The 114,286-nt window shown below is 49.9% G+C and overlaps 3 protein-coding genes and 1 long non-coding RNA gene across 6 annotated transcripts; 2 read left to right on the top strand and 2 right to left on the bottom strand.

Moving 5' to 3' along the window:
* Positions 1–11,759: 11,759 nt before the first annotated feature.
* On the top strand, positions 11,760–22,280 carry LOC115650820. The gene is made up of 2 exons (XR_004000226.1): positions 11,760–11,999; positions 20,548–22,280. It is a non-coding gene; the product is annotated as an uncharacterized LOC115650820 (long non-coding RNA).
* Positions 22,281–33,446: 11,166 nt separating this feature from the next.
* On the bottom strand, positions 33,447–71,856 carry TBC1D22B (TBC1 domain family member 22B). Of its 3 annotated transcripts, none has more exons than XM_030561239.1 (13): positions 71,573–71,848; positions 64,380–64,436; positions 62,975–63,276; positions 60,247–60,456; positions 59,798–59,868; positions 57,789–57,917; positions 57,186–57,251; positions 55,024–55,138; positions 41,046–41,152; positions 39,478–39,553; positions 36,897–37,024; positions 36,500–36,595; positions 33,447–35,533 (listed from the first exon to the last, which is right to left on the bottom strand). In XM_030561239.1, exons 1-13 carry the CDS (start codon positions 71,626–71,628, stop codon positions 35,405–35,407), a joined length of 1,542 nt encoding a protein of 513 aa, XP_030417099.1. In that variant the 5' UTR covers positions 71,629–71,848; the 3' UTR covers positions 33,447–35,404. The 3 variants fall into 3 exon arrangements, with proteins under 3 accessions (XP_030417099.1, XP_030417100.1, XP_030417102.1); XM_030561240.1 differs by having other exon boundaries at positions 60,247–60,426; positions 71,573–71,845; XM_030561242.1 differs by lacking the exons at positions 33,447–35,533; positions 36,500–36,595 and having other exon boundaries at positions 36,903–37,019; positions 71,573–71,856.
* Positions 71,857–83,466: 11,610 nt separating this feature from the next.
* Positions 83,467–84,039, top strand: TMEM217 (transmembrane protein 217). Its single transcript, XM_030562767.1, has one exon. It carries the CDS (start codon positions 83,467–83,469, stop codon positions 84,037–84,039), a length of 573 nt encoding a protein of 190 aa, XP_030418627.1.
* Positions 84,040–87,276: 3,237 nt separating this feature from the next.
* Positions 87,277–93,251, bottom strand: PIM1 (Pim-1 proto-oncogene, serine/threonine kinase). Its single transcript, XM_030561238.1, has 6 exons — positions 92,947–93,251; positions 92,466–92,572; positions 92,189–92,239; positions 91,670–92,036; positions 89,448–89,624; positions 87,277–88,715 (listed from the first exon to the last, which is right to left on the bottom strand). The coding sequence occupies exons 1-6, from the start codon at positions 93,026–93,028 to the stop codon at positions 88,558–88,560; spliced, it is 942 nt and encodes a 313-aa protein (XP_030417098.1). The 5' UTR covers positions 93,029–93,251; the 3' UTR covers positions 87,277–88,557.
* Positions 93,252–114,286: the final 21,035 nt, after the last annotated feature.

Here is a 114,286-nt window from a genome sequence, read left to right as displayed (position 1 = left end):
CCACCAATTCAGGGGAGAGCTCCGACAGGTTTTATCTGTCGCCTCACTTTTGCCCTGTAGGTTTATTTGCCGTTGGTTTGGAATATGCTCTGGTGATGCCAGGTGGTGGGCTCAGTCCAAGCTGTCTACTGGAGTCTTCCCTTTCTAGAGCATCTTCCATCCCAATGCGCTTTACAGCCTGGCAAAAGAAAGCACCCCTGAAATGCAGCTGCTTCTGGGCTGCACAAGAGGCGGCCCTGGGGTTAGTGGAGCTGGGGCAAGATGGCACACTAGCCGAACTCACTGTGGGATTGTTAGATTATTTTGTGTTTATTTATAGAGCACCTGGAATTCAAAGCCCTGGGAGACTTTCAACGCCTACAGGGAACAAAGCAAATAGCAGAACCACCTGGTGACAAACCCAGTTGGGAAACTGGTTGGCAAAGTCACCATTTAGTGCATTCTTTGCATACATTTCCCAGGGCTCCAGTGCGACACAGGTTCCCGCCCTGCCACATCAATAAGGCTAGGGATGATGCAGGCTTCAGGCTTACGCATTAGCATCCCATCCCTGTCATAAACAGATAGCTAAGGGTTAATGTCTCTTTCACCTGAAGCACCTGACCAGAGGACCAATCAGGAAACCGGATTTTTTCAACTCTGGGTGGAGGGAAGTTTGTGTCTGAGTTTTTTGTCTGTCTGCCTGCTTTCTCTGAGCTTTGGAGAAGTAGTTTCTGCTTTCTAATCTTCTGTTTCTAAGTGTAAGGACAAAGAGATCAAATAGTAAGTTATATAGTAAGTTTTTTTTCTTTGGTATTTGCATGAATATAAGTGCTGGAGTGCTTTGATTTGTATTCTTTTTGAATAAGGCTGTTTATTCATATTTTTTTAAGCAATTAACCCTGTATTTGTCACCTTAATACAGAGAGACCATTTGTATGTATTTTTCTTTCTTTTGTATATAAAGCTTTCTTTTTAAAACCTGTTGAAGTTTTTTTTTACTGGGAAATTTCAGGGAAATTGAGTCTGTACTCACCAGGGAATTGGTGGGAGGAAGAAATCAGGGGGAGATTTTTGTGTGTTGGATTTGCTAGCCTGATTTTGCATTCCCTCTGGGTGAAGAGAAAAGTGCTTTTGTTTCCAGGACTGGGAACGGAGAGGGGGAGTCACTCTGTTTGGATTCACAGAGCTTGTGTCTGTGTATCTCTCCAGGAGCACCTGGAGGGGGGAAGGGAAAAAGGATTATTTCCCTTTGTTGTGAGACTCAAGGGATTTGGGTCTTGGGGGTCCCCAGGGAAGGTTTTTCAGGGGGACCAGAGTGCCCCAAAACACTCTAATTTTTTGAGTGGTGGCAGCAAGTACCAAGTCCAAGCTGGTAACTAAGCTTGGAGGTTTTCATGCTAACCCCCATATTTTGGACGCTAAGGTCCAAATCTGGGATTAGCATCCCATCCCACATTGGACTCTGCTCAGGCCAGCAGCCCCCTCGGGACTCCCTACTGTCACACAGCTGTTTCCTTTTAGTCCCCACAAAGTAAGGGGCAGTACTGTGGTTGAGAAACATTGAAGAGTGGATGAGGGTTTCTAAACTGGGAATGAGAAGCAGGAGTGGAGGAAAATGGCCATGAGAATATTTAGATTGCAAACTCTTTGAGACAGGCACCTGCCTTCTTATACAGTTGTAAATCATCAGCAAATCTGTGGCACTGAATCACTAGAGATAATTAGAGAAGGGGAAATAGAAAGACTCACAGTATACAAACCCGGGCTCAGGAAAGCTGATTCCTTTCTGCAGGCGATGTTTTCTCACTCTCTCCCAGAAGTGCCAGCAGCTCTTTAAATCCAGGACAACTCCAGGAGCCTGATGGACATTACAAAGAAGGAAGCATGCAGCAGGCTCTAAGTGCTGTGGAAAACTGGGCTCCTGGGTGCGATCTGCAGTTTCTATTATGAGTTCCTCCTTTTAATTTCAGGTTCAAAATCTGATGCATCTGTTCTTAGGTGTTCAGAGGAGGGAATGGAAAGCCCAGTTGCTCCTTGCGCGATTGTCTTCCCACAGGGCAGGGTATATGTGTTCCCATTCAGCTGGGTTTGCAGAGAGAGCTTTGCAGGAAACAGAGATGGGCTCAGCAAAAGGAAGACCTAGCTTTTGCTGGCTGCAAGCCAGGGGTGGGTGTTTGGAGGTGGGAGGCTGATTTCTTCCCAAAGATAAAGTTGAGATTTTTTGATGGCGACTGGGGGTTTCCCATCGAAAGGAATTGGAGGTCTGTGGCCTCTGTCTGGAAATTCAGCCAAAAGCTTTTGGCAAAACTCAACGCCCAGCAACTGGACATATCAAACAACCCCACACTTCCAGGGGCAGCTGTTGGGTTTGTGTCACTCACAGACCAGGCTGGCTTTGCTCAAGATTGTCCCGGAGAACAGGTGATAAAGTAGCAGAACCCCAGCCTGGATTTTGGTTTGGTCCTGGTTCAAGGCGAAATGTGCCTGGCTTAGAGTTTCCTTACAGCTGCGCTAGATTTCTCCATGTTATATTTTGGCCATAGGGACAACCACTGGGAAGGGAGATGGAAGGGGCAGGTTCCTCTATCAGTTAGTGGTTCATGTGTCCCGTCCCCCCCATCAGTGCTGCACTTTCATAGAATAATAGAATATCAGGGTTGGAATGGACCTCAGGAGGTCATCTAGTCCCACCCCCTGCTCAAAGCAGGATCAATTCCCAATTAAATCATCCCAGCCAGGGCTTTGTTCAGCTGGGCCTTAAAAACTTCTAAGGAAAGAGATTCCACCACATCCCTAGGTAACCCATTTCAGTGCTTCACCACCCTCCTAGTGAAAAAGTTTTTCTAATATCCAACCTAAACCTCCCCTACTGCAGCTTGAGACCATTACTTGTTCTGTCATCTGCTACCACTGAGAACAGTCTAGATTAATCCTCTCTGGAACCCCCTTTCAGGTAGTTGAACGCAGCTATCAAATCCCCCTTCATTCTTCTCTTCTGCAGACTAAACAATCCCAGTTCCCTCAGCCTCTCCTCATAAGTCATGTGCTCCAGCCCCCTAATCATTTTTGTTGCCCTCTGCCGGACTCGTTCCAATTTTTCCACATCCTTCTTGTAGTGTGGGGCCCAAACCGGACACAGCACTCTAGATGAGGCCTCACCAATGTCGAATAGAGGGGAATGATCACGTCCCTTGATCTACTGGCTATGCTCCTACTTTATTATGTGGTTGCACTTCAGGATTAAACTGGATCCTTTCTTTGTGCAACTGGAACAGGCTTAGCAGTTTGCTTTCTTCTCTTCCCTCACTCCAGGCTCTGCTGGTATTTCAATCAATTGCTTCTGCTCTGTTCTATTAGCAGTGGATTCAACAATGGAGCACACTGATGTCTGGAAATGAGACGTCGCTTACCATGCAGAAATGCAGCAGGTGCAGGGTCTGCGGGGAAAGGTGTCTGTCCTGTTTGCTCCAGGCAGAGGCGCTGCTCTGCATTTTGGGAGGGGAAACTCAGGCCTTACTGAAGCTAGAGAGTAACCCAACTCAGCAGTATCATTCGGTGTTGTAACACTGCGAGTGTGATAGTTGAGCATGCACTGGCCCTTTAAAAACCAGGAGAACTTCCGGTCACACTGGGCAGTAAAGTTCAAAAAGGTTACCAGACCGGTCACTGCTGAAGGGAGCAGTGCAGCATGGGATTGCATGGGAGGCCTTTACGTAGCGATAGAGCTTTGGCAGAGTCCATGTGCATCCAAACTGCCATTGCACCACTACTGGCAGCCTGGGTTGGTGGTGCTCTGACAAGGGGAAGTCCCTGAGGTGGCAGACACTAGTGGGGACACGTCTGCCTCCCTCGCGACAAGGGGAGTTCTACTGGTGCAACTGTCGTGTGTAAGCCAGGCCTTAGTGTAGTCAAGGCCACGCTGAGCCTTGCTCCTCTTTGCAATCAAGGCAAAACCCAGCTTGCCTTTGTCTGCACTCAGGGCTCAGTCCCGTGGCAGCTATGCGGGTGACTGAACCAGGGCAGTACTTGAGTGTGGACAAGATTCTGCAACTTCCACTCCCCTTTTGGGGTGTGGCAGGGGGATGGATGTGGCTAACAAAACAATAGGGAGGAAGAATAACCCCCCCCCCCCCAGCTTGAGTTGTGACCTCCCAGAAGCTGCTGAGCTGGAAACTCGCAGGCCAGAGGGACAAGAGGGCGTTGAGAGGTGGGTGGGCTGCAGGGAGAGAGCTGCTGGTTGCTGCTTTTTCCCACAAGCTGTTGTGGTCCCATTCCCTGTCTCTCTGCTAAGTCTCCTCCTCATTCATCAGGACAAGCTGGTATTTTCTTGAACAGAAGAACCACCCTCTCTATTCACATGCCTTCAGGCACCCGTTGGATGCTAGGAGAGGAGAGGACTCGGGAAAGGGAGGGGACTGTACAGGGCTGAGCTTTTCCAACCTGCCTCAGAGACTTGCAGGTGTGAGCGAAGGATCAGGTTTACATGTCTTGCCCCAGTGCTGTCCCCATCAGCCTGCGATCCAGAGAAGTGCCGCTTGCTGTCAGGAATAAATCCGGCCTGCAAAAAGCTCTTTGGCATGAGAAATGCCTTTTTGCAGAAGCACCAAGGACTGGCTGCTGCTGCTTAGGGAAGAGATGTGGAGGGAGAGAGACAGATGCTGCAACGTGTTGCAGAGGTTAACCTGTTTGTGAATCCAATGGAGCATCCAAGCAGGGAATATGCCCAGTAGGGCCCACCGGAGACACCCCACTGATCGCTCACTGCCCAGCATGACGTTTGACAACTAACACTCCGCCATCTTGTCTCCTCTCTTTAAACTGGCCCGGTGAGAACATTTTCCAAGGTTGAGGGGAGACCCTGTAGGTTGGTCAGTACCATTCGCTGCCTTTTACAGAGCCGGGCGGAAATACAGCAGAGAGAATCCAAGGTCCGGTATCCTTTAGTGAGCTCAGTGGGTGTGATGTCAACGGAATGAATTACGCCACTTGTCCTAACTCCAGTGGAGTCAGTGCTGTGATCTATGCCCTGTGTTCACCCAGGAGCGGTGCTGTGCTGATTAACTCTGGATGTGGTACTGGGGCAGAGCGTCACAGTGCCCGCGTGTATCCCTGATTCCCAACACTGTGGTCTGGCATGGTGCATTCTGGGTAATGTGCATGGTCTCAATGGGATACTTGTGTGGGCCCAAGGGAATTGTGGGAGAAGGACGCTCAAAGTCCCTGGTTTCCTTATGTTTATGCTAGTGGAAAGACACGTTCACCAGTTGCTGTCTCTGATATACACCAAGGCGTCAAGGCCTGATTTTCCTAATTAGCACGTGCAGAAAATTGCGCACACAATTGCCCACCTAATTTGCATGCCCCGTTCCTATGTCTGCAGAGCAAACCCGGTAAGCCTGCGAGCTGAGGATTATTTGTATTGTGTGGCACCCCGGGGTGTGCTGGGCGTTTGCCAAACCCAAGAGCAGATACAGTCGCCGCCCCAAAGCAGGGGCAGTCCAGAACCACAAGTCAGATGGAAAGGGCTGTAACGGACAGGCAAAGCAATCAGATGCATGGCTTATGATCTGGAACCATGGTGTTAGTGGGAGTTGGATGGGAAAATGGAGCAGCATGCACGATGGGAAGGAAGGATGGGGAAAGCCAGTGTTGCCTGCACCTGTTTAGGGCAGCGCCCCCTCGCCCCTAGCCAAAGTCCCAAATCCCTGTGTCCCCTTGATATTTACTTTATAAGGCAGAGTAAAACATGGCTCAGTGCTACCCTGGAGACTCGGGCTGTATGTGTGTTTTGAGGGGTGGACAGAGAACACTGCCCTGAAGGCCTGGGTGTGTGGGGAGTAGGGGTGTGAGATTTGCATTGCTTTGCTTCGGACTGTAATAACATTTTAATGCTGAGGGTAATTAACCACCAGGACAGTTTATCAAGGGCCATGGTGGATTCTCCATCACTGTCAAAGTTTACATCAAGAGTGGATGCTGCTTTGCCAAAAGCTCAGCTCTAGGAATTATTTGGCGGCGGGTCTCTGGCCTGTGCTAGCCAGGAGGTCAGATCAGTGGCGCTGGAACATTTTTCATAGTGGGGGGGCTGAAATCCATCCCCCTTACCCTATCGTCCCCCCCACCCCCCAAGCTGGGGCCAGGAGCTGGGCTGTGTCTCCAGGAGGGGGGAACCCGGACAAGGGTAAGGGGGCCGAGGCTTGGGCTGGGGCTGCAACTGGGGGTGGGTACAGGACCAGCAGCAGAGCCGTGGGCACGGGGCAGCAGCTGGGACCCCAAGCATGGGGCTGGAAGTGGAGCCCCGGGCACGGGAGCCCCAGGAGCAGGGCTGGCAGATGGAACCCCGCGTGGGGGGGGGCAGAAGTGGAGCCATGCATAAAATTTGGGGGTGCTGCAGCAACCCCTGCACCCCTAGTTCCCACTCCTATGGGTCAGATGAGATCACAGTGGTTCCTCCTGGCCTTAGAATCTGTGAATCAACATCTCACGTCTGTCCATTCCCCCTGCCCCCGACTGGTCTTTCAGGACCCCTGCCGGAGGCACAACCCACCAGTGGTCCAGTAGGGAGAACAGTAGCTTGGGGCTAAGGAGACATGGGCTTGATTTCCAGCTGAGCTACAAATGTCCTGTGTGATGTTGGGCAAGTGACTTAGTCCAGGCTGGGCCTCAGTTCCCCATCTGCAGCTGGGGGAAAGTCTATCCCTGCCTCCCAGGGCTACTGGGAGGGTGAAGCTCCATTGCTGATTGGGAGAGGCTCTGCTGCGCTGCTGATGGGGACCATATAACTACCTAGGGGTGTGATTTGCAAAAGGGGACCAGTGAGTTGGAAAATCCCCCCCTTGCTGGGCACAGATCCCTGCTCTTTCCCCCATTCCTGGACTTAGGGAGATGGGGCTGTTCAGTCACAGGCTGGTGGGTGCAAGGGGAGGATGGATGATGCTGCAGCAGGTGCTGGTGAGACCCTCTGTGCCAATGAGTTTGGTGCTTCGCTCTCATTCGGTGCCCTGGGGGTTCTCCACTCCAACCTTGTGAATGAGGCTAATCAGCTGATGAAGATAAACACAATGAAATCACCTATCCCTGCCGCGCGTGGCCAACTCAGGTTGTCAGCACCTTGCTTTTGCAGCACAGCTGCCCCCCCTCGCCTCCCGTAAGGGCAGAGAAATTCCTCCTCCAGCTGGAGTGTCAGAGTTAGTTAAGCTTTCCTTCTAGAGTAGCAAAGCAAACAAGCCAGTTTCCATGACAACTCGGGCAAGACTCACTTCAGACAGCAAAACACGACAGAACTGCAACCTAGGGAGCTTGGACATAGAAGGGACAAGTGTGAGAGACAGAGAGGAATTCCTTAAGTGAGAGCAGGAGGGGAAAGCCCATCCGTGTTTGAGGATACTGCAGATTCTCTCTGATAATAGTTTGTCCTCCTAGATGCTTCCACTCCTAGGACTTCCCAACACCCTTGTAGGTCAGGGATATAAACTGTTGTGAGCTGGGTGCAACCTTGTTATGGGTTGAATTAAAACCCCATTGAGACTGATAGGTGTGAACTCAGCCTTTAGACTTTTGGGGTTTGTCCCTCCTGTATTCAGAGGAGCAGGCCTTAGTACATTCCTTGTAAGCAAACAAGATTGCCTCAAAGAAAATAACAGACTCCATCACTTTCTTCTTTCATCTCCAGGGCCCCAACATTTGACTAGCTGCTCGGATCAAAAAGGGGCGACGCTCTTGTAGCATCAGGTGTGTCCGAAAGAATGAGGTGAGTTCCAATAAACTTGAACGCAGCTGAGCTGGTGAAACGCAGGAAATTGCTCTGCCGGGCACATGGGAACGCTGCACACCAGTTTAGAAAGGAGGAGGCCACATTCATTGGAAACTGCAAGGAGGAGACTTTAGGCAGGCAGAATATAATGACCCTGGATTAAATCCAGGTTGGGCACCAGGGTTAGCCAAGAGCACAGAATCATAGGCATGTAGGGCTGGAAGGGGATTAAAGACACAGCAGCAGCCCCCTGCCCGGGCAGGCGTGTGCGGCTGCTTGGGAACTCCAGGCAGCAGCCCCAGCTAGGCTCTGTCACACTTCATTCACGGTGACTGGGCGCTCGGTACGCGTTGTTACTGGGAGCTTAACGCAGCCCAACTCAGAGGCAGTGACTGTAAGACAGCTGTTGGCCTGGGGCCCGGGCGGGAGCTGCTGTGGCGCAGCCTGGCAGGGTCGGCCTGTGCGCGGGGGTGGGGCCACGTTAATCAGTGCTAATTGTCATTTTCTCAGTTGGTCTTTTTCCGGAAGAATTGCCTGGTTTTGGCTCCCACAGCACCCAGCCCTTCTCTGCTGGCACTCAGCGGCGCTGCAGTCCTGGAGGGGCTGGATACTGCCACATTTTCCCAAGGAACAGGCCCTGCTCAGGGGAGCAGCCCTCCCCTCTAGGCCCCATGGAGGGTGTCGCACGCCGGGAGCCACTGACTGGGCTTTCCCTGGAAATAGCGTCTGGCCCGGCAGCTCATTTCCTAGACACGCTCCTGCAGAAACTGAGCCCTGGGGAGCCACCCACTATATTTCACCAACTCACCACAGATCCGCCTGCCCAGGCTCCTCTCACATTGATGCTGCTGGCAGCTCTGCTGAGACACCTACAGTTCCCTGAAACTTTCCTTTGCTGACCCACCTATGGCACGGCACCTCAATGCTGCACTGGGCCCCTGCATCCCTCTCCCCAGCCACCCAAGCAATCCCTGACCTGGGCTCAGATGGTGGCCCATGGTTTCTCTGGCCCTGAATCCCCAGAGTCCCCATCCTACCCCTGAGTTGCTCCAGGCCCCACCAGATTCCTCCCGGACTTAACCTTTGCCTCTGTCCTGCCTGGCTGTGGGAGCTATACCTGAGTTATGTAACTGACCTGCTGACACCTGTGACCCTTAGTGAATGGCTCAAAGTGGTGGGTATTTTCCCCAGCATATACACCAGTAATTGCAGGCAGTGTGTTCAAAACACTTGGCTCAGAGCCCTGAGATGCTACTTTGTCAAGAAAGAAAACAATGCTAATCATAATTCCACAGCTGTTTCTTTAAACCGCATTTTAAAGGGCTGGAAATGTACCCTCCAGCAGAGCCTGTGTAACATGCACCAGGTATCTGCTCCCCCACCCAACCCTCAAGATGGCTGCAGGAGAGAATCTGGGGACAAGGCCTGCCTGCTGGTTCCCATGCAGCGTCACCAGCTGTCCCAGGCCTGCCTGCTTGAGAGACCTTGAGAGCAGCTGGTGCATGGACTCAGTGCTCCTGGGAGACAACTAAGCAGGCGAGTGGGTAAGAGGCTCAGGGTATATACCGGCCTAAGTGCTGTGTGCTGAGAAAATGCACTGTGCATCGTACAGCACCTAGATGCCCCAGGGACGTGCACTTTAGAGATGCGTTGAGTTACCGCTGATGTCAGCTGAGGCCTGAAGAAAAGCTCCAGGTGGCTCAAAAGCTTGTGTCCAATAAAAGCTATCACCTCCTCTACCATTTCTCGCCAACTAACCAGAGTAAGCGGGAGTGAATAAATGCAACATTCACAAGACAGCACCTGGGTCTGGGCTAAGGAGGAAATACCAGGGTGCCAGTGATCTGTCCCCCTTCCCAAACCTGGCTCTGTGCCACAGGGGAGAAGAATGAGCCCTACCACCTGGGCTTGCAGCTCCCACTCAGAAACCTGACATCAGTGGAAGCTGGGGACACTCCAGCACCTCTCAGGATCAGGCCCCATGCCATGAGGAGGACACTCACATGGCCTGGTGATTCCGTAGCACTGTAAGTGGACAGCAGACATTTGGTGAGGGGCTGAGACTCCAGGTGGCCTTTGCTATCAGTGAGCAGGGACACTGCTTTTGTCAATTAATCTGCTGTTCCAGCTGGATTCAGCAAGGAGCAGGCAATCCCTCTCCTGCCTCCCCTCACCCACCCGAGGTTAGTAGGCAGCTCTCATGCCTGTCCATCCTCAGGAGAGGGAACGCGAGACAGTCTGTGTTGCCAATGAGTGCCAGAGCGGCTCCACAGAGGCATCAGTCACTGACACCCACTGTCAGCACAGGGGCCAAGTGTGTGCTCAGACGAGAAAACAAGCTGGACGTGGCCATCACAGACCAGCTGGGTGGCTAGCTGTCTTCAAACTGGAATCACTAGCACTAAGATAACAGCAACAACACTCTGCATCTCTGCAGGCCTGTCTATTTGACAGTCTCTAAGTGGTTTACAGACATTAGCCCCACCCACCAGCCCCTCGCGAGGCAGGTACTTTCTGTATTACAGATGGGGAAACTGAGGTACATGAAATCTAAGTGACTTATACCAGGTCACAAAGTGTTAAGAGTCGAGGCTAGAATCCAGAAGTCCTGATGCCCAATCCTTTTCTCCCACTAACAGGTCACCCTCCTTTCTGAAGTGACACTGCCTGGTCCCGCTTGTTTGGCTCTCCTTGAATGTATTTGTCCAAAGGAACCAAATTGCTCAGCAGATAATATCTGAGGGTGGGGCAAAAGAACCTCATAATTAGCTGATTGTAAGCCACGCCCATGGCAGATAGGGCTTTGTCCCCCCTCTCCTGGTGACTGAGGACCTGCTGGCTGGATGGAGTGGGGGATGGGTTTAGGATACTTGTTGGGTGAGGCTGGCATCCCGGCACCCACTGAGGCCCACTTGGTGTCCTCGCTCCCCTGGATGGAAACACTGGGCGGCAGGGGAGCCGCTCTGGCGCAGCGCGGGATGACATTTTGAAATCCACCCGTTGGGATTTGACCTTTAATCCAGAGCCATGTTGACATTTCTAGGCTGTCAGAAGAAATCAAGCCTGCTTGACTAAGTGCAGAGTGGGACGGGGATTAATGGCAGCGTGATACTCCCGGAGATGGGGTTGGGAAGGGGTGTCACTCCCCGGATGCCTGCATCCACTGGAACTGGGGCTCCTGCCAGCCAGGGGCTGAGTGCTAACCCACAGATTTACGGCTCATGAGTGCTTACGGCACGTGAGGCCCTTGTGTGGCCTGCGGAGGGCCCAGAGCCTGATCCTGTGCAGGTCTGAGCCCCCTCCGTTCACACAGGTGTTGGTGGGAGTCGTACTGATTTCATGGGCCTAAATACCTTTGAGGATCTGAGCCTCTCAGGATCAGTCTCTTACATACCCCCTGACACTCAGTCAGGCTGTAATCTCTTCCTGGTCCATCCCCACACAGATTTGTTTTGGGAGTAGAGAGGGGGAATTAATTTGCCTCATAGCCACCCACTAGACTGAGGTCCTGTTCCCAGTCAAGTCTAATGGCAAAACAGCCCTTGACATCAAGGAGAGAAGTAATGGGCTCTTTAACATCACACTGGAGGCAGTGTGGCCTAGTGGAGGGAGCCTGGGACTCAGGAGACCTGGACTCTAATCCTACCTCTCGCCTGCTGGGTGATCTTGGGCATGTCACTTCCCTGCTCTGTGCCTCGGTTTCCCTATCTGCAAAATGAAGATGATGCTCCTGACCCCCTTTGTAAAGATTATGGATGAAAAGAGCTATGTATTATCAGATTAACATGCTCCCCGGAGAGGGCTAATTACTCACCACACCCATGCCGGTGTAACTCCCATTTCTGTTTCTTATTCCATGGTATTCAGCCTGTAACCCTTATGGCTGTAATTCCAGCTGCTGTTGCTACTCGTGCTCCCACAAGGGGGCAGTACAGAGCCTGGAGTGAGGGCAAAGACGCAGTTGCTATTTCAGCCTCCTAGAGGGAGCGCAGGAAGGTGGTGCGCATGCCCATTAGCTGTTTGGAAGGTGGTGTGCAAAGCTCCATTAAGGGCAGCATCCCTGCATGTGCCCACATCTCCCCTTAGAGGCTGGGAGCTCTGTCAGGGTACAAAACTGGTCAGATGCAGCCTTGACCTGCAGGGAGAAGACAGAGCTGCCAGGGGACACCGTGACTCAGCTGTGTGGTGGATCTCAATGTGGTTTCCTCTAATTGCACCGGTTATTTGGACTTTACTGGTCTGCAACAGGCAGTGCTATGCTAAGGTATTTGTACAGTCCTTAGTTCCAATAAGAAAAATAAGTTTGTTTTTATATTGCAGTGGGTTAGGGACTGGGAAATTTGCTACTTGCCTGAAAGGCTGGGGTCTTACCAGTGTTAGAAGTAAGTAGGGCAGTTGTGTTTGTGCAACTGTATCTAATGCATGGCCCTGTGTGGTGACTGGTAGAGCATCTGTCCAGCCCAGCCCTGCAAGGAGAAGATAGAGCTGCCAGGGGTATCCCAGACAGATCTGTGAGGTGGATATAGGGTTCCCAACAGTGCTTTCTTGCAAGGGATGTCTCTCTATCTTTTCATTGCTGTACAACAAGAACGAGAGCTGCTAAGTGCTGCAAAAAGCAGCAGAAGGAATATTCCTGGTGAAAGTGAGTCCTGCTTAGTATTATTATTAATAATAATGATAATAATAACATCAGGAGGGAGAGATGCTAAGAAAACAGTCCCTTATTTTGAAATACAATGTTGGCAAGCCTAGTTGGGTCTCCATACAGTTTCCTGTAATTTTATGGAAGTCAGTGGGATTGAGACTGGGAAAACCCCATAAAGGTGTAATTGCAGACTGGAGGCCAGATGTCTTCAGGAGGTGTGCGACATCACTGACCCAGAGACAGTGCGTGAGCCTGACAGCTACATGCACTGTACAATTTCTCACTTTCTCACTGGAAGTTGTGTATGTGTCCAGTAATGCTGAAACAACTGAGTATGTATGGAATTTCCTTCCTCAGAGGTTTTTAAGGTCAGGCTTGACAAAGCCCCGGCTGGGATGATTTAGTTGGGGATTGGTCCTGCTTTGAGCAGGGGTGGGACTAGATGACCTCCTGAGGTCCCTACCAACCCTGATATTCTGTGATGCTTTGATTCTGTGTAGGACAACTAAATGCTTTATTTTAATTGTTACCATAATACTCAGGGTGAGCCTATGTGAAAGCGGATCTCCAATTGTCAAAGGTCCCAATCCCTGTATTGATTTGGTAAGGTAGTCTATATATTTGGGGTTTCGGCCCGGTGCTGTATTCTTCATTTAAAAGGCAAATTAGCACATCTCTAGTTAGTGATGTTAGTCTAGCCAGAGGTTGTTGTAATTGCTGTGGTGCAATGGTTTATCTTTGGAGTGTTATTCATAAAAAGGAATTTGAAATTTGTGCGTGTGTGTGTGAATCCTATTATAATTTCCATGTTTAGTATTTAAAAGGTTCCTATTGAAAACCCAGCTGTTGTCTCTCTTGCAAGGATAGGATTTCATGGTCTGTGCAAATACTTTGTCAAAGAGAAGAACACTGTAGCAAAGAATTGGTAAGTCCTCCCCTCTACCCAGGTTATACTGGGACTTAGCCTCCCAGATTCTCAGTGGTGCTTTGCAGGGCCAGGGCTCTGCAGCCACATCCTCAGGGGAGGTTGGGATCATGCTGCTCCATTTTTCCTTCTCCCTGCTCCCTAGATCCCATTTCCTATCACTAGGATGGAGCAAATGCCCCAGCACTGGCTTTGAGATCCAGCCTCATCTGCTCACCCTGGAGGAATTCACAATGGAGTTCATACAATCGCCTCAGAGGCTTTCGTCCCATACCACGAATCCCGGGATGCCGTGCCAGCCACAGCACTAACCCCTGTGCCTTCCCCTTTCAATCCCTGCTTCATTGGAGGAAAACCTCTGGAACAAAATCACTCGTGTTGGAATTACCACAGGGCCTGCCCTTTACTGGGATCAGTCTCATTTGCTTTAGGCAGGTGTTACTGGTTAATTCCAGCCCTGGGATTTTGGCCATCCCTATGGGCCAGGTTGTGCCTCTTAATCATGGTGAGCAGCGTCTTGCGCTGTGAGCAGCGCCATTGAGTTCTGCAGGAGAACTGGCAGGGTGAGGCACTGTTCACTCTGAGTAGGGCTGGAATCTGGCCCTGGATGGGGTAGTAAGGAAAGAACCAACATCCTGATTCATTGAGGCTGAGCTTTGCAAAGGGAGTTAGACACCCAATTAATTTTAGAGAGATGTTAGCATGCAGTCCCCTTAGGCAGCTTTGGAATAATCAGCCTTGATTCTTAGACGATCCTCAGAGGAAGATATCCCTGAGAGAGGAAGGATAGAATATTTCCTCCCCTGAGTCTCTCCAGGGCTGTCACCTGGTGCCCTTGGTAGATCGCTCTTTGAAATGGGTGATGCGGGGCTTTGCTGGCCTTCCCATTCTGCAGAGGACTTTGTAAGAGAGGGGTCTCCTCCACTGCTTGCCTGCTAAGGTATTTCCCTCCACTGGTCCAACAGGAAGGGCTCCATGGGCCACAAGTAACCCATTGGTCACTGCCTCATGAGAGGCCACTTACAAACTGGGGCAGGACATCGCAGCTGCACCACAGGGACCTCTGTGACACACAACAGTTTAGTCTCCTGAGGCCTGAAATGCTTTAGTTGAACCCAAGTCACTAGGGTCAGCGCAGGAGTAACGGAGTGAAATCGACTGGCTTGTGATGTACAGGAGGTTGGGTGAGATGATTTGGCGGGTCCCTTCTGCCCTGGAACTCGCTGGAACTGTGACGCACACGCTTGGAAACAGTAACTACAGAACTGCCTACAGAAAGCTTGACAATCAGTGCTGCGGCCACTGTTGGTGCTGCTGACCAGTATTGCCTGTCTGTATCCACGTGTTGGCCCTTGCCTTGTACTTAAATTGTAAACTCTTTGAGGCAGGGACTATCTTTTTGTTCCACGTTTATACAGCCCTAGCCCCGTGGGGTCCTGGTCTCTGACTGAGGTTCCTGGGTACTACTGCATTACAAATAATACATTATAATAATGATTATAATAATTAATCATAATAATTGCTGGGTGCTGTTAAACAGCTGCCATGTCCCACCCAGAGGTGGCTGCATCTGAGTGGTGGGCAAAGCAACCCTTATGCATAAGTTATATATTAGAATGACAGCTACCCTTAGCAGTGTTCATGCTCCTCTCCATATCAGGAATTCAGTCTTTCTCCAGACTGGTGTGGTCCAATGGATAAGGCACTGGATTGGGACTCAGGAGAGTCGGGTTCTCATTCCAGCTGTGTTACTAAGCAAGTGTGGGTCCTTTAGCAAATCATTCTGCCTCTTCTTCTGCTCTCACCTTGTCTTTTTAGACTGGAAACTCTTCAGAGCAGCGACTGGCTGTTCCCATTGGTTTGCGCAGTTCGTTAGCGTCTCTAGATTCTAATGAAATATCAACAGTGGCAGGAGCCCCCAACAGCTGCTGTCGTGAATGGGGCTGAATAGCCTCGATTTCTCATTTCAACCCAGCGCCTTAAACTTCCCAGAATGTGGGCCATGTGGTTGAACTGGCCCAGCTTTTGATTTACTTCTGCAGCAGCTTCCCCAGACAGCTGCCAGGGTTGCCTTTCAGGCATCCTCGGTCTTTTCTAATCAGCCTCACTTGGTTGGCACATCCGAGCCTTTGCTTGGGAATACGGTTCAATTAAGGCTTTCACGCTTTTGAAATGGAAATTCCTCCATGAGCTGATGGGCCTTCCCGCCAGCGGGCTCTGCTATACCTGATGGCAGCCTCCTGGGAGGTGAGGGGAATAAAGGAACCCCTGTTGGTTTCTTGGGAAGGGGTTGGCCTGTCTCTTTGCAGCTTGAATTTCTGCTCTCCCTTGCCACAGACCTCCACTTGTCAACTCCTGAACAATGACACAAGGTCTCCCAGCACATCTGGGAGGTGTCAGAGCGGGGATCTGATCTCTGCTTTCTAAGGCCATGTCTACATCTAAAATTTTGCAGCGCTGGTTGTTACAGCTGTATTAGTACAGCTGTATAGGGCCAGCGCTGCAGAGTGGCCACACTTACAGCAACCAGCGCTGCAAGTGGTGTTAGATGTGGCCACACTGCAGCGCTGTTGGGCGGCTTCAAGGGGGGATCGGGGAACGCGAAAGCAAACCGGGAAAGGAGACCAGCTTCGCTGCGGTTTGCTCTCGCGTTCCCGGAACCACCCAGCAAACCTCAGGGAAGGAGACCTGCTTGCTCGGGGTTCGGGGAACGAGAGAGCAAACCAGGAAAGGAGACCAGCTTCGCCGCGGTTTGCTCTCGCGTTCCCGGAACCACCCTGCAAACCGCAGGGAAGGAGACCTGCTTGCTCGGGGGTTCGGGGAACGAGAGAGCAAACCGGGAAAGGAGACCAGCTTCGCCGCGGTTTGCTCTCGCGTTCCCGGAACCACCCAGCAAACCTCAGGGAAGGAGACCTGCTTGCTCGGGGTTCGGGGAACGAGAGAGCAAACCGGGAAAGGAGACCAGCTTCGCCGCGGTTTGCTCTCGCGTTCCCGGAACCACCCTGCAAACCGCAGGGAAGGAGACCTGCTTGCTCGGGGTTCGGGGAACGAGAGAGCAAACCGGGGAAGGAGACCAGCTTCGCCGCGGTTTGCTCTCGCGTTCCCCGAACCACCCTGCAAACCTCAGGGAAGGAGACCTGCTTGCTCGGGGTTCGGGGAACGAGAGAGCAAGCCGGGGAAGGAGACCAGCTTCGCCGCGGTTTGCTCTCGCGTTCCCCGAACCACCCTGCAAACCGCAGGGAAGGAGACCTGCTTGCTCGGGGTTCGGGGAACGAGAGAGCAAGCCGGGGAAGGAGACCAGCTTGATTACCAGAGGCTTCCTCAGGTATGCTGGGATACCTGCTTATTCCACGGAGGTCAAGAAAAGCGCTGGTAAGTGTCTATACTTGATTACCAGCGCTGGATCACCAGCGCTGGATCCTCTACACCGGAGACAAAACGGGAGTACGGCCAGCGCTGCAAACAGGGAGTTGCAGCGCTGGTGGTGCCCTGCAGATGTGTACACCTCCTAAGTTGCAGCGCTGTAACTCCCTCACCAGCGCTGCAACTTTCTGATGTAGACAAGCCCTAAGGGAGCTCATGGCACAGCAGCCTCCTTATGCCTGATCTCTTTTCAACCACATTTGTGGCATTTGCTTTGATGGTCTCTCTCAGCAACTTAACCCCTGGTTTACTTCCTTCTGGTGCTACAGGTTTGGCTTGAAATTCCCCACATAACCTTTCCCCCCAGGGTACAGCCCTTTGAAAGCTCAGAAACCATCCAGGATTGTTTTTGTCCAAACATCCTGCCACTGAAAAGGGCAGCAAAAAAACTCAGCACCTCCCAGAGAACGGCGGCGCAGTTGTTGATCTGTATTCTCTCCTCCTGTGGCTGCATCGAATGCTAACCTTTTTTTACTGCAGTCAGACACCAGGCTGAGAGTTAAAAGGTTTGCTCTCCCCCACCCCCTCCTCGAGCTGCCTGGAGGAGGCTGAAGCATTGGTTTGCTTTTCGGTAAAGAAAAGGAGTTAGGGGAACGAACACTTGGGCTGCTCATTCCGAGGAGTTATTTTTGGCTAGTTGATCTTCACACGTAGGCACATCAGGTTGGCTTCAGCTGCACTGTCGCTCCCCCCTGAGCTGATAGTGCTCAGACTACAGCTCCCTGGGCTTGCATGGCACCCCAGTGACTTCAGAGCTCATGGCCAGATCAGGCCCCAGATTCTCCTGTATCATCTTCTGCCTACCTGCAGCCCCAGTTTGGATCTGATGTGAAGCCCACTGGGAGTCTCTGTGTTGACTCAGGGTGTTCTGCTTCAGTGTTCTGGCCACTGCACTTCCCATGTGGTATCTAGGGGTATGGCTACACTTGCAACTTCAAAGCGCTGCCACAGGAGCGCTCCAGCGGCAGCGCGTTGAAGTGCGAGTGTGGTCACGGTGCCAGCGCTGGGAGAGAGCTCTCCCAGCACTGCAGGTACTGCACCTCCCCATGGGGATTAGCTTGCAGCGCTGGGAGCCACGCTCCCAGCACTGGGGCACTGTTTACACTGTTTACAGCGCTGTAACTTGCTGCACTAAGGGGGGTGTTTTTTCACACCCCTGAGTGAGAAAGTTGCAGCGCTGTAAAGCACCAGTGTAGCCAAGGCCTATGTAATTGCACCTAGCTCTTACACAAGGCTTTTCATCCAGAGATCTCAAAGAAGCGCTTTACGAAGCGGGTCAGGATCATGATCCTGGGGGAACCGAGGAACCAGACCAGGGAAACTGAGGCTCCAGGAAGTGAAGTAACTTGTCCAAGGTTGCCCAGTTGCAGAGCTGGTGCTGGCACTAGCACCCAGGTGTCCTGAGTTCTAGGCCTGAGCTCTGTCTTGTAGGCTACTCTGTCTAGTCTTGAAACTCCATGCCTTATTCAAAGTCATTTTAGAATAGCCACAGTCCGTTTGGAGACTTATAGAAATGTGGGGCTGGAAGGGACCTTGAGAGGTCATCTACCCCATCCCACCATACTGAGCCAGGTTTATGTTGGCCTGGACTAGTGTTTCTCAACAACCGGTCCATGAACGAGCACCGGTCCCTGAGATCTCCCTGACACAGTTTAGGAAGGCAGCAAGCTTGTCCCTGGTATCAAAAAGGGTGAGAAACACTGACCTAGACCATCCTTGACAGGTGTTTTTCTAACCTCATCTTTAAAACCACTAACCACGGGGATTCCACATCCTCCTCGGTAACCTGTCCCCGTGCTTAGCAATCTTTAGAGTTAGAAAGTTTTTCCTAATACCCTGCTTCAATCTCCCTTCTTGCAAAGTAAGCTGCTTCCTTCTTGTCCTGCACTTGGTGGAGGTGGGGAACAATTGACTGCAGTTCTAGCCCTCACCTCTTCTCGTTGACACAGAAGGAATCTTATCCACGAGTTGACTCAGCACTTTTGATGCTGTTCGCTTCCTTGCTGCATTTCACTCCATTTGGGCCAGGCAGACGGTTAATGGCTTTGCATCCAGGTCACCCTGTGCAGCCCCGGGCCTGGCCTGATTTCATGCCGGGCATTCAGCATCTCAGGGAAGGGAGCTGTTCACTTTAGCACAGTTGATTTCCCCATCAAGGGTGCCCAGTGCACAGAAGGAACAGAGCCAGTATTCTATCCACCGATCTAGGACTTGAACTTCCCCCCTCCCCTGCCCCCATCCTTAAACCAATAAGCACAAAAGGGGAAACTTCTCAAGTGTGTTTGACAACCTTAAGGTCCTTGTCAATTCAGGGCATTTGTCTCCATTCCGGGTGGCTGCACCCGTGTGAACCCCTAGTGCAGAGAGGCAAAGCTCTTTGCACCGATGCTAACCTTTGCTTGAAACTTGCCATCGCAAGGTGTCTCCTGGGTGGTCCCTCGGCCTCTCCTGTTCTTTGCCTGGGGCACACAAAGTTGTCTCCTGAGGACTGAAATGCTTTAGTTGAACTCAAGTTGTTTGGGCTCAGTGTGGAGAGATTTGGGTGCAGTGTAATGGCCAGTGCTATGCAGGAGATCAGCTCTGTGCAGCTATGAAACGGGGATCAAGTCCCCCTGGTGCACACAGCAGCTTTGTCTATCTGTGTGACAGGCTGGCATTGATGCAGGTGCCACCAGTGGCTGGAATCAGGGCAAATTCCAATTACAGCTGAGGCCTTGATACTATCCTCAGCATGTCCTTTTTGAACATCACCAGTAAGAAAAGCTCCATGGCACCAACTCTACCTTCAGTGCCTCCCATCAAGACCTGCTCTCTAGTGCTACCCACGCACCTCTGCGGCCTCCGATGGATTTCTGCTACTATAACCACCTGGGCGTAAGCAACTGATTCCGGTGCAGACGCACAAGCGGGAATAAACTCCAGCTTGCTCTTGCCTGAGCTCTGCAGGGCTAAGGGGAGTAAAAGGCAGGAAAGATCTTATTTATCACTGAGGGCAGCAGGTAGGAGTGAACCCCACTGGGAACAGATCTGTTGGGTAGCATGGGGCCATTTCTACATCGTCACTTTTCAAAACAGAACTGCCCTGAGAGCAACTGAGCCAAATGCTTTAAGCAATTCGTCTGCTCTGCATCACCTTGCAGCTAGCGGGAGTAGGTCAAGAATGACATGCCATAGGCAGCCGGAGTACAGCAGAGAAGGTTGGAGCCGCTAACGGGGGCGTTCAGAGAGGATGCAGCGAGGTGGTACTAGACCCAGCTGTAGGATGGAAAGCAGCGAGGAGGAAATGTGGCCCAGGAGAAGAGCAGAGGGGTATAGACATAGCAGAGGAAGTTGGGCCCCTGCAGCCAGGACATGGCCAGATGCGGCAGAAGGGAATGCAGCCTAGCCACGCCCAATGCACTGCCAGATGTGACCAAACAGGCCAGAAAGTGGCGAAGGTGCAGGCTGGGGACTGCGGAAAAATTCCCATTTCTGAGCGCCGTCTGCTCTCCCGATTTCTGCGGTGATATTAATTAGATAATGCGAGAGCGAAGCAGGCCATTAGCAATCAATTACAACAAAGCACTGGCAATAAATGCAAATAATTAGGCTCCCAAAAAGTAATTACGTTTGTTCCACTCCAGTGAACATTTTATTTTAATAGTAATTAACTCTGGCTGGGGCAGGGAGGGGAGGCTTTTATGACCTGCTGCGACCAGCCCAGTCTGCATGAAAAATGGAGGGCATCTGCTTCCAGCTGTGAACTCTCCCTGCCCTCCTCAAAACTTTTATATGCTGGAGGCCACTCCAAACTGATCTTTTTTGGGTCATGTTTTCCAGATAGGTGTCACCTAGGACATGAAACCTAAGGATTTACCACGGATCAATGCTCTTTTGCCTGGTCAATCATCCCTGAAGTTTCCTACAGCCTCGTCGAATAATTTACTCGTAGATATGGACAGCAGCTTTCATTGCCACTGAACTTGACCAAATGAGGCATCTCAAGCAGCAGAGGGTGCTGCTCATGAGAATGCCATCAGCTGATTTGATTTATCCCTTTTACTAGAGGAACTTCTATGACCCTGTCGCATGAGTCCACAGAGCAGCTGTCAGTGCCCCTGGACCTGTTCTCCAAGAGGAAATGTTTATGCACTACATTAATTTTTCAGGCTTGCCTGAGGAGTCACTTGGCCTTTTGCTACCTCGCGCATTATTCAAACCATGATCAGCCCTATGACTGAGTTACAGCAACCTCTCTGTCTCTGTTTCACAGAAACTCCACATCAAACGGTGTCCATCCAAGCCAAGGGAGGCCTTTGGATATATTTGAAAACACAATAATGTAAGAGTTACGAAACATACAAAGCTTCAGAGCAGCAACAGCTCTTCTCCTTCCTACAAAACATCATGTGATCAATACAGCTTAACTTCCCCACCAACAGACTCGAGTGAATTTGATGTTGATGAAACGTGGTGGATTGACAGCCCTGGGCTAGATCTGCACTAGAGATCTGAGCCATTGGTAATCTGACTGGTGCCATTGCATTTAGAGTAAATTGGCTGAAATTGGGAACAAGGGGCCAGTCGCCGTGGTGGGTGCAGCTGGTAAAGGTGTATTGCGAAGTCTCATTACAATTGGGAATGATTATGGTAAACTTCAGAGGATGCACACAAATACCTCTGATTTAAGACCTTTTTCAATTATACATTAATAATAAGTCTCCCTTAACTCATGTGTTCAGTTTCTGTTACTTGAAAATGTGGTGTTAAAGTGTAAATATTATAGCCAGTTACTTCATTTTATCATTCATTTATTGTGTGTTGTGTGATGTTATGATTAACTGACATACCATGTAATATATAATCATTGTATGTTGAATAGACTGAAGTGGTAGGCTTATAGAAGTATTAGATTGATGAATAATTAGAAGGGCTAAGTGTGTATTAGGTATCTAAGTAAACAGGGCTGAAACACAAGGCCTACAGGCTCAGGCCTGTAAGATTTTAGCTTAGCTATACTAGGCCTTACAATTAAGAAATGCTTGACATAAGTAAGTGACGAAAGAATAACCCGATGCCATAAGATTACAGGACAAAATGTACCAATGGGTGATACTGCGAAAAATTAGCCGTATGTTTCATTTTAGATAACAAAGTGCCCGAGAGGCACATTCTTTCTAACACATGCCTTACTACAGGTTTTGCGTCAGTGCTAACGAGAATAAAAGGAACTGTACACAACCTATGAAAAATGCGGTACCCCAGTATTCTTGGGAGACACAATACAAATGAGGAAAAAGAGGGTTGACACTTTCACACACAGGCATAGTGAAAATCACATTAAAAAAGAGAGTTCCCAGACTGGGAAAATTGAGTTCCTTGCGGGAAGATTCCAGCAGGAACCATCCCTCTACTGATGATCAATTAATGAGAGATCCATCAGATCATAAGACTATCTAGGAGGATTTGAGTATGACTGTAGCTATACATTGTGCATGGATATATGTAGGATTTATCTATGCTTGGATAGTCACAACTTTGCTTGTAATGTTAATAAAAATTGACAAAGGAAATGAGACATTGTTCTTGTGACTGTCTGTGTTGCTTTCCATGCTCCTAGAGGCTCTAGATCTGAAACAAGTGGCAGAGGTAATTTTCTCTCTGTTGAGATTGGGACCGTAGCCAGTGGTGTAAAACAACATTACTAAATCCACTTTAACTAAAATAAAAGGCTACCATATCCCTGCATTCAGAGAATCAGGCAGCGTGGATACAGTGCCTCAGAAGAGAAGATAGCATGCCATATAGAGGTGTGACCAGAGCACTTCTGGATCTCGCATCTACAGAATGCAGGTAGGAAGGACTCTTGCTTGCTTGACCCTTTCAGTATTTCTGTCATTCAAAACAAGCATAAGCCGTTACCACGTAGAGCAGGGGTCGGCAACCTCTGGCACACGGCTCGCCAGGGTCAGCACCCTGGCAGGCCGGGCCAGTTTGTTTACCTGCCGTGACGGCAGGTTTGGCTGATCGCAGCTCCCACTGGCCGCGGTTCGCCGTCCCAAGACAATTGGGGTAGCAGGAAGCCGCGGCCAGCACATCCCTCGCCCGCGCCGCTTTCTGCCACCCCCATTGGCCTGAGACGGCGAACCGTGGCCAGTGGGAGTCGAGATTGGCCGAACCTGCCGACACAGCAGGTAAACAAACTGGCCTGGCCTGCCAGGGTGCTGACCCTGGCGAGCCACGTGCCAGAGGTTGCCGACCCCTGATGTAGAGTTTACTAAGGGCCACATTCTTAGCTGGTATAAACTGCCATAGCTTCATTCTTCACCTCAATCGAGCTACACCATTTTACACCAACTAAGAATCTGGCCCTGGACCCATACATTGTCCTGATTCTCCACCCATGCTGTTCCGTGTTAGAACTGGAAGAAAGAACATAAACTGTCCATGCTCATTCATTTCTAGGAACATTTTAGTCTAGTCGATGAAACACTAGACACCCTTTTTGTGCTAACTGTTATGACTTTTCATGATTAAAATTATCACCCCTTCCTGCTAGATACTGAAAGCATAAATTTGTTTCACTTGTGCCTCTGAGAAGATTTAGAATATTGCTCTGCTGTGTCTGCAGGATAATTATTATGATTAAAACACATATATAGCACTGTAAATAGCTAGCATCAAGTAGGTTCCTCTTCAGTCTTCAGCGTTCTGATGCTGAACTGATTATCCTTTAAATTACATGTGGTATATAACCGAATTCTGTATCCACTCCCAGATCTTGACTGTGTCAATATTCCTGTCTAGATTTCCTTACAGTTCTTTATTTCTGTGCTTTGGAAAATAAGACTATAGCACTGTGCATTACTAGCTGAGGGAGAGTACAGCACCTCTATTAAGGGTGTTTATCCCAATTTTAGCTATGTTTTTTGCTGCACAAGTGCAAATCCTTAGCGTAGACAGGGGTAAACCGTTATAAATCACTATTTCCATCCATGCATCTAAGCCTGATTCAAGCAGAGGTAAATTGCACCAGTGCAAATTGCAGTTTATAGCCTGTCTACCTAGGAGTTTGCATCAGTGCAGCTATGTTGGGGGCTGGCTAGTAGTGGCTTAAACCTCCCATGTAACACGGTCTTCGATTCAGTTAGAAGCCTGGCACATAAATTGCCATATGCTGTTGAGACTGGAGAGGAACTAAGCATTTCATGTAGCACCTTGATTGTGGACCTGTTAATTTAGGCTAACGCTAAACTATGCGCTCTTCCTTCTGTTGAACTAGCTGGATTATTTACATGCAGGATGTTCCGAAGGTGCAATAATTTGAGAGACACGTAGTCTGGATTATTGTTCTTTTTATTCAAGGTTTGCCAAGTAGATTCTGGCCAATTTCTTTGCCAAGACAAGTAAACCAACACCCTCTGGCTTCAAACTAGCCCTTTATCACAGTGGTTTTCAACCTGTGGTCCACAGACCTCTGGGGGTCTGCAGACTATGTCTAAGGTTTCCAAAGGGGTCTGCACCCCCAAAACATTTTTAGGGGTCTGCAAATGAAAAAGTTGAAAACCGCTGCTCAACCTCTTCCTTCACAGTGGTAACCACTTCAGAGCAGACCTATTGGAACGCTTTGTGTCTCAGCCTAACGACTCTGCTTTTGGACATAAAAAGCAGAGCTCCTATGTTCTACTCCAGCTTGCTTCTCATCAGCCATCTACGATGGACAGGAACAGCAGGAGAATAAAGAAACCTTGGACAACCACCCTGGCATGTTCAGAACATAGACTGCAACACCCAGCGTGCTGCATGGGACTGGTCACCCCACAGCTGACGTCCGCATGATGGATTTTGCTCCCACCACTTATCAAGGCTCTAAGTATAATCATGGGATGCGCCAGCTCAGGGCTACATTTTCTGTGTAAAACCTGGTCTGCCCCTACCGAGCACGCTGGAGGCAGGTCAGGACTGGGAGCATGAACGAGGCTCTGCACCCTGCGCTGCACCCCACCTTGCCCTCTGGGATCGCGCTGCTCCCAGCCACAGGGGGATCTCAGGGCACATGTCACTGTCAGGCTCGGGCCGCTTCGGCGCATGCGTATGCGCCTCCTGCTGTCCCAGCTCAAGCCCGAAGCACATGGCTTCGCTGGACCATGCTGCGCTTGCGCCACCTGACCCGCTGCCGAGAACCGAACGGGCGCCATGGTTGCGAAAGCGCCCTCCGCTCTCGCCGATTGTCCCCCTCTCGGGCTCCGTAGTTTCGAATAATTAGCGAGCTTATTGGCATACTCCTAGTCACGTGACCTCTTAATCGTCTCTGGGAGGGTGCGCGGCACCGTGTGAGCCCCAGTCCCAAGATGGCGGCCACCCGCTGCCGGCCGTTTCTGAAGCTCTGCGAGGAGTGGCCGGTGGCGGAGACCAAGCGGGGCCGCGACCTGGGCGCCTTCCTGCGGCAGCGGGTGGCCCAGGCCTTCCGGGAGGGGGAGAGCACCCAGGTGAGCGCCGCGGGGCGGGAGCGGCCGCGCCCCCAGCTGGGCCGGGGGGGCGGTCCGCGGATCTCGGGAATGCGGGGGAGACAGCCACGGCCCGCGCCTCACCCCCCCAGTCCCTCACAGACCCCCCGTGTCCCCCCCCCCAGCCACCTACACCCCGTGCACACCTCTGCCGCCCCCACAACCACCCCCGGCTTATCCCCCCTCACGTCTCTGCTCATAACCACTGCCTCGCGGCTTCCCTGCCCCCCCGGCCCCTCACTGCCACCCGATCCCCCGTCACCCCCTTACACCTGTACCCTGTACACATCCCTTCAGCCACCTCTACCTGCAGTCACTGCCCCCCGATCCCCCCGTCACCCCCTTACACCTGTACCCTGTACACACCCCTTCAGCCACCTCTGCCTGCAGTCACTGTCCCCCGATCCCCCGTCATCCCTTACACCTGTACCCTGTACACACCCCTTCAGCCACCTCTGCCTGCAATCACTGTCCCCCGATCCCCCGTCATCCCTTATACCTGTACCCCGTACACACCCCTTCAGCCACCTCTATCTGCAGTCACTGCCCCCGATCCCCCCGTCACCCCCTTACACCTGTACCCTGTACACACCCCTTCAGCCACCTCTGCCTGCAGTCACTGCCCCCCGATCCCCCCGTCACCCCCTTACACCTGTACCCCGTACACACCCCTTCAGCCACCTCTACCTGCAGTCACTGCCCCCGATCCCCCGTCACCCCCTTACACCTGTACCCCGTACACACCCCTTCAGCCACCTCTGCCTGCAGTCACTGTCCCCCGATCCCCCGTCATCCCCTTACACCTGTACTCTGTACACACCCCTTCAGCCACCTCTACCTGCAGTCACTGTCCCCCGATCCCCCCGTCACCCCCTTACACCTGTACCCTGTACACACCCCTTCAGCCACCTCTACCTGCAGTCACTGCCCCCCGATCCCCCCGGTCACCCTCTTACACCTGTACCCCGTACACACCCCTTCAGCCACCTCTGCCTGCAGTCACTGTCCCCCGATCCCCCGTCATCCCCTTACACCTGTACCCTGTACACACCCCTTCAGCCACCTCTACCTGCAGTCACTGTCCCCCGATCCCCCCGTCACCCCCTTACACCTGTACCCTGTACACACCCCTTCAGCCACCTCTACCTGCAGTCACTGCCCACCCGATCCCCCCGGTCACCCTCTTACACCTGTACCCCGTACACACCCCTTCAGCCACCTCTACCTGCAGTCACTGCCCCCCGATCCCCCGTCACCCCCTTACACCTGTACCCCGTACACACCCCTTCAGCCACCTCTGCCTGCAGTCACTGCCCCCTGATCCCCCCGGTCACCCTCTTACACCTGTACCCCGTACACAACCCTTCAGCCACCTCTACCTGCAGTCACTGCCCCCCGATCCCCCGTCACCCCCTTACACCTGTACCCCGTACACACCCCTTCAGCCACCTCTACCTGCAGTCACTGTCCCCTGATCCCCCCGTCACCCCCTTACACCTGTACCCTGTACACACCCCTTCAGCCACCTCTGCCTGCAGTGACTGTCCCCCGATCCCCCCGTCACCCCCTTACACCTGTACCCCGTACACACCCCTTCAGCCACCTCTACCTGCAGTCACTGTCCCCCGATCCCCCCGTCACCCCTACACCTGTACCCTGTACACACCCCTTCAGCCACCTCTACCTGCAGTCACTGCCCCCCGATCCTCCCCGTCATCCCCTTATACCTGTACCCCATACACACTCCTTCAGCCACCTCTACCTGCAGTCACTGCCCCCCGATCCCCCCGGTCACCCTCTTACACCTGTACCCCGTACACACCCCTTCAGCCACCTCTACCTGCAGTCACTGCCCCCCGATCCCCCGTCACCCCCTTACACCTGTACCCCGTACACACCCCTTCAGCCACCTCTGCCTGCAGTCACTGCCCCCTGATCCCCCCGGTCACCCTCTTACACCTGTACCCCGTACACACCCCTTCAGCCACCTCTACCTGCAGTCACTGCCCCCCGATCCCCCGTCACCCCCTTACACCTGTACCCCGTACACACCCCTTCAGCCACCTCTGCCTGCAGTCACTGCCCCCCGATCCTCCCCGTCACCCCGTTACACCTGTACCCTGTACACACCCCTTCAGCCATCTCTACCTGCAGTCACTGCCCCCCGATCCTCCCCGTCACCCCCTTACACCTGTACCCCGTACACACCCCTTCAGCCACCTCTACCTGCAGTCACTGTCCCCCGATCCCCCCGTCACCCCCTTACACCTGTACCCTGTACACACCCCTTCAGCCACCTCTACCTGCAGTCACTGCCCCCCGATCCCCCCGTCACCCTTTACACCTGTATCCCAAACACACCCCTTCAGCCACCTCTGCCTGCAGTCACTGCCCCCCGATCCCCCCGTCACCCCCTTACACCTGTACTCCGTACACACCCCTTCAGCCACCTCTGCCTGCAGTCACTGCCTCCCGATCCTCCCCGTCACCCCCTTACACCTGTACCCCGTACACACCCCTTCAGCCACCTCTGCCTGCAGTCACTGCCCCCCGATCCCCCCGTCACCCCCTTACACCTGTGCCTCGTACACACCCCTTCAGCCAACTCTACCTGCAGTCACTGCCCCCCGATCCCCCCGTCACCCCCTTACACCTGTGCCTCGTACACACCCCTTCAGCCACCTCTGCCTGCAGTCACTGCCCCCCGATCCCCCCGTCACCCCTTACACCTGTACCCCGTACACACCCCTTCAGCCACCTCTGCCTGCAGTCACTGCCCCCCGACCCCCCCCGTCACCCCCTTACACCTGTACCCCGTACACACCCCTTCAGCCACCTCTACCTGCAGTCACTGTCCCCCGATCCCCCCGTCACCCCCTTACACCTGTACCCCGTACACACCCCTTCAGCCACCTCTGCCTGCAGTCACTGCCCCCTGATCTCTCCCTTCACCCCCTTACACCTGTACCCCGTACACACCCCTTCAGCCACCTCTACCTGCAGTCACTGCCCCCCGATCCCCCCGTCACCCCCTTACACCTGTACCCCGTACACACCCCTTCAGCCACCTCTATCTGCAGTCACTGCCCCCCAGTCCCCCCCGTCACCCCCTTATACCTGTACCCTGTACACACCCCTTCAGCCACCTCTGCCTGCAGTCACTGCCCCCCGACCCCCCGTCACCCCTTTATACCTGTACCCTGTACACACCCCTTCAGCCACCTCTGCCTGCAGTCACTGCCTCCCGATCCCCCCGTCACCCCCTTATACCTGTACCCTGTACACACCTCTTCAGCCACCTCTGCCTGCAGTCACTGCCTCCCGATCCCCCCGTCACCCCCTTACACCTGTACCCCGTACACACCCTTTCAGCCACCTCTACCTGCAGTCACTGCCCCCTGATCCTCCCTGTCACCCTCTTACACCTGTACCCCGTACACACCCTTTCAGCCACCTCTGCCTGCAGTCACTGCCCCCCGATCCCCCCATCACCCCTTTACACCTGTACCCCGTACACACCCTTTCAGCCATCTCTACCTGCAGTCACTGACCCCCGATCCCTCCCTTCACCCCCTTACACCTGTGCCCTGTACACACCCCTTCAGTCACCTCTACCTGCAGTCACTGCCCCCTGGCCCCCCACAAGCCCCCAATCCTTCCCGTCACCCTCTGACACATACACACCCCTTCAGCTACCTCTTCTCTTACATCTCTACCTGCAGTCACTGCCCCCCGCCCCTCACAGCCCCTGATCCTCCAGTCACCCCCTTACACCTGTACCCCATACACACCCCTTCAGTCACTTCTACCTGCAGTCACTGCCCTCCCTGGCCCTTCACAGCCCCCTAGTGCCCCTGCCCCTCACCTCCCCAGCTACTCCTTGATACCTACACCCCTGCACACCCCCTGCAGCCGCACAGCCCCCCCCCTTGGCTTATCTCCCCCTCACATCTCTGCTCACAACCACTGCTTCACAGCCCCCCCCCGAGTCACCACCTTATACCTATATCCATCCCCCACACACCCCTTCAGCCATCTCTTCTCTTACATCTCTATCTACAACCACTGTTCCTGTGCCTATTGTCTGTTTTATTCATGATTAAGATTTGCTGTTTTTTTTTTTTTCGTTTCAATGTTGTCTGCTATCCATTTAACAGCTATGCTTGTGGGTTGCTTTTTGTCTCTTGTTGAAATGTTTCCACTTGAATTTTTAATTGGGCCAAAGCCAGAAGGTATCACTGAGGAGACTTCCTTAGTTTAGTGGTTATGGTACTGAGCTGTGGTGGTGTGGAGGCCTTGGTTCAATTCCCATCTCTTCTGCCATGAAGGGATTTGCTACCTAGGCTGTTCTGTTTTTTAATTAAGTGGGTGCAGGAGGAAAAAAAAATAAAAATGAATCACTCTTGTCCCAGACCCCTGCCCAGGCTGTGGGAGATCCAGTCCCCCCTCTGCCAGGGGACTTGAAGCTGGATCTCCCACATCCCAGGGACTGCCCTGCTACCACCCTCTGCCCCTCTCCCAACCCCCTGCCCCACCCCACCCTGCCCCCTGCCAGGTGGGTGGTTCTTAATTCAAGCCCCCTTCCTTCCTCAGGAAGACAATGGCTCCTGTGAATGAGAGGAGATTTAAACAAGGACCCCCCACCTCAGTCACCTGGGAGAGAGGAGACCCCTCTTCAAACCCCTTTTAAGGGGTAGAGGGAGGACTCAAACCAGGATCGCCTGCATTCTGGGCAAGAGTCCTAACCATGGGACTATAGAGTGATTCTAGCTTTTTAGTTGGCCCAATGAGTAGTTAATTAAAGTGGAACAGCCTCAATAGGCAAGATTGAAGGAAGCTCCCTGTTCAGATCCTATCTCATCAGGCAGAGGGGGGAACTGAACTAGGGTTGCTAGCATCCTAGTAGCAGACCCAAACCACCATGCTAGAGAGGGCTGCTTATGTTTTAGCCCAATTAATAGTGAATTAAAGTGGAACAGCTTCAATAGGAAAGATTGAGGAAGCACCTTGTTCAGATCCCCTCTCTTCAACAGCCAGAAGGTAGATTTGAACTAAGGTTGCTAACCTCCCAGTAGCAGACCCTAACCACTATGCCAGATTGAGCTGCTCATATTTAAGACTTGCGTGAGCCCAATTAATAGTGAATTAATGTGGAATGGCTTCAAGAGGAAAGACTGAGCAAATTATCTGCTCTGATCCCTTCTCCTCATCACACAGAGAGGGAAATTGAACCAGGGGTTCCTATGGTACAGGCTGAGTGTGTACCTGTAATTCCCCAGATTTGTGTGGTGTGGGGTTGTAGCAGGTCCTGAGTACACTCATTCTCAGTTCACTCCCTGGCTCAGTGTTGTTTGTACCGCCATCTAAAACTCTGCTGGAGTTCTGTGGGTCAGAGGAAAAGGGAGATTCTAGTCACCACCTGACCCCAACACTGTACTAGATCGCTATCTGACATAGCAGGTCTCAAGCCAAGCTGGTTTTGCATTTTAGAGCACTTTAAAATTAAGCACAAGTCCTTTGCCAGGAGGAGAAGGGAGTTGTAGCTCAAGAAATTCCTTCTCTATGACCACAAATTTACACCAAAGCCTTATACTGGTATAGTTTAACTTTTAAACAGAAATGCTACTGCAGCCTTTGTATGTCTCTTGCACTGGCTGGCATTCCCTATGTTGCTCAGAGCAGCTCCACTTTGTAGAACCAAAGTGAAAGTCTACTAATGCTGGGCTTAATGGCTTTTGGAGCTGTGTTGGTCAGCTGAGGGGAAGGCTAGTGAGGCTTGTTCTACATAAACACTGCTCATTTTTGCCCCTAGTATTGTGCAAAAGAAGAGTGATTTCATCCCATCCCAGGAACAAGCATGAAACATCAGCTGGGGGGGTGTCAGTAACCTAACGGCATGCTGTCATTTATAAGCCTACTCCCATTACCTACAACAGTGAGCAGTTTTGAGGGCAAAGAGGCAAAGCACTCAGACCTGATCATCTGTCAAAGCTGATCCAACAGTCTTGGGAGGTAGCTACGTCTCTGGCTGTTGTAGCTTTCTAAATTAGGACCATTACTTTGAATTCATGGCATGGACAGACGTGAGCTAACCAGAGAGTTAAAGAACCAAGCAGTAGCTGACAAGTAGTCCTTGCGCAGTTGTCACTAGCAAGATTTGAAGGTAGGTACCTGCAAGCCAAGCCAGCTGCAGCTTTTTCAGAGTCAGCAGCCTATGACTCACTAGTGTCTTTATTGTACTGTGGGGAGAAGCAAGCATAGGATAATAACATGCACTAAAACAGGAACAATGGCCTCCTTCAGGTAGCACCTGAAAGGTGCAAATTATCAGTCATACATAGGGAATCATGCAACAGTTCAATTTCTTCAAGTGTCTGTCCCCTGTTAACAAGGGATGGGCAATAGATAGCATGGAATATCTGGCTCCTACAGTGATGGTGCTGCCACCTGCTCCAGCAGCCATCCTCCCATTTCTGCAGTATAACTGTGTGAGTAGCTGTGCAACAAGGAGATATAAATGCTGCAGGGAAGATTTGGAGGGCTTTGAGGCATGCAGCTGTGATGAGTGTAGCAAGTGGGTATTAAACATATCAGAGAGATTCTGAGGGGTGTGTTAGAAACATTTCAACTATGCAAATTACTGTGACTTTTTCTGAGTGAATATAGCTCAAAGGAGAGTTTCATTAGACATGCAGTAGCTCATAGTGCTATGTAGGGTTACATAAGAGTATGTGGTTATACTTTGTTATTCACACAAGACATTCTACAGCCCTTCTCTACTATGAGTCATTACTGTTCTATAAGTAGTTTACATTTACTGTTCTTGAATTCAGTGATAGTAAGATAATTACAATTGTATTATGTGGGTTTTAGACTTTTCTCCAGCTGAGCACATAACATCAAAACTTAGAGGTCTTAGCTGCATAATGTCATAAAAATAGTAGACAGATAAAACTTTTCTCAGACCAGTCCATTCTATAAATGACAAAATGTCGTGTGACTGCACACTTTAGCTTTAACTGCAGCCCAAAAAGTATAGGAAGATGCATAAAATATATCAGCTGGGGCTAAACAGTTTCCAGACGTTCCAAAGCAGTCCTGTTTTGAGTACATTGTTGCATTATCAATTGTATTTAGAAGCTTTCTGCCAATTTTGATCAAAATTAAACAATGCTTTTACAAGTTATGGCCCTTTTTGTGATTTTATGATTTTTTTTCAGGCAGGCACAGGAAGAGGATTGCATGCTCCTTGACAAGTCAGCAGGCTGGTGGGCTATGGAGAAGAGGTGAGAAGATGGAATTTTTGCTCTTTAAGGTTCTGCTTTGAACCCAACCCAGGTCAGTACTGGCCAGAAATTGTCACCATCTGAGGCGGCAGCATGGTCTAGTACAGTGCTTCTCAAAGTGATGGTCTATGGACCACTGCTGGTCTGTGAGCTATCGGCTGCCGGTCCATGGCTAGTTTCCTCATAAGGGCATCGAATAGGATAATAATATGGCACCGGCCCCCCACATCGGATAGCTTGAGAAGCTGTGGTCTAGTAGACAAGGCCATGGCCAGGGAGTTGAGACCTGGGGCAGTCACTCTCCACTCTGCCTGTGTTGTCTATTTAGATGGTGAGTTCTTGTACTATGTGCACGTACAGTGCCTAGCACAATGGAGCCTCTAGGGGCCACAATAATAGCCACTAAGTAGCCTAATGAATTGGTCCAGGTGCCAATGGGTACTTTAGCTTCCATGGTGTTTACCGCAGCATGTTTCCCTAGCAGTAAGATTCTTTTAAATTAAATATTCCATATGAGACGCAGGTTTTATGGAGTCTAGATTCACAGATGGTAAGGCCAGAAGGGACCATTATGATCATGTAGCCTGATCTCCTGCATAACACAGGCCAGAGAACCTCAACTACAGCCAATCATTTGTGACTGAACTATAGACTATCTTTGGAAAGGCCTGGAGTTTTTAAAATCAAGACTAGAAGTGATAGAGGCTGTGGGGCTGGAGGTTAATTCAGAGAAGAGAGGAAGCAATAGTCTAGCCCTTATGTATAGGTTGTTGTCCAAAGACCTCAAAGCACTTTACCAAGGAGGTCAGTATCATTATCCCCATTTGACAGATGAGGCACAGGGAGGTGAAGTGACTTGCCCAAGGTCACCCAACAGTCCAGTGACTTCACCTACACCCCTTCTCTCCCCCACCAACAAATAAAATAGCTTCTGGCACACGTTTTAGTTGGGTTTTTTGTTTTTTAATTAGTCATGTTGAACTAATGACCATTGGGTCGCTCTCTCAGAGAAAACAACAAAAGGCACACAAAAAAAGTAAAGTCAGAATGCCTGAGACAACAACTCCAGATTAGGAAAGCAACTCTTGAGACACTGGTTGGAGCTTTATTGGCAACACAGCTCTCACTTTTACATTCTCACATCCTTCAGCCTCTCCAGCAATCGTTATTTGACTAATGCCACTGGGACTCTCTTTCCAATAAGAACAACTACTCAAATAATAACCAGTGCACTCTGGTCCCCCGGGGATATGCCGAGATCACCCCTTGGAGCTGAGGGAGGATCTCCCCCTGTGAATAAATTGGCCCCAAGAGATCAATGTTTGGCACTGAGATGGCGCCTTCCGGCAGGAATAAAATGTTACATTAAAACATTCAAATTTGGGTTTTTAAAAGCACATTGAGGCAAGGTCTGTGTGTGGAGCATAGAGAGGGAGGAGTCATGTGGGCATAAGCCATCTCCTCTGTTTGCTCTGCTTCCCAGGAGCGCAGACAGACACACAAGAGAGCCCAGGCCTTTCTCTTCATGGCCCTGAAGAGTCAATGGGATGATCTGATAGGGAGGCAGGAGAAAAGAAATAGATTGATGCACATTCCCCTTTAACAAGGATACTGCAGTGACGTACAGTAATGGCCCAAGCTGCCACAGCAGATGATAACCACACTACAGTGCCTGGGGAGATTACTGGAGTACTCTTCACAAGGGCATAGCCAAGTGTGGAGAAGGCTGGCCAACACCCCACAGTTCACATCTTGGCTCTTCCAGGGGCTGCTCCTCCCCTATCTCCTCAAAATACCCAGCCCCTCTTGCACTGGAGGCCACTTGAAACTGATTTGTAAGTTTCTAGTTGAGTTTTCCTAATAGGAATTCAACACTCGTCTCTTAATGTGCTAGTGCAGAAATGCCTACAGCTCAGCAACGCCGAACGCCAAAGGAGACCGGAGCCCTACCATACTTGTACCTAGGCAGCCTTTGCACGCATGAGACGCATATTATAAATATAAAATCATATCTGCTACAAACAGAAGACGTATATTGTACATCTCTTACCCATATACACAAGACCACAATATACACATATGCCTTGGAGGAAGAGGAGTGTCGTCATGGAAAGAGGATTTCAAGAGGCACAGCACCCCCCCTGCCAGCCCTGTTGGGGGGTGGGGTGGGGGCTGTGCGCACAGCAGGTCAGATCAGTCACAGGAGGAGTCTTGTCCAGTGGACGTGTGTCACTCAGGACAGTGCATGGATGAGCCAGCCTCCGTCACACACGTGCACCCCCTACAACATGCGTGCACCCATGTGCTGCATGAGAGGAAGAGAGAGTGCGCGAGCATGTCTCCTGTTATCCTTGAAGTGTTGCGTTTCTTCAGACACTTGGAGTGAAGCTAGGCCCTGAGAGCTTTTTGCATCCTACAGCACTGCTGCCCTCAGAAAGGATTCCACCCGGGCCGGTCTCTGGTAAGGCATTTTCGTCTGGGAGTTGGATCAAACTGTGTCTGAAGGGAAAATGGACCCAGCTGGGAGTGTGTGCGGGCGTGTGCCTGGGTGGGTTAACAAGAGGCAGCAAGGCTAAGAAGGCTGGTGACAGCCAGGCCTGGCCTGCAGGGGCATCCAGAGGCTCAATCCTTGGCTCAGTTTATACTTAAAGCCACAGAAGCTGCCACTCTCTGCCTCCTTTCCCCCCAGACTTGGGCCACCAGAACGGCGTGGAATACTGATGGTCGTTTGAGTGGCACATCCACACATGGAGTGGCAGGCAGGCACACACAAAAGTTAAGACAAAAGTCGAGGTGAGCTTTGTACAGCTAGGAGTGGCTCCTGGCCAGCGTATCCAAGGACTTCGACGACGAAGTGCCACAGTGATTAGATCAGGCCGGGATGGGGAGACTGAGTCCTGGCACCTATCGGCGGTAGTGATTGGGGGCATCCGCAAACATGTACTTGAGTCTGTAGGCTTCAGCAAGGAGGAGTCCAATCTCTTCGTTGCCCCAGTGTATTGTGGGTAGGTTTTGTAACAACATTAGAAGACCCTGAAACAAGGGGAAAAGGGCTTCTTATTTTGGGAGGCAGTGGAGCAGGGATTTCAGCTGTAGGGCAAATTTAGATCTGGTATAAGCAGGCACAGCAGAACTGAATAATGATATGTTCTAGCTTTAGTATACAGAGCACTTTCCATCCATCAATCTCAAAGTGCTTTACAAAGGTGGTCTGAGGGGGAAACTGAAGGTAGAGATAGACATAGCTTCATCAGCACTGCACATACACAGACACATACATCACTCCTGCATGCTGGCGGCCACCCGAAGGTGGACAGCGCACCCTTTATTAACCATCCTCACTTATCCATGGAAAATGGGGTCACATCCCCCAGCCCTTTTCCTGATGCACTGAAGCCTTCATACCTCAAGTCTGCAGCACACAAGTGTTTATAGCAAACAGGCCTGATATCAGCACACATGAACTGCTCCCTCGTTATCCAAATGGATTTCACATTCCCTGGTCCATTGAAATGATTGCAGTGCTCAGACCCCGGCAGCAGCAATAACTGCATACCCCGCTCTGCGTGAGAGTTGGATACACACCCTGGTATGCCTCTCTTCAGCTTCCAGAGGATCTCAAAGCACTTGTCAGAGGTGCACTAACGGATCCTCACAACCCCACTGTGAAATACAGCATTAACACTCCAGCTTTACAGATGAGAACCACAGCACAAAGAGACACAAGGTCAGACATTGAGTCTGTGGTAGAGGATCCCGGAGCACTTGGCTCTGTCCTATGCTCAGTGTAACCAACCATGTGTCCTCTGTTACGTGGTTATGGGGTGGAACCTGGGTGTATGATCTGATATATCACTGGTATGCAATTAACACACACGCACAGCTGCATGCAGTGCATCTCACTGCTTGATGTTTAACCACCTACACATAAACCACCCACCGGGCAATTACGTTGGCCACCCTCCTCCCCACCAGCGGGGCTGCCCCCCAGGGATTCACCTGGAAGTCCTCCTCATCCAAGATCTCTTTTCGCCACTTGATCAGGAACGCGGCACAGACGTACAGGTGGAAATGGGAGAATCCTTCCTGCTCCGACTGGAAAGGACACAAAACTCTGGGTCAGTCCTTGCAGCAGTCAGCGTGAGGATAGCACCGGCAGGCCCAGCTTAGCCAGCCTTTGCTCCAAGCTCTCCCCACAGCAGGCCTGTGGCAGGCACTCAGGGTTGGGCTGCACGAGGCAGACAGGAGGGAGCAAGTCACTTCGCTGCTGCTCATCTCTGGGCGCCAGAGCCTTCCTAGCACTGCACCTGCCTCACACCCACAACTGGTGAAGCTGTGCCGGGGGCCTGCCCTAGGGCAAAAAACAGGGAGGCTGGGAAGTTTTAGTTCTACGTACCTGGTAGGTGTCCCACAAGCGGATGGTGCAGCGCAGAGGGAGCTCCCTCATCAGCAGATTGTTCATCCAGCGAAAGGCAAACTGCAAGTATTCGACCTCATACTTCCTAAAGTGATTGTGTACCTGCTCTGAAACAGCACATTTCATTACACATCTGGATCCCCATAGGGCCCAAGGCTCTGTGTGCTAATGCCCTGCCCCTCAAAGCACTCTCAGGACCAATCCCCTCCCCTGTCCAAGTACATTTCAACCCAATCCCCTATCCCCATTAAACCAAGCCTCCTCCTACTATGTGCATTAAAGTCCCTTGTTCTGTTAAATGATGCCTGCCTACCCCCCCCCCCCACACACACACAAGCATTTCAACCAAGTCCCTCCTACCATGTGCTCTCTGGTCAAATAAGTCTGACTCATGCCAAACCATGCCCTCGCCCACATGCCTTCCAGCCGAGGCCTCTTCCCTGCCAAGCCATGGCCCCAGCTGTGTGCCTTCCACCTGAGTCCCTTCTGCCACTTAATCCACCCCACCAAAACCATGTCACCTCCTGCATGCCTTCCAGCCAACCCAGCCCCCTTCCTCACCAACTAACTCCGTCCCACTTCCCCTCTCCAAATCAAGCCCCACTTCCAGCCCCTTCCCATGGTTTAGCTTCTGTTCTGATTTGGATACCCTCCGGCACAACCACTGGTCAATGGGAACCTCATGGGGGAATCGGAGAGGAATTGTTAAGAGCACAAGCCTGCTCTATGCCTCAGGGTGTATGCTAGAATTCCAGAGGGAAATCATGTCCATCAACAACTTCCACCCTATTGAATTTTCCAGAAAAGACCCATCATATCACTGCAATCAGGGATTACTAAACAGTAATAAGTCACCAGGACCAGATGCTATTCACCCAAGACTTCTGAAGGAACTCAAATGTGAAATTGCAGAACTACTAACTGGTATCTATCGTATCATTTAAATCAACTACTGTACCACATGACTGGAGGATAGCTAATGTGACACCAATTTTTAAAAAAGGCTCCAGTGGTGATCCCAGCAATTACAGACCGGTAAGCCTAACTTCAATACTAGGAAAACTGGTTGAAACTGTAGTTAAGAACAGAATTATCAGACACACAGATGAACACTGTTTGCTGGGGAAGAGTCAACATGGCTTTTGTAAAGGGAAATCATGCCTCACCAACCTACTAGAATTCTTTGAGGTGATCGACAAGAATGTTGGAGAAGGGTGATCCAGTGGATATAGTTTACTTAGATTTTCAGAAAGCCTTTGACAAGGTCTCTCACCAAAGGCTCTTAAGCAAAATAAGGAGTCATGGGATAAGAGGGAAGGTTCTCTCATGGATCAGTAACTGGTTAAAAGATAGGAAACAAAGGGTAGGAATAAATGGTCAGTTTTCAGAATGGAGAGAGGTAAATAGTGGTGTCCCCCAGGGGTCTGTACTGGGCTCAGTCCTATTCAACATATGCCTAAAAGATCTGGAAAAAGGTGTAAACAGTGAGGCAGCAATTTGCAGATGATACAAAACTACTTAAACTAGTTAAGTCCAAGCAGACTGTGAAGAGTTACAAAGGGATCTCACAAAACTTGGTTGCTGGAGAACAAAATGGCAGATTAAATTCAATGCACATTGGAAAACATAATCCCAACTATACGTATAAAGTGATGGGGTCTAAATTAGCTGTTCCCAGGATCTCTTTATTGACTGGTGTGATTGTGGGTAGTTCTCTGAAAACATCCATTCAATGTGCAGCGGCAGTCAAAGCGAACAGAGTGTTGGGAATCATTAGGAAAGGGGTAGATAATAAGACAGAAAATACCATATTGCCTCTATATAAATCCATGGTACACCCACATCTTGAATACTGTGTGCAGACGTGCTCGCCCCATCTCAAAAAAGATATATTGGAATTGGAAGAGGTACAGAAAAAGGCAATAAAAATGATTAGGGGTATGGACCAGCTTCTATATGAGAAGAGATTAGTAAAACTGGGAATTTCAGCCTGGAAAAGAGATGACTAAGGGGGGATATGATAGAGGGCTATAAAATCATGACAGGTGTGGAGAAAGTAAATAAGGACATGTTATTTACTCCTCAGAACACAAGAACTAGGGGTCACCAAATGAAATTAACAGGCAGCAGGTTTAAAACAAATAAAGTATTTCTTCACACAATGCAGAGTCAACCTATGGAACTCTGTCAGAGGATGTTGTGAAGGTCAAGACTATAACAGGGTTCAAAAAAGAACTAGAAAAATTCATGGCGGATCGGTCCATCAATGGCTATTAGCCAGGATGGTGAAGAATGGCGCCCCTAGCCTCAATTTGCCAGAAGCTGGGAATGGGTGACAGGGCCTGGATGACTTGATGATTCGCTGTTCATTCCCTTTAGGGCACCTGGCATTGGCCACTGCTGGAAGATAGGACACTGGGTTAGATGGACCTTTGGTCTGACCCAGTCTGGCCGCTCTTATGTTCTTACAATCAAACTACAGGGGGTGAGAAACAAGAGGTGTGTACAGCATGACCTCCCCCTCCTGCCTTGCTCCCATTTGGATCTCCTCACCACCTACCATCGATCCGGCTGACTAGCTCCTCCAGTGCTTTGACCTTCTTCTGGATCCCTGGCTGTGCAAAGGTGTAGTTATCCTGCAGGAAGACAGTGAGAGTCAAAGACAGCAGCTACTGTAGTGAAAGCATCCTGGGGCTTGGAACCCAGCTAAGAGACCTGCTCTCCTTCTGCCTACTCTTGGGATCACTAAGATCAGCTGTCACACTTTTGCTAAGAGTCCCTGGATGTGAATTGTCCAGGAGACAGTGAGTTTGGGGTGGTGGGATCCTCTGCTCTTGAATTCACTTCCCTGTTGGGGAAGCTTGCTGCCAGACCACGCCCAGTGTAAGCCAGAATCCCTGGAAATCATGAGCATTAGGGTTTTGCTTAGTGAGCAGGGCGGTCTAGTAGTTAGATATACAGACTGAGAATCAGGAGACCTGAGATGAAATCCTGACCCTACTGGGCCTTGTGCTGTAGACTTCCATAGGACCAGGCTTTCCCGCCTGGATTCTATTCCCAACTCATGCTGTGACTTTAGGTGAGTCCCTCAACCCCTCTATGTCTCAGTTTCCCCATCTGTAAAGCAGGGGCAATTTTGTAAGGTGCTTTGAAATCCCCCAATTGGTGCTAAGTGGTAATTACCCTATTTTAAGTAGAAAGTGTTCGACTTTGATGTGTCTAATTGTGTGTTTTGTTTCTTGCTATGTACGAGGGGCTCAGATCACAAGAGAGCATGCTTGAGAAATCTCAAAATAAGTGAATTTGTGTCAGGCTGCAAGGAAAGCAGTCTTGAGCTTACAGAGCAAAATTCCTTTTTAATGGGGACATAAATAGGCAGAGAAAGAGAGAGTACTTAATTCTCACTTTGTTAGGAAAGTCGATCCTGATAAAAGAGGGGAGTGTTTTTAATAAAGGAGACAGAGGACATCTGTTACTGCCACTTGTAAGTCCATATTTCTTTCTGGGACCCTGATCAAGGAGGTCCACAGGCCTCTGTGGGACCACAAGCCAAGGAGGGAGGGGTAGAAGTCTACAGCTCTACGGGGCAATAAGAGGCAGAGAAGTGGGGAGCTGCACATGTCTGGGGAAGAAGATGCAGCATGTTTACTAGGGGACAAGACGCATGAGAGATCGGAGAGCATACGCATAGGGACAGTTCTCATCAGAGAGGAGGGGTGTTGGATGTGGGAGTCGGCGTGTGGGGAAGTAGGACAGCAGCCAACCGCTGAACAAGCCGTTTCAGAAGCCAGGCTAGAAGGGGGTCAAGAATAACCTTAGCACAACAGCCCTGGGAAGAACAAGAGGGGACTAGACACAGATTAATGACTTGGACAAGGCTACTGAGTAATCAGTAGCTGAGCCAGGATTAGAACTCAGAAGTTCCTGGCTTTGAGTTCCCAGCCTCTAAAACTAGGCAGGATTCAGCCTGTAACCAGAGGGGTTAGGTACAGGGAGATCACTAGGAATGTCACTCAAGTTGGGGGTGTCGCCTGAAGGTGAAACAAATGGCGGACACTGAGACTGCTATCTAAGAGAGAGGGGGGAGCAGAGGGAAATCTGCTCAGGCCTATTTCCCGGTGCACTTACCTGTATGCCATCCAGTAGTTTGCTCATACACCAGAAGCTGTCGGCTTCGATGCTCCGCAACACATCCTGAGACAGGGTCGTCACGTCAAAGTTCTCCACATCCTCTTCTATAAAACAAAAGGTGGAGAGAATCCAGAGGACGTGTTTCCAAGGTTGTGGTGAGAGGGGGAGAGAGGTCACGTGAGCACCTAGTATCTTAGTCAGGATCCTTTAACGTGGAGGAATGCCAAGCTGAGTTCCCCATAGTGCCACTATCCTTGCTGCAAACACATTTCTGTGTCCCTGGCTTTGAGTCACTCTTCTGCAGCTGGGATCAAGGGGGAAAGGGGTGGGTAGAACTGGTTCATGGCAGCTCTGGCTTCTAGAACAATATCTGTAACAAAACTGTGCAGCACAGCAAAAAAATCAGCCTGGGAAATCTGGAAAGCCCAGTCCCCCAGCACATGGAACACCATGCTGCCTTGGGTTCACCAGTAACACAATTATTCTTTGCAGGGCAGTAGTGCCTATAAGCCCCAAGCACAGATCAAGACCCCGTTGTGCCAAGCGCTGCACAAACCGAGAACTAATAGTGCTTACAATTTAACAGTGCCCTTTACCTTGACAGGGGAGCTCTGCCCAGAGCTACAGTCCTGTCCTGTAGATAAGCCAGTACAGACGCTTCAGTGGCTGTGGGCTTCCTTACCAGCTCTGGTGCTACTGGCTAGAACTGTATCCAATCATCTAGCAGGCTGCTAGGTGGGTACCAGAGGCCTACAATGCAAAACACACCATCCCCAGGCACCACATCAAGGTCACCACAACCAGTGAGTCACTTCCTTGCTTACAACTAGGCTGGACAGAATTCGATTTTTATTTTTGAGAATATTGAGGTTTATTTGTAAGCATTTTCATCAGTTTAAAGTGTCACCGTTGTGGGAAATTGGGGGTGGTGGTGCCAAACAATAATTATTTAATGACAATAGGCATTGAGATTCCAAAAGTGAAAGCTTTATAATCATTAAAACCTAAAGTGTCAGCATCACATGTCAGAATGTACAAAATAAATATTCTTAAATCAACAAATCACGTGTTTTGACTGCTCATTTGCTAGCCCATTCGGAACAAACCTAATTCAAAAGCCTAATTCCCTGGATTTTTGACTCTTAAGTTCTCAAGCCCCTTGCCTAGCTGTACATTTTGATTATTATTAATGGAAATATTTTTTGTGGGTTTGTGTGCACTGAAATTGATGTTTCTCAATATTTACCAATAAAAACCTGATCCATCCAAGCTTACTTACCACTTCCTTTGAGAGTGCTGGTGGTGTATTAAAGCAAGTCCCTAAAGTCAGGCCCGCAGGTCCAAGAGAACCAGCCATCATCTTGGATCAGTGAAACAGTCTATCTGGAAGCTGGGTGGGGAAGATCAAGGAGACCAGTCTGGGAGGAAAAGCCTGTCCAATGGAGCATTTTGGGGCGGCAGGGGAGTTGGCCCCATTTATAGTCCTAATCCATCCCTGGAGGCCGTGGGGATGGCAAGGTGGTCACACAACTACTCCCTCTGTGAGTAGTTATGCCCTAATCCAAGATGAGAGAGGTGCCCGAAGAGAAGCACACAGCATAGATCTAAAGCCTGGGATTCAGATAGGGATGAGGAAAATGCCACCAGCCACTCAAACCTTGCGTTCCTTTGCAAAGGCAGAGAAGGGGCTCCCTTGATTGCATATTTGATTTGGGCTTGGTTCCTCCAGAGGCTGCTTGAAGCAGTTTCTCCTTGGGCTCCTTCCTGCTACACTGATTGCCAAGCCAGAAACCCTGGAGCTTGAAAGGCAGCAGAGATATTACCAGCATGCCAGCTCTCTGTGTTCAGTAGCGGTTGCCCTGCTAATAGATCTGACAGCTAGTGGAGAAAGTGCTCCTGATAAGGGCTGGTTCTGCTATTAGAACCGGGATGCTAAATGTTGCCCACCACATGCAGCCACCAGAAAGATAAGGACAGGCCACTCGAGCCTCACGCAGAGTTAACAGCTACTGAGCAACTGACCTAGTTCTCTGAAGGCAGGTTAAAGGGGTGGAGAGCTCGAGCCCACAGCAAAGTCAGCAGCCCTGGGATGCAGAACAGACAGCAAGCCCTATGTAGGGAATTCAGGAAGGGAGGGACCCAGTGACACTGCTGCTTAAAGTCAGAGTGCCTATCACACCAAACAGCTTCACACCCCAAATCAATTCACACCCCAATGACATGCACCCCCCTCTGAGGTGGAGGGTAGCAGCTGTTTAACAGGAAGCAGCATCACAGGGCAGCAAGGAGAGAAGATTGCTGTCATGGCAGGGGAGATTTCAGGTACATGGAATTTAATTGCCTGAACTGGAATTTGGCTGAGATACCAGGGTCTTTAATGATGCAAAGCAATCAGGGCCGTGATTGTATCTGAAGAGGGTAACTAATGCCATACAGGGAACAGCGCCATCTACTGGGTCACCAGCCACCACATGCGGCAGAACATGAGATTGCCTGGGAGGCTGCTGTTCCAGCACTAGTCATTGATGCTGCTTCCATTGTCTGAGGAGCTCACAACCCAAGTTATCCTGTCTCCGCAGGGGAAACCTGCTGTTTGGCTGAAGTTTCACAGATTCCAAGGCCAGAAGGAATCATTGTGATCTAGTTGGACCTCCTGTGTAACACAGGCCAGAGAACTGCCCTGAAATAATTGTTTGAATTAGAGCAGATCTGTTTAAAAAAGATCTCCAGCACTGGCGATTTTTAAATCAAGACTCAATAATCCACCACAACCCTTGGTATGCTGTTCCCCTAGTTAATTACTCTGTTAAAAATGTCCCCGATTTCCAGTCTGTACAGAACACCATGTGACCCCAGTCTTCTGCCTCGGCTTGACAAGCAACACCCCACTGCTTGCCCGCAGAAAGGGTGTGTTGGATTTATGGAGGATTCTTTCGGGCACCAGGCACAATCTCGTTCCTACAGGAAGGGCATGTGGGAGATGCCCGGCTCTCACAGTCTACTTCCTGTAGGCCTGACTTCTGCTGAGTTTGGTTCTGTGTCTGCACAGCTGTCATTCATGATTTTATGGAGGAAAAGGCCCACGAAGATGCACTATGCTTGGCTATAGAGCCAGCCTGCCAATGGCCCCAAATGCCGTATGTGCAGAAACCACTTGAAACCTGAATGCTGCCAAGGTACCTCCTCTGGTGACCCTGTTCCTTCTAGCACCTCCCCTCATCAGTATCCCAAAATGCCTTGCAGGGTGGGATGGGCTCTTACTCCAGGCAGCAGCCTGGTCATTCTGTCCACTGCCCTCCCCTCAGATCACTCCCTTGCCGGGTACATGCTGCTGCTTCTACACAGATGGGGCTGGTCAATGACACCTGAGCAGTCTAGTCTCCCCACCTGCAGTGCCCAAAGCCAGTTGCCCCTTCAGTCCACGCAAGTACTGATGACGACAGTGGTGTGCTGTGCCCTCTATAGCTCCTTTAATCTGAACAGCTCCAAGCGGCTTTTCCCACAAGTCACCCTGCACCCCTAGAAAACAGGGAAGCCTCATGACCCCTCTGGCTACTGATAGGCAAACAGAGGCAGGGAGAAGTTAAGTGACTTGGCCACAGTCACCCAGCATGTCGCAAACAGCATTAGACTTGGTGATTTGGGACTCCCAGTTCCATCTCCCACTCCCAGGCTGCAATTCACAAGTCCCTTCAGAGCACAGCTCAAAGTTTGGAGAGGCCAGTATAAAAGGCTACTGGATTTTTTAAAAATAAATAAATAAATAAATCAATATTGGCCTTGAACCTAACACAAGCGTATCTGGCTCCAGCTTGTTCTGAACTGAGCCGCTCTGCTGGGATGAGAAGCCCAACTCCCAGCAGGAGAGGAAGCTGATCAAGCTGATTCGGCACCAGCTGCATCATAAATACAGATTTCGTTTGGGCCTTGGGTGGGAGCCTCTTTTCTCTCTGCATTTCTAGCCTTAGACATGGCCATTCTCAGGGTAGAAAAGGCTGTGGTTTGATTCTGCATCAGAGTAAAACGGAGGGTTGAGTAATCGGAATGCTACGAATCCCTGACATCGCTCCCCCTGCCCCTTCCTGGGCAAGTGATGTTTATTCATGAGTCTAAGAACAGAGACACTGATCTAGGCTACAAACATAGATCCTGAACTCGAAACTCAGCAGGACTATGCCATTTTCCTTGCCCAAAATCATGGGAGCTAGACATGCAGATTTCATGAACCTCATGCTCAGGGCATAAGCCAATTCCTCGTTACTAGGAGGAAACCTAAGATTTTCCCACAGCTGCCTAAGTGAGGTTTCTTGAACCTTCCTCTAAAACGTGTCAGAGAGAATCCTGATCCAGATGGCGGAATGGACAGGCCATCACTAGGGATGTTTAAACATCCATCTGAAAAGTTGGCTCATCACATCCATACCCACTGCAGTTCCACCCTTTAAAGCAAGATCTCACAACCAGGGTTTATCCCGGCAGCTGTAAGCAACATTTCTCCTCTCCTCACCACTGCTATTAGCTGCCTCTCTCCACCGCAGAGACAGCTGCAGTTCAGTGGTGTTTGGAATAAACAGCGCGGCAGAAGCATGGTCTAGTGGTTAAAGCCAGACAGAGCTGGCTTCTATTTCTGGGGCTGCCACACACCATGCATGGGACTAAGCACATCAGCCCCTTCTCTGCCTCAGTGTCCCTTGATGTAAAACAGGGCTCATACCTCCCTACCTCAGAGGGCTGGCAGGAGACTCGGGGCCCCATTTCCAGAAGTGCAGAAGCATTTGCGTCTCCCCTCAATCTCCACTGGATCTGCAGGTACTGAACACTTTTGAAAATCAGGCCCCACTGAAAATAAGGGATGAGGACTGTTAGCTTTTGGGGGCAGGGCCAGCATTTTGTTCTAGGTTCGTACTGCACCTAGCGCACTGGGGTCCTGCGTGTCACCACAACAGACATAACGAATAGCAGGTGCCCAACTCCCCTTGAAACTGAAAGGGCACCACATTCTCTCAGCCTGTGCCCACCTGTCCTAACAGGTTGCTCAGAGGGAAAGTCCTAGAGACGTGCAGTGAATTGGGTGCTGGCTGAGAGCTTAAATCACTGGTGCTCGGTTCCAATTAGTGGAGTAACAGGATTCACCTTGACCCTTAGCATCCCCTGCTTCCAAATCGCATGCGACAGCCCTCCAGAGCAGCAGGGCAGATTGCACAGCCCCGCAGGGAAGGCAGCCCGCTGGCCTCCCAGCAGCCAGGGAATGGAGATAGCAGCGGGGCACTAAGCATTCCAAAAACAGCTGATGGAATGGGCAGTGAGGCAGAGGCCACTGCTGGAGTCTCTTACACTCAATCAGCAGCGATGGGGGATTTGTTGGGTTGGGAGGTGCGTGACCAGGCCAGCAGGCGTGACGGCTCTTAAGCATCTTCTGAGCCAGCACAGGTCTGAAAGTTAAATCTGGCTCGGAGCAATTAGCTGTGATGAACTGACAGTGGCGCCCCTGCTGTGCAGCTTCAAAAGGGCCCCTTCCCTCTCCTCGTGCAAAATGTGACAGGAGAGCGCCGGTCTCTGCAACCAGCCTGGTGCATTAGAGGGGCAGCATGAAAGATTTTCTTCTGGGAATGTGGCGGGGCGGGGGACTCAAGATTTCCAGACTAGTTTTTCGAATCCAGCTAATTAGAATCACAGCAGGCACACGCTGCTGTGGTTTCAGTCCCTGAAGGGCATGCAGAGCACAAAAGGCAGTTCTTCCCTTTTAACAGGCCCATGAGCCTCGGGGAAGGGGCGGGAGGAAAGCTTCAAACTCAGATCAGTGTGTGACGAGAAGTCGTGAGCAGCACAACAAGATGACACTGCCTTACACACAAGGCAGTGCCACTCCAAGGACAGTCCAGAGATTGCCCTGCACAAGGCAAGAGCACAGCGGAACTCACACCCAGCACCTGGTGCTTGAAGTCAGGGCATTGGGAGAAGGCAGTGTTACCTAGTGGATAGGGCACCAGACAGAGTCAGGAGACCTAAGTCTCATTGCTGGGTCTAGGCAAGTGGCTGCGCCTCTCTGTGCCTCAGTTTCTCCACTTACCCTGTCTTATCTAGTTAGACTGTAAGCTCTTTAGGGCAGAGGCTGTCTGCATCTGTCCAGTGTCTAGCACAATGGGGTCACTAGAGGCTATTGTAATGCTAATTAATAACAAGAAGATGAGCAAATTCATTTGACTGAATCCCAAACCCACCCTGGCCCTGAAATTCTTGATTTGCTGCTGCTTAGGAATCAATGGAAGAGGAGGGGAAATGCAATTCTAATGAAAGAACGACCTGTGCCCCACTTAGGCCCTTCCTGGGCGCTTCACTTGTGCTAGAAAAGCTGGAGGTGACTCACCCTAGGGTGATCCTGACCCCTAACTAGTTTAAGAAGTTAGTTTCAGGTTCATCCAGCAGCCACCATGGCTCATGTCTCTACCTGAGGATGTCTGGCCTGGAACCAACCCCAAAGCTGAGGTTTATATTTAACAGACTCTTATTTAATCCTTTGTTAATTTCTGCTCATCATCTATCAACAGGAGTAGTAGGTTCTCTGGCTCTGGGTTTTCATAAGCATTGGATTGTTCTTCTGTGTCTTCCCCCATTGTTCAGAACCACAAAGGATTGTGTTAGTATTTTAAAACTTAGCATCCTTCCTCCATGACTCCCCCACATAGGTCCAGAGCAGATGACGACACATCAAATGGGAGACCTCCACCACACGCCTACGTGCTGTGGGAGCGATGCTCCTAATTCAGTGGGGAGCATGCTGGCAGCAGGTTCACCCTGAAACTAGGGGAGGGAACATGAGACTGGTGAAAGATGCCATCTTTCAGATGCCAGGTCCCAGTCCTGACCAACAATGATCACAGAAGATCTCATGGCACTGCCCACAATTGGAGAGCCCAGCTGGATTCTGCCACCTTCAATTTCAGTCAGATACAGCATTCTTTGCTTCTTGTCCCAAGCTAGACTCGGGCAGTGTCGCTGTGCACCAACACCTGCTCCTTCCCACCCCAGAGCTGTCTGCAGCTCATGGATTCAGAAGTGAGCCCACTGTAAGTTTGTATTTTTATTTCTATAGTACCCCGGGAGCAGCTGATGCTTTGCAGACCAAAAATTAAAAAAAAAAGGACAACAAGTCTCTGCCCTGGGCTGCTTACAGTTCAGCTCAGACCAAGGAGGAAGGCACTAGAGATACCTGAAACTTAGCATATAAAGGACAAAAGGAGAGAAGTGGTGGATCAGAGATCAGAACAGGAGGGACAAATTAAGGAGCAAGACTAAGGGCAAAGTCCACATATCAGTGCTGGTCTTGCAGGGAGGTGGTATCGTGCTACAGGAACTCAGTATTATTCAATGGACTTCCCCCTGCAGGGCAAGAAACCTCCCAAAGCCAGGAGCCCTGGAAAGCCAGGACAGTAAATGCAAGGGGCAGGGGAAGCTTGCACTGCACCTGGCTGTGGCGTACGAAGCTTGAGGCAATGCTGGTAGAGGAAGAAAGCCTGCAGCACGTGTCCAGCTCCCTCCTTCAGTACTGCTACTCACAGCACAGATCCCCGCCCCCTTCCGCCACTGACTGGTTCGGAGGCAAGTGGCACAATCAGGAGGGAGGCACGAGCCAACTATCCTGACAAACAGAAGCTTTGATAAACCATCTCCCTACAGCACAGTGCTCAGCACAAACAGCTGTTCTGCCGCATCATTAAAAAGGCCCCACAAAGAACCTGGCTAGTCAACATATGGCTCTGACTGAAACTGAAAGGGAGCCAGCAGCTCTGGGGATGCAGGAGGCTCTAGCGCGGCTGTGGCCGCCACTCCAGCACAGGGCGCCTGGGGCGGCGTTGCGAGCGAATGAGCACGCCCAGCTCCCTGCTGTGCCAGGTGTCTCATTGAGGAAAACAACACTCCTGGCACTGGAATCTCACCACCCCCGGGATCTGCTTGGGGAGCTGATGAAACTGACTAACCCTAGAATTCCAGACCACCTAGCAGTGGGGCAGGAGCACCAGCACCTTCCTGTGAACTTTGACCCCTTTTCCCCTCTCCATTCCCATTAAGGGATGGATCATTCCAATTCTAATCACAGCACCTCAGCTGCAGGGTAGGTTGCTGTCTCTGTATTATGGGCTAGGGAGGAGCTGTTGCCTGGATACTTACACCTGTTCCTCAGTGCACAGCTCTGCTAGGGATTGGACATGTGTACACTGTACATTGATGGTAGAATTACTATACTAATGGCTTGGTTAAAGACAGATTGTAGGATAAAAGGGCCCAGCCTGAAACATGCACGCTGCTATGTCTAGCATTTGGCTAGCTGAGTCTAATGCCAACACTTACAGTCAGGTCCAGGAGCCAGTCAGGACTCTGGCCAAGCACCACTCACAGTGGCTGGATAGTTCTCTTATTAGCTGCTGTGAAACAGGCAGTGTCTTAATTACCATCAGTAAGCTTCAGAGTTAACACTAACTGGGATGTACAGGGACAGTTCAGAGGATTGTTCTTATTTGCAGACTTGGTGAAAAAACAGAACAAAGTACAGAACTGAGGTTCCTTTAGCAACGGCCAGGGACTAAAAACTTACTGTTATTAAATAGAAATGTAGACATTACAACAGAAACTAGTAGGAGCACTAAGCAGTGCTGGTACAATGCCCTGGCCAGTACCGGCTCCAGTCAACAAGGAGAGAGTACCTTTACAACCTCCTTCTGATTTAAAGGAGCAGTATGGATCCCTAGTCCCACTGCTGTCCTTACCCTACACCGCTGCTTCTCTGAAAGAAAGGTAATGCTGGTGGCTGTAGAGATCATCCTTCCCTCCAGAAAAATGATGTGGTTGTGGGATGCTTGGGTTGTTAAGCAGCCCATGTTCTCTGGAAGTGCAGGAACATTCAACCCCAATGCCCCTGACCTCTCCCCTACCTGCCCTAACTCAGGTTAATTTGCTATGGGCTGGTAAACTGAGGCAGCATTTCACCCAGAGGTGGGTGCAGGGAGGCCAGGGCATAGTGCAAAGTGCTCAGAAAGGAGCTCAACAAGCACAAAATAAGCAGCAGTGATTCCTGGGAATTACATGTATCTATCCTTGCCTCCTTCCTCAGCCATTTGCAGCCACCTGCGCTGAAATGAGCCATCTGCACATGTTACTCAAAGGCCAGCTTGCACCTCCCAATTGATTGCTCAGCCACCCACACCTGCAGGATGCAAAACAGCAGGCGCAGCTGCTGCTGCAGCCTTGATGCCTCCCACAAGCTCTTCTGGCTGAAGGCACCAGCTGAAACAAGCAGCGCTCAGCACTCTTCAGCTGGAGCCATTGATCAGATGGGAGCAGCAGTCGCTCCATAGATAGATCTGTTGCTGGCGGAGGCCCAAGGCTTCCGCAGGCTCTGCCAGCTTGCTGAGACAGCTGTGCTTGGTGCAGCAGGCTGACACAGAACATCCTGGGAACATATACACCGACTCTCTGCTGTGGAGGCAAGGATGGGACCGAGAGACTCAGCTGCAACCCACCTGCTAAAGATCTCAAAGCTGTGAGCATGGTGAGAGGGAGACAAAAGGACCTTCAGTGAAAAGCAAATGCAGAGACAGGGCTGTTCTCCATCCCAACACCACCTCACTGGGAAAGAAACAGGCAGCAGGAAATGACATCGCGGAACTGAAGAAGGAAGCTGCTGGCTTTGAGCTTGTGAACTGAGCACATTTGATACTGAAGCCATTGAGAGAGTAGACAGTGCCCTCCCTGTGTCTTTTATGAGGTCACGTAACCAAAACCTCCATGCATGGCTTCTCCCAGAACCTCCCCCTCCGCTTCCAGTTGGTCTGAGCCCAGACAAGCCCCTTGGAGAGATGGTTCTGGCTGCTGCTTGGTTTAACTCTTGGCCTGGCCCTTGTATCGGCTGCAACAGAGAAGCCCATCAACCAGAGACACGTATTGACCAGCCGATCAGTTAAGGGGAGAGGTCGTAATTGACCTGTATGAGAGCTGCTGCTGCGTTGGCTTGGAATACAATACCTGCTGAGGCATGAGGAAGGTTAACGAGTCCCAGTGACCTTCCAAGCTGGGCTAATCTATCATTGGCAGGGGAAGCTAAAGGAGAAACTAGTAAGTCTAACAGTAAAAGGCTCTGCTGTCAGCTTGGACTTGTGCTGAACAGTTAACTCCCACCTCCAACATAGCAATTATTTCCCTACACCACCCCTGGGAGCTGCTTTGGTCCTGCTGACTCAGCTGGCTGCAGGCTCTGCCGTCAGGGGAGGGAGACATTTGGAAAACGCTCTAGGTCAGATCTAGAGAGGATGGTGGACATCCCACTAGATGAACTTGCAGGGGAGAAGGATGCAGGGAGGAAAAAAAAAAAAAAAAAAAAAAAAGGTTCTTTTAGGCTGCACATACTGAGTGACTTCTGACAGCCAGCCACACACACAGACTGTGGTGGGGCAGACAGTTGTCTGAGTAGGAGAAGGAGCTGAACGGGGGGAACAATGGTTTTAGATGGTCCACGGTGGGTAGGAATAATGGGATGAAGTGATGGAGGAAGCTCTTCCCAAGGAGCTCTGTTAGGCTGAGGTACAAGCCCCAGGGTAAATGAGGGGAGCACCAAAACGGAACACCAATTTGGACCAATAGGTTTGGAAGATGAGCTTTTTAATCAGGAAATAAATCAGTTTTAATTTCATTGTACATGCCTAAACCAATGAAAAAAATCTTCCCATCGATAATCGAAGTTTAGAGATGGGAAAATGTGGCAGAGAATTTAGTAGAGTTTGATTTAAGCTGATTTCCTTTGTATATTTTGACCCACGATGTTGACATCTGTGTTTAAATAGTTACAAAGTGTTAACTGTTTGCATCTCAGCATCTACCATCATTGCATTATTGTCTAATTCCCTCTCCACGGCCTGATCTCCCCACCCCAAAGTTTCCCACAACTGTGAACATTTAAAATAAATTGAAAAAAAAAGCTTCAAAATGAATATTGATATTATCCACCGATCTTAACTGAATTCTGCCAAGCTTAATTATAAAGAGACAATCCTGCGCTGGCAGGGACTGACAAAGGACTAGACAGGCTAATGGCCTCCTTCCCATTACTGTAGTCCTCAGAAGTCACCAATCGCATTCCTTACAATAGGGCTCCGGGGACTCTTTGGGCCCCATTTACTCCAACAAAATGAACACAACAGACTCTACCTCAATCCTTTTCCTTTCAAACCACCTGCCAGATTCACCACTAGAGGAGACCGTCCATTGCTGACTCATCCACTTGCCAAGAACACGCCTCCCCCCCGATGTCTGCAGAGGTCTGAAAGCAAGTGGTGGGTCTGAGAGGTTACTGCTCTGATGGTCGAGTGCCATTCTCTAGGAACTACCCCAGTCAGGTCTCCTCTGCTACCACTATGACTCATCTACTATCCACAGGCATGCTAGACGCTCGGGCCTGGCAAGCCAGAAAAGGGTATGACCAGTCCGCCATACGTTCTTATCACAGATGGATCTAATGGGCATAAAGTCTGCAAATGGCTGAAAGACCATTGGCTGGAATTAGTCTCTGCCCTCCCTCCCCTGCAATGGCCACTTCTGGGTAACCACACTGAATCAGCTTTGGCCCCGGAATGCACTCCCTGAAGTGGGGCTGATACAACTCTGTGGGCATATGCCAATATATGTCAGAGGGTGTAGGACCGCAGGAGGGCCCCCTTGGTGGGGGTGGCTCTTTGGGGCTGTGCTGCACCTATCCTAGAGAGCGAAGGCTTGTACCTCCTGGGGACAATACCTCATGAGATGTGCCTTTTAAAAGCACAAGACACAAGGAAGAGTTGCCTCTGGAGGGGTACGTCTCCTTACAATGAAAATCCACCCCAGGGGACCTCAGTATAACAGGCATGAGTCTCTCCATGTTACACCCTATGCAAAGCTGAATGATTAGAGTGGAGCCTCTTCAGGCACTCCTGTTGCAAAAGCCCAGGTAGTACCCCAGCCCTGCCTGATCCTCGGGATCACAGGGGTTAATGACCGACAGAGCAAGAGAGCCTCCGGAACAGACATTTCCAGGAGTCACCTGCTCTGGTACCTGCCAGCAAGGGCTGCTGCACTAGAGACCAGCCCCGGCTCCACACCACCAAGCGAGCAGTAAGTAGGTGAACTAGGGGCTAAATAGTACTATGCACCAGTCCAGTGTATCCAGACACCGTGCAGGGTTCTTCCACCTCTCTGGACCAGTTGCTCTCCGGAGACATGAAACACAAGTCACTCATCCTGCCTCAGGCTTTTGTTGAGCAAAAGCTTGCTACAGAGTCAGAGCACTGGACAACTATCCCATTAAGAGACTAAAGCTCATTTCACTTGTGATCCAAACTGGATTTGAACCCAGGTCTCCAGAGACGAAAGGCTGAAGCATTAAGCTGCTGTGCCCCTGGAACCAACTCAGTGAAAGGGCTAATCTCTCACAAGTCAAAGATTTTGCTCTATCCCATGTTTCAGGAGCAGCTTCCAGCAGGAGGGAGCTGTTCAGTGAGAAGGCTTTGATCTTAAGGGCTAACAGGAATGAAACCCAATCAGGGCCTGTCACTGTGTGAAACAGACAGACATTCAAACTAGCATGTCTGTTACAGCACGGACTCCATACTGTATGGGCGCACGTGGACACAGAGCATGAGGCCCTATGGCATTTTCAACCGTAAGAGACCAGCCCCATTACCCACCGGCGATGGACAGTGTACCAGAAGTTTTAGACTAGTCCTGCACTCAGCCAGGCAATTCACTCGACTCTGCCTCTAACTCAGCCGATCAGAAACAGCAGGGGCTTGGGGCCATCGTGCACCATGGTGTCACTATAATAGCACTTACAGAGCACTAAGTTACAGACTAGCCAGGGGCCTGCTCTCAGCTGCTTCCAGGACACAAGTTCGTTCCATTTGTGGATATTTACATAGGAAAGGAAATTCACTAGGGCAAAAAAACAGCAAGCCCCTTTAGGCTTCGTGCCATTGCTTCCCCAGACCCTTACGCAGAGCACAATCCTGAGAGATGCTGAGCACTCTCAGATCCCACTGAATGCAAGTGGAAAGGACTTAGCCCCTCACAGGATCAGGCCCTTGGAATCAGACACTGTGTCGCAGGTACTGATCCAAAGCCCAGTGAAGTCAGAGGAAGTCTTTCCATTGACATCAGGGTACTTTGTATCAGGCCCTTCATGGGAGTTTGAAGATGCGTTGAACCTCACGACAGACTAGCCATCCCGTTCCTAATAAGGTTTTCTAACCCCCTATGTTTAAAAAGCAGCAACAAAAGCTTTTGTGGGGCAAGGAGCAGTTTGACTTTAAACATTCTCCTGTGAAACAGTGAACCCAAACAAGACAGCAGAGACTAGAGAACTGGCACTTCAAGTGCAGATCAGACAGTAATGAAACTGACCAGCTAAGAAGGTGAAACTTAAAAAAAGGGCAGACCAGCAGAAGTGGGAGAAGTCAGTTCATGTTTTCAAAGCGCTCTGGTTGAATCAGCTGTGGCTGCATTAGTAACACGGAGCAGCAATCTTATTTTTATTTATTTTTTTAATTTAAATGGAGTCCCTTTATAGCTCCCATGTTCGGGCGCTGAGTGAGTGCCAGCTCGGAATTCCAGCCTGAGAGCAAGAAAAATTCAGTTATGGGTTTAAGCAAAGCCTCAAAACGAATAAAAGGCTCCACTATGTGGAAAACGACAGCCGGATTAAGCACATTCAAATGTAAATACACCCTTGGCACTTTCGCCTCTGCTGAGCCCTGTATGTTAGGTGACTAAAGCCAATCCAAAAGGATGAGAGAAGTGGCAGGAAGGGTAAGGTGCAGCTCTAGCTTTTTGCAGCAGTTGAATAGCAAAGAGATCCTCTCCAGCAAGATTAGCTTGTCTGATCCTAACAATTCAGAACCACTGCAGCACCACCTCGAGGAGCAATTGCATGTTCTGAGCATCAGATGTCACTTACCAACATGTTCGGAGAGGAACACGACAAAGAATGGAGTGACCAGGTCATTAATCCCCTGGACGTAGCCACTGGCTGGGTGTCGGATGGCCCAGATAAACAGGATTCTTTCAAAGATCTATGAAAAGCAAGGAGGAAAGCCAGACACCTGTGTTAGCCAGGCCCAGAGGAGCGGCAGAGAAGCATGCATGATAGGCAGATGGGGCATGGTGGGGGGGAGGGGAGAGCTATCATGGTTTGGCAGAGCCATTCCTAGCAGCAACACTGATAGGATAAAAAGCAAGCTAAAGAACCAGGACTCCCTTGGGTGTATATGAAGCACAGATCCCCCTCTCAACCCAGCCCATACCTCCCCAAATGTCAGCGTTAGTTTCCTTGGTGAGTGAACATGGAGCCTGAGTTTCTAAAATCCAGATGCAGCCCTGGATGTGGTGTCAGGCCCTTCCAAAGGCCAGGTCGAGCTTTTACAGTATTAACAGAGCTGTCCGACTGTGCTGAAAATTTCCAGAGCGGGTTACCCGAGACGTTCGTCTGCACACAAGCCTGAGCCCTTTAACTCGCAGCACTGTTAGACAGCTCCCGACTAAGCCAGTTTCCAGCTGTGGAACGTCCAAGTTAGATGCCAGGCTGCTGTGTCTCTCTGCTACAGTAGCACATCCTTGTTATGGGCCCCAAAATAGTTCTACAAGTAGGGCACCCCAGGGCTCTTCTGATTTCTCGGTGGGTCACAGAGCATGCTGGAACTGACTGCATATAGGCTTCTTCTGAAGTATCTGTGCCTAAATCCCATGCCCTCTTCTGGCATGTCAATAGCCTGTGATCTGAGAGACACTAGTGGGAAGAGAGATGTCAGGTTCCCGGTGCTCAGAGCTCTGCCTATGGGGAAGTCCTTGAGTTCCTCCTACAACATACTCCAGTGGGTCCTCTCAGGAAACTGGCGGACCAAGAAGTCTGCCTGAAGTGCAGATCAGTTCAGTTGCATCTTATCAAGCTGCTTGTACATCCTAGCAACCCTGCTAAACCTTCTGTCTCATACAACAGAGGCTGGGATTCTCATGCCAGCTCCCACAGGGAAAAGCCTTGCACATCCAACTTTGATGGCCAGGCTTTAATGCAGCCTACTCTGCATGATGGCCTTGGGCTAGTTTCAAATAGAACTTCAGATTTTTGACTAACTCTGAGTTACCTTTAGCGAACTATATTTGTGCCCTTCATAATTGGAGCTCCTGATGAGCGTCCCTAGAGCAGATCGTTAGCCTTTAAAAGAGGGCTCCAAAAGGTTTAAAGCAACTTTGCTGATAAGTTGCAGGACACATTAGGACTAGTCTATGCAGGGACATTTACCCACAGAACTGTACTAATATAGTATTACTGCTACAACCCTCCACTCGCACACACTTATTCTGGAATCACAGGAGCTTGGCCCAGGTTAGCCTATGATTCTTTCAAAGCACGACAGAGTCCAATCGTGGTTTTGTTCCTTCGAAAGAAGAGCCCACACCAATCACACGGCAAAAGGGACTGGATGTGCCATCCACCAGCCAGAACACAGAACTGAAGGTACAATCAACATGTTTGTGGTCAGATGGATAGAGCACTGAATTGGGACACAAGAGACCAGGGTTCTAATCCCAGCTCTGCCAATAACTTGCTGTGACCTTGGGCAAATCACTTCCCCACTCTGTGCCTCAGTTTCCCCCTTTGTCTTTCTATTTTCTTGGGGGCAGGCACTGTCGTTTACAGCACTCAGCACAAAGGGGACCCGGTTGGGATGCCAACGATTCCCCACCTGTTCTACCCAGAGGAAACACCCAGGCTTGTGCAAGATCCCCCTTTCCATGGGGTGCTGGTGTCTGAACAGTGGGGTGGCTACATTAACATCCAACATCCCCCTCCAAACAGATGTAGGAAAGGCTGATCCTAAAGTGCATATTTGAAAGGACGAAGGCCGGCCCTGGGTGGAGGTAAGCCCCCAAATCCAGATGACTAGATTAACTCCACTGGGCCCTCACAGCACAGAATAGGTGCCCCTAGCAGCACACCCCAAAGCCAGATGGGCCTGATGCCCTGGGTGGAACGGAAGAGTCTCCCGCTAGAAGCCCTTGGTCACCAGCAGGACTTGGCCTGCCCCACTGCGGGGAAGCTAGAGACTCGTCCCGCCTCACCTCCTGGACTAGCGGCTGCTGGAAGAGCGGGATGAGAGGGTTTGTCCTGGGAATGTCGATGTGAATCTGAAAAGGAGAGAGGCAGAGCAGGTTAGACTCGCTGACCTCGATGGTCAGGACAGGGGAGGAGAGGGAGCTGTGATTCGCATGTTGAGGCACTGATGGAGAGAAGAGGCCGAATCCCTCAGCCACCCCTAGGGACAGAGACCTTGCTGAGAGGCAGAGGGAAGTGTCAACTCCAGCCCCCACCGCTCAATTCTGGGGAAGGAGGGGGAGCAGCTAGAATGTCAGGTGCCTTAAAGCTAGCGATCGAGTGGCAAATCCAGCTGGTGAGAACCACTGACGCAGCTGATACAGCCACTAACGAGGCAGGACAGGGGCACTACCCCCTGCCCTCACTGGGGGAGAGGGACTCCACCTCGTACGGCTTTCCCCAGCTTTAGCTGCTGTGATCCTATGCGGGCCAGAGAGCAGCGGCAAGCACAAGAGGCAGAATGGGGAAGAAGGGCAGCATCATGGGGGGGCGGGGGAAGGGGAGGCCGGGTGGCAATGGGCTTTACCCTTGGGCACAGGGACCAAAAGGAGGAAGAGCAAGGCCCAAACCTGCCGGTAGGTGTCCTGATGATGCTCTTCATTCCTGGAATCGTAATACTGCTCGATGAAGCCGAAATACTCCTCCTGCTTGCGCTGTAAGGTCAGCTTCCTCCGCTCCTTGTTCGCAGGGAGATAGCCCTGCAGCAGAAGGCAGCCTGTCACAGTAGGTCCCCTTCCCCTCTCCCTCCTGCCCTCGCCACCGTCAGTTCCCTGCAATCCTGCCAAGCAGCAGTTTGCCCAGGAAGTGTTTCCAACCTGCATGCAAAAGGCTGGAGGAGGGGAGATCTCTAGGGCTTCAAAGTTCCCAGCACATGACCTCTGATATCCTTCCTGCCTGACCCCAGGACAACCTGCCAACACCCCGCTGCATGAGAGTTCATTGTTTGTTTCTACATGAAGAGCTGAAGACAGCGCTGGGTGTGACTATTTGTCAACTGTTCTTTAAAGCTACAGGAAGATACCGAATGGGCCTGTGAAGCAGCAGGTAGGGCTGCACTCCAAGCAGGAGGCAAGACTACACTGAGATGGGCGTTCAGATCATGCGGTATACGAAGGCGCTGGATAGCACCAGTGTGTTAGCTAGAGCCTGTGAGGTCTTGTGAGGAGAGGGGCTGATGCGGAGAAAATGAATGCGTAGCATACGCAAGAGGAGAGCTCCGCTGAGGGAGAACTCGTTGGCTTTAACACAGAGGCCAAACAAGCAAAGGGGGTAGGAGCCATACTTGTATTTTAATGTAGCTTTTGCTAATGACTGTGCTGCTCCCTGCTGCCAGGGCATGCCCATTTCAGGGCATCCAGCAGCAGCCTCAAAGCGTGGGGGTTTGAAGGTTAGGAGTATCAGCTCTCCCCACGTTCGCTGCAGGACTCCTTAGTGGATTGGAGAACTGGCAGCACTGAGACATCCCACCCGACTCTGAAATCTGTGCGACTGCGGGGAGGGATTTTTAAGCATAACAGATGTTAGCCGTGCAACTTAAGGCACTGCTGAAAGGTGATCACATACTGTGGTGCTGAGTGTGATAAACAGCTATTCTATGCTATAGAGTCCTTTAAAAAAGGGAAGAAGCCGAGCAGGGAGGCTCTCTCTGCTGGAAAAATTAGGCCATTTTAGATCACAAAGGAGCAGCGAATGAGACAGGCGAAAAAAATAAAAGTCTTTACAGATTCCCCTTACGGGGTTGTCCCAAGGCCACTCGATGTGGTTGGTGGGGTCCCCGTTCTGCGCACTATCTGCATTCACATGCACCAGTGTACACCTCAATGGCATGCTAGTGATGCTCTCAGACCCTGCTGCTGGTTTCTGTAGCTGGAGCCAAGTACGACCACGTCACCTCACTGAGGTCCCTGCCCTCCACCCATCTGGGAGTTCAGGCCCCTCGCTTCTTAGGTGCCTCTGTCTACTCCTCACGTTCTTGTGCTTTCTCCTCCCACCAGTCAAAGCAGCTTCCCATTCTCCAGCCGATAAGTGAGCCCCTCCCTAAAGCCCATTTATTCCACTGAGCCTCCTGCACAGAGGAGCTCTGCACCTGGAATTCTATTTGCCCAGGTGAGACTGCAGGCTCCTCAGGGCAAGGCTCTCCGTTCCAGTCTGCCATATACCTTTAAGGTGTCCTGCAAAGAAGAGCTTGGATTCTTTGCTGGGTAGTATATAGTGTGGCCTGCACAGGAAAGGGCATTTTATAACTAAGGAACGGCTCCATACTCAAGGCCATGTCCCACTAGGGAACTGAGCAGTCCCGTGTCTAGATGATCATACATGGATCTGCCCCTGGGGCCATGCACTGAGAACCGATCGGACCTAGTTCAAGGCACATAGGAGCATTCATGTTCATTTGCACGCCCATCTCCACGTACATGTCCCCGCGAGGGCCTCTGGGCTGTGCTCACCCTCGGGCTCCCGCCGATTGCGGTGCCAGGGCGGATTTGACCGTGTCATGCCGGGTGTTGCTGCACCCGGCTCCGCACGAGGCTGCTCAGCCTTTCCCCAGGAACCCCTGGCCGCAGCAGTCAGCACTCACCGACAGGAGTCGCCATGTCACGGGCCGGACCTCTCTGGGCACGCCAGGCCAGCTGCATTTCCTCAGCTCATCTGCAAACGGACAGTGGTGTCAATGGATTAGATCCTAGGTGCGTCCCAAGTGAGGTCCCCGGGTAGGCAGAACTACACCTAAAAGGAGAGGAAACCCCAGTCTGCTCCTGCAGGCTCCGGATACTCCGAGCCCCCAGGAAGGCTCCATGTCTCTGATGCCTGGGACACAAGTGCAGAACAAGTGGAGACCTGATCATACTCGTTGATAACATCAACAGGAGACTGCAGCTGATAAGGGTATAGAGCCCAGCCCAGCAGAACCAGCCTGCAACAGAGCCCCGCCCCCTCAGCAATCCCATCCATCAGCCCAGTGGCACTGTCCCACATCTGCTGGCACAGAAGTGCCCTCATGACCCACCCAACTAGCCCTGTGCTCACCCAGGTCCGTGTTGAGGCTGGAGAGGAGCTGCCGAAACTTCTCCAGGCGCGTTTTCTCCCGCACTGTCATTGGGGGAGCCCCCGACGCGTTCTGGTCGGAGATGCGGGCAACGAGTGGAATGATGGGTCTGAGTGGGAGGGACTGCTGTTTGTGCAGGGCGTTCCGCACGCAGGCATCCTCTGGAAGAGGGTTCAGAGAGTTCGGACAGGCTGTGAGCAGGAGGGTGGGGATGTGGCAGTGTGCAGTAGCAGTTAAAGCACAGGAGTGGGGCTCCGGATATCTAGGTTCTACTCCTCATTCTTCTACTGATCTGTGCCTCAGTTTCCCCATCTGCATAACAGGGATAAAGCGCTCCCTCAAAATTTATTCCCTCACATTTGTACAAGTGCTTTGGGAGCCTCAGATGGAAAAGAAGCATCTCAGGAGCCCCCAGACAAAGGAGAGTCCCCCCAGGGTCAAGCTGCTCTCTAATCACTGGAAAATGCTTGGAAAAGTTTATTGATCGAGTGCGCCCAGGCACCTGCTGAGATCCCCACCCTTAGAATCGGAGCATTTTAGGCCAGAAGGGCCGACCAGATCACCCAGCCTGACCTCCTGTATGGGACACGCCACCTCTCCGCCCCCAGCTCCCACACACTAAACCTGAACCAAAGTGGCACAGTCCACAGGAGACTGGACTGTTCTATTCCACAGGCAGAGAATAAGAGGGACAGAGGTGCACCAGTGCCCAAAGCCCCCATAATGGCAGGGAATTGAATATGCGAGAGATACCCAGATAATACTGGCAAGTGACCTGCCCTCATATGCCACAGAGGAAGGTGAAAACCCTCCCATGGTCGCTGCTGATCTGACTTGCTGGAAAATTCCTTATCGCCCCCCATACGGTGATCAGTTAGACCCTGGGCATGCAAGTAAGAACCACCCAGCCAAGCACCTAAGAAAGAGAATGCTTAGTGTCACCCCAGAGTCCTGGCCCTCCCCATCTGGTGTCCCATGTTCAGCCCTGGCCAAATCTGATATTTCACAGGAAGAAGACCAAAAAAAACCCCCAAAACAGAATACGTTGGGGGAAAACATACCTTCCTGACCCCTGCATGTGATGGATGCCCTGAAGCATGAGATTTTGGGAACATAAAACAAAACAAAAGGAGACCCCAGGGCTGCCAAGCCCTGCACTCTGCCATCACGAGCAACCCAGCCCTACAATCCCACTCACACATTTGTCCAGCTCTCTCTTCAAACTAATTATATTGTTTGGCCCCCACGCCCACCCACACAACTGCTAAGTCTCCCATCATTCCAATGACCATCTCACTGGCTTTCCCCCACCCTGTACTACATCCACATTCCCACTGTTGGGGAGCCAAGCATCCCCGCTTTGCAGTAGCAGCTCTCACACTTTCATAGCATGAACCACTGATCCAGCCTGAGGAAGTTACAGCGCAGGAATGGGATGCCAGGAGGGCTTGATTGCAAACCCAGCAGCCAGGATGGAACAAGGCCAGCTCCCTGCAGCTGTTCTTCCATCACTTCCTCCTGATCGACCTTTTCCTCTCTCTCCAATGTTCGTCCTTGCCTTCCTTCCTCCCTTTCGCATTCAGCATGCCGGCCCACGCATTGACCAGCACTCCTCAGCGAGCGAGGGGGCTTGGCAGTCCCAGGGAAGCTGACCTTGAAGGCTACCCCACCTTGCCTCCTTTAGCCTACCAAGCAGTCAGAGGTTGAACAGAAATGGAGACATTACGTGGCCTATGATGCCACTTGGTGGCTGCACTCATCTGCCAGCTCCTTTTCACATGGTGAGTATTTAGCTTGGCATTTTTAGGTCTAGTGGCAGAATGGAAGGACACATTTACATGACCTCATAGACTTTAAGGCCATGATCACCTAGTCTGACCTCCCGCAAATCACAGGCCACAGCCACTTCTGGAATCGACCCCTAACCTCTGGCTGAGTTACGGAAGTCCTCAAATCATGGTTTAAAGACTTCAAGCTACAGAGAATCCACCATTTACACTAGTTTAAACCTGCGAGTGACCCATGCCCCATGTTGCAGAGGAAGGCAAAACCCCCACAAGGTTTCTGCCAGTCTGACCTGGGGAGAAATTTCTTCCTGATCCCAAATCTGGCAATCAGTTAGACCCTGAGCATGTGGGCAAGACCCACCAATCAGACACCTGGGAAAGAACTCTCTCTAGTAACTCAGAGCCCTTCCCATGTAGTGTCCCATCACTCTGCAGCCTCTGACGATAAAACAATCACATGCCTGGGATCAGACTAGAATGCAGCACTGACCTGGCAAGACACCTAAGCCAGAGGAGTTAATCTAACACACCAGGTAGAGCACTCAGCTGCGCACTCAGGCCAAGATCAAGGCAAAGCATCCCATCAGACTCAAAGGATCACATTCCGACCTGTCCCAAGTGGGCGTGGCTCCACCAGAGCTCTATTCGCTTAGGAAAGGTCTGAATTTGGCCCAGAGAGTCCAAGAGCAGCACGTGGGGTCCTGAAGAGCCACAGGCAGAGCATCTCTGACACAGCTGAATCAGATGGCCTGGATTTGAGGCACTGGAATAGAATGGAGGATCACCTGGGCAAACCAAGGCTTTGAAATTAGTAGCCGGAGGCTGAATTCTGCAGTCAACCAATACAGCACATGGGAGCTAGCTTCAAAGCTAGACAGCTAGGATAGCATATGAGCAACAGATTGGCCACTGCCTCTCTTACCAGGTGATCTAGCCAGCTGGGCCTCGCTGCTGGACTTGATGACCTTGCAGTTGGTTGGCATCTCGCTGAGAGCAGACTGGGCCCGTTCGGGTTTCACGCGCAGCTTGCTGTGGTTCTCCAGCACCTGGGCTGCTGTGGCCTTGGCCACTTTAGAGTTCAGGGTTTGGAAAGAGGAGAAGTCTTCGTCTTCATCATCGCCGATGTCCCAGGCGTCACTGGTGTTGCGTGCAAACTCGTGAAAGCTAGAGGCCTTCTTATTCTTCAGGGGCAGCGCATTGCCCTTGGAACGTTCCTTAATGAAGCTGGGAGCCAGGGAAAGAGGGTAAGTGCCACAGAAAGAGCCAACCCCAAGCTTCTTACTCCTCACACAAGACCATTCCATGTACCCTCTTCTCTTCCTCCCATGGTACAATCCCTTCCCCTTCCAAATACTTCCTTCTCTTTGCCTTCTGGTATACCCCCCCAATGCCTCTTCATCCCACGGTACATCTCCTTCATAGGCATGAGCTAAGCAACGCAAGAAATCCCTCCACGCAACCCCCATGGCAAGTAAAACGCTGGAAGGCAGAACAGAGCTGGTACAGTCTCAACACAGGGAAGGCCAATGTCCCAGCTAACCGTTCCCATCTGGAAGGTGCTCAAGTCTATCTACTCTGCCCAGCAGGGCAAAGGAGAGGAACTGATTCAGCTCCAGGCTGCATAAGGCCACTCCTAGGTTTGCAACTGCCCCAGCTGCATACAAAGAACAGGAAAAATAATGGATACTTTCAAGCCAGGGAGAGGTACAGGAGCAGCTCTGTGCTCATGTGCCAGCCAGACTGGCCTGCTGAGGATTTCAGACACAGGGAGAGCGCTCCCACTACCTGCAAGCTCCAAGAGTCAAAGTCCACCGTGATAAGGGGCCAAAGCCAGGAGATAAAGTCTCCCTTTCAGTGCTGGGGAAATGTGCTAACTCGACATGCCAGGGCCGAAGTGCTGCCCGTTCATAGGGCAGAGACAGCAAGGGAAGCAGCAGAGATGTGGTTCCCACACACATGCTGCCAGGTCCTCTCCACTGCCCAGGAGGGATCCCCTCTAAGAGCAAAGGGAGCACTCAGTCACCATTGCCCAAGAAATCCTTGGTCTCTCTGCTAGGCAGTGGCTATGACAGTAGTTCTATGATGCGTACTCCTTGCTACAAAGGCGAGGTCACAGGCTCATGTCACACAAGCCATCAAACAGCCATCAACTGGGAACGTGGGCCAGAGTCAAACAGAGGCCCTATAGGTGCAAGGCTTCAAGGGAATACAGGGACTCTGGAGAGCCCCTGTCCAAAAAGGGACAGAGAACTTCCCAGCAAAGCAAGCCCTCCAATGGAAACAGAGCCGGAGGAGGGGGAGGGGGTGGCAGGAGATGCGGCACTTACTTTTTGGTGAGCCGGGGATCCAGAGGAGGATGCTGGGCTCCGTAGACAGGTTGAATACTGCAGGGAAAACAAAAGCCACAGATTTGCGAATAATTGCCTCAGCCTCTGACAGGGTCACATTCCTCAGCTGTTCTTGGGAGCCGTAAGCAACTTCAATAGGGTTCAAAGCCTTTGCTCAAAGAGCCACAGTCAGCTCAAGGTTTATTCTTTCTGAGAGCAGAAAAGACACTGTGAATGATCAGCTGCACTGTGGCTCAGCCTGGCTGTGTCCTTGATTCATTGCGCGAGTATGAATCTCAGTTTCCCTCACCTGTAAATTCAGGCCAACAGTCACCTACATCAATGGGGCATCAGAGGCATAATTTGTTATTCCTTGAAATTCTTGGATGAAGCAAAGGGCAAAGTATTACAGCCAGTAGCATGTTCGTGTCTTGGAGAGAAAGATGTGGGTTTGGGCTCCCCACCAGGTGCTGGGCTCACAGTCATTGCTGAACAGTGCAGAAAGTTACGAGGAAAACACTGCACCGAGAGGCGTGATTGGAGCTCAACTCCTAGCTTGGTGAAGGATGCTTGGGCAAGTAACTTCACCATCATGTCTTGGGCTTTCTACCTGTGGAACAGACTAACACTCCCCTCATTCAAAGGGGGGCAAGGATGCTATGAAGCTCTGAACCGCTATGCAATGAGGCCTAGCCTTCACAGATATTAAAAATGAGGATATCGCTAGTTTCACAGGCAATTTAAAGATCCTCAAGGCAATTTACACAGAGCTGTAGGGCATTCATAGAATATTACAGCTGGAAGGGACCTCAGGAGGTCATCTAGTCCAGCCCCCTGCTCAAAGGACCAATCCCCAAATAAATCATCCTAGCCAGGGCTTTGTCAATCCTAACCTTAAACACCTCTAAGGAAGGAGATCCCACCACCTCCCTAGGTAACCCATTCCAGTGCTTCACCACCCTCCTAGGGAAAGAGTTTTTCATAATATCCAACCTAGACCTCCCCCACTGCAACTTGACACCATTACTCCTTGTTCTGTCAACTGCTACCACTGAACAGTCCAGCTCCATCCTCTTTGGAACCCCCTTTCAGGTAGTTGAAAGCAGCTATCAAATCCCCCCTCACTCTTCCCTTCTGCAGACTAAACAATCTCAGTTCCCTCAGCCTCTCCTCATAAATCATGTGTTCCCGCCCCCTAATCATTTTTGTTGCCCTCCGCTGGACTCTTTCCAATTTTTCCACATCCTTGTAGTGTGGGGCCCCAAACCGGACACAGTACTCCAGATGAGGCCTCACCAATGTTGAATAGAGGGGAATGATCACGTCCCTCAATATGCTGGCTATGCCCCTACTTATACAGCCCCAAATGCGGTTAGCCTTCTTGGCAACAAGGGCACACTGTTGAACATATCTAGCTTCTCATCCACTGTAACCCCTAGGTCCTTTTCTGCAGAACTGCTGCCTAGCCATTCGGTCCCTAGTCTGTAGCAATGCATGAGATTCTTCCATCCTAAGTGCAAGACTCTGCACTTGTCCTTGTTGAACCCCATCAGATTTCTTTTGGCCCAATCCTCTAATTTGTCTAGGTCCCTCTGTATCCTATCCCTACCCTCCAGTATATCTACCACTCCTCCCAGTTTAGTGTCATCTGCAAACTTGCTTAGGGTGCAATCCATGCCATCCTCCAAATCATTAATGAAGATATTGAACAAAACCAGCCCCAGAACCAACCCTTGGGGCACTCCGCTTGATACCAGCTGCCAACCAGACACGGAGCCATTGATCTCTACCCGTTGAGCCCTATGATCTAGCCAGCTTTCTATCCACCTTATAGTCCGTTCATCCAGCCCATACTACTTTAACTTCAGTCCAAAGTTAGCCAAGATTCAGTCTAGTTATACATGTCCCCAGCCCACTCTCCTGCCAACATCCAGGCCTATTGCTCTGTCTGCCTCCACACCAATGCTCTGAGAAGCAACAGCATTCCTGGAGGATAGTTCTCTATATAACCAAACCCCATCCCTCTGTGCATATGTCACGTACCTTATTTAACAGCTGGGCCCATTCTCAGCTGGTGTAAGCAGACCGAGCTCCACCTGAGTCAATGGAATTGCAATCGCTTTCACCAGCTCCGGATGGAGCCCAGAGGCACAGGGGGGAGAATGCAGTCTGGCTGCAGCTGGAGAATGTGCTGAGTGCTGGGAACTATCTGGCTAGGGGAGGAGGCAGGCGGCAGCACAGGTACAATGTGGCAGGAGGGCGAAACACAGGAGGTGCAGTACAGGCACAGGGCGACAATGGGCCCTAAACCCAGGAAAAGTAATGGGTGACAAAACCCCTCATGGGCTTTCCTTGCTGCATCAGCAACTCCCATCTCTCAGCCTGAAGCTTGAAAAAGACTAGCTGTATTTCTCCAGTAGTGATAGGCAGGGAAGGAGTCTGCTGGCTAATTAAGGTAGAGCTGTCAGGACAGCCATTAAACAGAGGTGGCTGTGTTGGTGGGCATAGCGAGCAGACTAACCAGGGCAAAATGAGATCAATGCTGCTGGCAAATGACTCATGTCAGCTTCTTTCGGAAGCCAGACAAGTTGTTTTAAAACTTAATGTGAGTTTTACAAAAGCTCACTCCTCTGTATGCTAAAGCTGATCAGTATCATGTGTGACACCAAGAATCCACATGCTCCTTCTGGGAGAGGGTCCTCATTTACACACAGGAAGGGCACTGGGAAAAGACTGACACAGGAATATTGGAGTCCCCTTTGGGAACACACCACTGGTCCCTCAAAACTAGAATCCCGCCTCAGGCTGGCTGTGGTTGCAAGCAGCTAATGCTCAGAAGTACAGACCTAAACTTTTGAGTGCATGCACCCAATGGGAGATACCTTAAGGGGGGCAGGAGTGTCTGATTTTCTAAGCAGGTCCCTTTAAGCTGTCTCAAGGCAGACACCCAAAACCAGAGATAACCCAGATCACTAGTCACTTCTGAAAACGTAGGCCACAAGCCTGGGTTATTTTCATATGAACAGCTAAAAATGTCATTGGTCAAGTATTTCCCAGCCCCCTTTGGGACGCTAGCTGCCGTATCCGATGTTGGTTTCCTGCAGCAGTGAGTTCCACAGGATGACACAAAAGCAGCAATTCCTTTGGTTTGTTCTGCTGTTTGTTTCACTGGCTGAGCCTTTTGTCCTTGTATTACAGGACGATGTAAAGTGCAGAGTTAGGAAGAAACACAAACACTCCCAAGGACAAAGCAACAATGGGATTGATTTCTAGGGTATGCTGGCGATTTCATGAGCTTCCGCTTTAAAGAAAAAACCTTGTTTCCTTAGATGGCCATCCCCGGCCAGTAAACCAGGCCATAACACCGATAAGGACCAGCTGAGGACACTGCTGACTTCCCCTAACTGGGCTACTTATAGAACTGCTGAAAATGACTACAGTTAGCTCTAACTTTATAGTGGTTGGAGTTTTTGTAGAGGTGGATAGGAAAATCTATGTAAAAATCAGCTTCAAGAACCATTCACATGTATAATTTGCGTGAGCCAGCCAGAAATATAAAAATATACAGAACAAGACTGGAAACAGCCTAGCATCCAACATGGGACTATTGAAAAGTAATAATACTCATTCCTCAGTGTCTGATCTTGTTCCCATTGGCTTCAAAAGGGAGGAGGATCCAATCATTAAGAAGTCCCCTTCCTTGGAGGACCTCAAACGTTTTCATGGAATGTTCAGATTTCATTTCCTTTTGATGCCATTTACTTTTTTAATGCAAAGGCTTAGCTAGTGAAGCTAGTGTGATCAATTCCACTTTTTGCATCTAGTTAGTTCCATTTGCTTGTTCTCTGCTCCACTAGTGAAAGGCTCTGAGTCAACAGAGAGGTGCAGTGAATAGGGCACTGGGTCAGAAGATGTACGCTTTGTTCCCATCTCAGCCACCATCTAAGGTCACAAAACTGCTCAGGTCACTTCATCTCTCTGTGCCTCTCTTCTCTCTCCCACCTTTGTCTATTTAAGTTGGAAGCTACTTGGGGCAGGGCTTCTCTCACCGCAGTCATGTACAGTGCCTAACACAATGGGGACCTGACCTCAGCAGGCCTCCAGGGTCTACTGTCTATAAACAGAGAATAAGGTTGCTTGGGTTCCCACTGCCACAGCAGAAAGTAAAAAACAAAAAGCCTGTCAGTGACACTCAAAATATTTAAAATTTTTATTTTCATTAGGCTTTGCAATGCACATTATTATTAAAACCCTAAGCATAGTGCCCAAACTTCCCAGGGCCCTAGAGAACCTCTCTCTGTAGAACAGGAAACCTGAACACCAAGCCTTGGGCAGGAGAACAAGTGAAACTGACCAATCTTGTTTCACTGAACAAAATCCAAGAAATCAACTAGGTTCATTATTCCCACTGTAATCATTTATGGTTATTAGCAAGAAAAAAAACCATACAGTTTCTTCCACATGTTTCTGATTTTTAGTCACCGTGACAGCTGTGACCTTTCAATACTGATGTGTCGTTGAACCAGCCTGTCTAATCTGAGAGGCCGTGTGGCTTGGTAGACTCAGTCTGGGATGTTGCCAGCTGGGTGACAAAGGGCAAGTCACTTCACCTTTCTCATGCCTCAGTCCCCCCCTGCACCCTCTCCAACACCCCAATTTCTAAAATGGGAATGATATCACTCACAAAGCACTTTAAGATCTACAGATGAAAAGCACTATATTTGAGAGATTTGGTGGATGAAGAAAACACGAGTGCTTATCCAAACTATCTCCAGTCCCTTCCAGGGTGATCAGCATAGAGGGAAGGAGCCAGCAAACACACAGGAAGAGATCACAGAAGGTTTGGTTAAGCAACTCTTAAATAACCTTAACCTCCCTGAGGCCTTAAACCTAGCATCTTCTGCTTCCTCCTCTACTATCCACTGACCTGCCAAGTATGACAGCATCAAAATGGGGGTGATTCAGAGCAAGGATTTAAGAACAGAAACATTCCCACCTTACACTGATAGATTTGACAGAATATTAGCACACTGGCCTGCTGGGAGAGAGCAATAGTTTATCCAGTGCCCTATGAAGTTTGAGTTTCTTGTCTGGGCTGGTTGGCTCCTAGTTCTTTCCCCAAACCAGTTTGCCTGGTTAAGCTCTCAAAACTTGAGCTCAAAGTGGTTAGAGATGGAAGAGATTTGTTATCTTAGAAACCACCCCTCTACACAGGCAGGCTGTTGACTCCTGATAAAGAACGTACCAGATAGGAAGATTACACTTAAAGACACGAGCTTACACATTGTGGAATTTATTTTCCAGAAGAAAAGGAGGAGTTACGGGTTACGTATGCAGCTTCACACCCCTCGCCCCCTGCCCCAATCTGAATTGTCCCAACAACCTGAGTTTGGGCAGGGACAGCAAGTGAAAGTGAGAGCGCATTAGAAAGAAAGAAAGAGAATTAACTGGCCAAGCAGGATTTAAAGCCAGCTAAGCATTTCATAGGCTGTGCATTTGCACACCAGGAGGGCATTGCAGGGTCAAGATGAGATTGGGTGGAGGAGGGGGAGGTGGAAACCGTGAAGCCGATATGAACTGTTAAGACTTTAACCTAACCTCGGAATACTCCTCACAGGGAGGTGGGTGAAACTCCCTAGTCTTTTCCCTTTCTCCTGGGGATTTGTTTTGTGTTTTTCTATAGGAACCTTCCTCTCAAAACCACATGGGAGGAGCCAGCTCTCATAAATCTATTTTAATGCAGTGGTTCTGCATTTCTCCCTCCAAGTAAGCATCCCTTGCTTTAAAGGAAGCAGCACCATGCTACTCCCCAGCCAGAGGAAATGAGGTGGGGAAGATGCCCCTACAGAGTGTCATTGATGCTTTTTGAGGACAAAACCCTCAATGGAAGCAGAGTTTAAGGGGAGTGCAATGATACAGTCTCATGGAGTATGCAAGGACACTCATTCTGCTGTTTGCTTGGGGGCGAGGGGAGGTTTTGCTGTTCAAGGAGAAGCCTTCAGGGAAGTGCGTGACCCTGCAGGGATGAAGGACTTCTGCTTCAACATTTGCAGGAGGGGGGCACCGTATGCCCCCCAGCTTTGAAGTTGCCCTTTGGATACCTAGAAAGCCCCTCTCCACATTGCCTCCTACCTGTCCCACTCCCAGATGTGGCGTGAAGGAGAAAGAACTCACTGATTCCTCACCCCGCAATATCCAGCCCAAATTGTTCCTCTTCATGCTTGGCTTCCCCCACTGAATGGAGACTTGGGGGGAAGCAGGTGGACAGGATTTTAGTTAACCAGCTCCTACACTCCCTCTTTTGTCACTGGCTCTCATTCCCTTGCAGGAGTTGCATGGGGGCAGGGATACAGATTACAGGTACCCACAAATCCATGTGGGAAGTAAATCCCATTCCCAGGCAGGTCCCCTCCTCTTAAGCCCAGACTGGAGATGAACATCAGTTCATCAATTAGTCGGGATCAAGCAGGAGGAACATAAGAGGGGTCGTCATCCTTCTCCCTCCCTGGGCAAACTGCCCAACTCCACACGTTTGAGCTGGGGGAGGGAGAGAGGGGTTGCCACCCACAAAACACTAATTAACGGCCTTCCCCCCATTCTCCCAAGAAATAGATGGAAAAGTGGGGTGCCCCCTGCCCAGACTGGGAGGTCACCACTTGGTATCGATAATTGATCAGAGGGCAGGGAGAAGGAGTGTGTATAGCCCACTCCTCTGCATCCCACCCCAGCTGGGCTGAGGGTGTCACCGATTAACTGGTGCTGGGACCGAGCCTGGGGGGTGTCACCGATTAACAAGGACTGAGCCAGCGGGGTGTCACCAATTAGCAAATACCGAGCCTAGGGGGTGTCACTGAGCCCGCGGGGTGTCACCGATTAGCAAGGACCGAGCCTGGCGGGTGTCACTGAGCCCGCGGGGTGTAGCCTAGGGAGTGTCACCGAGCCCGCGGGGTGTCACCGATTAGCCGGGACCGAGCCTGGGGGGTGTCACCGAGCCCGCGGGGTGTCACCGATTAGCCGGGACCGAGCCTGGGGGGTGTCACCGATTAGCAAGGACCGAGCCTGGGGGGTGTCACCGAGCCCGCGGGGTGTCACCGATCAGCCGGGACCGAGCCTGGGGGGTGTCACCGAGCCCGCGGGGTGTCACCGATTAGCCGGGACCGAGCCTGGGGTCCGGTGCCCCCAGCCGCACTCACCTCCCCGGCAGCTTAGCGCTCCGCTTCCAGAACTGCTTGCTGCTCTCGGCGGCCATAGCTGGGGCTGGGCCCCGGCCGGCTCCGGTGGGACGAGCAGGGGCGGCAGGTCCCGGAGCCGCGGGCCGAGGCCGCTTCACCTCCTCCCTTCGGAGGCCCCGCTCCCAGGCTCCAGCGCCGCCATTTTGGATCCGGGAGGGCAAACCCCGGCCATTGGCTTCCTGGCTCCACGGCCCCCGGCTCGGCCAATCCTGAGCCGGAATCCTACCGGGTCGTGAAGCGAGGAACTTCGGAGCCGGGCAGAGGGGCGGGACCACGAGAGGCGGGAGAGACCATCTGCATGCAGAGAGGAATAAACCATTTCCACTGGAGGGATGGAGGAGTGAACCACCTCCACCGAGGAGGGGGGAGGGTTAGGTTAATCATCTCCACTGGTTGGGAAAGGGAGAAACCACTCTGCTTGAGAGAGGAGTGGAAGAATATGTAAATCTTCTGCCTTGGGCAGGAGGGGTAGAGTGGGTTAAACTATTTGCGCTTGGAGGGAGTTACACCATCTGCCACTGGGGAGGAGAAGGTTAAACCATGGTCCACCATGGAGGCGGTGTGGAGTGGATTAAACTAAGGAGTGGGTAAACCATCTTCACAGGGGGAGGACAGATGGAAGAGGGTTAAACCATCTGCACTGGGAAGGAGGGGGTGATGTAGGATTAAACTATTTGCTCTGGGAGGGAGTGGATGTCAAAGGTCAGGGGCACCTGCTGGGCCCCCTACAATTCAAGTCTAACCAGTGTTTCCATATCACCCCCCTTTTCAGTTGCTTGTAACTTTGCATTGCGGAGTCCTGAAACTTTCCCACTCTGGCCTGTGCCCAATGACAGAGTTGGTTTCATTTATTTTAAGTTAAATTGGTCAGGAAACATTTCTGACACTTTCAGCTGAGAGGAAAAGGAGGGGAAGCACTTTCTCAATTAGCATAAAAACGTCTTCGATGTTTCAAACAGTTCTGAGTGGTTTGGGGCCGAATCCTGGATTGCATCAAAAAACACAACTCCCAAGTTGAACATGTGCCTTTTGGAATCATGGCAGAAATCCACCTTGATTTGCCCAACCTTAAAAAAAAATCTTATTTTGCTCATGCAAATGGGATTACACAAGGAAAATGGTCATACAAATCTGAAAACTTGTAAGGCGCTCAGTTATCCTGGTGATGAGCACAGTATATACAGATAGGCAAATAGAAAAATAGGTCAGGTAGATGGGTATGCATGGCAATTAGATAAACAGACATTCTCTCTTTTTGTGAAAATGTATAGAATTTAATAGAAATTCCATCGTGTTTTTGAACCATCCTATCAAATACAATAAATAATTATAACCCTGCTATAGAATTCTGTAGGATGGTAAGAACAGAATTCACAGAGATCAGCGGTGCCCTTTCAAGCCTAACCCCACTTTCATCTACACAGAAATCACACTGACCCAGGGCTCAAACCCAGGGTCCCAGGGCCCTCCATATGTGCAGGGTCTGAGCCAGCGTCAAGTCAAGACACAGGGGTTCAAGCCCTATTGCTTTTCATTGTGGATGCAGTCCCACTGGACTGGGAGTCCACCAAAAGTATCCCACAATCCCAGGGGATGACTTTCTGTGTCCTCTGAACCATCAAGTTTGGTGAACAGCCAAATTTTCCCACAATGCATCATGAACAAAGGGCTAGAGTGGCCACATTTTGGGATGTCTCTAGGAAGTCTGGGATATGGGTGGTTGGAGTCGGGCCCACATAATGCAGTGTAGATGCTGAAGCCCCAGGTTGGGACCTAGGGTTCAGCACTTCCTAAACTGGGGTTAGCAATGAATGTAGATGCTCCAGCCCTAGGTTAACAAACCCAGCATCTGCTAACTCAAGTTCTGCTAACCCTGGGTTTATATTACAGTGTAGACATACATCATATGCTCTGGTTTTTCATCTGAGTCCCTGGAACACCTGGGATGGATGTGTCTGTTGTCTCAGTGAAGGTTTTCCCCCTGCTTGTTTTTGTTTTACATTAGACATTCAGGGTTTTTTTTTAACCCAGAAACGCTCTTGGAGATTGGAGGGCTGTTGGCCTTGTAGAATCTATGGAACTCAAACATGGGAGAAACACGTGGGACATCTTTGTTAAAGATCCCACACCTTTCCATTGAGGAGTAGAGAAGAAAGAGACACTTCATATTGCACAGTTGAGATATCCAAAGAGTTATCCACCAAAAGCAGGAAGGAACTTTCCATTGTTGCTATTGCCAAGGTTAAAAAACAAGCAGAGCCATACCTCCCTCATCATCCCATGCTCCATGCACTCCCCTTTTTTATCTAAAGGGGGAAAATCTTCTGAATGTGAATGTGTGGTACGAGTGACGTGTTGATCTCCCCATCCCATCCTGTGGAGCGGGGGTGCGAGTACCGACTATAGAGCTGCTGGCGTTTAGTTTTTAGGTGGGTGTGGGCTTTGTGGCTGCTTCTCCAAGGAGCTGATCAGCCAGGGTGGTTACTCCACTTGTGCTGAATCTGCTGTTGAGGGAAGGGAAGAAGGCTTTCTGCTCTACGGAAGAAGTGAAGTTAGAGGCTGTGCATGGGATCCTGCAGCAAAAGCTTGCCAGCCCCAAGGAACTTGCTGGGGTGCTGACTTTACTCTGGCAGTTCCTACATGGCTCTGGCTGCCTCCAGTGGGGATGCAACAATTGCCAGCCATGCCCACTAACAGGGACTTGAGCAGAGAGGCCAGTTCCTAGATTGGACCATCCTTCTTCTCTGATGACTTCAGATCAGGACCTTTGTCCAGGACACTATACTTTACCATTGTCCAGCAAGTAGTTCCACATTATGCAATTTCTTTTCTGTCTCAATTTTATTTTCCTCGCTCCCTCTCTCAGAATAACAACAACAAAACCCAACACCTTAAACATTGCATTACAATCTCTGTGTCCATGAAGAGAACACAAATGCTGCAAAGCCAGGCACCCAATGCCAGGGCATGCCAAAGGGAACGTTTTCCAGGCACTCTTAACGCTGTCCCTGGCCTGGCTGCATTATTGGCCAGCTTTTCAAGCCTGCAGCACTCACAATTGGTGCCAAAGTTTCCTGAGAGCTCAGCTCCCGTGTAGACATCTAAGGAGGGGGCCAGGTTTGCAGATGTGCTCAGCGCCTGGCAGCTCCCATTGAGAACCATGGCCTCTGCTTTTGGGTGTCTAAATGGAAGCTGAGCTACTTTGAAAATGGACCCTGTCATACAATGTTTAATGACATGATTCCCTTGCGGGAGCTCAAAGCCTCTGAAAATCAGGTCCTAAGTCTCCCAAGGTGGCCACTTCTGAAAATTTGGACCCAGGTTTATTTCCCCTACCTCGTTTTGTAAGTAAAAGAGAAGGGGTGCTTTGCCTGCTAAAGCAAAGAGCTGGACGCTGGGCCTCCTGGGCTGTCTGTCATAATCTTCACCTGTGCACTGGCCTTGAGTTTGTTCCTTTGAGTCAATCAAGGCAGCTAAGACCTTTGTGAAGGCCAGTCTGGACCCTCCCTAAACCAATGAGACTCAGACTGAGGCTTGCGAGCTGCGGGTGATTCTTTAATGGGTCTCCTGTGGCTCTTTGCAGCACATGACGTTAAAACACTGTGTGATTGAAAGCCAATCTAAGTTATTAACCAGTCAGGATGCTTTTACTATGTTATTAACTAATTGAGTTATTGACTTGCACTAAGTTATTAATTTATTTGCCGTGAGAATAATACATATATTTCCCCATCATTCACATGACTGTGGCTCTTTTGGGTAATGTTGATTGCTAATTTGGCTCCTGACCTACTGAGGTCTGAGTATCACTGCCCTAAACTTTTGTTACAGGCTTATAAACTCTGTGGTAAACAAACATTTGCAATTCTGGAACATGTATTTGGGGAGCATTCAAACTAGCCTGTGCAGACATATATTAATTGCCGTGAGATAATTAGCAATCGATTTATTCAAGGTTAAAACTCAAGTGTCAACTTGTCCATCTGACTGTGGGCAAGTCACTTCCCCGCCTTGTGGCTCAGTTTCCCCATCTGTAAAGTGGGGATAATAGTACAGACCTGTGCCCAGAGGAGTCAAGAGGATTCCTTCAATATTCTCAAAAGTGCTGTGACGCCCTGAGAAGGAAGGTGTTCCAGGTGGGCAAAATACTGTTATTTGTGTAAAAATTCAAGAAGAGAATGGGTCTGATTCTCCATTTCTCTGCACCATGCATGGTCCCTTACACCAGGGCTATGTGAGCAGAAAGTCAGTATGAAATGCTGGCAGGCTGCTTTGCTTGCATTGTTTGCCCACTGTGCGTGAGCCGGAATGATTTACACAAGGTGTAAAGTGAAGGAGAATGGCCCCCAGTGTTTCTCTTTAACATTCAAGTGAGGCGAGAAAGTGTCTTTTTAAAAGTTAGACAGGGAGTCCTAGGACCAGATTTTCTAGGGCTCAGCAGACACGACTGGGGTCAGATTTTCAGAAGAGCCAAGCACTGAGCACATGAAAATCTGGCTCTTTGTTTCTGTGCCTAAATGGGTCATGCTAACACCAGAGGGCAGTACAATTCTACAGCTGATAAGAAGCCAGGGCATCTACACCACTCTGCATCATACACCTTACAGAGCTTCTCTTTTCTCCTAAACCACCCACTCCCTTGGTGCCAGCAGGAGCCCAGCTGGAAGTGGGCCAAAGACAAAGGCCAACTTTCGATTCTGAACAAGACTGAAAGTGAAGGGACAAGAATCAGTTCTCTCTCCTGTGTCCAGCCAAGGAGGGGAAGGAACTTAAAGCCAAGTGAAAATTGAAAGTTAATTTTGTAGCTCCCAGCTGCAGTGAGATCAGCCCCTCCAAGGCAGGGGCAAAGTGGGGGGCACGCGTGCTGTCTCTTGAGTCCTATCAGAACAGAAAGGTTCAGAGTTTCATACTTCCATAGCCTTTAAAGTCAGAGGGGACCATTAGATTACCCAGTCCAGTGAATCTCAAACTTTTGTACCGGTGACCCCTTTCAGATAGCAAGTCTCTGAGTGTGACTCACCCTTTATAAATTAAAAACACTTTATATATATATGTAACACCATTATAAATGCTGGAGGTGAAGCAGGGTTTGGGATGGAGGCTGACAGCTTGCAACCCCCCATGTAATAACCTCGCAACCTCCTGAGGGGTCCCAACCTCCAGTTGAGAACCTCTGACCTAGTCTGACTTCCTCTATATCATGAGTCCTCAACTTTTTTCTTTCTGAGGCCCCCACAACATGCTATAAAAACTCCCCGGCCCACCTGTGCCACAAAGATACAAAAATAAAAAACTGGAATATTATTTTTGTTTTACTTACTCGGTGTGAAACTCGTTGCTGGTGCTGAACCACAGGCTGGGTGGCCTGCTCAGGTAAGTAAAGGGGTGGAGGTAGCACTCCCTCCCCTGAGTCCCGCCGCCTGGGGCAGATCCCCTTGAAACCTGCTCATGGCTACCTAGAGGGCTGCAGATCCCTAGCTGGGAATCACTGCCCAGAGAATTGCAGTTGCTCTTGTACTGAGCCCAATAACTTGTGTTTGGCTAAAGCTTGTCTTCCAGAAGGCACCCAGGTCTGATTGGACAACATGAAGAGATGGAAAATCCACCCTATCCCTTGGCCGTTTGTGCCAATAGTTAATCACCCACATTTTAACAAATGCATGCCTTATTTCTAACGTGGCTTGTTCCTAATGGGACAGGTCCTGATCCGTGACAGGGCTCACAAGCACTAGCAGCAATCATCATTGTGATGTCTTACATAGAGGTCAGCCTGAGTCACTACCCCCCGCCTCCAAATCCCCAACATCTGGCATTTGGCATCTCATTTGCATAAATGGCCCCTCTCTTTATAATGGGCTGGAAAAGACTTAAGATCAAAACGTATCCCCACCAAAGATTAGGCTGATCAAAATCTGCAATCAGCTTTTGCAACTGGAGCTCAGCTTTCTCTTCCATCTGGTTAACAAACTCACAATGCACCATAACACAAATCACCGAGAGACAACACAGCTTTGCTCCGATAGCAGAGGCACTCAGAACCCCTTTGCAAATCATGAACGCTCTAAACCTCACAAATTCACAATCAGCAGGAGGTCAGATCAATATCACTAATCCCAGTTTGCAGAGGGGGAAACTCTGGCACAGCGAGTCCAAAGGTCAATGTTTTCTAAAGTGGCCACCGACTTGGGGCACCTCCAGGTTTGGGACACCTTGGCGCCTGATTTTCAGAAGCATGAACCATAAGTGCAGCAGAAGCCAAGGGGGGCTGTGAATACTCAGCATCTCTGCAAATCAGGCATACTTACTGTGGCCCCGGGGAACTGAGCCACTCTGAATCAGTGGACATGCTTGAAAATCTAGCATAAGTGCTCAGGGTCTGTCCCAACTCCCACTGAAGTCTGTGGAAAGATTCCTTTTCATGTCAGTGGTCACTGGATTAGGTCCTTCACAATCCATCTGTTCCATCCAGGCCTCAGGATAGAGAGATAGAGAAAATTCCCTCTCTCTGGGAATTTTACCTCTGGCTTCTCCACAGATTGGCCCCACAGGCTTTGTTCCTTGGGAAAATTGTTTGGGAACAACTCAGATGAAATCAGCCCTAGTTACAAGACATTCCCCTCTTCCCTGATGGGCTAAGCCAGCATCCCAATTAGTGCCCCCCAAAGGAAGGTGGTGCTCAGGTTTTAACCCCTTACTTGCCATCTTGCCACTGGGCGGGAGAGGAAAAGTTTGACTTTAAGGATTTATTCTGCCCAAATCCTGGTTTTCCCATGAAAGCTGAAATGCACCCCAGGGCAGAGGGCCCGCATGGGCTAGATCGGCAAATGACTGCAAGGACAGATAGTCAAGGACTCAGCACCTGCAGCTGGGACATGGTTTTCCAATGAGCTCATTCAGACACCTAAGTAAGAGTCAGATTTCAGCAGTGCCCAGTCCCCAGTTTGCAAACGTGTCGGAAAGTCCTGCCCTTAAGGCCTATTTTGAGGACTTAAGTAGTGCCAAGTCCTCGGGCGAATGTCACTCTAAAATGATAGCTATGGAGTCCCACTAGCATGTGCCAATGACGCACATAGAGGAAGGCATGAGCCAAGCAGGACAAATATAGGGCAATACACAGACTGAGGAAGGGCATGAAATGCCACCTGCTGCCTGCGGGGACTGGGTATTCACTCAGTAAATAGTTAGCAAGCTGAGGAAAGGCACCAATCAGCAAAGGGGGAGCCAGGATCCAGCTTTCTGAGCACAGCTCCCCATTCCTGTGTGATGTGAGTTAGGTGGGGTTCAGCCCAACTCCCAGCAGCCAGGTATTCACCTCACACAAGCACCACAACTGGCAGCGATTCAGGCTGACTGGTCAGCAGCCTCAGCGGAGAAGGCAAGGCCCTATTGAGAATAAATCCCTGCATCAGGCCCTCCACAGCTGAGTCTCATTGACAGAGCAGGATGGGGGGAAGCTGGCCACGGGCCAAAGCAGAGCAAGAGGGATGGGAGAAGGTCCCCATTAAAAGAACCAGAAGTCCTAGAGGTGGCTCCAGCCCTCAGCTTGAAAGCCTCACAGAACCATGAGAGCGTTCGTCTCCAGCTCAGGTCCGTCACTAGTAAGCACAGAGCAGGGAGGGAATACTACAAAGTTTATGGTAACGCTGCTTCTGAGGGTAGCCATGGTCGGGAGTGATGGGACGGAATAAAAAGCGTGCGAGCGGTTAGGGAGCTCCCATTGGAGTCAGGTATTTACGGCTGGGGGTCGGGCTTATAAGAGCCAATGTAGGGAGTATTTTGGGGAGCTGGTACTGCTCACTCAGTGTGGCACGGACGGGGTATGCTAGACCCGTTTGTGCTTTCAGTGCCGCCGGTAGAAACCTCCAAGCGAAGAGGGGCTCTGGCCTACATGCAGTGTAAGGCGAGAAGGGTCTGGCACAGTGCGACGCCAGGGAACTCAAGAGTTACTCCAGGCTCACGCTGGCCCAGGGTTTGCATTGAGAAGACTTCTGAGACGAAGCTGACGAGACACGGTCCAGGAGCTAAGGGAGCGCGGGTGCGAGTGAGCGCACGTCGGCTCATGATTATTACTTATTATTGGTACTGTGGATGGGGGCATGCCCAGGGAGCACGGCCCCCATGTGCTAGGCGCTGTACAAACACAGTTCCAAAGGCTGTTTACTGCTGAGGGCTCCAGCATAAAATGAGAGAGAAAGCCAAGACCATATAATACTGAGGCTTTATTCATTCCCCCCAACATGTACTGGTCTCCCTCATCAAGTACTTCCTGCCAGTAGAGTTCCCAGATATTAACCTCTCCACAATGTCATCCTCTGATGCCCTCTACTGGGAAGCTGTCTAGCGCAACACTCTCAGATGCACTGGTACTTATGTTGTCCATAAATGCCCAGGACGCCTTTGACTGGGCTAGAATAAAGCATTATCAGGCTGTCTTATGTTGGATCAGTGCTGGAGTGGTGTCGGTGCCGCAAAGAGCTCATCTCTCCTGTGATAGCAGCCCCCTAAAAGGCTCCCTGAGGTGAATAGCAACCTTTGTCAAACAGCAACTTTGTTCAAGTTTGTCTGGGCCTCAGTTCCTCACTGGTGACCTGGGGCTAATTGTACTGTTCCTCTCTCCCACTCATTGCTGCTCCATCTATTGAGATTGTCAGCTCTCTGGGAGAGAGGTTGTCTATTGTGCTTATATATGTACAGCACCTAGCCCCACATACACAACACAAATAATAATAATAATAAAGTCCACGCAAACAGACTCACACAACCCTGATCTGAGTTGGGGCCTGTAGGCACTCTCATTAATGTACCCTCTGGTCTGGAGATCACAGGGGATGGCGCTCTTTGGCAGAAGGGTTGCAATAACACACATTAATTAATAGATTTCCATTGACTTGGGTCTCTTTGGAATCCATATACACCAACCTAGGATGGCCTCCAAATGTATTTATTTTTTAAAGAGTAGAGAGGGGGGAATGGGAATTGATCAAACCTGACTTTGATATACATTCTTTTTTAAAGTTGCAATAAAAGCCACTTGTATGTGGCTGTTAACAAGTACTCTGCAGGATTGGCCATCCAAACCTTGCAGCTTCCCGTTAAGACACAGAGGCAGAAAGTGAAACTGACAAGGCTAGTTCCACTCTCCCAGCTGGAAACATATGCAGTGGTACAGAGTTATTGCGATTTAAAAAAAAATTCATCTGAATTTTTTCATGCTTTCAGGTTATTTTAAGTATGGATTGCTTATTATGGTATGATGTGCTGCACAGAACATGTAGAAAGTTCTAGCATGCCCAGCCCCAAATGTTCAAAAGTCACGGCTCAGGCCCCAACAATTATGAGATTGGCTTAAAAATCATGTTTTTTTTTAATTAATAAACATGGGTTCTTTGTCTTGCCTTTAGGGGGCACTTGGGTAATGTTTTCTGGATTTTCTCCACAACCATGAGGGCTAGAAATGTTTTTTTTTAAACAGAAGTTGACATTCTCACCAGTTCACTTGCCTCCAGGAGCTGGGGCTTTAAGAAAAAACACCAAATGTTGCAAGTATCACGATAAAATGATGGGAGTTGACAATGCTGCCGCTCTTGCCCTAATGAACCTACAATCTAAGGCCCTGATCCTGAAAATACTTGAGCAGGTACACAACTTCGCATTTGTTTAAGAGTTTGTGTGATGGGGACCTGAATTCTTTTTGGATTCTTTTAAGGGAGGAAGCCAAACAGAGTCACACCCCATCCTAAAGTATAAGATCCAGGGCTGGTAGTAATGCATCCCTGTCCCATATGGAGTCAGAGATCTCTTCATTGCCTGAACAGGCCAAGGAAGTACTACTGATTTTTTGGCCCTGGACACAAGTCCTCTCCTAGGCCCTTGTCCTGGGTACTGGTCTCCAGCAGGGGGAAGCAGCCACCTTTTGCTGGCTCTAGGCAGGTGGATAGTTTGGTTTCTGCCAATATCTGGGCCAGGTGCCTTCTGTTTGGCCATAGTTTCTAACTGTTAGATTAGCCCATTGTTACCTTTTGTTTTTTGTTTGTTTGCATCTTCCTCTGAAGCATCCGGCACCGGCCGCTGTTGGAGAAAGGCTCCTGGACTAGATGGACCTTGGTTCTGATTCCATCTGGAAATTCCTATGTTCCCTTTGCTTTATAAGTTCCTGGTGAGCTGAGTAGTTGGAGGAGTTATTCCTTTAGCAAAGCAGGGTCCCCATGGGAAGAGCACATGGTCTCTCAGCCATTAGTGGCTAAGATCAGTGGCATTGTAGGTAGGCATCACTTCCAGACAGTGCAAAGATATTGCAGCCAATCCATCCACCAGGTCCCCTCCCTTTTCTCTCTCAGCAGGAGGTAAGTTAGCCCTGACCTGCTCACTGAGTCTAACCTTTGAGAGGCTGGAAATGCCTCCTGTTGGTGGGCATGAAAGATGGAGATGAAATATAAAGGGCTACTTCCAGATGTCGCCATTCAAAGAAACTTCTCTTGACACTGATGGGAGTTGGCTTGACTAAAGCTCCAGGCTTTGGCCCTTTGAGTTCAGTGGGAATTGCTGGCAGCCATAGCCTAGAAATCTGGCCAGAGCACCACAATGGGAGCTGCTGAGCACTGAGCTAATTTGGTCAACCTGCCCCAGATTGCAAGTCCTGTTGGGCTCTTGTGAATCTGGCCCTGAGCTCTTTGGAAAACGTGGTCTGCAGATTTCCAGGACAGCTGTGGGCGCTCACTCACCCTGAGGAGTCAGCCTGCAGGCTTGGCATTGCACCTTTTCTCTTAATTTATTTTATTTTGCAATGCTTTGTTTAAAACAAAGTTCTGGGCCAGTATAGAGCTAGCTCAAGGGGCCTGCAATCTATAGCTGAGTGGTCACACTGCAGCAAACACTTGATTCAACATATATTTGGTGATTTTAATGAAATAACAATAAAGACCTCACTCTAATCTAGCACTTTTCATCTTTAGTTCTCAAAGCGCTTGACGAAGCACAGTATCATTATCCCCATTTCTCAGGTGGGGAAACTGAGGCGCAGAGAGGGATGTGACTTGCCCAAGATCACCCAGCAAGACAGTGGTAGAGGTGGGAATAGAACTCAAATCTCCTAAGTGCTCTATCCACCAGGTTGCACCGAGGACGCCAACAGCTGTGAGAGTGCTAGACTATGTTATTGAGATTAAAATAATGAGGAGGCCGATCCAAGGGTTTAGGCACCCTAATGTCATTAATTATTCGGTAAACACAATTCAATTTAATCGCACCACCATTAAAATCAGTTCCATGGGAACTCGAGCAATCAACCACCTGTCCCTTTCACTGTTTCTAAAAGGAGACTAGGGTGGCCCCCCTTTAAAGCTGGCAGGTCTCTCAGTTCAGGAGTTCTGGAGCATGGCCTGTCATTGATCAAGGGGGCTGGGAGCCCTTCTCTGCACTCGAGGGTTGGGGGAGGTGGAACATGGTGAAGAGTGCATAGGATCATGGGGGACATAACCAAGTTTTGGTTTAGTAGGGATCTTGGTGAGATGGGGTTACAGAGTGTGTGTGTGAGTGTGGCATGCAGTTACTGTGTGTGTGTGAGATGGGGTTACTGTGTATGTGTTTGTGTGTGTGTGAGAGAGAGAGAGAGAGAGAGAGAGAGGGTTAGTGTATGTATGTGTGCACACTGATCAACTCTCCTCCTTAGATGTTCCACATGATGACGTCCCCTGCAGACAATGTTTTAGCCTGATCCTTTTCTTTTCCAGCACAGGCTTGAGTTCACTGCTCTTCGTCCCTAACACAAGCCCCGCCGATGTCTCTCCTAGCTTACCTTTCTACTCTGTAACACTCCTTCAGTTTCCTTGGCCAGCGACGTTGCCTCTGGAGAAAACATGATGATCATCTTGTGCCCGGGGGGGTTCTGTGGCATGTCTCCCAAGGCTGGGGCCACTGTAGCTGCTGTTTACATGATCCTAGTGACCAACATGTACCTGATCTTCGAGGTTGGCCACTTGGAACGAGCAATGATGGACATGGCACAAATCAAGCCCTTCAACTTGACCAAAGTGGGGAAGATGCTACCGTATTGCTACTATACAACCATCACGCTGGCCGTCATGACCTACCCGGTGTGTGTCTTCCTCATCTACTCAGTCCACAAGCGGCTCTACATGGGCATGTTCGCCTATGTCACATGGATCATCTTCTATGATCTGGCTAATTGTCTCGTCGTGGCCCTGGCTTACCGGGTCTCCAAAGAAGCCTGGTTTTCCCTCAGCCCCCTAGAGTGGTTTGGGCTGGCCACCAGGATCCCCATGGATTGCTTCTGGCTTGCCTTCGTTGTCACGTATGCCCTGATGACTATTGAAAGCAAAAGGCAAGGAAGGATGTCGCTCGGGGCGAGGCGGATAGTGTCAGAACCGCCCAGGTTTAGGTTGGGCTCCACTGCTAGGAAAAGCGTGTGAGGGGAGGTATTGGAGCAATACATTGGGCCCTATTTTCGTAAATTTCCTACTGATGGAGATGGAAGACCATTACCTGTGTAATCTCCTTCCTCTGTTGTGTAATTCAGTGTTTCTCTTGCTGTTGCTGCATTTTCCAGGCTGTGAGTTCAAGTCCTGAATAAATACCCCAAAAGCCCATGATTTATATTTGTGTTTAAGGTTTTCCCCCTGGGTTTTATTTTGCATCAGGAAGCCAAAGGGCATGGGAGTCAGCAGAACTGGGTCTATCCACAGCTCTGCTACTGAGTGACCAAATGACCTTGAGCAAGTCATGTCATCTCCCTCTGCCTCAGTTTTCTCATCTGTAAAATGGAAAGATATTGCTGTATAGTATATATGTAAGGCCCTTGAAGCTTGAGGGATGAAAAGCCTGACATAAGGCCAGATTCTGAAAGATACTTAGGCATTGTGGGGCTCAGCGTTGCAACACCTAACTGATTTAGGAGCCTAGCTCTCATTTTCAAAATGGATTTAGGTGCTTGGGACAGCTGTAATTTATGATCAGGGTATCGTAAGAGCCCTGTAGCAGATGTTAGTGAGAGGATGCATTCAAGTAGACCATGGCGCAGATCTTTGGCATCCAGCCTAACTAAATCGTTGCGTGGTTGTCTTGTAAGAGTAAACAAATACAGCACCGCCCTACTGACGTAACTACAGCAACTCCTCTACATAGGACGTAGGCTGCCACAAAGCTATTTACTTCACTTCCCAGGAAGCCCTTGCTTTTGAGCAGCACCTCCTGTAGGATAGTATAGGAACTGAAGCTTTGCCCACAATGTGCAATTGCGCTGCTATAGCCAGGCAGAGTGAGGTTAGCGAACACAGGTGCAAGGCCAGACTGCGGGTGCACCTTGCTTTGCAGAATAGCCTCTCTAAAAAGCACAAGAACCTCTGGGGCTGCCAAAGTGGAGAATAGTGCCAAGAGGTTTTGTTGCATCTCTGTTGCCCATCAGAGCTCTTGACACTGTGTTGGGGACATTCCCCACCTAGCTGCCAAGATTTTGGAACAACTGAAGAAGAGACTGGCTTCCAGAAAATGCAGGCCAGAGCATGCTGGGGCAGGACTTGGCAATTATTACCTAATGCTGGCAGAAGCTCCAGCTATCCACCTAAGCTCAAGCTCATTCTACCCCCGGGGTCTAAGCTCATGTGGCTAACACTAGCCTCCACCAGTACCAAGATGTCCACACTGCTATTTTCTAGGGTGCTCCCAGCTGCAGCGTAAACATACCCATTTAGGTGCCATTGACTTCCCAGGGCTTCAGCACGTTTAAATGTTTTTCTGAACCAGGCTCTTAGATGGATTTAACTCTCAACCTCAGTGAGAGTTATGCCTACCTGACAAAGGGCCGAATTAGGCTCTGTTCTCTCCTTGGTACTTTGTGCCATTTGGATGTCATGGCTCCCTGACAGCATTTCCCTCCTACTGAGCTGGCCTGGCTGGGAAATAGACATAAGCTGCAGCAGGAAGCATAGTGACTATCAAGGCATCGGTCGCTGTGGGGCTTGACACTCTGATCTTACTTGGCCTTTCTGTGGTGAGGTTTCTAAGAAGTGGAGTAGCAGTTGAGCAGTGTTTACGGGAAGGAGGGAGAGCCTGCACTCAGCGGAGAGCACTTTGCTTTGATACTGTAACTGCGCCCGGCTAAATTTCACTCACTGTGAGACTCATTTGCTGCTATAAACGTGTGAGATGGACTCTCTCGAAATAAGGAGCTATAAAGTTTGTTTTGGTCTAGCACAAGAGCCTGCGGTTGAACGAAAACCACAGAGCTAAGTAGTCCCCAGCCTTTGAAGACGTGGAGCTGAGCTTTCCTGTTCAGCCCACCTACAAAGAGAAATTAACTCACTAACACCTTTCCTCAAAGGGACCTGCAAGGGCTGTACAGAGGGGCTCTTTATGGATGGGGAAACTGAGTTATAGAGCAGCAAATGACTTGGCACAGGGTACACAGCAAGGAAGTTGCAGTGCAGGAATAGAACTCCTATATCCTGCTGCTCATGCTAGTACTCCAGATCCATACCTAGAAATCTCTAGGCAACTCCAGCGCTTCCTTGGTGGCAGGCACCTTGCTGGAGATTAGCAGCAGCAAATGGGTAGTGCACCGAGAGGGTAAAATATTTCCCCAGGAGGCTACAACCAACAGGGTTTTAAAAAGAAATGCACTGTGCAAACAATGCTTGCAGTCATTGCTCCATCTTTTAACATTACACAGCCCCACACTTGAACCAACAGCCTAGGTTTTAGACAACGCCATGAATATTACAGCTAGGTGGAGCATGCTGTTCCATTCAACCCGCAGGCAGACACCCTGAAACGTAAGTTAAAGAATAGATCCTAGCTCCACCAGCGGAGTTTTAAAGTTTGCCTCTTGGTATGAACAGTAACTTGTGCAGTACTGAATCGAACAGCAGTCGCATGCAACATGTGGGAGCTTTAGTTTAACGAGAGGAAGCCCAGCATGTTTGTGCTGAAGAGTGTGAAAAACGACCGAGTTCTCCTAACCTGGACGCCAACAGCCCCCCTGACTCTGGGCCAATCACAGCCTGGCTGCTGATGGTAATAGTACTTAACAAATCAGACATCCGTAATAGGCAATTTTTAACAATCCCTTCACAGATGTGAAGCATTACTGCCTCCAGAGCCTGCCACACAGGATTGATGTTACTGAAACACACTGTGCCCTGGCATTGATGGTCAGCATCCAATGTACCATGTGCATGGGTAACATACTGCATCATCAATACAGCGCTGATCTTTACTGCTTTATTCACATATCACTAGGCATGAATGGAAACAGTATGTAGATATTTTGTGCCTCGGCCATACACATTTGATCTCACAATTCAGTGAAGAGGGCTGCCAGAGATGGCCAGAACCAGGACACTGGACATGGACAGTGCACAAGTTCAGATTCAACACTAACAGCTGACGCCTTTAACGGGTTGAACCAAAACGCTGTGAGTGACACAGCTTTGAGGATATGTGAATGCAAGCTTTGTGGTTTTGGCTGCTATCTCTAGCTGTAGTGCAGGCTGTAGCTTACTCATCTCCTGCTCTGAGAATCGCATGCGTTAGTGGTGCTCTGGGCGTTCCGATCACGTTATGAAGGGTCCTGAGTTTCGACAGCACCGCTTCTCTGCCCTGTGAAACTGGCAGTTTTACTCCACCCGAAAGAGAAGAGGTCTCAGGTTAAATCAAGTGATTCATTTTTATTTAAAACTGCATGTATAAAAAAAATAGGATTTCTGAATTCCCCTGTACAATATTAACTATTAACAAAAGCAGCAGACTACACACTGATTACATATACAGGCTTGACAGTGTTGAAGTCCAGGGTACCTTCCCCGACAGCTCGGCAAAACCAGTGCTATATACACATGCGCACGTGATGTCCCCCTCCAGCCCAGACAAATACCCGTGGAAATGCCTTTAAAACAACTGAACACACGCGTGCAAGAGGAACACTGGCAGCCAGAACTATTTACAGACAGCTGGGAGGCGGTCGGCCACTCCACACAGTGGTGAGACATTAACAGAGCATTCTAAGAAGGGAGTGCAGTCGGGGGGGAGGGGGGGAACCCCAGTTGGAAACCAGCTCAGCAGCTATGGAAGCCAGGCATGGGCTCTGAACCCACGATTCATAAATAAATAAATAAGTTATCCTACAGGTTAGGACATTTTCCTTAAAAAACAAACAAACAAACAAAACAAACAAAACAATAACCCAACCCCCTGAAAATAAGTTAAAACAAAAGAGTAAAAATGTTACCATTATAAACTACAATCCTCTGTACACCAAGCTTCGCTCCTGTATAATTCTGTACACATTTACAGCTCTATTGGGTTGCATTGTTTGTGCATTTGTGAGGACGCCTTGGCTTCTGAGGCTCAAAGCAAAGAGCTGAGGAAGGAAAGGTCCCACTAACAGCATACCTCGGAAACAACTAGCCAGGGTGCATTGGTTTCACCCGCGGCTGCTTCTCACCTGTTCCTTAAGAAGGGGAATATAAAATAAACCCAGGTGAATCTTGGAGAAGCAGAGGTGTAGGAAGATTCAAGTATTTCCCCCAGCACAGCCCAGATCACAACTGAAGGCACTCAGAACACGGTGACACAGTGAATAAGACAGCTATTCAAATCTGTACCTTCCCTCCCCCTCCAAAGCCAGTTTCCCCAAGAAAAATGTTCTTGCTAATTCTCTGGTCCTCACTCAGTTCATATTCCAGGACTCAGCAGGTCAGGGACACTCATAGATGTGCCCATAAGACATCAAAAAAGTCTACTGGCAAGACATCAAGTAAGGCAGGACCTAACGAGTTCAAGACCAGTCCACCTGAGATGGATGGTAACCTCCAGCCTCTCAGAAGATTCTCCAGTTAGCTGAGCTCTGGAATGAGATATGAATGTTCCCATGTAACAGGCAGAGAGTCACTGGTGAGAGTTTTCTTTTTACACCCAATGGATGAGAGGAGCTGCTATTTGCCAGACTCCTGAATTAGACTGTGCAGGTGGATCTCTGCTGTTTTCTGTGGCAAGAGGACATCTTGCATCCAAGAATGATTTAGAAGATCTTCAAAGGATGGCCTGTCGGAGGGCCTCAAGGCCAGACACCATTTAATGAGGTGCTGGCACTCTGGGGAGAGAAAACAAGCAGTTAGTGAGAATGCGCTGCCGAGTAATGTCTGTGAAGCCTACAAGCCTCCCTATTTTAGCATCTGCAAGTTTGCTTTGGGATCTGCCTTTCTTGCTTCACAGGACAGATTACCATGGCTGTGGCTAGGTGTGGTTTCTGAGTTACCCTAGTACGTGGGTGAACCAGCTCCCATCTTTGGAAGGAGACTCCGAAAATACACAAGGGACCAAATTTGCAATGCAAGTCCATGAGCAGCCCATCCTCCCCTGCCACTCATACCCAGGTTAAGAGCAAAAAAAAATCAACTGTCTCTTCCCCAGTGAAATGATTAAACCTGAGAGCTACTTGGTTGGTTCGATATATTTTGTCCTTTCCACTTTCTGTAAGACTGCTTCAGCAGCCAGCTGCAGTAGCCACATTAAAGACCCCAGCAAGTGGCAGGAGAGTGAAGTGCTGAAGTGAACTGCCACAGTGAGCTCTGAAGCAGCTGTCTAAGGCAGAGAAGACAGCGGGGTCCCCAGCACTTTGCTAGGATTCAATAACATTAAACATCTCATTGAGTTTACGACAAGAAGGGACCACTGGATCACAGAATCATGCCTTGCACGTCTCACTGTTTGCATGAAATGATGGCAATGCACTTCTATGGCATCATATTATCGCTTTGTCAGTGTGGCATTCAGGCTAAGCAGCTGTTTGCCCAACTCTAACACAACAAAGTAGAGTACTCACCTGGAGAGACCCTCTGTCGGAAGTAGACCTGGCCCCTAATAATCTCCTCATCGTGTTCAAAGGGGATATCCCCACAGACCATGTCATACAGCAGGACCCCCAGAGACCAGACTGCTGCCGACCTGCCGTGATACCGGTGATAGCGGATCCACTCTGGGGGGCTGTACACTCTGGTCCCTGTAGAGAAGATTAGAGGATCATTGGTTAGGAGAAATATTTCATCTTTTACTCTAAGTAGAGGAAATCAGAGCAACCAGTTATTAATTATTTTTTTCAGGTGTTATCAGGATGGTTTTTAAGAGACCAAGTTAGGAACTTCAGCCTAAAATTTAGGCTGCAATATCTTAATATTAACTTTCAGCCCAGTTTGATTGGGATTTAAACCCCCAGTAGTTTCAGCAATTGCAGTGTTGCGCTAGGGCACAGACTACAAGTGAAGCAGAACGAAATGGAGTGCAAATAAACATGTCTTCCAGCTGCAATACAAGCCACAATAAGGAACAGGTTTCTTAAGGCCACTGTTATCCTGACTTTATCTGTCAATGTAACCATTTCTCACTGAGGTAAAGAGAGAGGCAGCTTGCAGATGATTCAGCCCATGATGCCCCAGTGCAGATGGAGCATTTGGGGAGGGGCTGAGGCCTTGTCTACTGCACTACAAGGAGCCCTGACAACCTTATAATTCTTTCTACATAAAAGGGTTTCCTTGCTTAACCCAAAGAAGGGCAGGTACCTTGACGAGTTTATTCCTTTTTTTGGCACTAACTACTGTTGAGTCAGCCAGGTATAAAGCCAGCCTACTCCAAAGCTGTGGACAAAGGTTTGTTGTATAACATCAAGGGAGTTAGTACAATTGTGCGTGTGATAATTGTGCTTGGAACTCGGATTCCACCCTGCTTCTGGCCTCTGCAGATGCTTACGCCCTTTGCCTTTGTTGTATTTGATCTCTTCCCTTCTGGCAGGAAGAGGAGACTGAGGTCAGAGCTCAGGCTGGTTCCTGGCCACGTGACTGTTGTTTACAAACTTTGAGTTGTAAAAAATAACTTGATGTCCACCAGGGGGCACCACTAGCTTGAGGAATTGTGCAGAAGAGAAGGTGGCTGGGAGGGGCAAATCCGTCATCAGCCGTTAAATTAAAAACAAAAAATGCAGCCCGGCAGAAGCAAAACAAACCCCCAACAACAAACAGTGATTTTTTTTTTTTTTGAAAGTCAACGGCCTACCCTGAATAAGCCTTTCCCGGTCAGGAAGAATGCTTGCCGTCAGAAGCACAAGGCAGCTCTGGGCATTTGTCCCCCACGCAGATCCCTGCACCCCCGCTTCAAGGTCAAACCCTCCTCCCTGGGTCTGGAGCTCCCCCCTCCCCAAAGATTTGACTCAGGTGCCTTTGGACAGCAAAGAAAGGGAGCCAGCTGTAAGCAGATCTTCCGCAGATCCTATTTCACAACATTCATCTCGTGACAAAACGCAACTTTCCAATGAAATGAATAATTTAGCGAGATGGCGGAGACAGCAGCTTCTCTTCTTGATCCACTCCCCACACTGATGTCCATCCATCCTCACAGAAAGAAACTGTACAAGAGCCCTCTTCTTTATCCTTGGGGTGCGGGGGGACATCCCCTCCTCCTGCATTCTAGCTGCTAGATTAGGTTAGGATCCAGCATCTAAGCAGCCATGGCTGCAGACAGGTTTAACTCAATCTTTCCCCATCTAGGAGGTGAGGCAGATCCTGTTTGCACCACCCTGGGAGGGTGGAATACCAGCCAGATCCCTGCTGAAATGCTACAAATATGATAGAGCTAGAGAAAACCAACCCATTGGAACCGGAGTCTAACTTTCTTCTCTCGTTGGTAACAGGGACTCCAAAGATTGATGCTTGTGAGTTCACACCCAATATCTGCCAAGTGCCCCCCGCCACTCCCTATGTGACACGGGCAGCTACCACCAGTGCCTGCGGTTAACACCCAACAAAAGGGCAAACATTTGTGAAAATGCTTTTTGGATACAAGGCAGGGAAGAAAACCCCAAAGGTATTAAAGCTGCAGATCACACAACAGTATATTTAGTAAATGACAATGGCAGGAGGAGGAAGGAACAAAACATTCCCTGGCTGGGAAGTTACTGATCGTTCACAGGCAGGGAACAACCCATTTCAGAGAGGAATTTCCCTGGCTTCCCTCCCTACGCAGATAAAATAGAAGGGGATGGAAATAGACACTCACCATCAAAATCAGTGTACACTGTGTCCTTGAGTAATGCCCCAGACCCAAAATCTATCAGTTTCAGTTCCCCGCTGTTCAGATCAATCAGGATGTTCTCGTCTTTGATATCCCGGTGCAATACCCCACAGCTATGACAGTGCCGAACCGCCTCCAGAACCTGGCGGAAAAAGCTGCGGGCCAGCTCCTCAGGGAGAGCACCCCGCTCTGTGATGAAGTCAAACAGGTCCTGCACAGGATCCGGTCGCTCCAAAACCAAGACGAAGCTGTCCGGTCTCTCAAACCAGTCCAAGAGCCGAATGACCCCCCGGAAGCCCGAGCCCACTTTCTTCAGGAGCAAGATCTCCATGGGCACTCTGCTCCCGCCAGGCTGCACAGAGACAGAACGGAGATCTCCATCAGAGGCAGGCACATCGACCCACAACGTCAAGAGCTACCTGCGACACCGGCTGCAACCTTAACTACAGAGCCATGACCATGCAATGCAGAGCCACAGCAGCTATTCCTGTCCCAGACACTTACCAGCTCCCCCCAGTCAGAAATCCGGTCCCGGGCCACGTGCTTGATGGCTACCTAGAACACAAACAGAACCAGACAGGCAATCAGAATTAGGTCAGGGAACCCCGAAAGAGGGGAGGCAAGCAAGGGACCAAAGAAAGGGATGCAAGATGGTGGTTATGCCAGGGCAAAGCAAAGGAGATGTAACTGGGTAAGAGACGCAAAGGTGGAGATCTATAAAGCAGCGTGCATGGGGAGCGGGCTGCAGGGGTGGGGGGGTCACTGTCCAGGCTCTACTCACCGGGGCGCCGTCCGACAGGCGGGTGCCCGAGTAGACAGAACCAAATCCACCACTGCCCAGCAGTGGGCCCACCTGGTACAGCTTCTCCAGGGGCTCCTTGTCCTTCCCTGCAGACAGAGGCACAGACACCGGGATCAGACCAGCTGTGTCCTCAAAAGACCCAGCCAACCCTCCAAACCGGAGCAGCCCCACATCCGTCCTCAGAACGACCTCCCTCCCCGAACTGGGCCAGACTCGCATCCCTCCCCGGACCAAACTGGATCAGACCCCCATCCCTTCTCAGACCGAACCCCCTAAACCGAACCAGACCCATATCCCTCCCCGAACCGGATCAGACTCCGCTCTGAACCTACCCCTCTCGAACCGAACCTCCCCACTGCCCAGCAGCCCAGGGCTCCTCCCGAACCGCCTCCGGACCGCTCCGGGGCACCCCACTCCAGAGCCACCCCCTGCTATCGATCCGAACCGAACCGGGTCTCACCTGGCTGTAGCTTGGCCGGGTGCAGCTCCCCGCCGGACCCGGAGCACAGGTGGGCCAGCGAGTTGATCTTGGAGAGCAGCATCCCCGCCCCGTCCCCTTGCTCCAGGGCCGGGACCGGGACCGGGACCGCCCGAACCGAACCGGGCGCCAGTGGCTCAGCTCGCAGCCCCACCGGGTCGGAACCAAGGGGGTGGGGTCCGGGCTGGTGCGGGAGGGGCGGAGGCCGGGGGAAAGGGGGGGGACGCCAATGGGAGCAGAGCCGACGAGGCTGCTCCACTCGGTGCCGGGCTCCCGTGTGGCGCCGGCTCCCCCAGCTCCCGCCGCCAGTAGTAATGGGAGGGAGGGAGCCGGGGCAGGGGCGGGCCGGGGACAGCCGGGGGCGGGGCTTCGGCCCGGGGCCGCCCCGCCCCCAAACGCGGCCGCAGCCAATCATCCGCGGGGCCCGTCCTGCCCCTCCCGTCAGAAGAGAACAGGCAGACTAAAGACGTGGCGGGAAGGAAAAGGCGCCAAGAGGGGGGAGGGGTCGGAGGAAAGGGGAGAATAAAGGAGCGGGGCGGGGGGAGGGGGAAAGACTGAGGGGGATGGAGAGGGGGGAAGAGGGAGGAGTAGCCTGAGGAAAAGCGAGGGAAGACAGCAGGTGGAAGGGGCAGGGGGAGGCAGGGGCAGGTGGAAAATTTGGGAGGGGAAAATACCCCCCCTTCAAAAAAAATCCAGCAGAAAATGAAACCTAAAATAAACTAACACCCCCACCCCTGGCTGGGCCCCCTGAGATCAGTGTGGTTACAAGCATCTTTCATCCTGGATGAACCCAGAGCACTTGGATCTTTGTTTCCTCTGCCTGTCTCTCTGTTCAGATTGTAAGCTCATCAGGGCAGGGACCTCCAGTAGGTTTCTGTACAGCTCCTAGCACAATAGCCCCGCCTAGACACTTCCATAATACACATCATAATCCAACCACACCCATGCACTCAGCTCTGGAGCGGAGGGTGCTGCATTCTCAGGAAAGACAAAGGAGGGGATTTCTGGTAACGCCCCTTTTCCTATCACTTGGACTTTGGGATCTTTAATGTCCACCCTGACCAGAAAACCACTGGAATTTTCAGATCTCATCTGATGTAGATATTGTAAACTAACTCAGTGAGGTCTGATTCTGCCCTCACACCAATTTGACACTGGCACGGTTCTAATTATTTCACTGGAGTTACTCTCTTGATTTACACTGGCGTAAATGAACTCAGACTCATACCCTTTATCTTGTGTGTGTGTGTATGTAAAAATAGGACCCATGTATGGTAAATAACATGGCACTGAGTTCCTTTGACTGCTTTAAGGCAGTGTATAACACCTCACACTCGTGCAAGTAAAGATTTTTGCAGCATGTTCCAATAAACGTGCTTTTTTAAAAATGTCACTCCTTCACTTATATTGTCTGTCTCAGGCAGCTCTGAAGGAGAGTTGTGTTGTGTGCTGTTATGTGTATATTGACCTAGAGCAATACAAATACAACCTTTCAATACTGTCAATTCAAATTTGGCCCCAGCATTTTTATTTTGGATAAACAAGCTTTTATAAAACCTAAAACCAACAGAAATCTCTTCACAATATTTGTATTTTAAACAAATTCAGGTAGGAGTAGCTATATTTAAAACAAAAAAACCTTTCCCAGCAATGCTTGCAAGTCAAAGGCTGCAGCAACCTGAAAGTGAAACTGACTATAAACACAAGTGAAACTGACTAAATTCCATCATGTGAGATAAGTGCAAAAAGATGAACAAAGCACAAATGGTAAAAAATAAATACGACATTAAACATGTTTTCTTGCCTTACACTTTGTGTAGTTACTGACAACTGTGCAAAGTGGGTGTAAAATTATTAAACCAGAATTCTCTATTCACCTTCTGTATGCTCATTGCCTATAGGTTTAAATGATGGCATAAGCAAGGCAGTGGAGATGCAGGCTCCTTGTATTAAGTTATTGTCCACACTTTCAGTTCTTCTATTCTTCTAAACTTATAAAGAGATAGGTAAGGGGAGATATGATTGAGGTCTATAAAATCATGACTGGTGTAGAGAAAGTAGATAAGGAAGTGTTGTTTACTACGTCTCATAACACAAGAACTAGGGTCACCAAATGAAATTAAGAGGCAGCAGATTTAAAACAAATAAAAAGAAGTATTTATTCACACAATTCACAGTCAACCTGTGGAACTCCTTGCCAGAGGATGTTGTGAAGGCCAAGACTATAACAGGGTTCAAAAAAGAACTAGATACATTCATGGAGGATAGGTCCATCACTGGCTATTAGCCAGGATGGGTAGATATGGTGTCTCTAGCCTCTGTTTGCCAGAAGCTGGGAATGAGCCTCAGGGGATGGATCACTTGATGATTACCTATTCTGTTCATTCCCTTTTGGTCACCTGGCACTGGCCACTGTTGGAAGACACAATATTGGGCTAGATGGACCTTTGGTCTGACCCTGTAGGGCCATTCTTATGTTCTTATACAATATAACTATTTCAGAGTAGTACACCCAAAGCATTATGGTCCAGATTTTGATCCACTATTCCGGCTCCTCTGTATAGGGTCACCAATTGTGGTTGGATGAATTTCTGGAGGTTTCATCATATGACATAATCTTTAATTCCTGGAGACTCCAGGACAATTCTGGAGGGTTGGCAATCAAGCTCTATATTGCTCTGAACCAGCTAGGAAGCCATCTTAACCAGCGCTCTGGGAATTTCTCTTTTGCAGAGAGAATCTTTGGATGGGATGACCCAGTCTAGTGGCTCGGTGCCTGCCTGCCCTTTCCCCTGGAACCCTAGTACCAGAAACGTGGATAGGGGGAAATGTTATACCAATTTACAATAACCAAGACATATGCCAATATTTCCTCTTTCGCAATTCTCCATCAAAATGTTATACCAATAAAATAAAAACTAGCAGGATCTTATTAAAGGGGATAAGAAAAAATGCCACATTTATTGCGAATACAGAAAGAATCATAGTAAGCAGTCAGTTGCAAAGTATAACATTCCATTCCATTTCATATTTATTTACACCTTTATACACACACAGGTTCTGCAAGGTTGTTATCATAGTTACAAGCCTTAGAGTTGCTCGTGCCAAGCCACTGGCCAAGTGGCCTGGGCACGAGGATGGAGCCGAGTCTTGTCAGATGCACATCTGATGCTCCTGGAGGGTGATTGCAGAATCAGACTCAAAGTTCTCAGTTTTTAGTTTGTCTTTATAGGAATTCAGCCTTATTCAAATCCATAGGGTTTGCTTTGTTATGCTGTTTTTACCTTTGAAGTGATAATTAATCACTGTTTTTACATTTAAAATGATAGTCCATCATGCAGATGGCACAGCAGTGATGGCTAGTTTTTATATTATTGGTATAACAAAAAGTATAGCTGTGGCTTAACCAGGGGGATCAGTGTTGCCTAACGGAGTATTGAACTAGCCTCAAGAGACTAGCATTCAATTCTTGACTCTACCACTTGCCTGTTGAGTGACTTTGGGCAAATCATATCCCCTCTCTGTGTTTCAGTTTCCCAGCTGTAAAACAGGAATAATGATACAAACTTCCTGTTTTGAGATTGCCGGTGAATCTATGAAAGCACCCTCTGGTCCAGCTATTCTTAGCATTAGAATGGCCCTAGTAGGGGTGGTAAGCAGCCAGGTGTAAATTAGGTTAGAGCATCTCTCAAAGGACAGGACTTCATAACAGATTTTGCTTTTGGTTGAAATGTCTCATTTTTCTCAGTTGCAAGGTGAATTTCACCTGGGGAATTCTGTTTGGCTGATTTGAAACCATAGCCATTTCACACAATGCATTTAACTTGATAACCTCTTATTCTTCAGTATCCTCTTACTGTTCTCTCTCTCTCTCATTTTTTTTAAACAAAAAAGATGATGATATAACCTGTTGGTTGAAGTTTTTACATAAAATGCACAAGAAATTCCAAAACGCTACAGCTGCCCCATCGACCATAATTTGGCCACTGTACACAGAGCTCAAAAATACTAGATTAATGCAAGGAGTTCAAGTTACATTTGTCCTGGAGAACCACCGTTTAGAATTTCCCCATTTCCAGTGGAAGGAAATCAGGATGGAGAGGACGTTGATAGAGGAGTCACTGTAAAATTGAAAGGTATTAGAGCCAGGTATGGTAGCCCCATAAAAAGAATTGACTGAAACAGTGGCAGGTGGTAGATAGAAATGAGAACAGAGCTTTGAGCATCTCCACGGAGGAATAATCTACTGTCAGCAGAGCAGCCACCAGGGATATAGAGAGGTTGGAGGAGTGATACCAGGTGAGGAAGAAGCCAGCAACACCAGTGTTTTCTTCAAAGCTTTCCAAGGGGAGAGTGTCAAACAGTGCAGTGGCTGTAGGACAGTGTTTGGTAGGGATAGTGCCTCCCCGTACAGAGAGGAAGGATGGGTCAGTAGTTAGGGCACCGGCCTTGCACTTAGGTCAAGTTGCTGCTTTCCTGTAGACTTCCTCTGTGACATTAAGCAAGTCACATAAACCTAGATCCTCAATGGGAGGAGGAGCTTTGAGGAGCTGGGCCTTGCTTCCCCATCCGTAAAGTAGGGATCATGGCATTCCCCTCCCTCACCAAACTGTTGTGAGGATAAATACTTACGTGATTAGAAGGCACTCAGCCACTGCAGCAATGGGGTGGGGGGAGATACAAGTACCATGGATAGACTATGACAGTGAAGTTAAAACACGAGTCCCTGGTTTTGTAGGCATGGGATGAAATACGGTGGGAGCAGTTTCGTCAGGTGCTGCTCTGGTTCTGTGGGAATACAATTGCTCTCTTCCTGGTCTAAATCCAAAAGTACTTCACTTGCAGTACTGAAGAACTATTTGGTAATAGGGTGGGATCCATGAAAGGATTTAGGTGCCTAAACCCCCGATTTAGGTTCCTAAGTCTCAGTTTTGGCTCCACTGTGATTCACAAAACTCCCCCAGAATGCTGCAGTTGCCTAAACTCTCTTGGTACCTACATTTTTCAGGATAAAAGTTCCCCAGTAAATGCTAAAATAGTCATCGGGGGAGGTGGGGAAGAGCAAGGAAAAAAACTCTAGCCCAGCGGTTCTGTCACCCACATGGGAGACCCTGGGTCCAGTTCTGCCTCTTGTGGCCATTTTCCTTAGGCAAGTCCCCGCCTAGTGTGCTGGCTTTTGTGCACTGCATTCTAAGGCACCTCTCTCTCCCCATCCATTGTACAGGGAATCTAGACACCAAACTCAGCTATGTGGATCACAGCATTCCTGCATTTTCTGGGCCCCATGATGCTCAGTGTTGCAATGCACAAGTCCCTTCACGGATCCCACCCATAGTGCCTGTCAATGCTGGCATCATCAACACAAGCCAGACCCCTTTTGCTGCCTTGAAGAAGTCAGCTTGGATTGGCTTTGGGTGTTATTGTAATTACATCATTGCTTCCTGATCCACACACAGATTTTTCCCTTTTCTAGTAAAAGTGGAGATTCCAGCTGGGAGTTCTTGATCAACAGCCTCTTTCCACAGAAGTCGCTGGCTGAGATGCTTTGCTGAGTTCCAGAGATAAGATAAATAATTTACTGGATGTAGGGTTCTGATTACTCACTCTATTAGCATTTAGAGCAAAGAGCTTCAGCCACTGGGAGCTAAATTATTACAGATGAAGCCCATCTGGGCTCTTTTTCCTGAGAAGACCAGGGAGCTCCCAGCACCCACACATACTTGTGGAATGAATTGCTTAAATCTAATGGGTTTTACTGGAAATTCTGGTGAGCCTTGTTTTCTTTTATTATTTAAAAAAACACACAGCTGCTCAGGCTCCTTGCTGAGTCAAAACAAAACTCCCCAACTGATTTTCAAAAAGTACACAGACTCCAATAGTTGAAAACAGAGTTTCAGTCTCAGACCCTGTCGTTGTCCTAAGAGAGAGATGGTACGTGGCAGACCAGCTTTAAGAGTATTTTCAAGTTGAGATTAAATATCTTCCTAGCACTGAGCATCTCTTCTTTCAAGAGAAATATGTTACCATATACAAAAGGGAAACAAATGTTCACACCACTTCTACAAGTGGACTAACAAGCAATTATACGCATAACAAAAGGGCCACACCTGTAGCTGCAGCACAGATTATTATAATTATTTGTGTTGTCATAGTGCCAGTCAGGGACCAGAACCCCACCATGCTAGGTGCTGTACAAACCCAGAACAAAAAGACCATCCCTGCCCCCAAAGTCTACAAACTAAATAGAAGACAAGTGACGACTGATGGAGACAGACAGGGGAACCCACGGAAACAATGAGGTATTATTGGTCAGCATGACAGACCGTGATCTCTGAGTGCTAAGCGTTGTGGAGTTTTTGTAGACATCACAGCAAAGGAGACACCCCCCTATTCCAGGAAGATATAAATACAAGATGTGGCACATACTCAGACGGGATCAAGCTAAGAGGCATGACAGTGAGCAGCGTGATAAACACACGCTTCCCACCTTACACTGTTCGCCAAGCACTGTTCGCCAAGCATTCAAGGCTGCAAAAGAGTTTCAATGTTCTGTTTTCAGCTTACTCAGAACTTTCTGAAACATCCTCTTGTGCAGCTGAAATTTTCTAAGCTTGGTCTCCGGCCAAAGGTGAAATATTTGTTGCTGGAAAGTTTGAGGAAAATCTGTTCAGCCTTTTCTTGAGTGATGCAAGGCTGCAAAAAAACCCTCCCAGAGCCCTGTCTCTCTTACTGCTCACGCCCACAAGTAGTCTTGCGCCAAGCAATGGGACTACTCTTGGGAGCAAGCGCTCACAGTCTGCCCCTAACCAATTACTGAATTCCTTACAGTGATGACGAAAGGTCCCAAACCGACGGCCCTAGAAATGGAGGTTCTCTGTTTACAAACAGAGTGGGCGGAGCAACCAGGCAAGCTTTCCTGCCAAAGTGCCTTGATTCTCACCTGCAGGGACTTCCTCTAAAGAAAGGCGAGGAGGCTGTACAAGCAAACCCCTCTGTTGAAGCTGCTAATCAGGGCCAAATGTAGCAGTGCTTCTTGTAACATGGACTCCTAGGGCCAAATCCTCAGATGGTCTAAGTCAGTCTAGCTCTACTGATGTCAGTGGACCCAGAGCAATTTACAGCATAGAGGGTCTGGCCCATGCACTGGTGTAAATGATGTTTCACAACAGCTTTGCCTGTCTATGCTAAGAGATTGTCCCATTGCAGCTACCCTAATGGTCCCCCAATGACTGAATCTGGGGGATCCTCCCCAGTGTAGACAAGACTTTGGAAGTGGACTGAGTCCCACACTGACTTATTTCACGTGGTGGCAGCTTTCTGTCCATATTGACTTGTGCTGGATTTAAACTGGCGATCTAGAGGCGAAAGGATCCATCTCCCATCACCAATGGCCTAAGCTAGCCATGCTGGACCAAGATAGCATGGGGGTGCATGCAATTACTTGGTGTCAGTTTGTTGCTGGTGGTTCAGGCCTATCTTTCTCTCGTCAGCATGTTCCATGAGGGAGTAGATCCGTCTCCCAAAATGGGCTAAATTGTGTGTGAAAAGCCTCATTCCGCCGAAACCAAGGTTTGCATGTTTGTATTTAACCTGGCCCTGATTCCAGTCCCTGCTTCCCTGCTTGAGGCGATTAGGACGTGTCAGATGTGAAATAAATGAATGAATAAATAAATAAACAACCAAACAAACACTCCGGCTCACTATCTGGTGTGTGCTTGGCTGGTAGGGTAACCTAATTTTCTGGTTGATTCCAAACTGTCCCCTCCTGCCCGCCAATCTGCAATCAGGATAAAAGCTGCAGAGGATGTCAGCCTCTCAACACCATCAGCATCTGTTCTTGCAGTTTAGCACTTCTGGGGGACACTCAGGCCTTCAACCAGGGTAATTTACTGCCAATTTCAAGCAGGCCCTGCTATGGCAGCGGATGGAAGAGTCTTCCCTGGGCTTCGAATCAGTGCGGTAGCCAACGGGGATGCCCTAAATCAAGGGTGGTCCGCTTGTGTCTGTCTGGTTGTTCCCGGCTCTCTCTCCATCTCCAGGCCAAATTCAGCCCTGGGGAAAGCGGCTGTCGCTCCAGTGAAGAAGGCAGCGTTTGCACGCAGCAACACCAAGGCTGAATTTGGTCCCGCTGTCTGAGAGGCGCTCACATTTCTCGCAGAGCAGACTGGGAGAGTAAATCTTAGACAGTCTAGGGGGAAAAAAAAAACAAAAAAACAAGCAAGCAGGAGAGGTGGGCGTGTCGGCAGGCTTTCCCGGGACCTGGCAGTCAGCTCGCGCCTCATTCTGTCTGCAGCATGGTTTGTCGGCACAGGATTGCACAGTGCATTTGCAACGTTTTTCATTTTGTGGTCTGGTGACTGACTGAGCCAAGCACCATGCAGACATCAAAGGATCAGTCCCCAGCCCTGCAAATAAGCCCTCCAGCTTGCAGTCTCTTCAGCTGCATTCCAGTCGAACCAGGGCTGCCTTGCATGATAATCAGGTCTAATTGCCGCTTTATCCCTTGATTGTTGTGCTGGGCCTTTGGAGCTGCAGTGTCCCTTTCTCAGTTTATATTTTTGTTTCCTCTCTCTCCCGCTCTCCCTCCCCCCCCAGCCCCCGCTCTTTATATCCTTCAGTCTCCAGATTTTGTCATTATAATTAGCAAATAGGTGAAAATGGTTGGTAGCAGAGCTGGGCTTTCTAGTTCAATTCACTGCACACAAATAACTGGAATCGGCTGTCAGACAGGGGCTTGCACGCCATGCAGTGTTCTGGACACCAGAAGGATTATTGCTGGGCTCACTACTGAGGACTGATCTACGCTACAGTTAGGTCGATGCTTCAGTGTTGCTCCTGGCGATGTAAGTTGCCCACTACCCCTGACTTAATAAATGCACCTCCGTGAGAGGCGTAGCGCTTAGGGTGACGTAGTTAAGGCTGACACTGTGTTACTTACGTTAGCTTTAGTGGCCTCCAGGAGGTGTCCCACAATGCCCTATCATGACCGTTCTGGTCGCTGTTTTGAACTCTGCTGCCCAGCGGCCTGGTACACACCCCTCCCCTTTTAAAACCCCGTGAATTTTTGAAGTTCCATGTCCTGTTTGCTTGGCATGAAGAGCTCACCTAGCAACTGCCTGGCTGACCACGCCAGTTCTGTACTGCAGACCCACTCCCGCCTGGCGTACATAGGAGGTGGTGGATCTCTTGAGTCTGCGGAGAGTGAAGAGGCTGTGTGGGCACGGCTCCCATCCAGCCGTAGAAACGTTGATATCTACGAGCAGATTACTTGGGGCATGAGAGAGAAAGGCTACAAGAGGGACCCACAGCAGTGCCGTGTGAAAGCCAAGGAGCTGCGGCAGGCATACCAGTAGGCAAGGGAGGCTAACAGTCGCTATAGCGTGGAGCTGCAGACACGCTGCTTTTACAAAGGGCTGCATACCATCTGATGGAGACCCCACCCTTACCCCCATAGGTACCTTGGATACTTTGGGGGCCCTGGAGTCACAGGTCCCAGAGTGAACAGTGAGGAGCAGGTATTGGAGGAGAAGGAGGAGGAGTATGGGGGACAGGTGACTGGGGAATCCAGTGATGCAGCAAGCCAGGACCTGTTTTTGACTCCAGAGCAGTCAAGCCAGTCCCTACAGTCCAGCATAGTGAGCCTGATGCAGGGGAAGGAACCTCTGGTAAATATGCAGTTTGCTTTGATATTGCAGGGACACAGCTGTTCATTTACTTTTTATTAATCATGCTATAAGAGGTAACGAAATAACCAACAGAGGTAGAGTTGCTATCTGCTTCTCATTCCCCTGTACAGTTATGCAGAGGGGGCATTGGGATGTTCCATGAATCCTCCATAGAAACCTTGAGGAAACTTTCCTGAAGGTAGTCTGCAATCCTCTGCCAAAGGTTTCTGGGTAGGCCTGCCTTATTTCTTCTTTCTACCGTGATAGGACACTCCCATGCCAGTCAGGAAATACTTCAGCAGGTACCATTGCAGCACACAGGCTAGCAGGATACGGACCCCATAAGACCTGTTCACTTTCAACCTCACTTACCTTCAGGAGTGAGATATCAGCTAAAAATCACCATTGCCTGTGGAAAACAGTGCTAGTAGTCAGTTCAGTCGTCCTTGCCACATATACTCATGCCTGTGAGCTCCCCCCGCCCCACTTATTGTCCCAACTTGCCCTCTCCTTGCCAGGCCGTACTCACCCTAGCTGGGACTGCTGCCGCACTCTATGAATCCCAAGTTGAAGGGAGAATGTAGCACTTGTAACTTGTGTGGATCAAGGGGAGTGAGTTCAGTATATCCAGTTCCCATTTGTCTTGTGACTACACTCACAATAATACCTCTATGCCTTGTATTTTTTGCAGCTGGAAATGTGGCCTTGAGGATCTCTCCATTCACACCGGCGGAGCAGCTCAGCCAGATAAAGAGAAAGAAAAGGACATGACATGACATGATCCCAGAGATCCTACAATCCTCTGGTGCTTCGGATACCAAGCACAGGGATTAGAGGATCATCCTCGCGGACCAAATGGACAGGGATGGAGCACAGAGGAGAAAAGCACAGGAAAAGGAGAGAGACATGCAGTGGGAGATGCAAGCATGTTGGAGACTCTTGTTGACCTTCAAGTTCAACAGGACTCCCTCTGCAGCCCATAGAAAACTGCCTTTCGGGACTCCTTCCCCACTCACATTCCACCTGGCTTCCAGGGCTGCTGTACTACCCCTACCACTCCACCCTGGAGGAGAGTAAATCACAGCCGCACATACACTGACCTGTGGGGGACACAGTTGGTGTACGTGTGTTTGAAATGAGAGTGACTGTTCTTTCCCCTTCCAAGGTTCTTTCCCCTGTATTTATAAAGTTCCATTCAGTTACAAATATGTCTGTTCACATGGGTTTGGACTAAATGTCTATTTATGGAAACTTAATTAATCTTTATTAATTCACAGCATATGCTGGTGGGGGCTGACATCATTCACAGATAATAGCAATAGGTGCATTTGCAATGTTATGTTACAACACACACAGAACACTCATTACAAGGTTCATACCGGGGGTGCAAAAAAACAATGCCAGGCCGAGCACACTACAGCAAAGGAGTCCAGCAGAGCTGGCTGTATTTTAAAGAATCCTTGTTGAGGTTGCAGGAACAAACCATCCCAATGTGTAGAAAAAATAGTAAATATGGCAGGCGACCAGCTTGGCTTAACGGTGAAATCCTTGCTGGTCTTAAACACAAAAAAGAAGTTTACAAGAAGTGGAAGACTGGACAGATGGCCAGGGAGGAGTATAAAAATATTCCTCAGGCATGCAGGAGTGAAATCAGGAAGGCCAAATCACACTTGGCGTTGCAGCTAGCAAGAGATGTTAAGAGTAACAGGAAGGGTTTCTTCAGGTATGTTTGCAACAAGAAGAAAGTCAAGGAAAGTGTGGGCCCCTTACTGAATGAGGGAGGCAATCTAGTGATAGATGATGTGGAAAAAGCTAATGTACTCAATGCTTTTTTTGCCTCTGTCTTCATGAACAAGGTCCGCTCCCAGACTGCTGCACTGGGCAGTACAGAATGGGCAGGAGGTGATCAGCCCTCTGTGGAGAAAGAAGTGGTTCAGGACTCTTTAGAAAAGCTAGATGAGCACAAATCCATGGGGCCAGATGCGCTGCATCTGAGGGTGCTAAAGGAGTTGGCAAATGTGATTGCAGAGCCATTGGCTATTATCTTTGAAAACTCATGGCGATCTGGGGAGCTCCCGGATGACTGGAAAAAGGCTAATGTAGTGCCCATCTTTAAAAAAAGGAAGGAGGAGGATCTGGGGAACTACAGACCAGTCAGCCTCACCTCAGTTCCTGGAAAAATCATGGAGCAGCTCCTCAAGGAATCAATTCTGAAGCACTTAGAGGAGAGGAAAGTGATCAGGAACAGTCAACATGGATTCACCAAGGGCAAGTCATGCCTGACTAACCTAATTTCCTTCTATGATGAGATAACTGAGTCTGTGGATGAGGGGAAAGCAGTGGATGTGTTATTCCTTGACTTTAGCAAAGCTTTTGATACAGTCTCCCACAGTATTCTTGCTGGCAAGTTAAAGAAGTATGGGCTGGATGAATGGACTATAAGGTGGATAGAAACCTGGCTAGATCAACGGGCTCAACAGGTAGTGATCAATGGCTCCATGTCTAGTTGGCAGCCAGTATCAAGTGGAGTGCCCCAAGGATCGGTCCTGGGGCCGGTTTTGTTCAATATCTTCATTAATGATCTGGAGGATGGCGTGGACTGCACTCTCAGCAAGTTTGCAGATGACACTAAACTGGGAGGAGTGGTAGATACGCTGGAGGGTAGGGCTAGGATACAGAGGGACCTAGACAGATTAGAGGATTGGGCCAAAAGAAACCTGATGAGGTTAAACAAGGACAAGTGCAAAGTCCTGCACTTAGGATGGAAGAATCCCATGCACTGCTACAGACTAGGGACCGAATGGCTAGGCAGCAGTTCCACTGAAAAGGAACTAGGGGTTACAGTGGATGAGAAGCTGGATATGAGTTGACAGTGTGCCCTTGTTGCCAAGAAGGCTAACGGCATTTTGGGCTGTATAAGTAGGGGCATAGCCAGCATATTGAGGGACGTGATCATTCCCCTCTATTCGACATTAATGAGGCCTCATCTGGAGTACTGTGTCCAGTTTTGGGCCCACACTACAAGAAGGATATGGAAAAATTGGAAAGAGTCCAGCGGAGGGCAACAAAAATGATTAGGATGCTGGAGCACATGACTTATGAGGAGAGGCTGAGGGAACTGGGATTGTTTAGTCTGCAGAAGAGAAGAATGAGCGGGGATTTGATAGCTGCTTTCAACTACTTGAAAGGGGGTTCCAAAGAGGATGGATCTAGACTGTTCTCAGTGATATCAGATGACAGAACAAGTAGTAATGGTCTCAAGTTGCAGTGGGGGAGGTTTAGGTTGGATAGTAGGAAAAACTTTTTCCCTAGGAGGGTGGTGAAGCACTGGAATGGGTTACCTAGGGAGGTGGTGGAATCTCTTTCCTTAGAGGTTTTTAAGGTCAGGCTTGACAAAGCCCTGGCTGGGATGATTTAGTTAGGAATTGGTCCTGCTTTGGGCAGGGGGTTGGACTAGATGACCTCCTGAGGTCCCTTCCAACCCTGATATTCTATGATTCTAATGCACATTACTGTGGCTTATTATTAAAATGGTCTTTCAAAGCTTCCCTGAGCCGTATAGTTCCCCACTGAGCTCTTCTTATAGCCCTGATATCTGGCTGCTCAAAATCAGCTCCACCTCCACCCTCTACCCCAGCAGAAACTTGCCCACTTTGCTTCACAGATATTATGAAGCACACAGCAGGCAGCTATAACCACTGGGATCTTTTTTCATGGAGGTCTAATCTCATGAGTAGACAGCACCAGCAGCCTTTCAAATGGCCAAAGGCACATTCAGTTGTCATTCTGCACCTGCTGAGCCTGTAGCTGAAGTGCTTCTTGCTGCTGTTGAAGTGGCCAGTGTACAGGTTCATGAGCCATGGGAGTAAGGGGTAGGCTGGGTCTCCCAGGATTATTATTGGCATTCAACATTCCCAGTGGTAATCTTCTGGTCTGGAAAGAAAGTCCCTGCTTGCAGCTTTCTGTACAGACCTGTGTTCTTAAAGATGCACCTTCCCTGTCCATCCTGCACTGATGTCGATAAAACATCCCCAGTGATTCACCAGAGCTTGCAATACCATAGAAAGATATCCCTTGTTGATGTATGCTTTGGCAAGGTGGTCTGGTGCCAAAATAGGGATATGCATTCCATGTATTGCCCCACTACAGTTTGGGAACCCCATTGCTGCAGAACCATCCATCGTGTCCTGCACATTGCCTAGAGTCACAATCCTTTGTAGCAGGATGCGATTAATTGCTGTGCACACTTGCATCACAGCAACCCTCACAGTGGATTTCCAGCTCCAAATTGATTCCTGACTGATTGGTAGCAATATGGTGTTGCAAGCTTCCACACAGCAACCACCACTCGCTTCTCCACTGTCAATACAGCTCTCATTTTGGTGTCGCTGCGCTGCAGGGCTGAGGCAAGCTCCATACACAGTTCCAGGGAAGTGGCCTTGCACATCTGAAAGTTCTGCAGCCACTGCTCACCATCCCAAACCTGCATAATTATGCGATCCCACCAGTCAGTGCTTGTTTCTTGGGCTCAGAACTGGCACTCCACCATCTGCAGCTGCTCCATGAATGCCCATAACAACTCTGAATTGTTTCTTTCTATGTCCCACAGCAAGCTAGCCTCCAGGGAATTATCATGTTCCCCATGGCTCCTCTGGCGGTTCTGCAAATACTGCAGGATCAGGCGCCCTGTGCTCACAATGCCCATACAATAGCGCAGAGCTGTGCAGGATCCAGAGATGGCGGATGTGCGGGTTTGTGGGGCTTTTGAGAAGAGGCGCGAAATATTATGAGATACACATAAAATTATGGGATGGAGAAAACTTCATCATGGAACATTGAAACCATGTTCCCAGTCACTCCTGCTCAACTTGTTTGCCTCCAAGAGGCATTGCAAACCCTTTCCAAAACACCCTGTGCTAGATGGTAGCGAGTTGCCCAGTGGGATAACTACCCACAGTGCACAGCTCTCTGCATCGACACAAGCGCTGCCAGTGGGGATGCGCACTGCCAACACACGGAGCGTAGTATGGCCTTGCAAAAGCGATTTACTTACTGCAGTGGCTGTATGTCAACATAACTTAGGTCGACACACTTTTTCAGTGTAGACTTACCCTAAGATCAAGACTGAAACAAAGATTGTCAGCCAATGCAGGCGTTTAGATGTGTCTGCATTCCCAATCCCCTGCCATTCCAGAGTGGATGGGAGTCACAAAATTCACTTTCGCATCACCAAGAAGGGAGGAAGCCTGGGCTAGTGACTAGAGCAGTGGCCTGCAAAGCCACAAGGTCTGTGTCCTGCTCCTAGAACTGCCGCTGACTCACTGGATAATCCTAGGCAAAATCATTGTTTGACTCTGTGCTTCAGTTTATCCACCCGTAAAACCGGTTACCACTTGGTGACTGTATAGGGGTGTTGGGCGTACATACGTGGGATCATTTTGAGTAATTTGAGCGAACACACATGTCTGATTGTAGGTTATTTCTGGTCCTCAGGAACATGTGTCACCTTTTTAGTGGACCAGCAAATAAAGGCACAAATACCCCCCCCCCAACACACACACCACAAGGTGTGTGTGACAACTTCAAAGTCGCACATCCCCAGCACTCGTGAACCCCAGAAGCAATGAGGCCCAGATCCATGGGACCCATGGCAGTTAAGGGCCTAAATACCCTTGAGGACCTGGGCCTGAGTTAATCACTGAACCCCATACACCCTTTCAGGCAATGGCCAACCCACTTTGCACCTGCAAGGACACAGACCAGTGATACCTGCTACAGTGTGTTGTGGTGGCTGCCCTTGGTCACCTGTTTGGACTCACTGTGACCTTGAACAAGTCATTTCCCTGCTCCACCTTTGGTCTGCCCCTCTGTACAACGTGGCTAGTAATATCTCCCCAACCTCACGGGTGGCATGCGGGTGAATTGTATGCAGGCGCGTTTTCAGACCGTCTCTAATTACTTAGATTGCAAGTCCTTCGGGGATGCGACTTGTCTCTTGGTTTGGGCTTTGCACGGCACCTAGCACGGTGGAGGCCTGGGCCAGGACCGGGATCCCAGGGTGTTACCACCATACAAAGAAGTCATCACAATTAGGGGTGCCCAATGCAGAAACCTAAGGCCTCATCGGTGGAGGGGTTGAGCGCCCACAGCTCCTACTGACTGGGACAGGAGCTGGGGGTACTCAGCCTTCCAAGAGACACGCCTAAGCCTCTCCCTTGGCTCCTGAGAGAAAGGGAGACCTCCCAAATCAAAATGGATGCTTTGGAAAAGGGTTGTGGCCTCATGGCCTGAATTGCTTCCCCTCCCCCAGCTTCCCCAGGAGTAGGTACTTCTCAGGCTCCTGCCCTTAATGTCCTTTGAGACCTTGCCACAGTGCTACCCATTGGCCTACGAACGGGGGTCCTGGAACAGACCTTCCAGCCTCACGCGAGAGCAGCCTCGGGGTACAACAGCTCCTCTCCCATGAGAACCTGGAGGCTCCCCACTTGTGGAAAAAGGGGAGCACAGCTGGAGCACCCTGGCCTGTGGGAGATCCCTGCTATGTGGGAGAAAAGCCCCCAGCGTGGACCACGGAGCTTTGGGTTGACTTTTTTACCATGGGCTTTTTGGGGAGTAGGTGCAGCATGTGGGGAGGGAGCAGTCGCCCTTGAAGGCAAAAAACCATTGCTAATCTGCTTTGTGAATGGAGCAGCATGGGGGGCTGGAGAGGGGGAGATGGGAGGGGGAGGGAGTTACATGCCTGAAATTCCTTTATCTGGGTGGGCTCTTTCTCTACAGACTCTCAGGATGTGAGAAATGGAAGATGAAAGACGTTGCGTTTCCACCCTCTCGGGTTACAATGTCTAAAACAGAAAAGGCTGGTGGAAGGGGGTGGGGGGCTGCTGCAGGGAGACCTGGTTTGGGAAATGCCACAGGGAGAGAGAGAGACTGGGTAGTGGAGGGTGGAGGGGAGGAGGCTGCTTGGGCTTGCGGGGGGATCATGTTTCACATCACATCAGAGCTGTGGAATTTCCTCTGGTCTGGGGGTGCCTTGCTGAGAAGGGGTAGGCTGGGATTTTAAGGGGTTTTAGGGCTAGCTTGGGATAAATAATAGCCCAGAGGCAAATGATGAAGAGTGTTACTAAGTAACTGATGTTTACAAAGCTAACCCTCTGGCAGAGCAATGGGGCGAGAGTGGGGGTGTGAGCATATCTGTGTGATGTGTGCATGGAACCCTGTGACAGAGCAGGGACTGGCTGTGTGTGTGAGGTATATATAGCACTTCCCTTACAACCAGAGCTGGAAAAATAAATCCCAGCCACCCTCTGGTTCCTCTAATGCAACCGCTTTCTCTGCTTGAGGAGGACCCAAGCATAGGTGCTGGAACTGGGGTGTGGCAGCACCCCTTGACTTGAAGTGGTTTCCATTGTATAGGGGGTGTACGGTTTGGTTCAATGGTTCTCAGCCTCTCCCTCCCTCCACCCGTACAAATTGCTCCAGCGCCCCTGGATCCAAGATCAGATCGGCATTTTCTCAAAAGTACCCTTTCTTCGGATCTATCTCAGGAGCAGTTGTGTCCAATTTTCTTTATAATTCTGCCACTTGATCATGTACATTCTAAAGTCAAGCTGCATTGCTCAGCAGCAATAGGTCAGGCAAGTCACATGGGCATGGTTTCTGCCCCCCTCCTTGGCTGAGGACAGGAGCTCTGCCAGCAGGGATATTACTGCCAGTAGCTACAAAAATTGGTTTTCCCTGACTGTGTGTCCTGGGCTGCTTGGAGGAGCCAAGAAGAGTGCAAACACTGGCTCAGTGAGAGATCTTCAAAAATCCCAGCAAATATTGTCAGAAATATTTCTGCATCATTCCCTCAATGTTACACAAGATACAGATCCCAGTGCTCACATGTGGAGTGGGCGTTTGGCCCAGTCTACCCTCATTTTAAATGAAATTCGGGAATCACAAACTGTATTAGAACCATCTTTAAAAATCACAAGCCAGCCGGTCAGCTGGTGGAAACTTGGCCTACCTCCACTAACACTCATTGATACCAGCTAAGAATCTGGCCCCACTTTCTAGACTGGGTTTTCACCGTGTTACACCCAGGTTTGCAAACCATCTGGAAGAGGCAAATTATCACAGGAGCGCAGCTTCCACTTAGGTACCAAAATGAATGGACAGATTGGAAAACCTGCCCCCAAAGGGTCACAACGCTCAGAACAAAGCACTTCTGAAAATCTAGGAGCCTAAATGGGAGCTGAGGCCTGTGTAAACTCTGACCTCAGTGGTGGGTACTGAGCCTTGCTGTGCTAAACCCGGGTTAACACATTTTTTGTCATCCTTGTTATGAAGCAGTGTTGGCCTTAGGTATGTGAGCAGGACTAAAGGGTGATGTTACAACACTGTCTTCCAAACCAGATTAAACAACCAGCCTTAAACAAGGTCAAGTTCTTAGGCTGTAGCTACATTAGACTTTTTTGGGGGGGAAGGTTGCGCACATGTGGAAATTTACCTACAATTGCGTAGGCTTTGGGACAGCTCTAACATGGATCACCATTGTGGGCACTAGGGCATCACCTACCCCTTCTCAAAGCAGTTGCAGAGCACACAGCTACCTGAGCGCTGGCTGCACTAGCCCAGAGGGGACTCTGGGAAAATCCCTAATGTGGGTAAAGAATTCCCCTCCCCCTACTCACAATGGAAGACTCCACCCTTTGGAGGCACTTCCCAGCCCCTCTTAGCGCAGGATCTAAGCACCCTGCAACCGCAAATGTATTTCACAATACCTCTGTGAGGAACGAAAGTGCCATTATCCCTATTTTATAGATGAGGAACAGAAAGACTGAGGCCACAGAGTTGAACCTATACATCCTATGTCCTAGGCTAGTGTCCAAACCACCGGACACTCTGTATCTCAGAGGAACACCCTGCACTCCCATGTTAATTCTTATAATATGATTGTGCGGTATCCAATGCAAAGTTTGTCATGTCAAGTGTCTTCGGAAGGCTTATGATGCACTGACCATTGTTATTATAATGATGTTATAATAATGTTATAGGTTGTAATTTCATGTATATAGTTATGAGGCTGAAAATGTGTTCTTATGGCTTAAAACAAGCTGAGGCAAAACTTCCAGGAAAGGAGGGGCAGTTCACACCTCATTGAGGCATGTATGGGACAAACCCAGCCCAGCCTCATAGGAACAAAGGACACTGGCCTAGGCAGCAACAAAGGATCTGTTGGACTCTTGAGTGAGTCATCCCCATTCCCTTGGTCATTCAGGGACTACGAGGAGGTAATGCTCACCTGAACCTAAAGCAGGGGGAAAAGCCAAGAGGGAAGAAAAAACATGATAAAAGGGAGAGATGTTTACCATGCTCTTCCTCTCTCTTTCACCTCCATCTGCAGACACCACCACCAAGCCACTGAAGCATTGATCAAAGGGGAGAGCCTGGCTGAAGGGCAACCAGCCAGCCTGTGGTGAGAAGCATCTAATTTTGTAAGGGCACTGAAAGTGTTAAGATCAGCTTAGAATGCATTTTGCTTTTATTTCATTTGACCAAATCTGACTTTTTGTGCTTTGATTTATAATCACTTAAAATGTATCTTTTGTAGTTAATAAATTTCTTTGTTTATTCTACCTGAAGCAGTGCGTTTGGTTTGAAGTGTGTCAGAGACTCTCCTTGGGATAAGCCTGGCACATATCAATGTATTTGTTAAATTGATGAACTCATATAAACTTGCAGTGTCCAGTGGGCGTCTGGGACCAGAGATATTGGCTAGTGTCATTCGGTTGCACAGTCCAAGCCCAGGCTGGCCAAAAGTGCTCACTCACGTAGCTGGGAGCAGCTGACATGCCAGAGGTTGTGTGTGAACAGCCCAGGAGTGGGGGTTCTCACAGCGGAGCAGGGTAAGGCTGGCTCCCAAAGCCAAGGGCTGGAGTGACCTAGCAGATCACACCGGTCCAGATAACACCAGGGGAACGTCACACGTCCTTCCTGAACATCAGCAGCGGCAGAGGTTGTGACAGAAGCGCTGGCATGGATGCCATAAAACAACTCCTGACTCCAATCCAGTTCAGCAGCAATGTCTTACCCCCTGTGGTCTATAGGGGTTGCCACGTTCTGGACAGGTCACTGTAGGTCTCTCCCCTTCCCACCCATTCATCAGATGCGTGTTTGTCCTGGGAGCAGATAACGAAGGCCCCAGGGCACAGCCCATGCAACTAGCGGAGCAGCAGGACTTCCAGGCACTTGTGTCACTCAGACTGAGCCAGCCAGTGGGCAGCAGCATTGCCAGGCTAAGCTCGCTCAGAAGGATGCCCTTCGTGGGCCCCAGCATTGCCAGGCTTCATCCATGCAGGAAAGCTTGGCTGGTGAGGATGGCGACAGTGCCAGGATCAGGACTGGAACGGCAGCTTCCCCATGCCGACGGGTTCCAGGAGCAAGCCTGGGGGCACGGGGGTGAGTGTGCCAGAAGCAGGTGGTTTAAGGCCGCAGTGAAAACCAGCTCAGAAGGTAAGTGGTTCTCCTGCTTCTGTCTCCGGCCAGTCATTTTAAGCCAGCACCGTGTCGTTTCAGAAGCAAGCAAAGCCCTGAGTGAAGAACGTTCATTTGGGCAGGCAGGTGCCCTGCATCCAGCTCCACCTAGTCCCAACCTGCAGCACCTCCTGCTCATCCCATTCTGGGCCTCTTCGACGCCGGAGAGGGAGGCTCCTCTCGGGGGAAGTGGAATCGGCCCAAGGCACATGGTGGTTGTGTGGCAGCCGCTGGGATTAATGTGAGCCCCACATCACTTTCACTGGGGCCAGAAAGCTGGGATCTGAACGAAGTCTTAGGAGGGAACAGCTCAAAAGCCCCTGCACTGTGTAATGGACCTTCATACCTAGGATGTGCTTCTCTGGGGTGATTTGCCCCAGGCTTCTCTTTATTAATTGACTTTATTTACAGGCTCCACTCAGACTAATGACATGGCAACCCTAACACAGAGCACGGCTTTTAGGGGCTTTTACACATGTCCACACCAGCAGCACCGCATTCACTCAGCGCTAACAGGTACTGGGCCCCGCCAGGGGCAAGACACCTGGGGGAGCGGGACGGATAAATGGACTGACCTTAACTGAGAGACTCCTTTGAAGTCTCTTTCTTGCCAGACCACAAGCCAAAGGAGCTGCATAGAAACCTACCCCTGGTCCTAGTGATTATCCCTGAGCTCACAAGGGAATGATTTCTTCCATCCTCTCATGCAGTTCGCAGTGATATATCGATAGTGGTGCCCAGTGCCCTTTGCTTACAAAATGCCTGGATTCCTCAGCAAACCAGTGCCATTGCTTCCCTATTCAAGCATGGCTCATTTGCCCCATCCAGGGACTCCACAGGGTCTACACTCTACTATGAACCTCAGGGCTGGCAAGAGGATTTCTGCAGCCAGGCCTTAAAAGTCCTGGGCTCCCTTACCCTGGCTCTAGGTCTGCATCTCGCTCCTGGCCTGTCCCTTTCACATTATTGTTTGCATTTCCCCACGGCATGACCCAGAGAGTCCCACTTTTATGCCAAGTGGGGGCGGGGTGTCTCAAGTTCTTGGATATTAGGGACAAAGGACATAAATCAGGGGCTGCCAAGACAGGAGGAGGAGAAATGCTGATTGTGCGCAGCATGGTTTAGAGATCAGGAGTCAA

Source organism: Gopherus evgoodei, chromosome 4, assembly GCF_007399415.2.
Source record: "Gopherus evgoodei ecotype Sinaloan lineage chromosome 4, rGopEvg1_v1.p, whole genome shotgun sequence".
Lineage (NCBI taxonomy): Eukaryota > Metazoa > Chordata > Testudines > Testudinidae > Gopherus > Gopherus evgoodei.
The sequence above is the reverse complement of the archived record's forward strand: the minus strand, read 5'-3'. Positions and strand labels throughout refer to the sequence as shown.

Coding starts and splice junctions, on each gene's coding strand:
- TBC1D22B (XM_030561239.1), bottom strand. CDS start 71,628: ATGGCCGCCGAGAGCAGCAAGCAGTTCTGGAAGCGGAGCGCTAAGCTG. Junction 60,457..62,974: donor CCAGCTGGCTAGATCACCTG/GTAAGAGAGGCA, acceptor TCCTGCTCACAG/CCTGTCCGAACTCTCTGAAC. Junction 57,252..57,788: donor ATCAGGACACCTACCGGCAG/GTTTGGGCCTTG, acceptor TCTCCTTTTCAG/ATTCACATCGACATTCCCAG.
- TMEM217 (XM_030562767.1), top strand. CDS start 83,467: ATGATGATCATCTTGTGCCCGGGGGGGTTCTGTGGCATGTCTCCCAAG.
- PIM1 (XM_030561238.1), bottom strand. CDS start 93,028: ATGCTGCTCTCCAAGATCAACTCGCTGGCCCACCTGTGCTCCGGGTCC. Junction 89,625..91,669: donor AGTGTACACTGATTTTGATG/GTGAGTGTCTAT, acceptor TCTTCTCTACAG/GGACCAGAGTGTACAGCCCC. Junction 88,716..89,447: donor CCGACAGAGGGTCTCTCCAG/GTGAGTACTCTA, acceptor TTCTCTCCCCAG/AGTGCCAGCACCTCATTAAA.